The 144,179-nt window shown below is 38.7% G+C and overlaps 1 protein-coding gene across 1 annotated transcript; it reads left to right on the top strand.

The window, feature by feature from the left end:
• Positions 1-39,731: 39,731 nt before the first annotated feature.
• Gsc (goosecoid homeobox) lies at positions 39,732-107,212 on the top strand. The gene is made up of 3 exons (XM_083137482.1): positions 39,732-40,089; positions 61,253-61,494; positions 106,964-107,212. Exons 1-3 carry the CDS (start codon positions 39,732-39,734, stop codon positions 107,210-107,212), a joined length of 849 nt encoding a protein of 282 aa, XP_082993608.1.
• The last annotated feature ends 36,967 nt before the right edge of the window (positions 107,213-144,179 follow it).

Here is a 144,179-nt window from a genome sequence, read left to right on the forward strand (position 1 = left end):
TAACAGGTCCCAGCTTGCAGGTGGCGATGGTGCGCTTTGGGCAGATGCCTCCATAGCCTGCTTCCTGAAGCCAAACAGGTTCATAGGCATTGTTATTTTATTTTATATTTAGCGATTCGTTTCGAGCGTCAAATGATGATTCGAGCCTCAAATAATAATTCGAGCCTCGTCAGTGCTGCCAATTCCTATTTGTAGGTTAGCTTAGCCTGTGAAAGATCATATAGTGGAATTTTCTTCGAATAGGTTGGCAAAACCCAAGCCTCAAATAATGATTCGAGCATCAAATAATGATTTCGAGCCTCAAATAATTCGAGCCTCGTCAGTGTTGCCAATTCCTATTTGTAGGTTAGCTTAGCCTGTGAAAGATCATATAGTGGAATTTTTGTAGAGTGGGTAGGCAAATGTAAACAGAGGGCAACGGGTCCCCCTCATAAAAGGCTACAGTAAAAGCCCACAGTGTTGCCAACTCTGTGCCCCCAACAGTGTTGCCAAACATAAAAGGTACATGGGCCCCTCAGGTCCTTTGATGAAAGTTTACAGTGAAAAACCCAGTAGGTTAACAACACTGTCAAAAAATCTACGGCAGTGTTGCCAGATGTAAACAAAGAGCAATGGCCCCCCCCCCCTCATAAAAGGCTACAGTGAGGGCCCACAGTGTTGCCAACTCTGTCTACGGCAGTGTTGCCAGACATGAAAAGCTACAGTAAGGGCCCACAGTGTTGCCAACTCTGCCCTCAAATACATCATAAAAGGCTTCAAAATATCAGTTGGTGAAATTTTCGTGGGGTGAGTTGGCAACACTGAGCCCCACATGATGATTCGAGCCCCAAATGAGGTTTGTGAACCCGGACACTATACTACTTACATGGTTTTTCGACACACAGTTTTGCCGCGATTCTCGTAGCGAGAGCACCTCCGTGTTACCTCTCCGTATACAGTCTTACCGCGATTCTTGTAGCGAGAGCACCTCCGTGTTACCTCTCCGTATACAGTTGACTTTGTTGTGCTTCGCGAACATCAGTGTGGATAGGCAGTAAGTCTACACGAGTGCGCTTACCTCAACCGCTGGAGGAAGTTGAAGCGAGACTGTGTTTCCGTGATAATCTTACGCCGTTTATAGTGTATGTGAAACGAGGAACATCGAAAATTAGAAGAAGAGAGATGAGGGCGTTACCCTCGATTCGCCCGATGTCAGACAAGACCACGACCCATGCCTACAACATGCCAAGAAACGACGAGCTACGCCGCCTGATGCCTACCAGCCGCCACAGAGAGAGAGAGAGAGAGAGATGTCGAACGCTGCCCTGTTGACGTCCCGACGCGCCAACGATGCCTACCAGCCGCCACGGAGAGAGAGAGAGAGAGAGAGAGATGTCGAACGCTGCCATGTTGACGTCCCGACGCGTGAGATCGTCTGACGGTGATGGAGAAGACGCCGAGGAGCTAAAAACGACCGCACAGATGCGACGTCCGAACCGCGCCAGACCATGGAGATGTTCACCGATCCCGAGAGGGAGAGAAGCCGCGGAACCAGATGTATGAACGCTCTTCGCATCTTCATCGTCGCGACCAAGGAAACCTTTCGTGTGAATACTATGTGTTTTCAATCGCCCATAAAGACGCCAGGATGCACCTCGGAAGCTGAGATATGGTAATGTATTCATCTGTGTGAATGTCAACACGTGACGGTCCTATTGATTTAGAGAACGCCCTTGAAATTCGTCAACATTTTGAAAACGCCCACACCACTCGGAACTTCATACCAAACTCCCGTCGCGCTTATCATTTGTAATTTATTCGTCTCAGGTCAATTTTTCTTATTTCTTGTGATATTTTTTAATGATCTTAAATTCGTTGTTGTTTGTGCACCTTTGTATTTGTTTAAAGTGCGTACCATTAGAGTAAAGCGCCGTCCGCTTAATTGTTTAATCTACTTGAGGTTTGTTCATTTTTATGTGTCAGCGCTGTGTCGCTGCTAGCTACGTCAGGTCGCATATGTGATTATTTGTTAAAGTATTTGCCTGGTAATATGAATTGCTCGTCGCGGCGAAGTGTTTAAGTCCCGCCTGCTAGAGAGTATATGTTTGCGTCACTCAACGGAGGTTATTGTTATGTTTAGGACCACGTGAGGTCTCGTAAAAGGAAAACGTCCGCCCACGTGAGCGTAATTGCCGTTGAGACGCCTTTGTTTATGCTGGACAAATAATGTATTGTCACCGCGCCGACCTAGTTTATTTTTAAAAAGGCGAAATTAAGTAAGGGCTGGCTAGGATTTGAGTAGCACTGGAGCAAAAATCACAAATGACCTGATTAGACAAAAAGTAAGGTAAAATTAATTGAGAATGCAATAATTAGGGCTTATCGTCATAACACCTGTACATGTCATGTATCATTCTTTGTGTCGATGACCCCGTGAGGATTGATTCTGTGAGTGAAAGTGAGAGTGAAAGAGGGGGAGATGTAGTAAATTGATCTTTGTTGATTATGAATAGAATATACTTTTTATTTTCATGTTAATTTTGGGCTATATCATTTCGTACGCATGTCGCTACCCGTGATTTTCAGGTATGCAGCTAGCCGCTTCCCGGCTACAGGTAAAGAGGTGGTAATTTGAAAGTATATATGTTTTTGTTTTCTATTCGATATGGCTAATCACTATGCACTGTTGGTCACCGGTTCCTACACACGAACTTAACCTGGACCGTAACTCTATTTCGCTTGTCCGAGGGAGATTTTGCCGCCTCTATCTAGGTAGTGGTAGCATTTGTTTTCCCGGGCAAGGGAGGGCGTTTCACAGAGTCCCGGCGAGGACATGGGTGTGTTTTAATGCCCGCAACATACATGTGACGGGTTGAAAATAACCTTAGTGTTGACGTACCCATAAAATAACCAATATTTACAATATTTAACAGTTTTATTTAGTTATGTACATAAATGCTAACACAGGAACATAGATTTATTTTTTGTTCTTGCTACAATATTTCACTTTTTAAATTTAATTTTGCAATAATAAAAAAATAGCATGTACACTAAGATATAAAGTGACATACACAAGAAAAACATATGAACATGATTTAAAAATAAAGCAAAAGTTGCTCTACCCACTGCGTTATTTTTTTATGAACTCATTAACGAGCGGTCTCAGGTCCAAATTATCAAGCACAGTTTGATGTATGTGGAGTATCGCTAAGCTGCTTAGTCTCTTCTGCCCCATTGTAGATCTCAAATACAGGGTCTGTATTTTAAGTAATGAGAATAAATCCAGAAAACAAAATTTAGTAGAGATATCGCTACAAACCTTTAGTAGTCTTCAAAGTATGCACCTTGACTTCAACACAACACACTTCTGCAGGCGAGGTTTCGACGCGTCGTACGCTAGCTGAAAGTCAGCAACTGGAACAGCCTTCAGAGCACGCGTGCAAGCCGCTTTGACCGCATCCAGGATTCCGTGGTGGTGTCCTTTGAGGGCTGTTTTCACTCTCGGAAAGAGGAAAAAATCTGCAGAGGCAAGGTCGGGGCTGTAGGGAGGCTGAGGAATCGTTGTGATGCCAGATTTCGTCAGGAACTCTCTAACCACGAAGCACGTGTGACATGGCGCATTGTCATGATGGAGCTTCCAATCGGCGGCAATTTCTGGTCGCACTCGGTTGACCCGTCTCTTCAACCTTTTTAACACCCCCACGTAGAAGGAGCCATTGACTGTCTGTCCTGCAGGCACAAATTCCACGTGGACCACATTTCTTGTCGAAAAATACAATCAGCAATGCTTTGATTCTGGACTTGGACATGCGCGCCTTTTTTGGTCGAGGCGACTGCGGAGTGTGCCATGCGGTGCTCTGCTGCTTTGTTTCGGGATCGTACTCGAAGATCCAACTTTCATCTCCGGTAATGACATTTTTTAAAAACTGCGGGTTGTCTTCAATGCGTTCCAAAAGATCTTGCGACACGACCGCGCGGTTGTGCAATTGCTCGTTCGTCAAAACTTTCGGGATGTCTCTGGTTCTTGAACCCCTGCGCGGGGTTCGTCCTCCACGCTCTCCCGACCTTCTTTGAACATTTTGTGCCACCGAAACACTTGCGCTTGTGATAAACTGTCACTGCCGTACGCTTGCCGAATCATTTCCAGCGTTGCTGCAGCAGATTTTCCAAGGCGCACAAAAAATTTGATCGCGTACCGCTGTTCCATGCTTTGCTGCATTTTGCTCTTGCACACACTACTTTGCAGACGTCCACGCCACGCGTGATCATGCCTCAACGGACGCCAGCAGGCAACTGCCGCTTGGAGCGCTTTCAAGGTCACACCCCCCACTACCGACTCCAACCGGTCCCAGTGCCTTCTGACGTCTAGTCGCGGCAGAAAAAAATATTCTCATTACTTAAAATACAGACCCTGTATGTCTTCAGTCGGCGAATAGCACGGAATGACCTTTAGGCTGTGGCTGTCGTTAATGGCACAGGACGGAGGACCATCATGAATTTGGCAACTTCAGGCAGAAGTTCCTGGAGGGTGCTGTCTTCCAAAAGAAACTTCCTTATGTCACGCATGGTAGTTAGAACCACTTTCTTCTGTTTGGCGAAATCACCAAGCATGGACATGTGTAAGGAGAGCCTACCGGCATCCAAATCTTGGCGAAAGAATTCTCGCTTTTGCTGAAAGTTTGTTGTGCAACTGTTTACAGTTGAGATGCATTCTTTCTCTACGGCTGTTACTTTTTGTAGTCCTGTAGATTCATGTCCTTGTTTAACACATGATTTTACTGTGTCACAGACGTCAGTGCATATTGATTTATAATGCTATTTTGGAGTGTAGAAGTTGTGGGTTTTGGCAGCATCAGGATTTTCAAGTCTCTTATGGACGTGACGTCCACCGACGTGGCTCGAGCTCCCTCCCCCCCCCCCCCCCCAAGCCCCATGGAGTCGGCGCTTTTGCATGCCACTATAGACTTTTTGTATAGAAATGTATAAAAGATCAAGTTTACGTTATAAAACTGTCAAGTGTGGACGAATAGAAAGCAGAATGCGTACAAGTAACGAGCGAAGCGTTTCTTGATGTTCACGATTCCATTGCTTCTCGTTTTCCGGCAGTGCCTGGACCAGCTTGAAAAGAGGCAAAAACAGAAAATTATTAATGTCTGTAGATTCGCTTAAGTTTCGAAAATTAACTGTATCTCAATAAACACTGATTTTATATGTACACATTTTATTGTGACACCCTATATATTTATCTACGAAACACTATGTGTAATTCTGCATTCAACAAATTATATTTTTTGATTATGTTCATGATATGTGCCTGTATGTTGCCACATTAGTTCTCAGAATACATTCAAAATACATTTGTTAAAAAAAAAAAAAAGAAATTGCTGGTGATGGGATTCGAACCCGCGTCCTTGGAGTTGGACTATATATTATAGTGGGATCTTGTGTGAAATTAAGGTAAACTTTATCACGAATTGAATTATATTCTGGAAAAAAATGATGATAAATATATTCTACACAAAAATAATAAAATAGCGGATTGCGCCAGTGGATTTATCTTACTTATTGTGTAAGATCGCTCCACTTAGGGAGGCTTTATGGCTTTCAGTATTAGCACAATATACGAAGTATCCACTTAGCTTGGCCGCTGTCAGTATGCTTTAAAATCACCTACTTAAGTTGCTAAACGAAAACTCTATAACTGTTATTGCAATCCTTTTCTGAAATAGTTCTTCAGCAAATGTTCATGTCGTGGGGTTTGCTTCACTGTTCTTTCGTTGGCAAATGAACCGTCGTGAAAGAAAATAAGGCTGAATGGTGCAAACATAAAAATATGAAAATTATGTTTTCACTCGAATTGTGTATTAAATAACTATTTAATTAATAACATTATATGCTAACTATTGTAAATAGCAAGCACAAAAAAGGATGTGGAATAATCTTTAAAGGGATATTGATTATATAAAATGGTTTAAGCACACAGAATTTTTTTAAAACAATAATAATATCTGAATAAAGTATAACAATAACATACTATTGTTGTGACAATTTAACTCAACGCTATCGTTCTTGGTCCGTAATCTGAAGTTCGTATAATCGAATCCTACCTTAGAACTTTCTTTTTATTAACATCTATTTCTTAAATCGAAAATATCAAGAACGTATAGAAATCTTACAGGGGTTGTGGGAACGGATCAAATGGAATGAATCTTCTAGTTTCCTCAGGCCAATATTATTCAAGGTATATATTTATTTACATTTAACTTGGGATTACCGCTAAGCAGTTTTTCCCATATCTATTCAAGGTATATATTATTATTATTTTTTATTTACATTTTACTTGGGATTACCGCTAAGCAGTTTTTCCCATATCTATATACATATGTACTGTACATAAACTTACATTTTTTAGTACATTATTATTAAAAGATACTATGAACATTTTTTTTCTATTAAATAGTTAAGCCACATTTTCTAAAAAAAAGATAACAATATACATCCAACTGTAAGGTTAGGTTCACAAATCAAAGATTCCAAACACTGAGGAAAAGGAATTTCACAGTTTATAAGAGTTTTATAGAATGTCTCTCTTTCTTGTGTGTATCTATTACACTCAAATAGGATATGGTGTATATCATCCTTGTTGCCACATGTACAGTTTGGGTTTTGTAGAATCCGGATCTTTTGTAAATGACTTTTAGTAGTTGTATGTCCTGACCTAATACGATTTAGTAATACTATCACATTCCGTGAACCTTGAACTTTTGTAAACCAAGGCCTCATTCTATTGAAATTAGCTATCCTCTGATAAAAGCTGCCTGCATTTTGAAATTCACCTTTGCACCATTCCGTCCAGTTTTCCTTCAACTTTTTCTTCACCCTCGGTAGAAGGTCTGTGTACCAGGTTTTCAGCTCCAGTACAGGTTGAATTACCCTAGCTTGTTTTGCATACAAATCTGCCATATCATTTCCTAAATTTTGACAATGTGCTTTAACCCAGGTTAAATGAATTATCTTTCCCCTGCTCCTTAAATTTTGTAAAGTTTTTACACAGTTTATAATGTATGGGGAGCATTTAAATAATAAATCATAATTGGACTGAATTGAATATAATACACTTTTGGAATCCGTTAATATTAATATATTTTTTTCTTGCAATTTATATGTATAAATTAGTGCTTGGTAAATTGCATAAGCTTCAGCTGTAAAAATGGAAAAATCTTCCGGTAAATGTATCATAATTGATTCCTTCTTCTGTACATCATAAACAGCACATCCTACATTTTGACTACTTTTTGAACCGTCTGTATATATAAAATAATAATCTTTCCATCTTTCCATGTAATCATATTTTGTATATTGTTCAGGGAAATAAATATCTCTATATTCACAAACAGGAAAATCTAGAGTATATATGGGCTTACTCCTTACTTTCAATAATTTTTGATGATCCTCATAGTACTCATTATATAATTGCACCCATCCTATATCTTCGCAGTTATTAATTTTGCCTGTATCATATAATTCAACCAAGTCGAATAGAATGTCATTAAACGGATGATTAACTTCTGACATTGTTTTCAACAGATATTTAATAGACATTTCTCTTTTCCTATAACTTAAGTTCCATTCGCATGCTTCCATGTATACAGCAACATTGGGAGTACTCTTCATCAGTCCTAGACACTTTCGTAGAACTTTCCTCTGCATTACTTCCAAAGGTCGAAATACACGTTCCGAAATTGTATTAAAGACTATAATCCCGTATTCTATTGTTGGTTTGTAATAGTTTTTGTAAAAATTCATCGTGGTACTAGGATGACTTCCCCATTTTGTTGTAGCCATAGAACGAAATACATTGTAAATTACTTCTGCCTTTTTCACTAACATTTTTACATGAGGTTTCCATGTTAATTTACTATCAAATATAACTCCTAAATATTTCACTGAATTTTCTATGGGAATGTGTAACTTTTTTGTATATTGATTCACATTTTTCGGAGCTCCTTTTTTACTAAATATAATCAACTTTGATTTTTCTGACGATATATTCATAGACCTATTCTCAAGAAATTTCTTTATCTCTATTATTTTCGCTTCCATATTGGTGACTCCTTTATCTACTTGCTTGACACTCTCATATATACATAAATCATCTGCATATTGTATAAATCCAAATGGCTCAGGACATATTCTTTGAACATCCATTAAATATATATTAAAAAGTAAAGGACTTAAAGGGCTTCCCTGTGGAAGTCCTCTTGTTATCCATCTAGGACCCTCAACTTTATTGTGAAAGTAAAAATATAAACAACGATTTTTTAATAGATTCCAAATTATTTTTAGATGCATATAAGGTATTTTCAGATTTTGTAGAATGTTTAATAATTTATTTATATTTACATTATCATATGCCCCTTTAATATCTAAGAAAGCAGCAATAAGACTACTTTTCCTTTTCATTGTATCATAAATTTTTAATGATAACATTGCCAAGGCATCTGTACACCCCATTCCCTTCCTAAATCCAACTTGAAGCCTTGAAAATAATTCCTGTCCCTCCATATGCCAACTTATTCTCTTTAGAATTATTTTTTCAAAAATTTTCCCCAGTACTGAAGACAAAGCTATCGGTCTATAAGATTCTCCTTTATGTGGACTTTTGCCAGGTTTCAATATTGGTAAAATCATTTGAGTGTACCACGATTGCGGTACATTTCCTGAATTCATTATATAGTTGTAGATGTTACAAAGATATATTATACCACATTCCGGCAAGTTTTGAATCATCGAGTATGTTATTCCATCTTTTCCTGGAGTTGTGTCCTTGGCTCTTATTATTATGTCTCTTATTTCATCGATCATGATATTGGTATATAATCCTTGTGAATGTCTATCTTTAGGACTGAAAGAGAAAATTTCATCAGGGGCATCTGCAGGTTCTTGTTTATTATTACATGTTACCTTCATAATAAATTCATCTTTCCAGGTTTCTTTGAGTGGTATTAATCGAGGGGTATGTGGTTTGCGGATTGATTTAAATTTAGCCCACACGGTACTGATACTCTCTTTGTTATTTATGTCTTCACAATACTTTGCCCACGATTGTCTCTTTGCGCTGATATAACATTTCTTGGCCTGCGCTATTGCTTTCTTATAATTAATCCAAGTTTCCTGATTTGGTATTGTTTTATAAACTTTAGTAGCTTCAATTCTCTGTATTTTAAAATTTTGGCAATCTTTATTCCACCAGTGTACTATTGGATACTTTTTTACAACTTCCTCTTTTGCCCTTGTACATGATCTGTCCATAACAATACTAACAGAATCTACAAAATAATCATATGTACTCTTATCAATATTATTTAAATCTGTATTTTTAAATAAGATTGTAAGTAATTTAGAATATTTATTCCAATCAGCTTCGTTAACTTTCCATTTTCTGAGCGGAATAGTGAAAGATCTCACTGAATTAGTATCAGTATAAAAGAAACATGGATAATGGTCACTGGTTCTTTGATCAGTGTCTGTTTCCCACTGAAATTGACCACATATATCATCTGACATTAACGTTAAATCTATAGCTGTTGGCCGAGTACCTAATCTTCCTATATACGTAGCAGACCCGTCATTAATTACAGTAAAGTTGTACAAATCCATACTTTCTACTAACACTTTCCCCAACTTATCTTCATCCTGATCTCCCCATATTGTGTGATGGCAATTGAAATCCCCTGCTATAATAAAAGGCTTTTCTATGCATTGAAACATTTGCGATAATGTATTTGTCGTTAATTTCTGTGACTCTGCACCTGTAGGAATATATATAGATATAATACTAACTTTTTGATTCATAAAAGCGATTATAATTCCTACGACTTCAATTTTGTATGTGTCGTATATAGACAATGTATAATCAAAAGATATAGGTTCAAATGGAATGCTTTCATGAATCATAATTGCAACTCCTTTACTATCATCTTTAATCTTTTCATAAATTATGTGATAATGATTTACTTTAAAATAATTTATGTTTGATGGGTTCACAGAGATTTCCGATAAACATAAAAGTTCAGGTCTATATTCATCTATTAATTTCACCAGATTTTGCTTTCTTGCTTTCAATGATCTTACATTCCAGTGTACCCCCACGAATGTTTTCCATTATTTTTCCTTCCACACCCTAAGGTGTCTCTCCAAAAATTTCCAAATCCTCAATAATTTTCTGCACCTGGCCATTTATTTGTGAGCATTCTGTTAGTATTTCTTTTATGCTTAATAAGTCAGAATTTTTAGTTAATGTCGCCATAAGTTTCGCCATTAATTGTAACAAATTATACATAAGATCCTTCTGAGATGTTATGTGAGGAAAGTACACAATTTTTTTTCTGTTCTTCATTGTTGTAGATTCCGATGTTCACCTCCTGCATGCTTCTGTTTGTACTATCCACATCTTCCTCATTTTTCCTTGTCTTAATTACAGTTCCTGTAGACTTTCCATTTAATTGTTTTTGATTACTTTGTAATTTCTTTAGAGAACCTTTACTTGATTCTCCTTCAGAATTTCCATTATAATTCTTTGTTTGTGAATAGGAATTTAGTCTGAAATTTTTTCCATATTTATTTTCAAATTTGGAATAGTCTCTATGATGTTCTGGAGGAACTCTTTTGCATGAAACATTTTCCAAGTATGTATCTGATTTTCTTTCACCCCAATCACTTAAGGCTTCAAATCTGTTTTGTATTGTTATGCTATTTCCTACAACACCAGTCTTTCTTGTGTTAATTTCACTTATTTGACTTTTGTTTATATGTTTTTTTATTTGATCAGCATATGAGTTGCCTTGAACAACATAATTGCTTGGAACATTACCTGTTATTACTTTCTCTCTTGCATCTTGCCGGGATAAATTATCATATGCCATAACTCTCATGATTTCTCTTTCCATTTCCCATTTTACACATGACTTATCAGTAGCAACATGTTCTCCTCCGCAATTTAAACACTTCGGAGTTTCATTACAATTTTCATGTTCCTCTCTTCCACATCTAGCACACTACGCTTTATCCTTGCATATGGCTGCTGAATGTGCGAACCTGTAACATTTCTTACATTGCATCACATTTCTAACTTTAGGAGTAACATCGAAAATGTGACTAACCACTATAATCTGTTTAGGCATTTCTTGAGATCTAAACGTGATTGATATTAGCTTAGTAGGAACAAAATAATATGAACCATCATCTTTTCGAATTCTCTTTTTCATTCTTTCCACTGATATTACTGTCGGGTCTTCAATACTTTCCTTAATTTCCTCCTCTTCAAATTCAGTGGGTACACCATATATCAATCCTTCCTTCACCAATAAGGATTCCGGGATGAACCCATCAATATTATTTTCTTTATGAAAATGCATATTTTTCATGAAATTGTTAGCTTCATTCCTGGTGTAAAAATAAATCTTTGCTCTATATAAACCACTTGGTTGGATATATCTGACCCTTATATCTTTCTTTCGCAATTCATTGCCTATTTTCATAGAGTTAAATTTCTTTTCTGCACCTTTAGTACTAGTCATTATTACTAAATATGGCCCATTATGTGTATCATAATACATTTTACACTTGTCTACATTATTTTCTCTTCGACCTTCTCCAAACGTGTTTACTTTATCTCTATTATCTAACCTGTCTATCCTTACCGCTTTTGCTGGAACTTGATCATCTTCAGAAGATCTGACTCTTTTAGCTTGTTTTCTAGATGTTTCTTCTATAATGTTATCTTCTATAACAATTTCATTGTCTTCTACCAAGTTCGTTATAATTTCTACTTGATTATTAAGTTCCATATAACCTATGGCATCCGCCATGACGTTAACAAGAACTGCCTTACGAAAATCACATTAATGAGTATAATTCCTTTTACCGTAGTTTTAAACTTCAACTTAAATAAGTATATGGGTCTAACTCAATTCCAGTCACAAAATTCTCTCTTTATAAACAGTACTCACTTAATTAACAACTATTAATATTACCAGAATATTACACAAACAGCTCAGTTTCCATCAACCACAGGCTATTCCACTTCATTTCAAGGTATATATTGCTGCTACATCCATTTTCGTCGTCGTCTTCTTCTAAGAGAACCAAACCCAACTTGCCTAACCTAACCACCACAGATTATTTACTACCCCAAAAAGTTACCAGCCAATGGGAATGCTTGAAAAGGTTGTAGCAGCAATCACTACCATCATTTATGCTGATTGAGAAATGAGAAAGCTACACTCTAAAAAAATATGCAACTTAGTTCCTACCGAAAGTGGCGTAACACCATAATTGGGGTAACAGAATTCCAAATCAAGTGTTGAAGGCACCATAGTCAGTAGCGTGCCCAAGGAGGGGTTGTTGGTGGTAATGACCCCGTTTTGGCCCAGTATTCCTAAAAAAAAAAAGAAAAAAGAACGTCAAATGCAGGATAGGATGGCAAGCCACTGCCACTGCGGTGTGACAGCAAATGGCGTGCCAAGGTCTCTAGCCTTCTTAAACCCGAAGGTTTATGGCTGCATCAACACAAGCCTTCCTTCCACCTGTCCCTATCCTGGGCAAGATCAATCCAATCTTTCTCATCCTTACCGATTTCCTTTAGGTCCATCTCAACGTTTTCCCTCCATCTTCGTCTTGGCCTTCATGCAGATCTCTTACCATCAGGTTTCCTAAGAAGAATCCTGTAAACTCTTCTTTCCGCTTCTATTCGTGTCACATGGCCTGCCCACCTAAGTCTTCTTGATTTGATTGAAAGATGGTGCTGAACAACGCCAATGCTGGATGAACACCAAAAGGAGCGTACTGTTGACAGTTTTGCTGGAAACTGAGTTGCATATATATTTTTAGACTGCATTCATGAGTTAAATTATTGGAATCGAGGCATCGACCAAAAAAACAACAAAAAAAAACAAACGAATTTACAGGATCGCGGGCTCGAAGGTTGGAACTAGTGCTTTTAATTGACATTTTGATTTTCTCAAAATTTCGGGATAGGTATGCTGTAGTGACAGTGAGCCACATCAGCTTCCCCCAGTGTAGGCCAGTGTAAGGGGCACAAGATTTCTGCGTTCCTCCGAGAAAAACACGTTGTTATTCTACTTCGCAACATTACACCCTTTTTAACACGAGAAACATAAAGGAATGAATAAAAGAAAACGAGAACAGATTAAAACTTTTAATGAATCCACACAAACGATAAACCGCAACCGATTAACATCTTCGCAAACCGTCGTTATTCGGGGTTAAATTGACTAGCTTCCGCGCGGCGACGACAGATGGCAGGAGCGTCGCGTAAAAAAAAGGGGCTTTTCCTGGCTTCGGATCTCCTTGGCCAGGTTTCGAGGAGAAGCGAGTAGGATTGTTGGATTTCATAGCCGCAGATAATCCACAGAGATACACGAAAATGTCATCTAGTTCTGGCGCCATCCTTGTTCGAAGACCCGTTGAGCAAACACAGGCTCCATGATGCACGGATTATAGATCTGGATTAGCGTGCTTTGAACGAAGCTCTGTTTGGGTAAGGAAGTGGCGAAGCGCGCAAAGTCGCTACACAAACACCAGCCGGGGATCGACGCCCGAACACCCCCCCCCCCCCCGCTGCTTTTGAACCCTCCTGCTCCTAAAATCCCGCAAAACCAATAACGCATATTCTGATTTTCTTTTCTTATTTATTTTTAGCCCTCTCTGCCGTGGTTGGAGGAAACCGTAGCCAAATCCCGCATCCATTGTGTGCGAGAGGGAGATAGTTGAAATGCGGAGTGGTTAGCGTATCGACTCGTCTGCAAATCGTGAAACGAAAGTGCTTCTTTGTTTTCGTCCTTCTTCTTTTCAAATCTACGCTGACATCACATTTCCATGGACGTCCGCAGGATTCTTTCCAGGGAGGAGCAAGCACGGTATTTTCCAAAGAGGGAGGGGGGATGCCTATTTCCCCCATAATGGTATCGCCTCCCCCAAAAAGACACTCTTCCAGTTTAAAGCGATCATGTGCCCGTAGCGCCCCTTATAATAATTAACATAAATTACTGTGAATGAAATGTCTATGTGTGCGAAATTATATTTTTTGATTGACAGTCACTTTCAAGGAGCCCGTGGCCACCTTGCCCCCGTTCCGGACGCGCACACATAGCTTTTCCAGTTACTTTTCTGGAAACATTGTGAAATTTATTTATTTATTTATTTATTCAGGAAACAACAAAGTAGAAACAAAAAATAACAAAAGATAAAGAAAATAATAGCTATGCTAGTGACTTGCCCGGGACTTCGCTCATCAGATGATTGTTATTGTTATTGATTTGGTGTTCAAGGCTGATCGGAACTGGACCTACAGTTTAAAGTGGGATCCGAACCACTGTGCCAAGTCTGCCTCCACCGGGTATCGAACGCGGGATATCATCAGATGATAGAAATCGTCGAAATCAATTCTGAACTAAAACGTCAAACTGAAGCTACGTTGTCAAGAGAGAATGAGTGAATACCACACAATAATTAAGCATTAGTTTAGTAAAATATCAGTTAGTATCAGAGCGTTCATATCAATAAATATGAAGGATTAGTTTTGTACAGTGTCTCTCAATCCAACGGCTCACGAGATGTTCTCCTGACGACTTGCAGCCCGAGCTGGCAACCACCTGGAAAGATGTCCTTACGTTCGGGGTTCCACTGCGATGGCAGTATGCCGGGAGCGCACAAACAAAAGCCTACGTGCGCTTGTGGTTAAGAATGTATACCAAGAGCGCACAAAACCCATGGCGATGTTGCCACGTTGTGTCAACTGTTTCCCTTTCAACATGAATGCATATTTGCGTAATAATCTTATTTCTATATGCTAATTTTATAATTACTCTTAAATTCTTTGTTTCTAACCTAACCTAACCTTACCTTACCTTACCTAACCTAACCTAACAAAAATAAGTTCTACCCAAAGAGGCCATTTCAATGAGGGAAGGAAGTATGATCTCCGAAGGAAGGCCAGCCATTACACAATCATAGATGTGGCAACGCAGCATTGTATGTTGTGCGCTCGTGACACCTTTCATATACCACGAGCGCACACTTTCACATTTTTGTGAACCCACTGCGATAATAGGACATCGTATCGCGACAGTGCGATGATGGATCAAACTTTCTAACCGAGGGGCGCGTTCCATCCCGTCTACAAACACAGACACCACCGTCAATTTAGTATGCACAGCAATTTTCATTAACAAATACACTCAAGTGGAAATATTAGGATTAATTGGAATTTTTCGGTGTCCGAAATGGCAAATACCAATGGTAATCAACACTTATCAAATAATGTAAACCAAGCTTTAGTTATATCTGTTAACAAGCCTAGACATAATCGAACGAACGCTCTCTATAATTATGCCATAGTTTTAATAATAAATTTCAAGGGTACATATTGATTAATGTACGAAATTTAAAAAAAATTGAAAAAACATTTTAAAAAAGGTAAAGTGCTCCCCTGGGCTTAGCACCACGCCATGAAGGCGCCCACGCTTTCTTGTTCCGGTCGTGAGTGGGGTGGGGGTGATGTCTGGGTTTCCCCCAGGTACTCATATCATTCGACGCTGGGTGGGCGCCGGGGTCGCTTCCAACGTTAGAAAAGTTCCCGGTTTTGAACCGGCCGGGGATCGAACCCGGTACCTTTAGCATGGTAGTCAGACGCGTTACCGACTGAGCCACCGTGAATATCGGGGCATTGAGTTAAAAAAAAAAAAAGAGTTTACTAAGCTGTTGGTAGGCTCGCTGTAGTGGGACCTTAGGCAAAAGATCCTGCGCAGAACCGCCTGTCCTGTGCATCTTACTCGCGTGGAGGGGAGGGGTAAATTGGAAGAAGCTTCCTTATGGCCCGATTTGAACGGATGTACGGGGAGGTGCGCGAAGGTTTTTGGCCGAAGGTTCTTTTTCGCTCTAAAGCTAAATTCGTGCGTTCATCTGGATAAGTTGCGAAAGAAATCGACTATCATCATGGACGTCCGCAAAATTTCTTCCAGGAAGAAGCAAGCAAGGTGATTTTGTCAAGGGTGGTGGGCGAGCCACATTACCCCCATAATAGTATTGTTTCCTCAAAAAAACATTGCGGGGCTTCCCCGATGGCGCAGTGGTGGCGTCGTACCCTTGTAATCAAGGGGTCCCGGGTTCCATACCCGTTGGAGGCACACAGTGGTTCGGATCCCACTTAAAACTGTCCCAGTCCCAATACCTTGTGTATAAAGTGGACATAAAACACCCAATCAATCAAAAAACATTGCTTCAGTTTGAAGTAATGAATGATGTTCCTGTAACGCCCTTGCAATAATGAACATTAGCCTATTATGCAGGGTGTTTCAAAAATACTTTTATAAACTTTGAGGGCTGGTTCCACAAACAAAAATATGAAAAGAGTTCATATAAACATATGTCCGAAAATCCTTAGTTTCTCAGTTATTAATGAAAGAACATAATGACACATCTGTTAGACACTGTCAGCTTATTAGCAAGTGTTGAAACTGTCATCAACTCAGAAACTCATAATAAATGTTCAAAATGTCCTCCTCTTGTTTCCACACACGCATCGGATCATGGACCGGCACACCCTTTTCACATACTCCCACACGGTGTCGAACGGTTTCGCAGGCTTCCATGACACGTTGATGAAGTATCTCTGCATTAGGAATGTCTGCTGCATAAACCAATTGTGTTAGGTAAAAATCCAAAGGATTGAGACCGGGTGAACGTGCAGTCCATGGAACTGGTCCTCCCCTACCTATTCATCTGTCATGGTAGATATCAGCCAGTGCATCTCCGACGTGTGCATGCGTGTGTGGAAGCAAGAGGAGGACATTTTGAATATTTATTATGAGTTTTTCAGTTGATGACAGTTTCAACACTTGCTAATAAGCTGACAATGTCTAACAGATGTGTCATTATGTTCTTTCATTAATAACTGAGAAACTAAGGATTTTCGGACATATGTTTATATGAACTTTTTTCTTGTTTTGGTTTGAGGAACCAGCCTTCAAAGTTTGTAAAAATATTTTTGAAACACCCTGTATATGAGAAATATGTACTTTTAGGTTGACTCCCGCCCCCCTTTCTCCCGGACGTCCACGACTATCATTGATTGGAGATAACATTTCCGTTCTTTCTTACGTAAGAAATCTGTTTTAGAACAAATTTAGCACTCGTCTGTAAATTAGAAGGCATAACTTCCCGCCTGGCCCTTTTATGAAAGGGAACATCACCACTTATATCTCTGGGACTTTGGTCATGCATATTCGTTTTTAGCACGAACGCGTCACCCTGCGGTTGACTGCAGCCCCAAGCCAAGAATCGTTGTTATCGCTTCATCAGTGCATGACCCCCCCCCCTCCCTCGGGGATATTGACGCGGGCGTTTAAGTGCTATTAGCGGCGGCTCTAAGGGCGTATTTAGCGGGAAAGCTGAATGCGCCGGTGTCTATTTCCGGAGGAGGGGGTTTAATGGTTCGACCACCCTCTTTACTTTCCGGTTTGAAAGGATGAGAGAGTGCTGGCTGCAGTTTCTTTTTTCTCTCTCCCCTCCCTCCCCTAGGACGGTCTCGGTCAGTGTTGCCAGTGTCATGATTTTTTGGGGGTGGTGCGCAAAGGAGATTAAGCTCGAAAAAAGTTAGAGCGAAACAGACTAACTGCGAAAGGAATGAGAACGAAACGGATTAATCGCGAAAGGAATTAGAGCGAAACCGATTTAGCGCGAAAGGAATTAGAGCGAAACCGATTTAGCGCGAAAGGAATTAGAGCGAAACCGGTTAAGCGCGAAAGGAATTAGAACGAAACGGGTTAAGTGCGGAAGGAATTAGAGCGAAACCGATTAAGCGCGAAAGGAATTAGAGCGAAAGCGGTTAAGCGCGAAAGGAATGAGAACGAAACGGGTTAAGCGCGAAAGGAATTAGAGCGAAACAGACTAACCGCGAAAGGAATTAGAGCGAAACGGACTAAGCGCGAAAGGAATTAGAGTGAAACGGGTTAAGTGCGAAAGGAATTGGAGCAAAACCGATTAAGCTCGAAAGGAATTAGAACGAAAGCGGTTAAGCGCGAAAGGAATTAGAACGAAACGGGTTAAGTGCGAAAGGAATTAGAGCGAAACCGATTAAGCGCGAAAGGAATTAGAGCGAAACGGATTAAGCCAATAAGGATGCCCAGACTTCTTGGGGGTTCCTGCACACTTTTTGTGGTTGCGGGTGTCGGGTCGTTGAGGTAAAATTGATAAAGAAGTAATAATAAATGCACCCCAAATAATTATGTGCATTAATATATTATTGTATCGGAGCTGTAAGGGTGTGAAGACACACAAATGTCAACGTCTCTTTCACGTAGTACATCCTGCACCAATTTTGCCGACTCACGAGGCTCTGGATATCTTGACTCACAGTCAGCATAATCCTCTCTAGGGTTTGTGTTGTGTGCTGTCGATATGGATTTGTGATGACAACGCAGAGGTATATTCCTTTCCCGGGATGTCTGGAGTAGCGACGCGCAGAGGCGAAACCTTGTGGGCGGGGCCAGACTAGGTGGGGAAGTGTGCAGAATGCAGAATTGCCCTTTTAGGCTTGCGAGCTGTCATGTTTACTATAAAAACTACTGGACCAGTCGAGTCGCCCCCTCCCGCGCGGTCCCCTCCGCGCGTTCATTAGACGAGGCACACAGCCGCAACGTGCGCCTAGGACGCGTTCGCGTTCTCTTACTCCAGACATTCCGGAAAAAGGAATATAGGATTACTGCAATCAGCTGATTGCATCACACACGCTCGTTCACTTTGGGGTTGAAAATTCATACGAAGGTTTCCTTCTTTCTTCCTGGTAGATGTCACACATCAATCCTAAATTCCTAAACAGGAAGAGTTTAATTAGCAATAGATATTCATAATATGAACAGGGACATGGGTAAAGTCCACGTGTTTACTTCGTTAACGTCGAAGAACTAAAGAAAGCCGCCGCCACAAACGTGGGTGGAGATAAATAGCGGGCGAGTTGTTTTCGTCCAATCACACCCAACCTTCAGCCAATGGGCGCAGCTGTCATTGTGCTCGTCTACTCCACGTGGAGTCTCAGTCACACTTTTGGAACTGGTGGGCGCGCTCCGTCGACTTCAAAGCCAGCCGGTTGCTAACGTAGCTAGCGCGTCGACTATAACTTTCTTAGATCTAGACGCTGCCAAAATACGTATTAAGAAGCAACACTCAATGAACTATACTGATCGCAGGCCCAAATGACAGTTGACACGCCAGTGACTTCGGTGCCTTGTGACATGAAAATGCCCGATGTCAGTCGAAGAGAATTCAACTGATCGCTGATTCGTTGTTTCCAGTCGACAGTTGGAATCGTGGGCGACCCAATTTTCCGTCAATTCAACATACCTCTGGAGAGCCCCGAAGGGAAGATCTATCATTAAACGAAGTCTGAAACCTGAGATTGAGAAAAACACGGTACAAACAACAAATAGCTATGTATCAAAATGTCCGTTCGGCTGTAATGTAAAAATATGACCTTACGTGTTGAACATTTCAATTTCGCATTGCAGTTCGGAAGCAGGGCTGCCACCTGTTCTGTTCTCAAGGTACGATATTACATAGATAAATCAAGCGATAGAAAGAATGGCAAACAATTAAAACACGTCCAATAGCTGAAGAAAGATGCGTGGGATTTATTTAACCGTGTGTAGGCCTATTACCGCAAATGAACAACCGTTAGCAGAACTTCTGATATGTTATAGTCAACTCTAATTCTGATTTGCTGAGAGTGGGTAAGCAATTACAGATAATATCAACAATGAGCTGAGTTCTCAGCATGAGATAATTGACTTTTTAATTGAGATAAAATAAAAACAAAAAAAACAATTATTAGTTTCGAAATACCTCTCGCACTAAATCAACACCAAGGAGCACGCCTGTTAACCTTTTTCCTATCTTTTCGCTGATGTACAGTTTCGGTCATTTTATCTCGGATATTTTTATTAGATATTGGCAAACGTTTTTTCGTGAAATATTTTAGTTTATTGTTAATTACTGCAATAATACATGAGTTTGGATGCGATTGATGGAAATTGTTTATTTACCAAGTGTGGATTGGGTTTACATGACCTGAAAATACCCAATAGCTATCTGCCCGCATATTAGAATTATTTTATACTTACTTCATTTATTTGCTCATAGATGGCACTACTAGCATATTAGCTTCTCACAATTCGTAATTGTAGGTAACGTGAATTTTTTATTTCTCTTTAGTGTAATCAAGCTTTCCATCTGTACTCATATATTATCATATTATATTATATATACTTATATTTTATTATGTAGCTCATGACAAGGGTTAGGTGGTAGAGCAGCCTACGGCTGAACCTCGCCCGCTAAATAAAGGAATTATTATTATTATTATTATTCCATTGTGCCTATATTATACATAGGCCTATATCCTTTGTCAAATTTTAAAGACGCATAGAGACAATATGTAATAGCTGCATGCAGAATTAAGCCAAATCAAAGAGACTTTCTCAGAAACATGTTCAAAATGTTTTGCTCTATTCAAAAAGAGCTCGATCTGCTCTAAAAAAGAGAATAAAAAATTCGGTAGCAAACAACTTTACAGGATAGGAATTCATGAGGAATATTCAAGAGTCGTTTTGCAGAAAATACTTTTCGAATAACAATCAGAGGAGGAAAGTAACAATGGAATTTAACATGCTACATTTTAGGGAGAAAAGTAATCTAACGTTACTTTCGTTGAGTAAATTGACTAACTGCTAACAGTACGTGCTCTCTTTTGTCCGTTATAAACCAATAAAAAAATGTTAGAAAGATAATACGTATCACGCACACACATACAAGTAAGACTTAGGACCTATCTCGCTTGTTCGGAAACATAAAGGACTTTCCTCTCCGACGAAATGAAAACTATTAAGCATTGAAGTAAATAAAAGTCTGTGTGAACTTGATATATGGAAAAGCCTGTTCGTGGTCGAGCGCGTTCGATCTTTTGTCCACAGATTCGAGTTCATGGGTGGGAATGGATATTCTTGGAGAGTGTCCATTCGTCTATTTCATCTAATTATCACTAATCCTCGTTCTCCCGACTATCCAAAAGTGGAAGAAAACGACAAAATACAAACTGATCTATGATAAACAAAATAGTTTTGTAAAATAATTTTATTCTAAATAAATTCATACATTTGCTCTAGTGTAAAGAAAAACACAATCACATATTTGCTATTATTACTATTGACAAGAAACTGTGAACAGTGTGCTATAAAATATATTATATTATATTGCTGTATCTAGAGAAGAAACAAAATACTGTTGTTTATAATGTAATGAACTTGAATTTGTTGATTGATTTGTTTTAATTAATTCGCTCTTCTGCCACTTTTCGCCAATCGCGATGATGAAGATGAATGGTGGAGAGGTGGTTGAAGGGACATCACAAATATATGGGCAACACAACACGAGCCCCACATAGTATAAAGCCCCTATCACACGGAACTGGATTTCTAGTTGGAATGCCCTAGTTGGCGATGAACTGACTTTCTAGGTAGAAATCATGGCCGCCTGGCTGACTGCTTGACTGGTTTTGAGGAATAGGACATGTTCTAATTGCTACTAACTTCTTCGACTAGTTTCTGTGGAACAGCCAATCAGAGCAAAGTTTGCCCATGTGAAGATAATCTGTGAGTTTGGAAAGTAGCGTTTTTTGTCTGTGGTTTCGGAGTGCATACAGCACGAAAGGCATGTTTACAATTGAAAAAGCTAAAATATTCTTCCATACGTGTATAGTAAACGTTGTAAAGTATGTATTTAATCAGCGCCATTCTTCTCTACCTAAAACCATTTAATGTGATGCGATATTTTTCTCGGTTGGATAGTTATCGTATTTTAAAAGTGTGAAGTGATACGTTGTTTACATTTCGCGCGGCCGCCATTATGGGAACGAAAGACTATCGACAAGTACGGTATAACAAGTACCGTGTGAGACGAAAACTAGCAAATGGGTAGCCAGTCCAGCGTCAACTAGAGCATTCCAACTAGAAATCTAGTTCCGTGTGATAGGGGCTTTATACTGACTAAATCCAAAGGCCAGAACCTCGTTAGTCTGCAAATTGCAATGCAGGGTTTACTGCGTACAGACTGTCATTTGTCTTACTCTTTGTTGCCACGCCGGTCAGCTGAAACTTCGTTCCACTGAGTATGACCGGCCATTCTTTTGACCTCACCATAGGCGTCGGGAGGGGGGGGGGTCGAACGGGTCGGTAGACCCCCCCTGGAAATTGACATCGTCCATTTAAAGATACAAGAAAGCCGAAAGTTTGTTACTCTTATTGTTAAGAACAGAAATAAAGTTCATTTAGTTAGCATTCGAACAGAATAATCAAAGTAAAAATGCATCGGATGGAAAACATTGAGTGAATAATACAGGAACAAAGTTATGTTCTACCAAAGAACAAATGGTTTCACAGATTTCAAAATTCTAATAATTACAGTTGTAGGTGAGAGGTCACATAACACACATAACACAAATATTCCTAACATTTAAAGCCTTTTCATGAACGAGACGTGCAAAGGTTAGTATCCAAATGCATTCAGATACTAACTGCATAAAATGCAAAAGAAATAATGGAAAATAGTTGTTTTGGTTATCACTCATTTGGTGGATCGTCTCTCCTCATTTATATATTATTATTATTATTATTTTGAATAAGATTTAGTTTTGTTAGTTTATAATATTTATTATTGTATAATAACATTTATAACTGTGGTAATATTTATTTATTATTTATCTACTATTCAACTTTTATCATTTGCCTGACCCCCAACCCTCTGCAAAAATTTCTGGCGACGCCCATGGACCTCACTATAGACAAGCCTGAAAGAAAACTGTCTCCTTCAATTCCACTTGGAAAAGATTATTCTCATTTGGCACAGAAGTTGAAGATCTACTTTAAGAAATCGTGTACAAAGAGCTTGCACTGATCTCTAGAAACAACAACTCGACCGCCCCAAGAGAATAACATTCAGGTGGGCTCAGCTGCCTGGGTGGCCCTAACGCGAGCGAAGGTTGGCCGAGCCCAGCTACGCAAACAGACGAAGTCCGAAGCGCGTGCTGGCAACAGTGCTGCCAAGTACCATGTCCCCATTGATTTGGAAAGGAAAGCCACTTTCGAGAGGCGAGGATGTTCACACCCTTCTGTAATTCTACACCAGTGTTCTGTGGCGATTCTGGCTGGCGACAGACACAATGCGACCGATTGGGATTTTCGTTGTTTTTGTTGGGAGTCATTCTTCTGGCCAAGGCTAGCCCTCCCAGTGTGCGGTAATAATGATGTGCACAAGGTGGGGGAAGGGGGTTGATGGGAGTCATAACCCCTCTTTTGGCTCAGTATTACTGCAAAAAACAGGAAGTCAACTGCAGGAAACTATAGCCTGAGGTATGAGGGATCGAACCTGCCACTCCCAACAGATTTATGGGTAATGTACTTAGTTATCATTCACCCTCAGATGGTAAGAGCACTTGTCACGAGGACAAGTCCGATGCTAAGCTGCGAAAGGTAATTCTGAAATTACACTAACCAAAACAAACTGAAATGGCCAATAGTCAATCTGTGGATTTTAGAACTTTCAAACCTGCATGGTGTGGTTAGGATAAATACTTGTCTAGAGTTAGAAGATAGATTCCAAATCCAAGATTGAAGCGTGTGATAAAACTGTACTTTCTCTAGGCTTTGTAGCTTGTTGACCTAAGTCAGGCTGACTACTCTCCTTCCAAGACTCTCCAAGCTCCTCCTCACTGTCTCCACTCAATTTCCAAAGTGTGTCCCTACACAGGCTGTCTGCTCCTCTAATCCCCATTAGTGGAGACATCCTCTACGCCGACTCGTCAAGTTTAACCTTCCTATTCTTGTAAACAGATTGCTACCTGTTTACCTGTTGTAACCAGAGGCGTCTCCTGAACGCATGCGGTGCATGCTGCGCATGCATCAGTTGTGGGGAAAAGGACAGCTTGCTCTGCGACGACATTCATAAGCATTTCTACATTCGAATTTCTTCATATAGGAGAAGTATTTATTTTACACGAGAGCGCTCAACTAAGCTTATATTACATTTCTTGGATCTGAAGTGAAAGAAAGTACCTAATAATTATTTTCCCACAATTGACGCATGCGTCACTTCAGATCCAAGATATGTAATATAAGCTTAGTTGAGCGCTCTCGTGTAAAATAAATACTTCTCCTATATGAAGACATTAGAATGTAGAAACGCTCATGAATGTCGTCGCAGAGCAAGCTGTCCTTTCTCCCACAATTGACGCATGCGCAGTATGCACCGCATGCGTTCGCGAGACGCCTCTGCTTGTAATCGTAACTCTTGTAACCTCAATACATCAGGAAGTCTACACACACTTGACGATGCATAATTAAAATACCTCAGAGGAGTAGACAGCTGGTGAAAGTTTGAAGCTTCTAGATAAAATCTAATTAAAGTATAATTCTATAGATTGATACGAGAAAGACCCACCCCTTTACGAAAATACTAGTGACGTGTACGGTTCTCCTAAAAGAACGTAAAGGTATACAACAGCTTCACTGTAGTTAGAATTGAACCTGGGATGGGGACTTATTTAAAACACAATGTTTCAAGGTTAAAATTGTGCCATTAAAATAGCAATAACACACACAAACACAAACAACGCTGCTTTTTTCCCCCCTGATATACCCAATGGTCGGTATACCTTGCCGGAAAATTTTGAATAGAAGAAAATACAGGGTGAGGCAAAAGTCCGGTTACGCACCAGTTGTATTTCAATATCGTTGGAATGGGCACTACTATATATATATATATATATATATATATATATATATATATATATATAAAACATATAAAACAACCCACTATACAGGAGAGCATGAATTTCTCTCCATGTTGCATGTGGAAGCTGATTTTTAAGGTGATTACTAAGTTAGACACGATGTTTGAAAAATATGATGAATAAGTATTTACAGAATCCCATGTATTTCTTATGGTTGGTTGGTTGAGGTGGTGTTTTAAGTCCACTTTATGCACAGTAAGGCTAATCGGGACTGGACCTACAGTTTAAAGTGGGATCCGAACAACTTGTGCCTTGATCACAAGGCAACGACGCTACCACTGCGCCATCAACTTCAACTTCAAGTTACGGCAAATCAAATTGGAGTTTCGACTTTTCCTTTTACTATGACATAGTTCAACATGGATGTTTGATATTCCCGAGAGAACGAATAAAATAATGGTCCCATAAACCTAATGCATTTCTCCTTGCCTCTACGGCCATCCTGGCAGTGTTGCCAAACCTGATGTGCATGAAAGAGCTAAATTTCATCATAAATGAAGCTAAAATTGACTTTCAAGGAGCTAGATTAACAAAAGCTGCATAAAGTGCCTCCTATGGTAATTTTAGGTGTCAGAGGGGTGGGTGCACTGCTATTACCGTTAACTTTAAAGTGATGACAATTTAATCTTAGTTTTCACCGTCTAGATCTGGCGGCATCACCCATCTCAATAATCCACCAATGGTTGCATGAAATTGGAAATAACGGAATCCCGGATAACAATATTATGTCATCTTCACGTCAGCTACGGCGCAATAAAAAAGCGAGAGTAGAACTGGAGCATGCATTCAAGCAGGTGGTGCTAATATAGAAAATGTACTGCTAACTGCAACCATTACATACCAATCATGTGTGTGTGTGTGTGTGTGCACGTATTTGCTCTCCTACGTAAACTAACTTTTGCCTCACCCTGTAAAACATTTTATCTCTTCGAAATAATGTGTAGGCTATGTATAACTACATACATCATTTATGAACATACCACAACAATTTGAATAGTTCTTATGATGAACAAAATAACAATAAAATAGATATCAACTTGAAGAGTACAGGAACCAGAACAAAGCACATATATACAAACACATACATATATGTAGTGGCACAGGGGCGATTCCTCCATGAAGGAAGTGAGGAACTTCTTACAGTTCATTTGTACTTATTTCGAGTTCTCTACTTTTTAGGGGTTTAATGCGTGTTATAAAATTGTGAGCGCAAGGTACGTACAATTGACTAGATTAGCTACTGTCAAGAGTTGACTGCTTTCGCACGCACCGGCAGCAGCCGAAAGACGATGGCCACAGCCTTTCTGCCTCTACAGACAGATGGGTGAGGGGCGGCGAGATTGCGAACATCAGCGAGGACTGAGGAACCAGCAAGTTGTTCCTCAATCAGCGTTGCCAATCCCAGCAAAATGGTACTAAACCAAGCACAGTGCAAACGCCAGTCCCTGGGAGAGGAAAAATCGAATTCAATGGAATATGTTTTCAGGAAATAGAAATAATTATGTCCAATTCTTATTTCTATTTCACCAGCGGACATGTTTCAAACGAAAGGGAGTATGCCGATCCAGCGGCAAGCTTTTTTTACAATCATGCCACGATCCATCTTCAATATTTTCTTCATCCTGCCCGATTTAGTTTGAGCTTGTCAGGAGATTTTGTGGTAGGAAATCGGTGGAAATTTGGAGGTAAAGAATTTTCTCAAACCTTTTTTTAAGTTCTATGTTGAACTCTTGTTGTTTGTTGCACAATTTTAAACAATTTTGGGGGGAAATTTACACTATTACATAACTGTTACGAATAAGTAACGCAAGTTCAAAACTCTAGAAAAGTAGATGCAGAATTACAATTACCCTAAAAAAAGTAATTAATAATAAATAATAAATCCTAGCACAATTTAGAAACATTTATCATAATTTCGAATATTTAGCAGCACTTTTTGTTATCGTGAACCCACTCGACGACAGGGAGGGAGGAGAAAATCGAAATCTTGAAAAATCTGAAATATCGTTAATGTTATTTTCGTCGGTTTTTATATGTTCACATTTAAATATTGCATAGTTCAAAGTGAGGAGCAAAGGCCCCTTCCCTTACCTTGAGCATAGGCCTGCAGCTAACATTCTAAATGCAGTGGATAGTACAAGCAATACGTGTGAATGTAATCGAACTCATTTTTCAAACCTTCCTCGGTTTACGATAATTTCTTCCTACACTCCGAAAAAGTCACGAGTCGTCACTGCAGTGGCGGCGATTGGGTTCCAAAACTGGGGGCAAGAACAGTTTACTTTCCCTTGATACATAAGGTTTAGCAGCTCGGGAGCAAAGGTGACAAAAAGTGGGGGGTTCACTGCCCCCTTCGCTCCCACTAATCGCCGCCACTGCATATATGAAGAATCCAGGGGGAGAAAACCTGATGTGGCACTTTTACCGGTTTTTACAGGAGAACAAATTAAAACTTTCAAGACACACTACTTTTCTACCTGTACATCATTTTTACTTTCACGTTCTCAGGACTTGTAAAGCTTTTCGTTTGTAACCATACAAAGCTACAATGGAGCTATCGACAACAGCAAAATCGATAAAATTAGAATTCTCCAATTTCTCCCTTGTATGTACTCTTCATAATGTAACGTTTGATTTGTTGTTTGAAGTCCACTTTATGCACAGAAAGGCTAATCGGGACTGGACCTACAGTTGAAAGTGAGATACGAACCACTGTGCCATGTGCCTTCACCGGGTATCGAACCCGGGACCCCTTTATTACAAGGCGACGACGTTACCACTACGCCATCAGGAAGGCTTTCATATATATGCGTACATACAGCGTGGTACTTGAAGAGGGATGAGGGGGCTTGCGAATTTTGGGCTATAGGCCTATATATTATTCTATGCTACTATCTCGTGCTTCAAGGAGTTACTAGAATTTCCCCCACCTGAATAATTTCAAATACACGCTTATACCCCTCTCCCCTCCCCATAAGAAAAAATTCTGTATCCACTCATGCAGTACTTGCCAAACGATAGTGAAGATCCTTCTAAATTTTCTAGGAGGAGGGGAAATGACCCATTGCTCCTGCGGGTGCACATGGCCACTGGCTTGTTACTTTCTTGAAAACAACAAAAAAATGAAGCTTATTTTTTACTCCCATGCACCTCAAGGATTTCGTCAACTGAATTTCTTGACACTCCCGTATCATTTTTAACCACCAGATCATTTTCCCAACAGAACCTGAAGAATTACTTTGAATGGAGCCCCCTTGCAGCAGGCTCTGGGTGTGGACTTTCCCTGGATGACGCAAGATCCCTATTTTCCGCGACCCTTAGCCACTTTAATTCTTGTATTTGTCTTCGCGTGTAAAGCAGTGTTGCCATATGACGAAGGCAAAAAAACTTCTTTCTTGGTGTTACCCAGCAGTGTTCAGGATAAAATTCGTCCAATCTATCAAACTTACAGGAGAGAGGAAATAATATATTAATAGGAATATGTCTGACTCTTAACAGGAGTCAATAAATTGGAGATACGTGACTAAACCTTACAGCTAAGGATTAGAAGCGGAGAGATGTCAATGTCTTTTATTTATTTATTTATTGAGAAAATTTCAGATACAGCACGTAGCCATTTTACACTGAAATCAGTAACAATGAAAAGAACAAAAATAAAAATAACAAAATAAGACAAGATATTAATATAAATAAGTCAAGATAGCACAATGAAATATTATTTAGCAACATATCTTCTGATGGTTGACCGAAAGGCGTACTCTGTGGAAAATACACCAGCACTTGATGGGAGATCGTTATATTGAGTGGGAAGTCTGTGGACGAGCGATCGTTTTTGAATTTCCAGTCTAGGCTTTTTTTTCCAGAGGAGATCATCTAAACAAAACCGAAAAATGTATTTTTGGAGTTATGTTCCTCTGCTACTTGCCCCCCACCTCCACTCCCAACCAAAATATTGTACGCACAGGGGTTTGAAAGTATCACATTGGTGCCTTTGCAACATGGTGTTGCATGCTAAGCTATATTGAAACACGTTGACCGATTTCGTTCAAATTAAAGCAAGCTATCTACTTGAACAAAAGTTCCGATTCAAATGCTAAAAATTTACGACAATTATGCCGATCATAACAATGGTATAACCCAGAGGCGTCAATTGTGGGAAAAAGGACAGCTTGCTCTGCGACGACATTAATGAGCATTTCTACATTCTAATTTTTTCATATAGGAGAAGTATTTATTTTACACGAGAGCGCTCAACAGTGGTGTGCGTCTACGCGTAAACAACGATAGTCTACATTCTAGAGGTAGACTATTTTATCCACGTAGATTACGTAATCTATGTAAACAACATGGCGAAAGGTGATATCTTAGCAAAGGACGCCGTGGAAGTAAAACAAAATTATACTGCGTATCAGTTGCTGATCTGTGAGGAGAACTTTTCATACTCTTTCTTCCAAATTCGAACAATTTCTCACTTAGGAAGAAACCAAATATAGGCAATATTCTAGTGTTTTATGGGGAAATACCACTCTTAGCTCACGACTGCCATCTGTTGTTGTCTTTTGCATACTATTTATCTTCTTCGATAGTTGATATTAGAAGAGAAGATAAATGTGTTGTAAATAGGGTTCTTTTCATTTCGTTAGGATCCAATGTAGTTGAAAATGTCACTTTCCTTTCATGAAACCCTTGAAAATTAATTTTAATACACTTGAAATTGTCTACGTAGTCTATGTAAACTACAACCCAATGTAATCTACGCGTAGAATACGTCTAGACAACGCATGTAGACGTAAACTTATAGTCTACGGCACATCACTGGCGCTCAACTAAGATTATATTACATTTCTTGGATCTGAAATGAAAGAAAGTAATAATTATTTTCCCACAATTCACGCATACGTCATTTCAGATCCAAGAAATGTAATATAATGTTAGTTGAGTGCTCTCGTGTAAAATAAATACTTCTCCTATATGAAGAAATTAGAATGTAGAAATGCTCATGAATGTCGTCGCAGAGCAAGCTGTCCTTTTTCCCACAATTGACGCATGCGCAGCATGCACCGCATGCGTTCACGAGACGCCTCTGGTATAACCAATCCCGTTCCTCGTGCCAAACCACGCACTGAATTTTGGAAAGAAATAACTTGTTACGCCAACCCGTTTCGTGTACTTCGTACGTTATTAATCGGGATATTTGAATCGTGCTTCCATATCCATTTTCGTCGCCTAGTAATCAAGGGGTCCTGGGTTCGATACCCAGTGGAGGCCAATTGAACAGTGGTTCCCAAACTATCCATTTTTTGTTTTAAACGGATGCTTTTAGCCCCGCACGGCAACGCTCCGGCTACGAGAAGCATGCTGGTTCAAGTCTCATGGGGGAAGTGCAACAACTTTTCTCCTGAGATTTCGGCCTGTGTACGGGACCGGTGGCCACTCACCAACGTGAGGAAATTGGGCAGCTACGAATGAGTAGCGTAACCCGGTCACGGAAACCTACAACAACGACTGGGTGTTCGTCGTGCCGACCACACGTCACCCCGTAACTGGTAGGGTGATCGCCCACCTCTGACTGGTGTGAGTGAGGCCGGCGGTCGGAAGGCTGGCCCTGGTCCTCGACGCCTGTTGTACAACGGCTTATTTCTTTATTTATACAGATATATTCTAATTGGTGTAGCCAAGCCTATAATTGGACACCTAAATTCCTGTTGATCGCTCAAACTGTTAAATAAACACGATAAAAACTTTATTATCAAATTGTGGCGTAGCTTTAACATCGCCATCAGCTATGCTCCATTATAAGTGGTAAATATACTTATTTGAATTTGGATATTTCTGATTTTATATCGCTTTTCTTACTTTCAGTATAATCGCGACGATGAAAATAAAAGGGAATGAGGTCCACTTTGAGGACAGAAAGGATAATCGCGATTGGACCTACAGTTTATAGTGGGACCCGAATCACTATGTGCCTCCACCGAGTATCGAACCCGGTACCCCTTGATTACAAGCCGACGGCGTCACTACTACGCCATCGGGGAGGCCCTGCATGAAATTTATGACCCATGACTAGGTCGCGACTCGAACACGGAATCTTCGCGTTACTGAGCATATTTCAAAGATGGTCCAGTCAGTAATTTAGGCAAAGCGATGAGATGTGTACGTGGCAAATATGATTAGCCGAAAATGAAAATCCTTATTTTTTCAAGTGTATTAAATTAAATGTTTGATTTTTTTAAAATTTGTGAATGAACCATGCGAATCTCATTATATGAGTATGCATACCCGAATTAATTAAAAAGCTTGTTCGGTACGCATTGATTACTATATTCTTTTCGAGCCAATCACTAGTCCACACTTTTCTTTTTTAACTTTTAATAAAAACACAAAGCAGTAATTCTCCTACAACATTCTTCAAATTGCTCGTCCATCTTTACAGATTGTCTGTTCGGCGCAATGTCTTATGGGAAGAAAAGTCTATCGACAAGTATGGTAAGAAGTATCGTATGAGGCGAAAACTAGCAAATGGGTAGCCAGTCCAGCGCCAACTAGGGCATTCCTACTGGAAATCCAGTTCCGTGTGATTTGGGCTTTACTATAGTTTTCTCCTGTATTTAGTGTAATTTAGCTTAACATGGCAACACTGGCGTAAAGGGGAAAAGAACACATGCGACGTTCCCCGATATCCCCTGCTTAGCAGCCTACTTACGAGAACGGCCGCCGGGAGGCGCTGGCGACCTCCTCACTGTTTGACCACAGGGCTCGTGTTTGCCCACTGCGGACCCCAATTTGACGCTTGAGCCGATCTGCTAAATAGAACGAGGGCGGAACTTTTGCGGGGCGGCTGCACTCCGGCCAGGTGTGTGTGTCCAGCGCGGTTGAGCGTGTGTGAGACCGAAAGGGACGTCATCTCTGACTGCGAGGCTTGAACGGCGAAGAAAAGGAGGAAAACGCCACTTAAGACTCTTGCCCCATTCAACCACATTCTTCCTGCTCGAGGTTTAGCCTCGTTTCCAGAGTTCGTTCGAGCACGAATCGCTTAGGAGCCATTGCTTTAGGGCGCTGAGGTCCATGGCCTTGCCATTAATATGCCGTGAGATGTTAATCTGACAGTGGCGTGCCCAAAGAAAACCCCCCTTTCCCCTAGCACGTCAAAGGCGGGAAAATATGGCAAAATCAGGACTGACTACGGCAAAAAGCATATGTAACCCCTCATTTCGAAAATCCTCTACACTCTGGAGCAAGCGAACGAAAGCAAGTCCTTTGCGCAAGACGTGACTTCTGAGAACTCGCCTAATCAACACATGAGAGGGGAAGTGAGTGCATGGAGGGGAAAATACGGAAAAAAATAATTTTAAAATGAAGCAAAATGACGACAAAACAATTTAAACGTTCATTTAACAAGAAATCAGCCGTTCCTTTGAATTTCAAACCTAATTACGTACTGCAAATCCAGTGAACGAAAAGATGGTTTTGTGAATTCGCCAAGATTCCCCATGTACATTGTCAGGATAGCAGAAAGCTGGCTAAAGGTATATTAGGAGGCGAAGCCATACGTATAAATAACTGGGATTATATTCTGTGACTTGTTGGTTGTGGATTGAAGCAATGGTGTACGTTTTTCTAAAGCGTAATAATATTGGTTTCAAATCAAGTATATTTGATGAAACCACGGGCGTTGGAAGGTGGCCTAATATATAGTATAATGCCCTTTGGCAGCTAGTTTGTAATTTAGATGCCATGAGGAAATTAAATTTAGAATTACATAATAACAAAGCAGATGCATTCGCCATTTGTTTTCAGAAACCATTTCATCATCTCACAGATGATAAAGTGAATACGTCTACTTCTTTATCACGTAATTTGTTGTTTAACTTTTAAAAGAGAATGGACAAAAAAGTGCCTGCACCGTGCAATTAAGACATTATAGCTATTTTTACAGGAAAAACGCGAAGTCTGTGAAGCATGTGCGAGCTACATACTTCATTAATTTTCCAGCTGTTGAGAAGAAAGATAATATACAGAGCTCCTGAAGGAGAATAAACAAAATGTTTATGCAGGTTATAGCATTGTGTATAACGTGCGTTATTCAGTAAAGTTGGGGCATGCTAATGGCTTATATTTTTAGCAGTCAGTCTTATATTCATTATGTTCCGTCAATCGCTAAATGAATGTGTAAAAAGCCTACCAGTGCCATCTATTGGCGTTGAGTATTACCAAAAACAATAGAACAACGTCGAGCGTTCAGCAGAGACAGACTCCGTTGCATAAGTTCGTTATTTATAACATTCTATATTATCATATTTAGTTTACAGTTCACTTATGTTTCTATGCAATAAATCCACGTGTAATCATTACGCGAGTGTTTTTTATCAAAATATCAGCGGTGAAGGATGCACAACAGTCTAAACCCGCAACACATTATTATATCTTTTTTTTCTGTTTGACGTTTTTTTTAAAGGAGAGTTGGTCTTTGGAGGAACCGGTATCAAGACCCATTGGGCACGCCACTGGACGTCCATTCCCGATTAGCCTTACTGTGCATAAAGTGGACTTACAACACCAAATCAATCCATCACGATTTCAATTTAAATTAATTTTTGAAAGTTATAGAAATGTTGTTGGTTAATAACAATGTAAAACGCTATACGTTTTATTTGGGGGTGATAAGTTAATTTCAATAAATTCAAGCATATCCCTAGGACGCCAAGTGGTCCGGGTTCGAATCCCGGCCTGAGCATGTAACAATATAAAGTTCGGTGTGCAAGAATTTTAAGCAGTTGAAAAAAGTTACCAAATCTAGTTGTAGAAGTCTTGAGTTGGCATCTCTGATTATCTCGTGGCTACTACGAGCTACGAGTGTACTCCAGCAGCCCCGCCCCCGTCACACTCATATCGAATCGCAAGCCGCGATCATGGCCCTGCATTGGCTGGGAGACGACACCCCACGGAGGGGGGAGTGGCAACACAGGGGAGCGAGAGAAGCTCCCTTCAGATCTTCCTAAATGATTAATACGATTTGACGTCCCTGGAGGTCGCTAGTGTCGCTCCAGGGAGCGGAAGATCGTACAGAGCACTCCCCCTCGCGGCTTTCATTCATAATCGCGAGTTTCTCGTGCTGGAACGGTCTACTTAGGGCGCTGGACATGTTACTGAATTGGAAAAACTTCTCCCCGTCAAAAACGTACCCTCCAGATTATTTTCACACGATCTTTTGGCAATAAATTTCAGGACCGTGGCTGAAACTAACTATTTTCTAATTTTACGAGAATCGAGCACTCCTATTGGATGGGATTTCTGCTGGTTTCCCTTCTTCCTTTCGATTGTAGCTTTATACAGGGTGATCTAAAAGTCACACTACCATCTTTAAAACTGAATATCCTATTCAATTAATTGTTTTTGAAAGATACTTTCTGAAAATTATAATTGTAAAATTTGGATTTTTTTAGTATGAAAAATGATATCACTCAAACAACCTCAATTTGCTGACTCATCAAGTTGTACTCTGTAAAATAGGGGGTTTTATTGATTGATTTGGTTTCTTCTACTTTGCTTTTCTGTCACTTTTGGCTAATCGCGAAGATGAGGATGAAAATGATGAAGGGGCCCTCGTAAAGATCACCCACGCCGGTGTACGAACCCGGGACCCCTGGCGTCGTGGTGCGCGAACGAAAACAAGTCTGCGCAGACGCGAGACTCCACGAATGAACATGTGAGAGGAACGGGATTGCGTGGAGGGGGGAATGCGACTGCAGTTACTAACCTTCCCAGAAGAGTGATACTGCTTCGCTCGATTTCCTCCCCTTCTCTGCCGTTATGCGTGGCCTTGCTCCGCAAATAGCTGGGACAGGGTATAGCATACTGAAATGTGACCCAAATGAACCTGGTAACCGATAGACTGTACCAATTGAAAGATAAAATCCCCGGCCAGCACAAGAGGTATAGAAAAGCCACGAAAATTACCAAAAATTGATAACTGTAAACCAAATATAAATTAAAAACAGGGACGCCGCTCATAGAGGGGGCTCCAAACCCGGGTGTTCCAATTCATTAGCGCCAAAACCTTATTACTGATTACAGTGTGGTTCATTTTTTGTTGGTTTGAGTTTATTTTTTTAAGTCTACTTTTTGCACAAAAAGGCTAATTGGGACTGCATTTGTTTTAAAAAGAGTTGGATTTATTGCGACAATAATTAATTGAAGTTACTGCTGAATAACTTAATAAGCATATTGCAAAATCATGTACTAATATAAGCTAAGAGATTACTGTTATTTTGACGTCATTATAATAATAATAATAATAATAATAAACACATACCTACTATTGTTCTTTAATAGTAATAGTAATACTTAAATTATTAAAAAAAAATATGGCTATTATTTTCATAATTAAAATCGTAAACATACAGCATGGTCATCTTTTTATTGAAGTAGGGGGGCCGGCGTAGAAATGTTGGGGGGAGGGGCAGGATGTGAAAGTCGAGGGTGCCAAAAAAATCCACTTCGCCCGGGGTGAAAATTTCATCTTGAGCGGCCCTTAATTAAGAATCAAGTTTAGTAATTATGAGCTTCTCCAGCAACAGACAAAATACAAGTAGGCTACTTACAAACTAATCTTATCTTCAGATCAGGAGTCCCCACACGGGGGATTATGGCGCAAGTTGCGCCATCGAGATTATTTGGGGGGATTTTTTACTTAAAATAATATAAAATTTAACATTTATATATTTTTTTCAACATGTGTAAAAATTTTACACCATAAATGCACCATATTTAATCCATTAGACGAAGAAAATAAAGTGTTTAAGGGTGTTATCGAAGGGGGTTGGAGAAATATCCAACTCCTACATAATAGGCCTTAACTGACACATGGGTTCTGGGGGGGATTCTTAATTAAACTTTGGGGGGGGCAGTATCCAACTACGTTTTAGATTATGGCTGGTACTTTAGTTAGAGGGGGATTTAGCATTAAATTAAGGGGGGTATCCAATTCTTGTGGATTATTATTGTCTTAGACTTTCGTGGAAATTCTGGTGTGGAGACTGAGAATTATTTTTTTGGAGGAAACAATATCCACTCTTCAATATCAACAGTAAGTCCAAAATTGGCATGGAAATTTTCGTGGTAGGATTGAGTATTAAATTTAGAGGAGGGGGGATAGAAAGTTCTTAATAGAGTGTTAAATCTTAGATTGTCAAGGGATTTCTGTAGTGGAGAGAGAGTTCGAACATTAAATTTTGGAGTCTGCATTTAGTGATATGGTATCCACACGTTTTCGACCCCGAACGTCCCAAAAGAAAAGCTGCGTGGAAAATACTAAATATCTCGGGATCCTAAGAAAGTATTGACACCCCATTAAATTAATATTCTTGAAAGCCTACAAAGAACTAGATGTAAAAATTATCTTGCTCGCTTCGCTCGCAATAATCTGTTGCTAGGATGCGTGTTTGGCGCTTTAGGTGAATGTGAAGTTTTTATACTATATAGCTGCATTGCAAGACAAGCGATATTCTCGATTATGATGAACGATTTTAGGGGTGGTCTTGAGTGATGAGCACTCCTGTTTAGGGGAGGAAGGGCAGATGAAATATAGTGTTCAGTAAAGCTAAGGAAAAAGTTACTTTCGGTAGACACGCTGTCGTAATTAAATGGGGATTACGGCTATGGTTTGAAGGCTTGAATGACATGACTTTGGGGGTATGCGCCATTGGCCTGGGGGGGGGGGAGGGGGCACCCCTGCTTCAGATATCTTTCCATTTCTCCGCAGAAGAGCAAAAGGGTCACACATTTTTACAATGTACCCTGCATTTGTATAGTCACTGCACTTCAAGGTTGAATAAGGAAGTGCCTATAAACATTGGTTTCAAGAACGCGTTCGTTGGGCATGACTAATCGTCTGATTGACGAGGCGCTTTCCGTCTGTATCAGAAGTGAACCAACTACCCAGAACACCACAGCTGTAGCACAGAGAGGGACTACAAAATTCCACCCCCTCCCCCTTTATCCTTTTCTGTGCCCTGTTGATTTCTGAGAAATGCGAAGCTTCTTGCACAGCAAAGAGCAATCCTTTTTAACCCTTAACCGGTGACCAACCATTTTGTGTCCAAGACAGTGACTTGCAGTCTCACAGACTCCTGTATAATAGTTTGACACCTGGCCAGCCTGGTTCTTTTCTGATATAAACAGCAATTCCTAAGGTCTTTCTCACTTATTCATGATGTTCTGCGCTAATTTGTTAAAAAAATAGTAACAGGTGCATTTGTGACATAGCATACTGTAAGCAGAAGTCATTGAAAAAGAAACAAAATTTAGGTAAAGTATTTTTTTTATATATCAAATAATCAAGAAGGATAAGAAAAGTTAACATTGAGATCCTGTTAGACTAATCAAAGAACAACTTATTTTTAGAGAAAACACAACTATAATGTCAAGCATGACAAAAACTTTCTATTTCACAGTCGGAATCACCACCTGCATCACTGTCTTCAGATTCTAGGAAGTCAAAGCTACTTCCTCAGAGCCAGGATCTGTTACACGAACGCTACGTGACGTACTTGCTCTAGAAGCCATTCTAAATTAACCAAAAGCAGATGCAACCGATTCGCATGTTTTCGTCACAACGGCTGAACGAACACTGCCGCTAATAACATGTAGACCAACTACCCCCACTCCTAGGAAGGTACTAGGTCACATGTTGCCGCCAGTGAAACCGTTTAAGAGTTATTGAAACAATTTCTTCTCGAGGAGTCTCCCAGACTCCACGTCACCGGTTACTGGTTAACAACCGCTACAATTACCTAGTTAAGAATTGGGGAAAATCGTGTGTATCTTTTCCCCTTCCAAGCTCAACTGTTTTGAAATACGCATTTGCTGAGACTGCGGACCCATGCTTCTTCTAAGGTAGCAAAAATAGATTATAAGACTTCAGCACGTTACAAAAAAAAAAAGTCTCAATATAGAAATTATTTATATTTATATTTATATTTATTTATTTATTGAACTCAACAGGTACATACCTAATTACAGACCCCATATGAAGGATACATAGTCATTACAATTACATATATTTCTATAATTGAATTATGTTCTCTGTAGCGTATGTGTATGTTTCCCCAGTGTGGCTTTACATGCAAAATTTTTAAACAAAACAATAACGCAGGTTTCGTCTTGACAAACAAATCCTCTGGTGTTGAATGTATCAAGGCAGGCCCGGAGCAAGGAGCAGGGCAAGGGGGCTGATTCCTTTGGCTCCATTCAAAGTTTTATTTCTTTAAAAAAAGGTGGGGAACAAATCAATACTTTGTAATTTTTGCTTGCAATAAAGGGTAAGTTTACAGCGATTCTATTTTTTCAAGCACAGTTGGATAATTTTAAATTATATTTTTTAATGCCGAGAACATACTGCACATTGTATTATTTTAATATTCTTAACTTCTTCTTCTTTTACTTCTAGACTTACATTCCGGTAACACACTTCTGGAATTTTCTGGCTAAACTGTTCTTTAGAATCAGAAATGCAAACTACGAAATTTTAAATATAATTTATATTATGTATATATCATTCATATTTTATTGTACCTCTTATTGTATTTAGTATTTCTTTTGTACAGTCACATCTTTATCATTCAATCTTGTGTTATAAATTTATGACTTTTTTGTATTTACATGTATACGTACTGCTGTACTAAGGCCAGTCAGCTGTTTTTCAGCAGGATAATACTTGCATAAATAAATAAATAAATATATTTAAAATGTTTTTTTCTTCGTTTAATTATTTAAAAATTTGTAGGAAGTAAATATCACAAACCATGGTTTGAGAAGAAAATATTGAAGAATGCACAAAAGTATGTCGGTGCTTGGAAGTGCGGGTGGAGGGGGGCAAACAACATTCCTGCCTAGGGGAACAAATATCTAGCTACGGGACTGCATCAAAGTAATGCAAGTAAACAAGTACCGTTAGAATTTCTCACGTAATTTCGGTAACCCGTTACTAACGCAAGCAGCAAAGAGAATAACGCGTTATATCAGTGACGTCACCTGTTTAATTGTTTTAGGTAATTTAGCTTCGCTTTTCTGCTGCTTTTGGCTAATCGCGACGATTATGAGATTATGAGATGATATGATGAAATTGATAAAGGAACATTCAGAAGGAACACCCATTCACAGACCGGAATTCGAACCCGGGGACTGCTGACGCCGTAGCGCGCTGTGCTGACAAATCAGCCACGTAGATCGGCGAGAGTGGATCAATGGGACAGACACTTGTCAGATATCATCCTAATCTACCCTCTCCTGCTTCTCTCCCGTCAGTGGCGTGCCCAAGATTTTCGAAAAAGGGGTTAAGTATACTTTTTTGTAAATACAGGGGGCCAAGGGGGGGGGGGGGTTACAACCCCATCAACCGCCGCTTGGGCACACTGTCCCGCACCCTCTAAAAGAACACATCACAGCATTTGTATTGGTATCTATGCCAATCTTTACTTCGAAATTTTGTTTTACGAAAAGACAGGAAGTAAATTTCATTTATCGCAAATGCTTATGCATAGAGAAGCAAGTTTCCGAAGAGCTTCGTCTTCCTTTGGAAGTTTCCTTACCCCTCTCCCCTCTCTGCATCCCTCCTCCACTCCCAAGGGAACCCCACGGCGTAACGAGTCGTCACGCTCTCTGCGGGGCCCCAACGCAACGCCTCGTTGTCACCAGGTAGGCGGGATCTGAAGTTTGCCAACAGCCCTGTCGGGAAGACAACGTGAGTCCGCGTTGGCACGAGACTGTCGGGAAAGCGGAGAGTGCAGGTAAACATAAAACGGACATCGTGGGTTCGAATCTGGACGAGGACATGGTGGAGACAGTGCCCCAGTCCCCACCGGCGACGGGCAGCCCGGGCCCCCTCAGGGGGATCAGGCCCACCGCGTTGTCTCTTGCGGGCGCCGGAAGGCCCGAGGATAGGTACCCGCATCTGGGGTACGTCCCGTCGCCTATTCCGCCGCTGCCGTGTTACCTGAGCGCCGAGCAGCTGAAGCAGTACAGTGGCGAGTCGTCGAACGCCTCGCGGGGGTCGTCCCTCTTCACCATCGACAGCATCCTGGCGCCGCGGCCCATGATGCCCCAACGGATACCCTCCGTGCTGCATCATCCTCTGCATCTTGGACACATCGCCGCGACCGGCTTCGGAGCGACGTCGGCGGATTTTTTGGGTAAGTACGGCGATTTTCATTTGTTTCACTGTAAGCACGTTGAATTTGCACCCCTCTGTTAAGTTTAGACCAGTGTTTCTCAACCGCGGGACCCTGGTATCAATTATACCACTTCTCTGTGATTATACTAGGTCGCGAGAGAAAAAGGTTGACACATAACAAGCAATTGCGCATTTGAGTTGTGAGTTTTTGTTTTCTAAGTCCGCCTTATGCACAAACAGGCTAATCGAGACTGGACAGTTTAAAGCACTACTGTACCTCCACCGGGTATCGAACCCGGATTTCTTGATTACTAAGTATAACGACGTTATCACCACGCCATCGGAAATTTTATACTTGTTGTCCACGGGACGAGACGGGACAGGCTTTTAAAAATTCGAGACGAGAGGACATTGACCATGTGTCATGAGACAAACGAATATTTTCGAGACGAGACAGCATTTCCACGAGACGAGACAGGCCAAAGTCTCGTCTCGTGGGCAACACTATTGTCAACAAGCCTAGGCATAATCGAACTATTACTCTTTATGATTATGCCAGAATTTATTTTTCAATATTTAATTTCAAAGGTACTTGTTAATTAAAGTAATAACATTTTAAAAATTAGAAATTACGAGGAAAATTCTTGGAATAGGGACATCAACTTCTAAAAAAAGAATTTACCGGCCGCGGTCTTACGAATGTTGAGAACCACTGCTTTAGACAATGTTGTTAGCTCTAAAAAATCATTTATTGTAGCAAGACGCTGCAAGGGTTGGACTTATCGCTGTATCTTATGTTATTTGAAGTGTTCGGCACATCCTTATTGAATGTGCCGTTTCCAATGTCATGAGACAACCTTTCTATCTTCCCGACTATAGGGGGCGATGATAGTGTTTCAAATTATATTTTTAGCTTTTTGAGAAGCACGGACCTTTCATATCTCTGAGGAAGTTTTTAATCATGTCCTTATGTTTTCAATGTGGTGTTGTGTATGTCCTGGGCATGTTTCTTTACAACCTTATAAGGGCCCTTTCACCCCTTCTTTTAACTTCAAGGGATTTTATATAAAGGGAATGTACCTTGTTTACTTTCAAGGGTGCAAAATGTTAATATTTGCCGAAGTACCCAAAAAGTTTAACTCATTCATTAGTGTTGAGAAATTTGACAAGAACACGTTTCGTTGTATTACAAACAATGGTCTTGGTAACTAAATTTCCACAGAAATATCTTAAATTGTACTCAGTTATTTCTTGTAGTGTAGACTGAAGAATTAAAAGGAAACTTTTAGAACAGTTAGAGAATAACGTAACGCGTTACCAAAATTACGTTCTAACGGCATTTCGTTACTTTGCGTTCACGACATGTTCCAACATGCTTACACAAATACTCGGAAGAGAATAAATACTTCCACGAAAGTTTCCAAAATTACAAATTAGGTTTTTATGTGGCAAATGTTTATCTCTTACTTTCGAAAATTTCCTCGATTGAGAGAGTTAAAAGATGTCACAGAATATGTACTTTAGTGTCTTAATCGGCGGAAATCTGAGAAAAAATTATTTAATAAAGCAGTTTCGTGTGATGGCTCACAAAAATTACTACATGTAATTGACCATGGTCTGTTGGGTATGCTAATAAAGCTATATTTACTTTGTGGAATACCATCTCTTGGCGTCTTCAGCTTTGTAAAAAATCAAATCAGTATACACAAAGAAAACAAATATTTGAAATAAGCAACAAATTGTTTATGCTAACCAAATCCTTGTTTAAATAGATGACGAGCAAATATTTGTGGACCAAAAACAAAGTCTTTCAGAAATCGTTCACATTTGTCTAGAGTAACCAAAAAATTCTGTCGAACTACTAAATTTATTGAGGGTATCAAATTTTTTGTTTGTGGTTTTGAAAAAGTTTAACCAAACATCAAATAAATCAGTTTCTTCTGTGTACACAATTGTTCCAATCGTTAGGTGAACCACTGTTACTATCTTTACTATCTTTAAACTTTCTTTCGAATTGTCATTATATTTTGCAATATGTCTATTAGCCGCTTTCATTTGTACGACAAATTTATCAGTTATTTATTGAAAAATATTAAATGAAATTAACATTAGTGGATCTTTATATAAGAATTACCGAACAGTTCCTGTCTTCTTGTGCAAGGATTTAACCTGGCAAAGTGGTGAACATTTTCCCGCCTTATAAATGTTTGCGTTAAATTTATTAAGTATCACTACGTTTTATCCGACAATGACAACAACTTGAACCTGGATTCACACGAGGGCCATTTGTAGTGTCAGAGATTGGCACTTTACAGCAATTAAAAGCAAAAAAAAAAAAAAAATTACTTGCTTCATGAATTTTATATTTGGTTGTAAAGATTTGTTACAAATGTGACTTTTACTTATGAATGAGAGTTCAAATTTTTCCTGGCAGGGATGAAAATTGCCAGTAATACTTGCTCTATTTGGAGTGGGAAAGTTTCTTGAACCCTGGACTATCATTCTTAGTCTTTCGCTGCTGGTTATAATTTTGATTGTTTTATGAAAATTTAAGTCTCCCCTTTGTTATAATTACTTCAATGGTGATCTATTTTTCATAACTTGTAATACCAACGTTCTTCTTTTTTCTTCCTTTTTATTTTGTTTTAATCTTCATCCCTTTTTAATTTTATTCCCACTTTTTAAATTTATTCCCGATCTATTGTCATGTATTTGATCTCGTTTATATTTTATTCTGCTATTATGGCGAGGGTGATTGTAAGAATGACCCAATCTGAAACACAAAAACCTTTCCTCTTACTTCTACTTTTTTATAGTGTTCGAAATTAAGGGTTGCAAATAGCAAACTGCGACTATAGGAGGAGGAGATAAACTTTGAAACTATAAATGTGAATTATCCTTGCAATAATTTACTTAGCATTTTTTTAATGAAAGGAATACCTAACATTAACATTTTGATAATTTATATACTTAAAAATGAAATAATGAGAGTATCATAAAACTGAACGTGAATATAGAATTTTTATGGACAACAGAATTGATAATATTTACATTGATAGTGTTCAGAAAAATGTGTTAAGAGTTTAACTGTGATCCTCTTAATAATTGATTTGGTTTATTTTACTTAGCTTTTCTGCCACTTTTGGCTAATCCCGAAGATGAGGATAAATGATGAAATTTATGAAGGGACACTCACGAAGCCATGCCCAGGCCGGGATTCGAACTCGGAGCCTCTGGCGTTATAGCGCTCTGCGTCAACCATTCCGCAACGGAGGTAGGATTATAGTAATAATAATAATAGTAAATCTTTAGTTTTGGGAGCAAAATAAAGTATATGCAGAGTGAATAAAGTTTGGTTTAAAAAACAATTAGTGCTCACCAGTAACAAATGCTTTTTAGAAATTTTGCACATAATATGTTTATTTTTCCAAATAAATTGCTGAAAATTACCACATTTAGTGCAGGCTATAACTTTCTTTTTTTTTTGTTTACGGTTACCAAAAAGCTTAATCAATTCAAACAAATCCGCTTTTCCTGCGAATCGTTACTATTTACTTTTGCAACTTGATAAAAACTGTTGAACTGCGGGAGGTAAACAGTAAATCTGCATTAATCTAGATACGAACCAAGGATCCATTGTTTCGTAATAATCATATTACTTGCACTGTCGAGCATGAAGGAATATTTCTTAAAAAAATCATGTAACATTCAGAAGGTAAACTTGGTCGGAAATAATCAAAAAGCAGTTTCTGGTAACCAATCATCTGCTTAAGTAGGTGACAAACAAATGATTGATCACTAACACCAATGATTTTTAGTAAAGTTACTAAAGTTTGGTAGTCGAATTTATACCAAATTGCTTGTTTTTGGTTACCAAACGTGTTTTGTTAATTCAAAGAATCAAGTTATTTCTTGTGTATTACGCTAATCCTTCTTACAGTGTAGAAATTTATTATAACTAGTAATTTTTATTGCTATGTCTACACGAGATTTTAAGCTTGCTTTTTACTATCGACTCGCATTTGGCGACGAAGTTGTCAGTTTTACCGCCTAAGATTTGGATAAGTTACTAACTAACGCCTTACATCTAGCATTAATAATGTCTTCCAAAAGTAACCATTATCGTTTTTTCGTTACTTTGTCATAGAATAAGAAAATTATTTAACTGTTTATTGTTTATTTAACTATTTATATATGTTCATTGTAGTACATGTTTTCCCAGCGTAACTTAACCCAACAAAGAAAGCATGCATCGTCCTGGCAAACAAATCATGCAATTCTGAATTTATCAAGACAATGCAAGTTGCGTACTTACCTTGAGTTGCGTATCTTGTTGCAGTATGTTATTCATTAGTTACCTAAATAACAAAATCGAAATCTTTGTTGAGACAAGTTCAATGGAAAGTTAATTTCATAAAACTTGAGAAGCAATTGAAATGCTTATTCTATTTTTTTTAAAAAAAAGTTATTTTTCTCATTATTTAAACGAACCAGTCTCGAAATCTTTAACTCGTTGGATTGAGATGAGTAAATCAAAAGTTTTTTTGAAAATATGTCGAACAAATGTTTGACACGGCAAGGAACATGCTGTAAAATATTTTTACCGTGAGGCATTACAGTAATTAATAATAACTTTAAAAAATAATTATAATTATCAAGCGGTATAAACCTACTTCAATTATAATTACCTAGTATGGTTACATTTATTTTTTAATATCATTATTTTATTTTCTGGCGGCTCGCTCGCAACCGAAGTTCTCGGATTCAAATCCCTACGTGGCATTCGAGTATCCCTTCATCAATTTCATCATATTATCACTCGCCCTCATCGCCGCGATTATAGCAAAAAGTGACGCTAAATAACAAAAATTCAAATACAAATTTTCTTTCTATGTGTTCAAAGTTGGTAAATGATAAACGTGCTTTGTGAATTCAGACAAATGAGTTCTTTTCTGTATAATTTCACTAATATTTATTTTGCCTTCAAATATGGTCGAAACACGAAAATACTGCAAATGGATTTTTTTTATTATTATTATTTAATTTTTCTTAATCATTTTAGATTTTAAGTGCAATGATAACTTTCATATATTCTAAAGTTTTAAGTTATAGCATTTCACCTTGCTCTCGTTGTTTAGTAATCTTCATATATTTTCTCTACATGCTAATGGTTCATACTTTGCTAATTTTGTTTGTGAATAGTTGATGTAGAAGCACAACTTTATAGCTCAGTTGAGTATATTACACAGATTTTAATGTTTCGGGGGGAAAAAGTGAAATGTTTATAGCTAACGGACTTGGAATTATGAAAATTGGTATTCTGATGCACAAAGATTGTTCGGAAAATGTTAGTAGCTTAGTTCAACCTTTCTTTCCTAATAATGAACTCTCACACTAATTTCTCGCTGGCGAACATTATCTCTCAAACATGGCATAAGATATTCATTACAGATGTGATAACAGATATATGCAATTGATTACTCGGACGTGAAAGTGAAATAAATTAAATATATGTTAAGTGTTGACAGTGCTTTCAGTATAAATGTACCTATTACTTCTACAATTTGAAAGTTTGGAAAATAATTATTGTTATTTCTAATAATAATGATGATAATGATGATGAAGTTATGCTTGTGGACGAATTTTTTATTATTATAGCGAGATATAGGTAATCAATGCCATTTGTATATATGGCAAGTTGAAATTGTATCTTATTTTAATGTGCATGGTTATTACAAGTATAAAAACATAAGTTAGAATGAAAACGTTACCAAATGTTTGAGATCTTGTGTTTATACACGATTTGGGTAATTCTTAAACTCTTGCTTCAAATACCACTTTTTCCTCCTAATTGGCTTGCTTACATATTTTCTCATCACGTAACTTTTTAAACAATAACATCCATTAGCGAACTGTGTCGGAAACAGTTGCGTCCACAAAGAGTTTTATGGTCGTGGCTGTTAATTTTCTCCTTATTTCATCATCGGATATTCTATCTCTTTTTGACTATTGTTTCACCTATGTCTAAATTACGTTACCATCCGATTTACACACCACAGACATAGCAAAGGATGCATTTATATACATAGGTTGCATAATCTTATGTTGTTGTTGTTTAATGTATGTACAAAAACTTACGTTCGTGCTTTCTTTCAACATTATAAGTGTAGAAATTCGAAACTGGAGCTTAGATATCCAGACACGAGGGAGAACGAGAAACATTTTCTCGTCTCGTCTCGCCTCACAGGCACCTAATCTACAGAAATATATTTTGTTAGGGGTTCTCACACTCTAACCAAGTGTCTTATGTACAGTAATAAATTTTGTTATTAACATTAATAGGTATATTAATATATTTCTTATACTAGGAGTAGATCTATTAATAATAATTTTATTGTTATTAGAGCCATTGTAAATTAGAAAAATCAAAAGAACTTACTGCTTTTATAGTTTAATGAAGAAATACAGTTCAGTTAGTGTAGACCCTAACTAACTAACTCTCTAGCCTTCTTAAATCCGAAGGTTTACGACTGCAGCAACACAAGCATTCCATCTGTCCCTATCCTGGGCAAGATCAATCCAATCTTTTCCATCCTTACCGATTCCTATAGATCCATCTAAACGTTATCCTCGTCTTGGCCTTCCTACAAGTCTCTTACCATCAGGTTTCCCAACAAGAATCCCGTAAACCTTTCATTCCTCTATTCATGCCACATGGCCTGCCCACCTAAGTCTTATTGATTTAATTATTCTAATAATATCTGGACATGAATACAAACTGTGCAGTTCTGAATTATGTAACCTTCTCCACTCACCTGTCTCCTCATCCCTTTTAGGTCCAAATATTTTTTTAAGGATTTTATTTTCAAATACTCTTAATTTATGTTCCTCTTTTAATGTAATGGACCAAGTTTCACATCCATATAATACTACAGACAAAATTACTGTCTTCCATATTTTAAATTTTAGTTTCTTAGATATTTTACGAGAAGATAAAAGTTTGTGAAGAGAAAAGTAACACGTATTTCCTGAATTAAGTCTGCGTTCTATTTCTCCTAGTGTATACCCTAGTGTAACATATGCAAGCAAGTCGGAATACCATGTTTTCATATTCTATCGTTAATTCACAGAATAAATGTTTCCACAAGTTTTCAAAATTCCAAAAGTAAGTTTTTTACGTGAGAGGTTACACAAAGTTGACTTCATGAATAAACTTTGTTTCCCCTAACTCGTAAGATTTTTCTTGAACGAGGTGTGTAAAAGTCGGTAGAATAACCATGCATTTCAGTATAGGGCAGCGATTCCCAAAGCGTGCGCCACGGATGGCTTACAGGAGCGTCGTGAAATGTTTCGATATTTTCACTGAAATGACACTTACTTGTTAGTCAATGATACGATTGTTCCAAATATGTTCTTATTAAGTACTTTTACACATAACATGTTTCTGAATTTGAAATATGTGTTTATTTTTTTAACTTAAGGCAAGCAACCTAACCACAACAACTGAGCGTTGCAACTGTTAGATAGGCCTACATTCTGACTTGGCCATCGCGGAAAGATCTTGAAACACTAAAGCCAGTCTCACACGGTGGTTACGTAGGTTCTCACTTCCCGACTCACCTCCGACTCGAAATTACCATAAGGTTTTTTACGTCTTCAGTTCGCGAAGTCAGCAAAAGGGGTCTGACACGATCCTTAAAATCGCATCTTTAAAAATGGCGACTGCAAGTAACTTATATAGCAACACTAGTTTTCTGTACCTCCGTCTTTCTTTCATTTTAATCCAGCCTAATTTATTATAATATTCAGTTAAGTGGTCATACTTCTTAAGGTTAAATATAGGCTATATGAGTTCTGAATTTTTTGAATTCTCATTGCCAGCATTTCAGTACAATCAGCATATATACTATCGCAATAGTCAAGATGTGAGAGGACCAAAGCTTGTACAAGTCGTTCTTTAATAACAGGCGGAAGAATTTTTTTATTTGTATAATAGATGTAAGGAGGCATAGGCGTTTTTACATATATTATTAATGTGTTCAGACCAGGTAAGGTTTGTATCTATAATCACCCCTAGATTATTTACAGATTTAGAAAATGATATGCATGCACCGTTTAGTTGTACAGTTGGCATATTAGCCGAATTTATACGTGCTAAAAGCTGACGTGATCCAATTAATATGCATTTTGATTTATTGGAATTTATATATAACCCATGACGGGCAGCCCAATTATTAATATTTGACAGTTCCATGTTCATCAGCTCAATTCCACGTGATAAATTCGACAATGAACTTGATATATAATACTGAAAATCATCAGCATACATGATGTGTAAGATTTCTTATGGATCTTGTTATAACGTTTACATACATTGAAAATAACAATGGACCCAATACACTACCCTGAGGAACACCAGAGTCTAAAGATTTCCTGTCAGATTTTCCGGACGATGATGCAACGCATTGACTTCTAGGGTATGAAGTGTAAAAAATAAAGAAAAATAGTAGATCCAGAAAGAGTTGCTTAATCAAGGACATAATACTCAGGGTAGAATTTGAAGGCGAGATGAAAAGGAATTCCCCAATCTGGTTGCTAATTTTCGTGGAGGAGGTGTGTGTACAGTACTTTCTTTTCTTCTGGGAAGAAGGATTGATTTATTATTGTTACTGTGTTCATCATAATAACTGCTCAAAACACCTAGGTAGTGTGGTATGTTCAGCGCTTGCAGTGGGAATTTCTAGCTGATGGGATGTTTGATCGATCATTGGGACTTGCATGGTGACAATGACACAGCTTAGGGATGATTTACGATTTTTTTCTAGCTGGAGGATATAATTCACGCAGCCCCTCTCACTTCGAGCACTGGGTATGGGTATGTTCATAAATGAGGATGCATCTATATAAATATTACTAATTTTATGCCGGTGCCGGTATGGCGTATCACAAGAAAAAAAGCACGGCTCATGTGCTTCACGATACTTGAAGGAAATTTTTTGGAATTTTCCCCTCACTGGAAATTCTTCAAATGCCACACTGATAATAATAATAAATTGCCAATAAAAATTAAAACATTTAAATGCTGACCAAGGCAACCTTTTTTTTTTCAAAAGTTTGCCTTCTTGGTCAGCATTTTAATGTTTTATTAACATGGAAACAAGGGTTAACAGTGTTACCATTGAATAAAAATTAAAACAAAATTAGTTTATAACTATTGTTACTTAAATATTACTATTATTTCTGATATTGAATTTTATGTCTTCCGCCTGACTCCCACGTCTATGTATGCGTGTCAATCTCTACGCACAGATGTAGAAATGTTATTTACGCACATACGCACATCGCTTAGCAAGCAGTACACAAGAGCCATTGTTCAATGAACCTTGTTAAGTCCTCTTGGGAGGGGGGGAAGGGGGGTGTCAAGTCCCAAACACCTCCTCCGTTACGCCAGTGCCAAGAGCGTGAAGTTGGACAAAGCCCCCGTTCACGGAGGCCACCCAATCGAACGAAGCCTCCCACTCGATCCAGCCTCACAATTAAACGACAGAGAACGGTATTTGCCGAGCAAACATAATTAGGCGAGCCTGTGGTAATTATAATTGACGCGGTGGTTCTTCCTCTTTTTTCTTAAAGTTACTTCTCCTCCCCCCGGCCCTCACACGTGGGACCCTCTTTTCCTAAACCCATTACTAGAGGTCCTACTTATGCAAATCAATGCTTCTTATCTGTTCGCTATTCCCTGAGAGCTCTCGCCTGTTCTTTCCATGCGTCCTCCTTGTCCACTTCGCCAATTAAGTGCTCAGCAAAAGAGATTTCCAATCACCCACGCCTCCTTTACGAAGCATTACGTTTGGCATAGCCAAAGAACGACATCGGACACCTATCTAGAAATGCATTTCGTGGGGAGTCCGAACCAAGTTTTGAATTGATGTTTTAAGTCCACTTATATTACAGCCATAATACACACAGAAAACTAAATGCATCATATCGATTGATGCACCAGAATGCATCGATCGATGCACTAAAGTGTGTTTTATGGCTTCTTCAAAGAATCACATTCACATTTGATGCATTTGGGTGCATTTTTGTATGTCGTGAAAGAAACACCAAAGTTCATCATTTGATGCAAGTGAGGATTTATTTCAGTCGAGATGCACTTCAATGCATCAGTTGATGTTCCTTGATGCACCTTCCTGCATCTTTTCGGACGATGCACTTAAACGTTTGGTCTGAGCTAGACGAAACGTTTAAGTGCATCATCAAAAAAGATGCATTCTGGTGTATCAAAAAAACACTTTGGTGTTTCTTTCACGACATACAAAAATGCACCCAAATGCATCAAATGTGATTCTTTGAAGAAGCCATAAAACACACTTTAGTGCATCAATCGATGCATTCTGGTGCATTAATCGATATGATGCATTTAGTTCTCTGAGTGTACAAATCAACAACAGAATCTAAACTGACAACGAGCAGCTCTTCTTCTTCTTCATAACAGTGTAGTATTATTAACCTGTGTGTTATTTGGGGTTAGTATGGGATTAATACAGATCTCAATATTTCAATAGTCTTATGGGAACTGTTTTGAGTTTTTAAGTCCACTTTATGCACAGGAAGGAAAATAATAAATAATAATATAAATGCTTAAATTTAAATAATTACATTACAATCAAATTAAAATAATATTACTTAAAATATGGAAATTCATTAACATTGTATTGTTTTATTACATGAATTGGTAAAAACATGAGAGAGATAACAGAACGTTCACCTGTGAAAGCACATAGTGGTTTGGATCCCACTTTAAACTGTATGTCCATTCCTGATTAGCCCAGTCCAAGGGTTTACCGACGTCATATCTACTTGTTATTTTAGCCACAGCAGAGAGAAGTGACGACATGAAAGCGCATGCGCAGAAGAAGAAAACGCTTGCATCCCGTTCTTATAAGTTAACAGCCAGATTGTTAAATTTCAAAGATAGAATATTGCAAATCCTACGATTACTTCTAACAGCGCTTACAACATCTAATAAGAAGTTCCCTTAAAGAGGATTCGAACCCGTGAACCTCCGATGACAATTCCCATTGCTTTAGAGGTTTTCTTAATGGTTCGCTCCCCGCCCCGAAATTTCCGGCATGTTGGATTAATGGACGTTCAGAAACCAAAATTTGTAACTCACTTGAAGAAAAAATATTCGAAGCTTTACAACAGGGAGATAATACTAGGACGATCGAGCTAGAATAATCCGACATTTTGAATTCCTGAAATTTGAGCGAAAACCAGTCCATAGAATGGCACCGTTTATTGCAAGTTTCAAAATGGCAGAACGTTTGTTATTTTTGTTAATAACAGAATTAAAGTTTCATCTAGTTAGTATTAAAAGAACAATCAAATAAAAACTGCGTCAAGATCGAAACATTGAGGTTACAGTACAAGCACCAGGTTGTTTTTTTCTTTTTTAATATTCTACCATTTAATGCAACGAATAACTGGTTTCACAGTTTTCAAAATTAAAAAAAGTTTTACGTGACATTTCAAACAACGTAAACTTCATGACTGAAATTTCCCTCTAACTTTTAAAGCTTTTTCTTGAAGGTATCTAAAATATAATAATTATGCATTTCAGTGCACACTGCATGAAACGTAATAATAAAAAAAGTTGTGCTGTATATTCACTCACATGATAGAGTAGAAAAGTCTTCTCAATGATATAAATAACAGCAATAATAATAATAAATTTTGGAATAAATTGTTTTATTTAAACGAAATTTTTATTATTATTACATAATATGTTGCTATTTCTATTATTCAAATTTCTGGCGACGCCCATGGGAACAATTATGCCCCTCCTCGATTTCTTTCCTGGCTACAGCCATGACCGTTCAAGCACCCACCTGAAGTGCTTCGTCGTTTGAGTTTGTCTCGGAGACCTAGAAAAGAAAAAACCGGGAATGAAAGTCTTAACAGCGGCGACAGAGGGGCAGAGTCCTGTGGGAGTCTGCTAAACCCACTAAGCTCGCGTTGATTTTAATGTCTGCTGTCAGGAGCTACGAGGCTTAAAGAATTGCCGTGGAACACCACAGATTGGGATTCTCTGCTGACACAGTTAAACAGAGAAGTGTCAGAAGTTGCTTTTAGTTCACCGAGGCGGGACCTTTCCACAGAGGGCTCTGTTTTCAATGCTCTGAGTTGCCCTTCATTTCATTGCTCAAAATTAAGTGTCGCAATTGTTGATAATAATTTTTGGTTCGGGCCAACGACATATCTAGAACTATATTTCGGGAGGGGTTCGAACCAAGTCTATCACAGTAATAATAATAATAGGTAAATTAATAAAAACACAAACGAAAGAAAGGAATAAGCACGCCCATGTCGTAAACCAAAAAAATAAAATTGCATGGGGCTTACAGTACCGCCGTCCTTATATTATATTCGTTTAGATTTATTATCTTTTTGTGCGAGCCATAGGCTATACGCACTATAGATAGTTTTGATTTTTCTACAATATTTTGTTACATTTAGTTTTCTTTTAAGCTGTCTCTTACTTTGTCCCCTATATACACATTCTTCCCATCCCTCGACAGTTCTTCTTCCTCACTCCACTTCTCTTTTCCTGCACTCTCGCCAAAAACGCATACATTTACTTTACACACACTTACACTATAAGGATGGCTCGACTGGAGCATGATCACTCATTTCGCTGCCTTCTCTAATAACTTTCCCCCCCTTCTCTTACTTCCCCCAGGTATTTCCCCACTTGCTGCCCCGCTTCCTTTATCTTTATTCTGTCGTCTACCACTTCTATCACCTCCCTCCCTGTTAAGTTTTTCATCCATTTGTCCCTCAGGTCACGTGTAGAAGGGCAGCAGTAGGAAATGCTCGTCCGTCTCCTCCCCATCGCACAAAGGAAATATCGTTTCCCCTGCTTCGTTTCTCTTTCTTAGTTGTTTCCATCCCCCTAATCTGAACCATGCCAGCGCGCCTCTTTCATTTTTTCTCACAACCTTGATATATTTCGCTTTCCCCCATTCTCTTACTCTTAGCTGTTCCCTGATTGAGGTCTTTGTTTGGCAGTCTGCTATTATCTCTTGTCTGTCTATGTCCAGTAACCTGTCTCTGATTTGATTTTCTGTTGAGATGCCCCCCCCCCCCCTTTCCTGCCTCTTCCCGTACCGAACCCATTCCGCTATTATATAAGATATTTTTCACTTCCAGACCCCAGCTGTAAACGTTTTCCTCCCTTGTCTGTATTTCCAGAAATTGTCCCCTCAGCGTAGTCCTTATATCCGACGCGGGGACCCTCTGTTGCCGCGTTTGCCTACGAAGGAACTCGCGCGGTCAAACAACCATTTAGGCCTACCGTTGTCCCTGTTTGGGCAACAAGCGGCAACTTACCAACGCCGTTACATGATCGATTTCTGTATCAAAGGATGCGTCTTGGTGAGGGCTGTGTGAAATATCGTTTTCGCCAGATGTGGTCGATATGGGATTTCTGAAATAAACGATTCAATTAAAATAATAATATAATATTTATTCAAATGTGTAAGTATTTATTATTGTATTGTTATTATTACATGAATAGTTAAAAAGACGGCATAACAACACGTAATCATTATCTAGCTTAGAAGTATACATACAGTGTCGCCGAACGAACAGGCCCTCTTTTACAGCGCAGAATGTTTATATTGGGAAAAAAACTGTTTCTCTGCTAGCAGCTTCGGGTGTGAGGGATTGTAATGTCTCCGGTTGTTGCCCAAACAGGGACAGCGGTAGCCGTAATTGGCTGTTTGACCTCAAGTTCCTTCGTAGGTAAACGCGGCAACACAGGGTCACTGCCATAAAGGCTGTCCCCGCAGCAGTTAAGATCGCCAAAATTTCTATAAAAACAACTGCCCTGTGAAGGAAATTTACGTTAAATAGATAAATAACTGAATATTTGTTCAATAACATAAAATAATGTTATAGTGGAACCACAAGCAAAGAAACCTGCGCAGACGTGCGACTCCTGTGCTCCGTACTCCCGCGAGGAGGAGATGGTTCGAGCGGAACGGAAGAAGGGAAAGTTGCGCGGGGACTTTTCGTCCAAGGTTTTTTCCTTCTGATCACTCCATAGATTCTGACGACGAAAAGTAAAGTCCCTGATTAATGTTTTTTATACATATTATTATTGCTGGTAGCGTGAATAAATAATTTTTGGTACTGCCATTCAAAGCCGTATGATTCCAATATAATCCTTGTTTTCTAATAAGTTCGGCGGAAATAAATACCCCTCGATTATGCACAGTGGGTGCCCAGGATTTTCGAAAGGACGGGGTTAGGTATACATTTTTGTAGTCAGCCCTCATTTTGCCATCTTTTCTTGCGTTTGATGTTCCCTTTTTTAGGAATACTGGGCCAAATGGGGGTTATAACCCCCACCAACCCCCCCTTGGGCACGCCACTGATTATGCATCACTAAACAAGGACATTTTCAGTATTTAATATTTGCAATTGGTAAGTTTTTCGGGGTGGAGGGGGTCCAGACCCCATTGGCACCCCCTAAGTAAATACGTCATTGCATGCTTGATGTATCAAGGGGTGGGTGGGTATTTTGTAGCTCCCGCTACACCCTCTTTCGAACGAAGTGTACGCCGCTGGATATAACCGAAGACGCGATAGTACAAACACATGCTCTTAGATAACAAAAAAAACCTTGCAGCATCCTCCCCTATTTTGCATTCCATATTTTGACACGCTTGGTATCACAGCAGGGAGCTCGTTGTATTTGTCGCTTTCCACGCAAACTTCGGAAGAAACTACCGAACCGAACAGAAAACGCTCTCCCATCCTGGAGTAAGAGGTTTACAACGCATTTCGTAAGGGCGGTTGACTCCCTAGGGGGAGGAGAAGGGGGCCACTGCTCCGGAAAAAAAAATCTCCCTGCCTTCTAGTTCTTCACGAGCCAATAACCACGACTCTCAAATCGCGGCGATTGAACCCAGACTGCAGCGCAATGCAACTGACAACGAGAACGAGGAACTCGTTTGCAACAATCGAGACGAAACCGAGCAATGGGAGTTGAATTTCTTTAATTATGCCCAATCACAAGACTTTTATTGTCTGCTGAAGATACTATCTGCATGTGATTTTCAAAATAAGTATCGGTTCCATTTTGGTTTCCGTAGAAAATTCCGTAAATACTCTTTCATTTGGTATCAGTAATTCCCCCTATAATAATTCCTAGAATTTAATCAACCCTCGCCTTAATGTGGTGATATGGAAGGGTGGGTTGGGTATATCCCTGGGTATATCCATATACATCCGAAGAGAAGTACAGACTCTTGCAGTTTCGCATTAAATAAACAATTCCTTTGAGAGAATAAACAACAACAATATCAAAAAGTAGCGTCCATAGTTGTAAACTACCTACTTACCAATTGAACACCACTCGACGCAGTTGAAATATTGCTGTAGAACTCACCCTGAAAAAAAAAAAAAAATAATACATGTAAGCACTGAAAACATTAGAAATATCGAAACGTTGCCAGAAAAAATTCTTACCATTTAAATAAACAATGCCACAAAATTGATTCGGAAACTGTTGGCGATTAGCCAAAAAGTTCGCGGACAAGTCACCAATCTACACTATATGTGTAGCAACATACATACATATACATATTCGTATTTTCGTTATTTAGCGTCGCTTTCCTGCCACTTTTGGCAATCGTGACGATGAAGATGATTAGATGGAACGGATGACAATGTGAGTATTTATTAACGTAAGTTGAAATTTTCACAATTTAAGTGCTTTATTGTTATGAATTGGTAATTTAAATATAATACAGAATCCCATACTTTTATTTTTATAGTTGACTTTTATAACTGACCTTTTTTAACATATCAGATTTCTCGATAGGCTATGGTAAGTAAAAAAGGTTCTCTGTTTATACAAATATGTGAAGAAGAATAATTATTTTTAAACACCTTAGTCTGTTCCACTTTCGCAAATTCTAAAGCCTTTTGACTTACAGAAGTTATGATTATGAAGGTGTTGTGGACAAGAAAAGAGAAGAAAATACAAGGGGAAAATGTTTGATCATAGAAACCAGCGATAATATTAAATTATTGGAGAAGGCATAGTGTGCGTATGCGACGCTTAATAAATTTTTTACTATTGTTTCCGGACTTTATCCGAATCCGACACCCGGCGTTGAATTACATGTAAGTAACGAGAAAAGAGCAAAGAGGTAGCGGTCTGTCAATCTACTGCAGTTGGGAATGACTCAAATGGCACTAACTTGTGCATAAACATGTCCGTTCGAGCTACACTGCCGGTACAGTTTAATATATTAATTCTTTGCTTAACAAGAATGTCATTTTCGGAAACTTATGACTTGCTACATTATCTAAAAGGTTAACGAAACATATTTTTATTATCGATTTATACGAGAAACCTTTAACTTCGATGAAAATAACATTTGAATAGCAGCGTGTTCCAATGTAAAGATATGCCAACGAAATGACGAACGAAAAACAACTATGCTGGCGCCGCCACCGGAAAAGTTTGGCAACGAACAGCCCCATTTCCTGGAAAAGCAGACTGCAGTGGGAACATTTACTTCAGGTCTTGGAAGAAAGCGCCGAGTAGATAAGTGCATCTAATCCATCGCTTCTTAGCACAGATACCTCACACTCGACAGGAAATTGTCAAAACCTTCTTTACCTGGAAATCGAAACAAAGAAGCGGTATCGCCTTTTGGTGCAAAGCGACGAAGATAAACCAGGACCACCCACTGCGTCATCAACTCGCCTCCCCCCCCCCTTGGATCTTGCAAATTCTGATTCGTGGGAACTTCACTTCACCCATATTTAGGTTACCCTTGTCATTGTGCCTTTCTTTCACAACTGCAGAAATAGTTTACGCAGACACAGGAATATCACGTTTCTGGCCAAATGCTTTGTACAAGCGGCGCCAGTCTTATTAATGCGCTAAGACCGAACCCCTACCAGCGAACACGAAAGTGGCAATGAAATGAGTTGAACAACCCCTGGGATCTCCAGAGATGCAGCCATCCCTTTCCACTTCTACCCATCGAGGTCAGTTGACCCGTCAGACGATTTCCCACAAGAGGGCTCAAGGGCAGATACAGTATTTTCAATGAGGGGCGTATGCGTCATGGCTTCTAAGATAGTTTCTCTATTTTCCTTTCACGTGTTCAGGAATGACATGACCCTTTGACACCCAAATGTAAACTTTCTTCCACGTAGTACACCCTGGACAGCATTTTGCAGACTAACGAGGCTTTGGCGTCTGGACTCACAGACAGTATAATCCTCTGTGTGGCTTGCCCTGCGTTGCTGCCCATGTGCATTTGTGAATTATTTGACATTAGCTATTTAGCGTCGCTTTTCTGCAACTTTTGACTGATCGCGACGACGAGGACGAGTAATGATATGACATTGTTCAAGGGACACTCACAAAGAATGCTCAGGTCGGGATTCGAACCCGGGACCTCTGTCGTTGTAGCGCACTGTGCCTACCACTCTGGTTACCTGCCTGCTGAAATCGGTGTCAGCTTCCAATGTTTCGAGCGCATACATTGCTCTCATCTTAATCAATTTAATTGAATCACCTTCCATCCTCATTTCGCGATTGGCCAAGTGATAGAAGAGCAAAGCAAAATAAAGCATTTCACTTAATCAAGTTTTTGGACTTTAGCCCCCCCCCCCCCTTTTACTGTTACCGATCCGAGATGGCCACCATCTTTATCTGGACAACGTGACATAAAATGATATCAACCAACAGTTTTACGAAACGTCTTTACACCTACGTCTTATGGAAAATAACAGGAAGTGTTAAGAGGGGTGTAAGGGATGCTCCTTCCACGTAGTGCACCCAATAGTCAACCTCACTTCCACGTAGTACACCCTGGGCTGCAGACTAACCACTAACGAGAGACTGGCCCTTTATAGCCTCAGCTTTTAACCAAGGTAAGGAAATTTTAGTTTTCAGACATGCTTTTATTTTTGTTATGATAAGGGGCTGGACCCGGTATAGTGTGACGGGTGCAAAATAGCCTCAGTGCTGACGCACACAAAAAAAAATAATTCAAATTCAAAATTCAAAGGAAGTGTTAAGACGATTTGACGAAAAACGGGACGCAAAATGTCCATTTTTTTCTGACAATGACTTACCGGCATAGAATTAGTTCAATAACACGCCTTCTCTACTATTACCATGAACCATGGTATAGTAACATTCAGCCATCCACATTTAACTACAGCACGATTTATATTAGAGGTATGCACGAGCATAAGAAATGACTAATTTGCCGACTTTTGGCAAAATATCAATGAATGACTTCTAAAGCACTGCTTGGTTTGAGTTAGTGCATATCACATTATGTAAGTTATTTACACGTATTTATTTATTTAGTTTTCAAACATAAGTAATTACGACGAAACAGCTTTTATATTATAATGTGCATATTATACGTGGTACATCAATTGCATTAAAGTTTTAAAAAGTATTAACGTTAAGTCCCAACTGCGATATGACGTCACCTAAAAATCTTCTTTGAATATCCTGTATAATAATGTTCGTTCATCACACTTATTCTTTCACAAGTGCATCGTTCAGTCGACATAAGGTGCAGCTTGAAGTTTTTGCTCCCTTTCTCTTCGTGAAGGTACAATCCAAAGAAGCAGGGGTAGAAAATAAAGCTTATCTGCATTTCCTAAATCTGCTCCACGAATTGAACCCTTCAAGCTTTTTTCCTGTCTTTCTTCCAAAGTTCCGTTCCCCCTGCTTCAACGAGTGAAGATCCTGTCTTGTCATGTCCGATTCCACAAATCCCTCACAGATTACAGCAAGTTGGCTTCATTCGCGAGTGCCTGCGTAACCTTCCACAGGCTACTAAGAGCATTAGAGGCTCGAAATTCTTCGCGTTCACAGAATACTCGCTACCCTACTTTCGTAAGCGATTTGTTTCTTTCGACTTATTTCTGTCGCTGTGTTCGTAGCGCCGGATGCAGATTTGACGTAGCGTTTTCCCTATTTTTTTCTTTTTAAAGAAGAAAATATAAGTTCTTTTACGTTCTTTTTCCTCTCCCTGTGGAAGTAGACTCAAAGCATGCACGCAGAGTTGCCAACTTATGAATATCGGCCATAACAGTGTTCTGTTTTAAGAGAGCTTCTGAGGAAGATACACTCAAAGAAAGTAGGCAAATTTTCCTTACCATTTTCAATAAGTTTGGCACTGAGGCACGTAGCCAGCGGGGCTCGGGGGCTGAATCCCTCCCCTCCGAAATCCTACCAATATTAACTTTAAATAATGTATAGTGGTAATTAATTTTACTTCCTTATTAGGATTAAACATCGTGTATAAGTTGTAATTTACTGAGAAATTCATCTTCAAGGCTTCTACCCCCAATTTTTTCGCCTTTCGATGTCGGTCGCTGATAAGTGATGAGCCCGCCCGAAAGAAAATCCTGGTTATGGACCTGCACACAGTGATGAAAATGGATTGAAATAAAAATGGCAGTACAGGCCAACACCAGCTTCGAATCAACAGAAATCCATTCCTTAAAACAACACATGATGAAGAATAAAGAATAATGAAAAAAGCGATGGACAATTTGCTTACTATTATCTTTGCCGTTGATTCTACATAGGGTTGGTAGAGTGAGATATATTATTATTACTGGCTGTCTAAAAATGGGGGGGAGGGAACACTTGATTTTACCTCACCTTGCTGAACTTTCCGGGTGAGTGGGAGCCCTGTATTAGCATGCAACGTTAAATGGACTCCCTTCAGAATGTTTGACCCATTTGCAATTTTTTTTAGCAAAGGGGACCATAGTGTGATTGCATTCTATACTGGGATGACTTTTAATGTTTTGGACCATTGCTTTCCTTAGTTTCCAGTCTGCTTCTCTCATCCATCAATTAGGTTTAGCCGTATTGGTTAGAGCAATGGATTTGTAGTAAAAATCACAGGACTGTCGTAGGTTCGATTCCCAGTTCGATTCTCTCACCTGAAGACGAGAGAAGAGGTTTTCTCTAGAAATGTAGTATTAGAATAAGTATAGTTTATAGCATTAGACAATGGGTAATGTCTAGGGAGCGGAAGTTAATGAAATGTCATCTTTTTTCTGACATCTCGAACACAATGCCCATTAAATATACACAAGATTACACTTCGTCTAGAACGCAAAAAATAATAATTTTAAAGTGCATTTTTTTGCCAATTTTCAGGTTTTAGGTCATTTTCCCCGATTTTCGGCATTTTCCCGTCATTTTTCGCAATATCTGGTGTATTGTATCGTCATATTTTGTCACTTCTTTCATCTTGGTAATATTCTTGAGTCTTTTCAACAAGGTGAACATAGGCCTATATATATATATATATATATATATATATATATCGCAGGATTTATTTTTCTTTACAGTGCCACAGAAACACACCACACTACATCGCCAGGCAAAGATGCGGTAAATTAATGCATTTTACACCAATTCATTCAGTGTGTACGACTTTTTCATAACATTGTTTTAAAATTATTCGGTTGTTTACATTGGAAATCCTCGTTGCATATTTTAATTGAATGTGCATTCATGGACGTCCGCAGGATTTTTTCCAGGGAGGGGCAAGGAAGGTATTTTTTCCAGGGGGGGAACATGTCATATTTTCCCCAATAATAGTGTTCATCCCTCAAAAAACATTGCTTAAATTTGAATTTATCATGTTCGTACAATAATGAACACACATTATTGTGGCTGAAATTAAATTATATGTGTGAAATATGTAATTTTTGGTTCACTTTCGTTTTCCAGGGGGGGGGGGCACGGCCCCCCCTTGCCCCCCTTTCCGGACGCCCATGTGTGCATTGGTGCCTTTTTTTTTAAAAGCAAGATTGCATTTTGTTTAATTTCCTTTTCATTTCAATTTTTAACCTGAAACTAACAAATTTAAAGGTCATTTTTTTGCATTTTTTTCCGTCATTTTTTCCCATTTTTTAGGACATTCTATAGGTCATATTCCATATATTTTTTAGGTCATCAACTTCCGCTCCCTAGTAATGTCCAATTAACAGTGCTAATGCAGAACTATTGTCACTAACGTTCAGAGACCAACCCTGCATTAGCACAGCAAAATAAAAATGTCGACAAAAGTTTCAACGGCGTGTTTGTTTCGTTGCAGCTATGGCGTATCCGAACTTCTATCCGAGCTACATGAGTCACGCGGCGGCCGCAGCCGCTGCAGCGAGCGCTCCGCCACTGCAGGTGCCCCCGCCCCCCAAGCGCAAGCGACGCCACCGCACCATCTTCACGGAGGAGCAGTTGGAGCAGCTGGAGGCCACCTTCGACAAGACGCACTACCCAGACGTCGTCCTGAGGGAGCAGCTGGCGCTCAAAGTGGACCTCAAGGAGGAGAGGGTGGAGGTAGGTGCTCTGCTTTCATTAATTCTTGACTACTTGCATTTTTTATTTCTTTGTAATGACGGTTGTTGAAGGTTCAGAGACCCTTAAATCCTACTGGGCTCGCACATTTTAAATTCGGTCCAAGTTGCGTATTGTTTCATTGAAAAAAAAAGGTTCCTGGACCGTATTTAAAAAAAATATTCATTGAAATTTCCAGTACAGCAGAAGCCATTTTAAACCAGATAGAAACAACGGCAAATTTCTCGTATCGGACAAACAGCTGAAATTTGCTACTTCATTTAATTTGAATATTCGTACTTACGTATTCTGCATTGAGAAACATTGCTGAAGGTGGCATTTCGCTTATTTCACGGAAATAAACTCTATTTGCGACATATCGAGTAAGTTTTCTTCGTTTCTTTTTGCCTTCGGTAACACGCAGTATGGCGGTCACAGTTTCACTACCGTACTCGGCATGCAGTGTTTCCACCCCACTGCACCCAAAAATACCGACGTAGCCCCACAAACCATTGACGAATAACCCCACGAACCATTCATACATAGTTCCACGAACCATTTCCGGTAAGGTTAGGTTAGGTAGGGTCACGTATAGGTTACAATTGTTAAAAATTGGTTTCGAAAAAATATGCGTAGCCCCACACACCATTCTTGCATAGCCCCACGCACCATTGACACATAGCCACACAAACCATTTGAGGAAACGTACCTTCTTCAGTTACAAAAACACGTGTTTGGAAACACTGACCGGGATTACGTCATCACACACAGGCTACATCCACCTGGAAGTAAATGGATGGAAGAGCTTTCGTGCATCAGTCACACATTTATATCGAAAAATAGATGATTTACTGGCAAAATTCAATGAACGATGCGAGAAAACACTTCCCCGAACTTCCACAAGTATAAAGAAACTGCATTCAGTAAGTAATTTCTCCTGTAAATTTGAAGAAATCCGTTTGTCCGATACGAGAATACCGAAACAACAGTAGAACAGCAGTCTAAGGTTGAAAAACACAAAAAATAGTATGCAATAAACAAGCCACAACAGTACCAAGGAAAACAGATCAGTTTCACAAAAGCATTACTTATGTACAATTTTTTCTATGTTGGTGATAAATGATAAATATGAACTAAATATATCTCCTTAGTTTGAGATGATGTTGAACTGATTCGGTAGCCTATGGAATAATGATCCGGAAAAAATGTTCCTGGACCGAATTGAAATACTGTACAGATAAAAGGACCTTTACAACCCTGTTAGTAATGCCTGAATCACATGAGGCTATTTCCTGGTGAACTTGGACTAATTGCGTAGGACTTACTCACGGACATTTTTACGTCATCGCAAGTCTTGCCAAACGTCAGGATCAATCTTTCAACCGGGGCGGGGGGGGGGGGGGGATAATTCCTACATTGATAATGATGATAACAGTGTTCGTACATGACGTGTGAAGTAGAGATGGCCAAATTGATTTTTTTTTCTACGGAGTATATGATAGTAAAATAAGGAAGACAAAACTTTCTTAATAAATTCTACCCGAAAAAATGGAAACATATTGTTAAATCTCTCTCTCCGAAATTCGGATTGCCTCTGAAATCCGGGTAGTAAAATTTCCGAATCCAGATTTTACATTTTCGGGAATCCTGATATTTTGGCCATGCCTGGTGTGAAAGTAAGATATGTTAGGAAAAAGGTTCTGTCTGAGTATGTATGTCTGTCACATCCAGAACAAAAATCTTGATCAGTCTTGTTATTTGAAAGCATAGTAAACACAAAACAACAGGATGTAGCTTACTTCGTGTTTTGTAAAGCAAGATTTTTTTCCCCGAAATCGATATTTGAACTGTAGGATCGAAAAAAATTGAAAGGAGAAATACAATGGATCCAGAACTGCTTTTTTCCCCAGTTCTTTCTAGCACTAACCGTGCGGGCATTTATGCTTTTGCTTACTTGTATGTTTTCTCTATGCACCATTACTTTCATGTATTCTGTGTAAGTTGCGTTGCGGTGCTCTTCAATATGCATTTTTCTCTTAAAACAAGAACGTTGAATGCTTTACAGTGCTGGACATTCTGAGAAGTTTAATCTTGATGACGTCTGCCGTGTTTGTAAACAAGGGGGTTGAAAAAAGGCCTCTTATGACCAGACCTTCAATAGCGGGGGAAAAGCGGTCGAAGGACCTTAGATTCGCAGATCTGCTACGTAGACCTCGGCCGCCTGACACCACTGCACTCAACAGGAAAAAGTCAGGAGTTTATCAATATTTCGGAAATTCAAGAACATTATTTGGGCGGGTGTAAGGGTAAATTTAGAGTCAAAATGATCGTAAATGGACCCATGTGGTAGAGGGGCGTTGAGGAAATATGGTGGGGGTGTTGATAAATCACTGCATACAGTTATGGGACAATGCATCTCTCCAGAAAATGATTGCTGCGACAATCGTGGAATGTCTCTCGGTGCAGGTATGAGTCTCATCCCCCTCTTTCACAAGACCTCCAGCTCTCCTCTCAAAGCGATCTGACCTTTTCTGATCACTGCCGTACGACACGCAATAAGGTGAGTAAAGAAATAACGTTTAGTTAATGCAGAAATAACGTAAGAAAATCGGCTACTTTTTATTTTTAAAGAAACACGTCAGCAATTTACTAGGTTAATCACATCTGTCGTGTACAAATCTCACCGCTTTGGATAAATGTCTAAATATTGATGAACACGAATGTACATCATCTCTGTTATTCTTTCATCAGCAGCTAAGAAAATCAACCAACACTCGGGAACCAAAGAAGAAAATAACTTTTCTTTGCCAAACTCGCAGACCAAACTTTAGAATCTACCAGAGAAAGCCAGTTGCAATTAGAACACAGGCTAGTCGTCAAAAACTGTGTATAGCAGCTATTTCCAGCCATGTAGCCAGTTGTAAGCCCGACTAGAGCATTCCTACTAGAACTTAGTTTTTGCTCGTACAGGCAGATTTCATTTCATTTTCTTACTTGTAGTGGCGGAGTTGAGGCATAGTCCTCTCCTTTTCTACTTAACCCTAGCTTACACGTGCCAATGCCGTACGAAAACTTACTTACCCCGGGTCGGCGTGGGGGAGGGGGGATACAGGCACACACCTTTTTCCACCACTAAAATTCAAGAAATTGCACGATTATTACACACATATTACACGTTCATTAACCCTCAAAAGAAACATATTATTTTTCATCAATGTTTATATAGGTGCAGAATTAAAAAAAAAAATACAATCATTATGAACAAATTCAAAAGTAAGGCAGAATCATTGGGAACACCCTATGGAAAAATGTAATTTATTCTCAATTTTTTTATAAAAATGTTAACGGTTGAAAAATCGAAAAACAAGAGGTGGTGGGCTTGACAGCGCCCCCCCTCCCCCTCAGGTAAGCTGGGGTTAAGATCATTAAATTTGCATTAAAACAGCTGTCATACCAAAGAAATAGATTTTCAAATTGATGATTTACTGAGAACCAAATAGGTTGTTAGGTCCACCTGATGCGTATTATTATTAGTAGTAGTGCTAGACACTGTCAACGCAAAGCTTTCTAACGACATTCTGTTTCTTCTTAGTTTCACACAATTCTTCGGAAATAAATCAACTTCATATACCTATTATAAAGGGTTTTCCAATAAGGGCGGGTCGATGTTGAAATGGAATAAAACAAGCTGTGTGTGAGGTATGAACGAAATTCTTTTTTTATTTGAAAGGCCCATGTATGCCATTATGTATGGAATATAACATCGTTCAAATGTCCGCCGTGGCTTCTCACGGTGGCACTTATCCGAGTGGTCCAATTTTCAATGACACTGCCGCATAGATCCGGCTGAATTTGAGCGATGGCCTGGGTGATGTTGACTTTAAGGGCATCGGTCGATTGCGGCTTATTGGCATAGACCTGGGACTTCAGGAAACCCCACAAGAAAAGGTCTAGCGGGGTCAAATCGCACGATCTTGGTGGCCAATTCACGTCACCTCTGCGAGAGATAACCATACCTTCAAATCGTTCATGCAGAATGTCCATCGTGGCGTCCGCTGTGTGGCACGTAGCGCCGTCCTGCTGGAACCACATGTCGTCTACCTCCACATCGTTCAATTTGGGCCAAAAGAAATCGGTTATCATCGTTCTGTAGCGCTCGCCGTTGACGGTGATGGCCTCACCAACGTGGTTTTCAAAAAAGTACGGACCAATGATGCCGCCGGCCCAAAATCCGCACCAAACAGTAACTATTTGTGGATGCAATGCCACCTGGTGAACCTCGTGTGGGTTGGCGTCGTCCCATATACGGCAATTTTTCTTATTAACATAGCCATTCATCCAAAAATGCGCCTCGTCGCTAAAGATGATTTTTCGGCCAAAATTGGGGTCCTCTTCCAAACGCTCCGAAGCCCAGTCAGCGAACAAACGGCGTTGTCTATGGTCATTAACTTTGAGCTCCTGGGTCAGTTGGATCTTGTACGGGTGTAGGCCTAAGTCCCGACGCAAAATTCGCCAAGTTGAAGTCTGCGAAACGCCGAGTTCTTGTGCACGGCGAGGAATTGACTGCCTCGGGTTCTCCTGCACATTTTCACAGACCGCGGCGATGTTCTCAGCCGATCTGGCGTTCGTTTGACGTACGGGTGTTGGCTGATTGTTTACCGAACCGGTCATCTCGAATTTGGCCACCAAACGTTGGAGAGTCGACTTTAAAGGGCCACCGCGTCTGCTGTAAAATGGGCGCAACACGCGCAACGTTTGCACTAACGAACACTCATTTTGATAATAAAGTTTTATCATTTGGACGCGCTGCTCAATCGTGTAACTTGCCATGGTGATTTGGCATCAGTGCCTGAAAAGGAAACAACAGATTATACAGACGCCACCAAAACAACATGGCCGCCACAGGCTGCCAACATCGACCCGACAAGTGTTTTGTTTATTTCATTGAGGACTTTGCAAATCTTTTGGGGGGCTCCTGACCCTCTGAAAAATCGCTTCTAAATTTATCCTTATTGCTGGGCTTCAATTTGACCGAAGTCGGTCGAAGAGTTTCAAGATGGCGAACTTTTCAAACCTTTGAAAATACAAATAGCGAAGTTGATGCGCAGTAGAAATTTTCTTTTTGTATGTTTAAGTTATCCACAAATATATTTTATTGGTATGCAAAGCAAATATCGGATTTAGCACTGGATGCTATTCCATCCGGTAGTTTATTTCTGAATTTCAGGTGATCGGAGAATATCTCAGCATGGGCGTCGCCAAACATGTTATCTGGGAGGTTGGGGCAGACCCTTGATAAATCTTGAATAAACAATAATAATTATTATAAACTAATAAAAATAAAACAAATTTATTCCAAATTATTATTATTAGGTTCAGAGGCTCTTCTACATGATCCACCAGAGTGACACATTAATTTTTACATTTCGTACAGTTATATACTGAAATATATAATTATTCTATTTCGTTATTAACTGTAAACACTTCCTTCAATGAATAGCTTTTAAAGCTAGGGGGAGGGGCTCTGAGATCAAAATAACATTTTTGGAACTTTGAAATCAATCGAACCATTTATTCTTAGTGCGTCCATTTCCTTGTGAGGCCGAGAGATCGGGAAAAGTGTGGCGGGCGGATATGCCGACCTGGGAATCGTATGGAGGTTTCGAATGTGTAACACTGTATCAAGATTACGTTGCAGACTAAACCGTTAAAAGTCAATGGTTTTCGTGAGCATTGTTTGCAATCTGAAAGCTCCGAGCTTGAGTTGTTCTTTCCCTCGCGACTACAGGTGCCCTGGACAGAGATGCGAATGGGGTGAGGAACAGACCTTGAACCAAGAGCGTGTTAATTTCGTACTGTGTGAAAGAGTATGGTTTTTGGTTACTTGCCGGGCAGAACTTGGAAGAATTACGGAAGAAGAAGTTTTACGTGTGAATCAAAATTTCATCAAACGATGCCAGGAATGTGTGAATGTAGGTGGATATCAGTTTGAACAACTCTTATAACACAGGTTAGTGCTCGTTTTGCAATATTAATATAAATATCTGCATGCTAAAGATATGTACATAAAAATAAGCGGGACGTTACTGGTCGAAAATGTCGGCATCTCCGCTAGCGCCGCCCGCCACACTTCTCCCGATCTCTCGGCTTCGCAAGGAAATGGACGCACGGTAATTTTGTTTGAATACAAACTGAACTTTATCTCTGTTTTTAACTATTTCTGTGAAATTAACTTGCTCTCTGCTCTTTTTAACTTGTCAAATTCCAGTCGGAGGTTGACGGACAGGTTCGACCCCCTTCCCTCCCCTCCCCTCCCCTCCCCTCAACGTCCATGGATGGGAGAAAAATAGGGAACATTTTATTTTGACATTTCCTCGCATAGGAGAAAGCAAACAGTTCTTACATCACATTACAACAATTTAGGAAACAGATATCTGCTATTGTCACTACATATTTGGGGGGGGGGGGGAACTACGATCTTGTCAGATTCCAACTCGCAACTGCTGGCAACACTGAAACAATTCGAGAACTGCCTCTGAAGGCGAGATCCATTTTTTCCTCTTCTTTTAATTTGCATCACAGGTTTCATTAAATTTGTAGCCTGTGATATTGCACCTGCAAAATCTCATAATACAATCATAGGCAATTATGTGCTACCAGCATATTCAATTTAAATGTTAAAAAAAAACCTTGTGTAGCCTCGGGGATCTGCGTTCACTGTTAAAACACGTAATTAACATTTTTTTTGCTCTCCAAGCATGGATTTTCTTCTCATATTAAATAGAACGAAGCCACTTTTAATCCATCCACCATCTTTCGAATACCAGGATAGGTTATTGAGTTTTAAAACTTTATTCAATAGAATCAATAATGAAGTACATTTCTAATACAACGGATATATTAATGCAGATATTGATAAAATTCGAAAATTATTCGATATACCTGTTCAAGTAATTGGGATTGTTTTAGATGTTAACGGTTCTCTTAGCATTTATGCTAGAGTACTAGAAGTGCTATATAAATGCTTCCATAGGTATCGTAAGCTACTATCCGTGTTTCGAAGTTACTCTCTGAGGTTAAAGTAACGGAACTGACTGTTATTTTTGTGCTTGTTTCGGCTGTAATGAACCAAATTATAGTTTTCTAGAGAAAATAAAAGTACAATTCTAATCTTCAAATATATTCACATTCGCTACTAGCAAATGTCTGTATCACATAATTTTTCAAATACAAGGGTTTATCTTGAATTTTCTTGCCTCTATACTTCCATATTTAAACATGAGGTTTATTATAATGTAATGAAAGTTTATTTTAGCATTAGATGGCCATCATGAAAAAAGGAACACACGTTTAAAGCTTATAAATGTAACACTTTCCACTATAGTTACAGAATATCTAGAAGTAACAAATCTAAAGTAACTATAAAAGTATTATTTTACTTCGCTTTTCTGCCAGTTTTGGCTAATCGCGAAGATGTGGATGAGTGATGATATGATGAAATTGAGGAAAGGACACTCACGAAGAACATCCGTGCCCAGGGCGGAATTCGAACCCGGGACCTCTGGCGTCGTATAGCGAAAATAACAGTTACTTTCTGAGCAAAGTAACTATCACTCGGTTACGTTTTGAAAGTAACCCTCTGGAGACGTTTACTTTATACCGCATTACAATTTGTAACTCTGCAGAAAAATATTATAAATACATTAAATATTCCTTACATGTATAAACAGAATAAAAAGTAGAGAATAAAAATCAAAGTTGGAGAAGCGAAAACAATTAATAACTGTTTTCTTCCAAAAGTAACGTGTTATCATGGATTTACACAAAAAAGCTCCAGGTTACTTTACTTTGAAAGTAATTTCTTAATCCTGCTCATCAGTGGCGGATCCATAAATGACATTTGGGAGTGTTTAGCAGAGTCCGACCCGAGGGAAATAATAAAACTTGGGAATGAGTACCTCGGGGAGCCTCGGAAAGCATTGCACCCCTATAAAATTAACATTATTGTCTGTATTGTTTTATTTTACTTCGCTTTTCTGCCAGTTTTGGCTAATCGCGAAGATGAGGATGAGTGATGATATGATGAAATTGAGGAAAGGACACTCACGAAGAACATCCGTGCCCAGGGCTCGCCTCGCTCACAGTGCAACACTTTTCTGTAAGTGTCACATCAAATGTTTACTTACTACTTAAAAAACAGTTACTTTGTGTGTGAATCGTTCATGATAATGTTGTATACAGGGTACCAAGAGATACGTAAATAAAATCGGAAATGGTTCAAGTCAGTAAATGTGTGTTTGACTTTCTGATGAAATCATTATGAAGGTCTGTATGCTAAACTTGCATGTAGATATGTCAAAAAAATATTAATAATATCATTTACAAAATAATACTTCATCTTCGTGTCTTTTTAATTAATTAATGAGTACGTATCATTTTTAAACCGTGGTTCTATCAGAAATACAATTCTCTGTATTTTATTCAGTATACGACGTGGTAACACATTGTAAATTATCAACTTTTGTTTTGTGACAGGTCAGGCTCGAGAAAAAATTGATATAATTTTAACTGCAAGTTCCTTATGTGGATCGAGGAGATGCTGTTTCTGCTTGAATATTGGTAGAATAACATTTACCCATGTGGGGGGAAGGGGGGCGCATAAATAATACAAATTGTACATCACAGTGTTAATTTGCTAATTGGTTAATTAATGAGGTTCAAGAATTGAAACAAAAGCACCAACTAATGAGCTTACAACACCTGCACGGTGCAAGAGAAAGGGTGAATGAAAGAGTAATGGAAGAACTGCCTGGAAATATTTATGCATCTCACTGTACATGACCTTTGAGTTAAGCGCTGTAGGATCAGAAATGAACATTTTTACTTTTTTAAGGTGGTATTTTGAACGTAAAATAATTGTTAAGGAAAATGCTTGTGCGTAAAACCGGCGAATAATTCAATGCCCGCTGAATCTAATTAAGTTGATGCTCAAATGTTACAAAACTCGCAGAATCCCCTACGCCTATCACAAAACACGGTGCAATCTAATAAAACGCAATTAAATTACCTTTATTCGAGTTTCTTTGGAAAGAAACACGAAGCGGGCTCTCGATCTCACAACTCTCAAAGACAGATGAAAATTCGTCTGAATAAAGCGGGAAAATACAATGGGATAACTTGCTGGTCTTCTCTCGAAGAAAAGAAGAAAAACGAAGTTGCCAATGTGGTGCCATCTGTGGAGAAATCTTTTGAACTTGCTGTCCAGAAGTAAATTAAGTGATACAATGATTTTGAAGGGACGGGAATTTGGAAATGAAGATATAAGGTTTCTTGTTTTTCGATATGAAGAAAGGTTTCGTTCACTCTGACTGTTGAAAAGAAATTACCCATGGAAAGATTTAGATCTGGCTAACAGTGTGGTGGGACTTTTTTTATCTTTACGTAATTCTACCGTTTTCCTCGTTCTAAATGTCGTCAATTTAAATAAAACATATTTGCGCCAAAGTAACAGGAAAATAAAGCGAATTAGATTCTAGCCAGACTTTGGAATATTTGAAATAAATTGTTTTAACGTTTTAAAAAAACGCATTATGCACGCTTGTTTAAATTCATTGAATTTAATATCACTTCTTTTTTGTAAAATAACGAATATTTTCCTATGATAAATTAATTTAAATTCAATATTTCAAATTCTTAATAAATGAAAAACAATAAATAAAGTAATATTGCACAAATCTTTACACCATCTGTGTTTTCTACAAAATTATGAATTTCTTCAATGGAATGATCATGTCACAAAACTAAACATTTTTACTGTATTTTTTAATGACGAAAATATTTATTAATAATTCATTCGCCATCCATAAATATACATTAAAAAATACGTTTCTCTCAAAGCACGTATTCTTTAAATTTGTTTCGAAATGAGTTTGAACGCTGTAATCGTCGCGTCATATAATCATAGAATCTTCTGATACAGAAGAAATTTTGCAACATTGTAGTAATTTTTTTCAACTACAATGACTGTAGACTGTAATGCACAAATCAAAACTAATGTGTTCACTTTTTTCAGACTGGAAAAAAAATGATCTGTAAACTGTCAGGAAGGTGCTATTTGGACTATTCAATTTTAACGTGTATATTCACGAGTGCATCCTAAGACATCCTAAGACACCAAAGACAGTTTACATAGCAATAAATGTTTTTTTAAGTATCGGTAATACTGACAAAGCTTTACGTAATGCTAACATCCCACTTTCTTATAATAATAATAAATAAAAATAATAATAATAATAAAAAAAAGGCATACAATCTGCTAATGAGGCGTTTACGGTAGAGATCAAAATTGAAATCTAGCTTCTTCATCATTCATCACTTCAATGATTTCGGAGGCAAAAACGTTACGGGCCTGACTGAATATTTATTTATTTATTTGTCTCTTATTTATTTGTGGCGGAGATTAAGGCTCATGCCTTTTCTTACACTCAACCACATACAAAAGTTCATAATAGAACATATTCATAAATTGATTCATATATAAACATTGCAAATAACGATCACGCATATACCTTTCATGTCAAACCAACAGCGGTAAAAATATGTAATTCAAAGAAATACATAAAACATATATATACATGTACACACACACTCATACATAGGTTTATATACATAACAGGCCATTTCAAATATTTATTAAACATGTATTAATATGACCAAACCAAAAAAAAAAAATCACTCCATAAAACTTTCTCTTAATCTTCTTTTGAAGATATTTATGGAAATTGATTTTCTCATTTCATGTGAAAATGCATTCCAGTCCCTAACCACTGATACAGTAAAAGAGTTACTAAAAAATTCAGTTTTGTGAGTTCTAATTGTCAGAAGATTGTAACTTTGGGATCTTGTGTATGATAACTCTGGGTTTCCTAAGGGAAGCAATCTATCTGTGAGATATAAAGGACTTCCTGTATAAAGTAACTTATATAGCAACACTTGTTTTCTGTACCTCCGTCTTTCTTTCATTTTAATCCAGCCTAATTTATTATAATATTCAGTTAAGTGGTCATACTTCTTAAGGTTAAATATATATCTTATGTATGAGTTCTGAATTTTTTAAATTCTCATTGCCAGCATTTCATTACAATCAGCATATACACTTATCACAATAGTCAAGATGTGAGAGGACCAAAGCTTGTACAATACACGATTTGAGCTGGTATACTAATTTGAAATTTATTTGTACTTTACGAAATCAGTATTATTTTAAGACTGCAAGTTATGACAAACATATTCTCCTGAGGGCATTTCGGTGATCTCAGCCTCATAGTCTCCCTAAATATACCTCTGCGTACGTCAGCAGACCCCGTCGGATTGGCGTCAATGAAGTTCTTTCACAGAGCCACGCAGGAGGGGTTGGGGGGGAAAATCCGGTAACCCTAAACCCACAACTAAATGTTGTTTGTGAGAGCTTTTGTAATTTTGAAAACAAGACGAAATAAAGGAAGCTGAGAAAAAAAGAAATCAACTGTTTGCTTTTCCGCTACGAATGTTCATTTTTGACGCTCAAATTTCCGATGTAAATGCGTGTAAAGGGGGGGGGGGGGAGAGGGTGAGGCTCCAACGATGTTTGTTCTTACTCGCCTATCCCATCGAGAACCACAATCGCTTCAAATCTTCACGCCTCGGTCTCCTGCTTGGCTGCGAACAACCATCTTGTTCAAGTCCTTTTCGACGTAATTTTAAACTAATGTTTGGCCACCGTTTAAACACTGCAAGCGCCCGGAGAACTTCGGTAAAGAAGGAAGTTGGAAGACTTTTACCCCCCCCCCCCCTTCTCTCTCTCTCTTCGTTTTCTATCGGCCGTTGTTCTTGGCGCATTGCCCCCGCCACTCGATTAAGACTAATGTGGTCGCCTCTTGTGTTTGCTTAGTCCACCGCCAGAGGGACAGTTCTCTGTTCTGCCATCTTGAACCTCTGGTATGGCCGTAGTAACGAGTTTACTTGTGAAGTCTGTGTTTACTTTGGTCGTAGTTTCTTGGCTTACTCCCCCTCCCCCTTCACCTCTGGAGCTCCAAGAACGTCACAGCTCGCTTTCTTCACCGGTGCTGCTTTCAAGTTTAGAAACTCGTTGCAGATATCCCCCTGGTTTCGTAATCCATTCATTCGTTCCACAATATCGCAACGTTTCTCTGGCGTTTGTCAAAGTTTTGCGTCTCGGACCGGTTTAATGAATAGGTTTGTGTGAGTTAAAGGAGGAAATATCGAGGAATTTCCACTCCGCACATTTATCTGTCATCTGAAATACATTTTCATCCCTGTCCCGAAACCGAAATCGAGACAAACCTCCGTAAAATCGAAACGAGATCACGACTTAGTGTCCGAAACTTTTGAACTCTTTGCATTTGTATTTTTGTTATTTAGCGTCGCTTTTCTGTAACTTTGGGTTAATCGCAACGATGAGGATGAGTGATGAAATTGATGAAAAGACACTGACAAAGTACACCCACATCCAGGCCAGGATTCATACCTGTGACTATATCGTTTTTTCTTTGCTTTTATCAGTGCAATTTTTTATTATGCCGCCGAACAACGTCAATAACACAAAAGGAGACCAGCAGTGAATTTTTATATTTAAGAATCTAAGTATTTATACACAAAAAATACTGTATTAATATTTATTAAAGGCCTAGGCACCTGACTTCCGCGGTTTACAAACGAATCCGGAATACACAGATTAGTCAGCTTCTGGTGTGAATTTGTTGAGATATCAGGCCAAAATACTTCTTAGAGGTTACTTCAATGAGTACTTACGTCTTCGATGTAGCTACTTAGGTATTTAATTCACTTGGCGATGAACACGCTGAAAAACACAAACGGTGAACACTTAGGGGGAGTTTGGGGGGGGGGGGTAACACAAAACTTGCTGATAACGAGTTGGACGTCTTCTATCTTCTAATCCTCCTGTCGTTGATTCATAATAAAAATGTAGCCTCTCTTCTTTAGTAACCCTTTCTCATGTTCTAGTAGATATACTGCAAAGGCCGATAGTTCACCCAGTTTATTCTTTAGACACTATTTCTCTTTCCGGCAGAGATCACAAGCCGATAGTTCACTCACAGTTTATTCTTTATAAATTATTTCTGTATCCGGCAGAGATCATGGCCGTTAGTTCACTCACAGTTTTTGACGGCTCGCGAAAACCAATAACCACGGATCCTAACCGTATCAATGCTTGACCCAGACTGTCTTCTCCGCAACGCACATCAACCGTTCACTCCAAAAGACGTTAACTTCTCTTGCCGCCCTTTTTTCCCCAGCGAGGGCGGGTCAACTTTTATAAGGGGTGCGTCAAGATCGGTTACATGATTTCTACAAAATTTATTTCACCACGCGTCTTCTTCAGACACACCAAAGCGGATATCTACCGGATTATTTATAGACAAGACATTTTCTTTATAAAACTCCAATAAATGTTATTTTAAATATTGGTTCTATTAATATAGCTACACATATTTTAGAGCGAGGAAATTACTAATATACGTCTTGCAAAATGAAGTAACGAGTGAAGAATGAAAATCCATTTGAACTAAAAGCTCATCAAATATGAAATGAAATAATTTGTTATGTAATTTTTATGTTTTAATTTTTTGCTATTACAATATTAATTTATCTCTCTACGAAAAGAATGCGGACGTACGCAGGGAGAAATTATGTAAATTGTCTGAATTAAAGCTAAAACCTTCTTTGTAAACATAAATGCCTCCCTTTCTTACAACTTTGCCTAAGAATAGTCGAATATCGGGGAAAATGCCGTTAAACTAGCTGTTAAAAAGTCATATAACCACCCCCTGTGGTACAGTGGGATCCACTAGTTTTGCTCGGCAAATTGTCAATGACTATTATTTTCATTAATTTTTCTCTTACATCCTATGTATTTTTAAGCGATGGATTTTTATGTGCTGGTGCAGAAGTTGTTTTGTTTGTTTTGAGTTTTCTTTTAATTCTTGAAGCTCTTATTGGATCAAATAAAGTGCACAGACTACATGGTGGTAGACAATTTGCACGGTAATACTCATGGATCCAACTGTACAAGAAAATAGTCTGTTATAAAAGAAACCAAATATGTCTGGTTTTATACATATTCAGATTGAAGATTTAGCCCATAATCATGTCAGAGCACAACACTATTGCAAATGTAATACGAGTACTATCACAACGCCCATTATCGAGTTATCTCGTCTAAAAAGTAATGTTTGTCATTATTATGTGCACGGGAAATCAAGGCGAAGCATTGTCTTGTCCAATGTGATATATTTTTCATGTTAATCCTAGTGATTCGAGGCGTCGTTATCAGATGCATCAGCCAATCAAATCAAGCAATGTTATTTGAGATAACAATTTCAATCTAAAATATTGACTGACAGAAAGCTCTTTCCCCTCACGGCAATACTTCCAGGTCAAAAACTATGAGCACGAAAAGAGAGACATTTTTGCTCTTGTACACGCTGAAATCCTGCAGATTCCCGTGCACAAGCCTGCCCTCTCGCGGATAAAAACGCAACTACCAGTTCACGAGCGCTGCGATCTTCCGCTCTATTGAAAAGGAAGGAGGAACGAGGCGAACTCGTCGCCTAGCAACGAAAATCCCGCTTCTATCTATTTATCCAGCGTTATAATGATGTCGAGAGAACGTTGCGCTTCCAAGATTTGCAATAAATTAGCGTTCTTTCTGAGTTTTTCATTATGCACGGTCCAAAGTTCAAAGATAAAAGCAGGCAGGCATTTGTTTGGGGATCTCCTTTGTCTGTTTCCCTTCTGTATCTTTTTTTAAAAAAATATTTCCCGTCTCTTCACATTACAGGTTGACTGTTGCCTTGCAGAGACGACGAACAGTGTTGCAATCACACGTACGTAGGAATGCCAACCCAGAATTTTTCTATATTAGTCCAGGCCAGATTTTATTTCCTTGGTGACGTTGGTCGGGGACGGCCCTATAGGCGGGTGCGGGCCTCGGACATACAATATACGAGGCAGGTCCGTACCCAGGGCTGGGGGCCATGGCCTCCCCCTCGAACTATGAAATAATTAAACGTGAACCTATAAAAAGCTACTTAAATAACATCGACGATTTTTCAATTTTGTAAAAATTTCAGTTTTGTTATTGCATAAATGAATGTGTTTGTTGTGTAAAGAGGCAGGCTCCATAAGTCTGCAATCTGCAATATTGGGTAGTTTTACTTTTATAACCAGTGATGATGCATGGTTACCAGGCGTCCGATTTACCTATTTTGTCTGGATAGTCCATTCCTTTTAATCCCTGTTTCGACTTTTTCCGAACTGCAGTCGTGATTCGATTTCTTCTTTAACTCACATTTAGACATGTTCTTTATTGTAATAAAAAATGCTAATGCGCAACATTTAATTTATAAATATATTATTTTCTAAATTCAGAATTATCATGACTGTTGGGATGAGGGTGGTGTATCGTTGAGTTGAATTTTTTCTGCTACTTTGGACCACAATTTGCAACTCTACAATTGTACGCTTGTCTCTAGCTGTAATATTGCTATAGCGTTGGTGATTACATCTAATACTTCAACAGCATTTCTCCGACCAGTGTGGCAGATTGGCTACGATGCAAAGGGTTCCGGGTTCGAATCCCAACCTGGGCATATGTGTACTTTGTGAGTGTGTTCCTTCATCAATTCCATCATATCATCGCTCATCCTCATCGCCGCGATTAGACAAACTTGGCAGAAGAGCAACCTAAAATAACCTAATTCAACCAACCTCGCAGCATTTCTGATCTTCTTGTTCCACATATTCAAATCTACCCCCTCCCCCTTAAAGAAATTATGCCCTAGCAACATATACAAAATAAAGTGATCATATAAACAATAATAAAATTAAAAATAATGATAAATCTAATTGATCATTATTAACAGAAAGCAAGAATTTAATAAAATTTAACACTTAAAAACAATTAAACTATATATATATATACACAAAGGCTGTCGCAGAGAAGGTGAGACTAATTCCTGTATAGGAAAACAGCGACCTCCAATGGCTAGCAAATGTACTAGGGTGAAAAATTTGGTTCATTAGCTGCCGATTGAGACCAAAATGAGCAGAATAGGTCAAAAAGTCGTGACTGCGTAGCAGTTAAAAGAAAAGCATGTACATGGACGTCTCCAAGAATCATTAAAATGAAACAAAAAATTTACAAACCACAAAATTTTTATTCAGAATCAGCCATATCGGGTAGACGTACATCTTTTTCAAAATAGGCACCACTGACAGCTAAGCAAGCGTCCATACTCTCCTGCCACTTTGTGAATGTCTTTGAAAATTTGTCGTCAGGTAGCGAACTGAAGAAAACTTGCGCTGCGGTGATCACTTCTTTGTTCGTCATGAAATGACGACCGCGTAAAGCGGCCTTTAAAAGTGGAAATAGCCAAAAGTCGCAGGGTGCAAGGTCCGGGCTGTATGCTGGATGCGGAAAAAAATCTATTTTTCTCTTCGTCTCGTAATCCTGAAAAGCCCGCGCGGTATACGGGCGTGCGTTATCGTGGTGCAATATGAAGGAGTTCTTCAAATGCGGCCTCTTTTTTGCTACGTGCTCGCGCAGAGTCTCAATGACTCCTTGGTAATACTGTGGCTCTACTCAGTCTGTCTTGATCGGCATATGCCTGTTGAAACATTGCAAATGCCAACAAAATTTTATGGCATGTCGCTGTTCATCTTGAATACTCATCGCGGAAAGCAATGTTATAAACAAAAACCTGGAGGGGTAAACGAAACACGTTCCACGTAAATCAACACAGCTGTTCACTAACGTGGTTTCGCAAAATGTGACAACTTGCTACGGAAACAGTCATCCTACACGACGCGACTAGTGCCGAAACCATAGGCAGTGTTGCCAAGCCAGGAAAAAATCTGGCTCACCTTCTCTGCGACAGCCTTTGTATATATATATATATATGTATATATGTGCGCTGCGACGCCAAGTGTCCCGGGTTCGAATCCTGGTCGGGCTTGGTTGTTTGTGAATGTCCATTCATCAATTTCATCACTCATCCCCATCTTCGCAAATTAGCCAAGAGGCACAAAACGCGAAGTAAAATAAACTAAATCAATCAATCAATAAATAAATATGCATATATGCACCGCACACATACTCCCTCAAAAATATTCTGTGCACGGGCCTGATACGAGGAGTCTATAACCAAAATTTTTCAAAGATCTAAAAAAAAACCGGAGATTTTTGTTCCTTCGTCTGAAGTGCAGTTGTCCTGCACGATTACAATTAATAAACAATTAATTTATACATTTCATAGTATTACGTAAGAGCTATGAGCAGAACTTATTAATGGTTAAAACCAAGGACGCTAATAAAAGTTTCTAAATTTATGTTTCGTTCATTCGAGTGCCACTGGTGAGACATTCATTATATTTAATTACAAAACCGGGTGTGTTCCATATCAAACTATTATTATACGTATCGTGGTGGCAAAAAAGTATTCCTTTCATTGAATTTCAATGCTGTAGTGAATTTACAATGTTCCATATGAAATACTATTTTCACTTCATGATTTCATTCCAATAGTGCTTATTATTGAAATATTTGAACACGACTTTTCCATAGCACTTTGTTAGGATATGATCTCGGTCATTTTGGATATTTTAAAGCATGTCGAAGCAATCCGTGAAGTAAGGAAACATCAGATAAGTTGCCTAATTTGCCGCTCTATCCTGGGTAAATCATATAGCGTTCTATTTAACATTAACATTTTATTTAAAAAGATGAAACTTCGACACACACACACACACACAATAAGCAGAACATGTCAGATATATGTTTATTTCTAAACATTATTCTCCACTATTTTTCTGTAATTTTTAGTCATGTTTCATTTCACGATCCAAGCAAAATTGATTGGCAAACTGGCGCTTTGGCCCATAGCACCCTTATAAATGGATGATATTCAACTTATCACCACGCAGTACACTTTGGGAAGAAACAATTGAATGCGCATGAAGTCCGGCAAACAGATTTGCACGTGTTAAGAAAACCGTGTGAGAAGCCTTCTTAACAGCGAGCAATTTGAGATATTCTCTACGTACAACATTCCTCATATGATCACGATAGTCATACCTTGAATCACTTCGGCAAATACCATACTCACGATACGAAACATACCCAGCATGTTTCAATATGGCGACGGATGTGATTTCGCGCAATGAATTGTGGGGAAGGTTGTTCGCTGAATATCGTCCACTCCACTTAATCATCATTCTCATCCTTGTGGTTATCTAAAAGAGGCACACAGGCGATCTAAAATAACTGAATTGAAATATGAGTGAAGTGCGGTCACTGACTGTAAGTGTTGCCAATTCTCCGGAAGGAATACTGCCTGCAAGTGTTGCCAACTCTCCGGAAGGAATACTGCCTGCAAGCGTTGCCAACTCTCCGGAAGGAATGCTGACTGCATTTTTAGTAGAATATGGTGGTTTGGTTAGAGCGGGCTGCAAGAAGGTGGTGAATAACAGAGCAAAAATACGGTGTTCAAATAACGTTTTAGTTATTAACTGCGCCAGAGCAGTGGTTCCGTCCGAACCTTCGTGAGCCAGCGGCCCGATTTTTTTAAAAGCCGATGCTTTTATCCCAACAATTTTACTCGTGAATAGTTTTCCATTTTTAAATTTTATGCGTTAATTAATATGTACCTTTGGAACCTAATATTAATAAATAGATTATGGCATAATCATAGAGAATATTAGTTCGATAACGCATATAGGCTTCTTGACAAATATAGAATTTGGTTTAAATTAGTTGACAACTGCTGGATCTAATGGAATCCTTTGCCAGTACACTACAGTCCCGTTTAACAGAATTTGATGGGACCGACGGTGCTTAGGTTGAACGAAAATTCGGATAAACCGGAATAAAGGTTTTTTGATATACAGTACGTACAAAAAGCCGTACGACTAAAACAATAAAGTTTAATTCAGCTTGTAAAAAAAAAAAAAAAAACGCGTCGTAACAATGAACTTACTCTTTGATAACTAACTGTTAGACCAAAACAAGGACAAAAGTGCTTCGTCCACGCCCCTAGCCAGAATTGATCTCCAGGGGGGGCTCACGGGTTATCAGGGGGGCTTTGTAAACCAAGTCCAGTTTTCAAAAGTTTAACAGTATTAAATCAAGGTAAATTGGGGGGGGGGCATTATGTTATTATAAAACATAAAATTTAGAAACATCATGCAAATGCTACAGTTTTTTCTATATCTTCTAAAACATCTATTGAAGTGTTAATTGACTGCTACTCACACCATTCCTTAATGCACACACTATTATTTTTGATGATTGATTGATTTGGTGTTTTAAGTCCACTTTATGCACAGTAAGGCTAATCGGGACTGGACGTACAGTTTAAAGTGGGATCCAAACCACCGTGCCTTTTGTCTCCACCGGGTATCGAACCTGGGACTATAAGGCGACGAGGCTACCACTGCGCCATCGGGGAGGCCCACTATATTTGATGATACAGGTATTTAAATGATACAAGTAGAAATGTACAATATTCACTTCAATCATAGTGCCTACCGTGCCCCACCGAAGCATTAAAACTCCTCTTCGTTCCCAAAACCATATGGATCTGTTGGCTTTGACGCAGCTGTGGAAGGAACATGGATGATGACGTTGAAGTCCCAGAAATTTGTGAAATGAGAGACTCCAACAGGGGCAGGGAAGTTACAGATTAAGAAGCTCCCCTATGAAAGAGCTTTCTAAAGTCAAGAGAATCTTCTAAATACTTGCCGGTACTTAGATTTCTGCTCACAAACAACATGAACAAATCTAATATCTGCTGTTCAGGTTCTGTGAATTTATCCCTCGCGAACTTGTGAACAAAATAATATATGCTATCTACACTTTCACTCTTCACCTCAAAGAAATTAGAATACAAAGTAGTTTTGCCTAATGTCAAGGGGCTGGTGGCAGTGCCGGTAGGCTGAGCCCCCCCCACCCCCCCCCGGCCCCAGCCTGGCTACGTCGGTACTCCTGCGTAAAACACTGTCGCGCACGAGTAACGGCTTTTTTTTTTTAGTGATTCGGTTAACCCGAAAATTCGGTTAAACGGAACTGTAGTGTATCAACAAATTTTTATTGGATGTTCTATTTCGGACACCGAAAAGTTCCACTTCAATATATTTCTTAATGAAAATTGTTGCGGAAACTAAATTCAACGTGGTGCACGTCCGGTCAACCTCAAAATTTGGAAAGTTGGTCGGGCAGATCGTTTGACCATTCACAGCCACTGCAGCGGAAACTTTTCTGTTGTCGCAATCCAGGTGGTTGCCAGTTCGAGCTGCAAGTCACAACTTCAGAAGAACCTTTCGTGGGCCTGGATAATTGAAGCCAGGAACCAGTACATCGGGTCATTTCAGAAACACGGGCGCTTGTTATATACTCGTAATTAGGGAAAGGATTTTAAGGTGCAAAATTATGGTCGGGGAAGTGAAAGAAAGAAGGTCCTGAAAATGTTTTAAAAAAGGTGCTGATGAAATGCGTTTATTCAATGCCCTCTGTTTCTGCGTCTTTGTATATAATGCGCGCGGACCGCAGAGAGAACTGTGGTTCTGCCGAATAGGCTTTCTTGAAGTTTGTGTTTTCTCTCGCGGGTTTTGCTACATTATCTTGGGAACTATTGGGGCTGCAATGATTATATTTATACCATTGTATAGCTCTCGTTCTGCTCTACAAAATGAGAGTATAGGATTTTATGTAGCTGCTCAAGTAGAGTGAAAATTATTTATTTTTCTGTCCAAGTTTTTAACAAAAAATGAAAGTAAAGGAAGGAAAAAGTTGCTGAAGCACCAAAGAGGGGTAAAAATGGGATAATTGTTCTAATGTCACGAAAAGGTGCAACAAAGTGTGTTCATTTTACTTGATTCCATGTCCTAAAAAATACATAGGCCTACACTCAGAGAACTAATGCATCATATCGATTGATGCACCAGAATGCCTCGATTGATGCACCAAAGTGTGTTTTATGGCTTCTTCAAAGAATCAGATTCACATCTCATGCATTTTGGTGCATTTTTGTATGACGTGAAAGAAACACCAAAGTTCATCATTTGATTCAAGTGAGGATTTCTTTCAGTCGAGATGCACTTTAATGCATCAGCTGATGCGTTTTGATGTACCTTCCTGGATCTTTTTGGATGATGCACTTAAACGTATCGTCTGAGCTACATAAAGTCATTAGCTCAGACCAAACGTTTAAGTGCATCATCCGAAAAGATGCAGGAAGGTGCATCAAGGAACATCAACTGATGCATTGAAGTGCATCTCGACTGAAAGAAATTCTCACTTGAATCAAATGATGCACTTTGGTGTTTCTTCCACGACATACCCAAATGCATCAAATGCGAATCTGATTCTTTGAAGAAGCCATAAAACACACTTTAGTGCATCAATCGATATGATGCATTTAGTTCTCTGAGTGTATCTCAAACGATGGGTATGAACCCAGCTATATTTTTGGAAAGGTGCTCCCTAGTTATGATAATATTCCCGGCATGGAGCCGACGTCCGTTGCGGAGTGGTTAGCACAGTACGCTACGACCACAGGAGACCCGGGTTCTAATCCCGGCATGGGCATTTTCTGAGTTTCCCTTATCAACTTTATCTAAACATCCATCACCGTTGCGATTCGCAAAACAACGACAGAAAAGAAACTTAAAATTAAAACAAAAATTATGATTATAATTATAATATATGCCACGTAGGGGTTTTAGCGCTGTGAAATCATTAAATTAAATTATTTCTGTTGTGTTATGGTTGCAGTATTTGTTCTTGCCATAGTGCGGGGAATAAACGTGACAAAAAGTGGGGGCAACTGCTCTCCCACGACCCCCCGTAAATCTCCGCCACCGCTCTAGGTCTATAATTATGAAGCCGTTTGTTTTGTTAAATGCAGGAACTTTATATGTAAAATATAATAACACTACGAGGCAAATTATTGAGTGGGGCTCGAGCCCCACAGGCCCATATAAGTTGACGCCACTGATCAAAAGGATGAGTGATTAATTGCCACTGATTTATGATCAATTTATATATTCGGATGATGCACTTAATTAATTCTTACTGTGTGGGTTTCATGTGACATCAGAATGCGCACAGCCGCCATGTTTGCGGCCAATTGTATGTCGTTTGCAAGGAAATATCCACCACGTAAGGTTCGTCTCATCTGCACCAACTGCACGTTTGCTTTAAATCACGAATGTCTGTGTTAGTATCTTCTGCCCGTCGGCTAGAATCCGTGCTTGCAAGAACTGGCCTCAACCAGTGCTCGAAGCCACAATTCAGCAGCAGAAGATGAAAACTATGTTGTTCTGGAACATTCTAGCAGGTGGCTGTCCCTTGTCAACTGTAGAATGCAATGCTAGAATGTTCCAGAATAACTTTCTAATAGTCTGGAGGGGAGTAATGTTTGTGTATATAAATCGTCCTGTTTTTGTACCTTGTTACATTTGTACTTGGTGCAGAGTCTGAAGAAGACCTTGCTATAAGGTTGAAACGTTACGTTTAGTTTATGTTTTATAATAAAATTAAATTATACTGCCTTGGTCAGCATAATGAATTTTTACTTAATTTTATGTTCACACGCGAGACCTATTCGTGGACGCATGTGAAACATCATGGTCTTAGTAACGTTACCTTGCAGTTGCCAACACTGGAAGGAAGTCCGGTTTATTTAGGCAATTCAGACAAGCATATCATTTTCGCAAAAGAGAAAAGGTTCGGTTCGTTTTCTTGATAAAGGCTATACGGAGAGAAAAGCAGGTAATAGGGAGGGGGAAGGGGGGGGAGTCCTTTGATCATTTTCCGGATGCAGACACAAGCTAATTAAAAGCAGAAAATGCTTTATGTATTTTGCCAAGCAGAAAGAACTCGAAATCGTTAAAAACCGGTGCCATATTTGAACCGAAGGCAGGCCCATAGCTTCCCGAAAACAGCAAAACTTCTGAATACGGTGATGGGTTACCGCGATGCGCCGGACAGTTGCATCATGCCCACATGTTGAAAGTTCAGGTTTTCGTAACCTAGTTTTTCCACCACAAAAATTAGACTATTAATATTTTTTGAGACTGATTGAAAGTCTTTTGAGTGCTGATACATTTTTTTTTTCTGAAATCCTCATTATTTAATTGATCTTTGTGTAAAATTCTAGAGAGATCTGCTCATTGGTTAAGGAGAAAAAAATAAAATGTAAGCAAGGGTATCTTGTGCCGAGGTTCTCAGGACTGACAGACAACACAGCTTTAATGTCATTTCGAAGAACTGCAAAATGAAAATCGTTTGAGATAGAGTGAAAATACTTCAGGGGGTTTCTTTCAATCATAAGGGAAGGGTGTACACCAAGTTTCATTAAAATCTGAGATGGTGGGTGACATGACCTCGTTCAAATGAGGGGGAATGACCCAATATTGTACTTTTGGATTAATGGCGTACTTGATAAAAATACCGTGTTAGGAAATTTAAAAGTTATGATAGAAAATGCATTTAAAATTCATGAAACAACAGGGATGGAGCAAAGGGAAGAAAAAAAAATCCAACAAAATGGGCAATAAAAAATTAAAGCCAGAAAAGGCTGGAAAATGATTTAAAATATGCAAAATACAAATAATGTTTTCTGGTTCTATCTGAAGGGGAACGGACAACTATTAGGTTTAGCGTTGTCTTCAAGGCCCAAGATGATTTTTCATCAATTTCCGAGTCCTTCTAACGAGTGTTTCGAAATGAAGATACAAGCTCTTCCTTATCCAAGAGCCTGTATCACAAATCCAGGTAAGAAAACAAGAATCCTCCCCTCCTCGCCCAACAGACAGTTCTGATCGCCCTGCACAGAAATTAAACTGCTCGCATTTTTCGCCAATCCGCATGAGCCCAGCGTCTAAAGCTGTTATTCCATTGGCTGGCTAACGCGATCTTTGCATCCCCCTTCTCCTCTGAAATTGTCCCCAGCCAGGCGGATTCTCCTCTCGCCTTGTTGCTTCATCCACGGAGTCTCTTAGCAACGAAGCTCCCGCCTATGCGAGAAGGGATCCAGGAATTTGGAACGGATATCTCAAACGCAATATTCTCTAACCCCCGCGAGCTGGATTTGTTCTAAATTAGCATTCTTCCTGTCACAGTTTACTTCTTCCCTAGCAGTCTTCTTCCTCTTCTTGTCAGAGTCGAGCCTTCATCGACTTCGATAACTCGAGGCAACCTTTTGGATACTTTTACCAGTTCCTTTATTCCTTCGGTGCTACTTTTGCATCATTACAATGTACTCTTTACGCTTTTGTTTCAGTCTCAATTATTCTTATCCTTTAATTTCTGTTTGTTTTATATTTACACAATATTGCCGCTTCGTTCTATTATGGACGTTATTTTGTTATAAGCGCTGTAGCCCAATGGTTCTCAATCTTCGTGAGCCCGCGGCCCGATAAATTTGTTTTTTAAAAGTTGAAAACGCAATCCCAACAATTTTGCTCGTAAATAGCTTACTATTTTTTTTTAAACTTTATACATTAATTAATTTGTACAGATTAATCGTTACTCTATCGGTATCGGCCGATATAGGAATCTCGGTTTATCTGTAAAATTACCAATCCGATATATCTACAAATATCTTATAATTTAGTACAAAATTCTGCCATTTTGTTACAATTTTTATGGATAATCTCCATTTCTTTAAAAAAGGTGAATATCTAAATATGCGAATGTAGGACAATTGTGATGGCGGAAAATTGCGATAGGGCCAAAATCACGGACAATTGCGATGATTTTGACGGTGCAGGTCAATTTAGAAATTAATGGTAGGACAATTCCGACGATCAGGACCTAACCTAACCAAAGGCGCAACAGAACTACGTAATAATACTGTTGAAGGTTGGAACAACAAAATAAATAGGTGGCTTGGAAGACAGCATCCAAAAATTCATGACATTCTGGCCTGCCTCAAGAGCCAAGCAGAAGACACCAACATGAAGTACATGCAGGTCAGAAAAGGAAGAAACGTGACAGAGAGTTGGGAAGTGTATTCGCACATATGAGGAAACGGGTCACTTCAAAAGGTGTCTGTTGGCTCAGCCCATGATCAAAAACTTGATTGAACCAAATTCCCAGCCGAAAATATCAATATTTCTTGTACGAGGTGTTAAGTCATCCTTCAATTTGATAGAAGATTTAAAATGTCATCGCAATTGTCCGTCATTGCAATTGCCCGCCATCGCAATTGTCCGGTTAACAAATATGCAACCTCTCTTGCACGGCAGTCACCTGGAAACAAAACATTTGTTTAAGGAGGTTAATGATCCATTCAGATTCTTCAAAGACAATTTGCAATTTTATATCGGACCGGTATTGGTAAATTTTATATCGGCCCATCCCTAATTATTGTACCATTGAAATGTAATATTAATGAATAAATTATGTTATAATCATAGAGAGAATTCGAGTATGTCTAGGTATTTTTACAAACTATAACATTTGGTTTAAATTAGTTGAGAAAGACTGGATTTAATGGAATCTTTTAGTTTCTCTGGTCAACATCATTAAATTAATTTGGTAAGTGCTCATTTTCATTGGCATGTTCCATTTCGGACACCGAAAAATTCCAATTAATAAAAATATTTTCAGTTCAATATATAATATGTGTAATGAAAATTGATGCGTAAACCAAACTGACCGTGATCCTCGTTCATCAAACTCCAAATTTGGAAGCGGGAAGCAACGCGCCGCCCGGTTTGATCGATCACCGCCACTGAAGCGAAAGGATTTCTGGTTATCGCAGTCGAAACCATCTTTCCAGGTGGTTGCCAGCTCAGGCTGCAAGTCACAATCGTCTCGCCGTCCGGTATAAGTGACTCCATGTCCTGGTACCTGGCTACGTCCCGGCGGCATAGTTTTTAGCTGATCAGCCAATTATGTTCCCCGGGTCCCTGGTGTTCTTTGCGAGTGTCCACTCATCAACTTCATCATATCACCCATCACTCATCCTCATCATCGTAAACATAAACAACACAACCACAGTAACAAATTCTATAAAATAAATATATAAACATATGAGATTGATTATGATTGAATTAAATTTAATGTCAAGGTCAAGAGGGTCATCAGAAGAAAAGGATAGTCTGACATGGTGCGAAATCCCGGGGGGACGGGGGGGGGGATTTTCCCCACCAACAATCTTGGGCAATTACTTTTAATTTCAAACATACTGTACTAAGAATAATATCGAAAACACACACAAATTAGTGTAGTTGTGAGTATTGAATGCATTCTCTCTCAAGAGATCATTAACAAATCTACATCAATACGCACAATAAAAATAAAACAAGAATGCACGACAATAATAACTATGAAATCTAATTGATTTATCATAAAGCACAAACCAAATAGAAACTTACACATAATAAAACCACTTCAACTATTTCATAATTTATTAACATCTTTAACCACTTAGTAAAGGAAGCTGCCTGTGAAGGCACATAGTGGTTCGGATCCCACTTAAACTGTAGGTCTAGTCCCGATTAGCCTTACTGTACATAAAGTGGACTTAAAACACCAAATCAATCAATCAATCAAAAAAGGAAGCTGCTTTACACTATCTGATATGTATAAAAGTAACAAATTAATTTCCTTTATGTAATTAATAATCATAATAATAATATATTTTAATTGAGTTAATTTATTTTTACTTTTAATAACATTACAAATATGTATATCATATAATTTACGCATAGCTATGTTTGTAGGGGAGGGAGATTTGTAGATTAAGAACTTTCTCCCTCCACCAGTTTTCAATGATTTCGCACCCTGTAAAATTATATTCGATCGGAATCTTGAGATTAGTATGTACCTATTTGTTTTTACTCTGCGTCGATTTTATGTTACTGTTGGCTTCTCGCGACGATGAGAATGAAATTGATGACGAGGCACTTATTTAACGTGCATTCCCACACAGGGACTCGAACCCGGAACACTGGGTGGCGAGATCGTGAGTCGACCACTCAACTTCTTCAGCCAGCGAACTGGCTGAGACAGCATGCAATGCTCACAAAATGGCGACTTTCCACTACAAATATATGTAAAACGAAGCAACGGATAAATTAATTTTCCACCCGTTTCTCTCAGTGATTTTTTTGTTTACTTCCCCGGCGTAAAATAAGCAACGTTGACATCATATCATTTCATATATTATTCTTTAAAATAATAAAGAATGGTAATTAAAATGCGTAATCAGTTAATGTATTTTTCAATTAAGCTGTGTTTTTCTTCCATTATTTTCGGCTCATCTCGAACGAAATAAAGTTACACGGGGGACAACAGCCCGCGGACAAACATCTGACCATCGGAAGCTGGATTACGTGTACCACCATAGCGCGCCCACTGGCGGACGAAAAAGTTTTGACTTTCAACTTCAGCCACGTGGCCTGTTCCCGTCAAAAAGTGACATCTGTTGGGTATTTTCTGAGTTTCCTAAATAATTGTTTTCCGTCAAGTCCGCGGGCGACGGCACCATGTGACAAAATTATTTAAGTGCTCAAGGCCTCATAATATTGTGAAAATCGCCCTTCCATACATCAAATTACGAAATATATCCGAATATTCTAGTTAATGACGTATGGGATGTGTAAATTGTTATTAGTAGTAATTATTATGCCTCTGGGATGAGCGTGTGGAGGAGTAGCCTTTCCATCTCATCAGCGTGAAGTTCTTTTTTTTAGTGTAAAATGTGTTTAATAAAAGCAGAAATCGGGAAATCAGCCAAATTTGTCGGTCTTTGCATTTCTGTTATTTGGCTTTGCTTTTCTGCCACTTTTGATTAATCGCGACGATGGGTAATAGTTACATGAAATGAATCAAGGGCCACTCGCAAATAAAGCCCCGATAGTTATGCACTTAAAATACCTAAAATATGCATGCAGTTGTGCACTAAAATAGTGCAAAATATGCACAAAAAAATATACAACTTTTCAGGAATGTCTGGAGTAGCAACGCGCAGAGGCGAAAGCTTGTGGGCGGGGCCAGACTAGGTGGGGAAGGGTGCGATTGACTAGTCGAGTCGCCCCCTCCCCTCCGCGCATTCATTGGACGAGGCACACACCCGCAACGTGCGCCCAGGACGAGTTCGAGTTCTCTTACGCCAGACATTACGGAAAAGGATACTTGAAAAACATATCGCCTATTTTATAAGTTTTCTTTCAGTTTCTGCAAACACCCCACATGTAAACATATATTTGATCTCTTTTCAGTTCATACATGTAACTAACTAACTCTCTAACCTTCTTAAACCCGAAGGTTTATGACTGCAGCAACACAGACCTTCCTTCCCTACCGATTTCCCTTAGGTTCATCTCAACATTATACCTCCATCTCATCTTGGCCTTCCTACAGGTCTCTTACCATCAGGTTTCCCAACAACAATCCTGTAAACTCTTCTTTCCTCTCCCATTCGTGCCACATGGCCTGCCCACCTAAGTCTTCTTGATTTAATCATTCTAACAATATCTGGACATGAATACAAATTATGTAGTTCAAACGATTTAACATGTAATAAATGTGAAAGTTACAGTTTTCAACTATTCCACACACACTCTTGTGTACTTCACACTGTTGTTTTAGAAATGAAAGAAAAATTACATTCCATACAGCTCATGATTGCACTCGATTACAACACGATAGGCCTATATCAGATTCTTAATCTTGAAACTCCGATTTGCGGTAAGAATATTTTTATACTCAGAAAAAAATTCGCTCTACTTCACAAGATACAATTGGACAATATTTTAAGGTAACAGTATCAGACCCGTCAATCATGTGTAGGCTCTCCATTGCCTTGTTGTGTTCCCTCGAAAACGACGAAAAAAGTCATAGCTCCTTGCCTTGTTAAACAAAGTGGAGAATAAACAGCAGTGACGTAAGGAAATAGGAAGTCGGTTTATTAAGATGACAATACAACTGCCCTCCACATCCTTGCTAATCGCCGCCACTGATAGCAAGTATTCACCAAGCGACAGTAGCTTTTCTAATACCTACTTCTCTCTGCATGTTCCATACATGCGTGTGTGCCATGGGCGGTTATTCCATGGAATGAGTCATTCTCTTACAAGGTAGAAGTATTAACTGTGTTTATGTCGTCAATTTATTTTCACAGTTTCATTCAAACTATTCTTAGGTATAGTGGAACCACAAGCAAACCTGCGCAGACCCGCGACTCCTGTGCACCGTACTCCCGCGCGGGGGGGAGGGGGGAGAGTGGACCATGCTTCCTTATGGCCCGAGCTGAACGGAAGAAGGGAAAGCTGCGCGGGGACTTTTCGTCCAAGGTTTTTTTTTTTCCTTGCGCTCGCTCTATAGTGGCAGGGCTGTTGTAAAAACCGCGAGACGTGTGTGTGTGTCCGTGTCGCTCACCCTCGGAAAGGGAAAGGGAGCATTCGGCATTCTTCGTAGATCTTCGGCATAGGGAACGCATGACCGCCACTCATTCCAGCCTCACAGTTTCTTTCGAACTAAATCCGCCTAAAAATATTATTTTGCAATTTTGTGTTGTCAGTTATCCCAGTGAATTTCATGTGCGTTATTTCTGGAATTTGTATGAAAAATATAAGTTTAAAAATCATACTTAACAGTTTACCAAATCAGTGCGGTTCAATGGGCCTGGTCAAAGCAAACTATTGTAGGTGGCAGCAGCCCTGTTGTGTCTCCACGCTTTTGAACGGCTATTGTTCTCCCATTTAAATACATGGGGAATTTGATGCCGGACGTGCTGCTATTACAAGTTGCAAGTTTAATATCATCTTAACCTAAGAAATGATATCTGAACATGATAGTTGAATAATCAGTGCTGTAAAAATAAGACTTTTGAAAAGACGATTGTCAACAACAGAAAAGATACCGGAACTCAAAGAAGCCTTAAAATTTTCACAGCGCTTTTTTACGTCACTTGCAATTTTCACAATTTAAGTGATCTATTGTTGAGAATCCGGTAAAGAATAATGCATAATCATTTCGTAAGACTGAAACTTTTATTTTTATAGTTGTTTTTAATAACCAACTTTTTTTTCTTCATGTGGTATTATACTTTTCCACGTAGCTAGTAAATATGGTCCTTTCTTTTATATACACACATTTATCGTCAAGAATAGTTATTACAAAAAATATTTTCTCTTCTGTTTCATGTCTCGCAACCTCTAGGGCTATCTTATTTACAGGAATTATAATTTTAAAATTGTTGTTACCAAGAAAAAGAAGGACGAAAATACGAGGGGAGAATATCTGCTCAATACAATGAAAACATACGTTAATATTAAATTATCGGATAGGGAATAATGTCAGTCATAGTGTATAATAATGTATATCATGAGTTTACGAACTTAATACATTTTTCTTTATAATTTTGGGAGTTTCTTCGATTCTAACCAGCCGTTGAATTACACATGCTCGCAACCAGAAAAGAAGCAAAGCATAGTGTAAAAATCTAAATTTTTGTATTTTCGACCCATGGCAGCTAGAGACGACCCAAATGACGTCAAGTTTAGTGTTCTTTGTGCATAAACGTACTATATTTAGCTGGTTTTCGCAAACATTCCGTTGCGCTTTAATATATTAATTCTTAGGTTCAGGAGAATGTAAATTTCGGAAACTTATGACTGGCTACATAATCTTAAAGCTTTGCTAAACCCATTTTTATTATCGATTTACACGAGAAATTCTTACCTTCATTGAAAATAACGTTTGAATAGCCATCCCATCGCGCTCCAATGTAAAGCTTAGGGCAAGAAAATGACGAACGAAATTATTTAGGGACACAACAGGGGTGGCGCCGCCACCGGAAAAGTTTGGCAATGAACAGGCCCATTGGCTCGCAGGGAATGAATCCACAGAACTCATTCCGGGTGCGGGGGAGAGAGGTGGGTGCTGGATACACTCTTCGTCCAGGGCTTGAGATCAAGAAGTTTTGAAGAGAAGAGAGGGGTTATTTCTGGTGGTAGATCAATGTCCGATTTAGACTCTATCGGGTGTAATAAAGAAAAAATGTGTTTGACATTTTAATCCAGACCAATGTGGAATAATAGGTGCTTACGGAAGAGCATTAAAACTACTGTTGGCTTTGGGTCCCATTTTCAATCAAGTTCTGCTCCTAAGCCCACTTCATGCATAGACAATCTAATCGGGGCTGGACCTACAGTTTAAAGTGGGATCCGTTGTGCCTCCACCGGGTATAGAACTCTGTATCCCTTCATTACAAGGCGACAACGTTACAACTTTACCATCCGGGAGGACCTTTCTTCAAATGAAAAAGGTGTGTGGAGCAGTTCAGGTTTCGATGACATCAACAATTTACTTAAACGTCACAGCGTCATAGGCAAACTCAAATCCACGCTGAAATTCTCCTGACAACATTTGCAACTACGAGAATAAACTTGCAAGATCAACAGCACAAACTGGTGATAATGAATCAAAAATAGAAATTAAAGTTTTTACAATTAGTTGATAAAAAATACGCAAAAAAAGTTTTCCTGAACACACTTTCTATTCTTTGAACTAGAGTTATGGTCAACATTTGACATGGCTCGTCACAAAAGTGAACTAAGTGTCGCTTATTCCTCAAATTAATATATATCGATGGGAGTACAAAAATCTTTGTTTTACTTGAAGAAAAGGGTTTTTTGAATTGTTCAAGTTAAGTTCGTTGGTTTAAACAATTCCCGTGTCTAGTGCTAGTGCTGAAAGATCTATCTCATCATTTCACCGAATTCACTGTTAATGTAGTAATACCCAAGGACAGTAAGTGAGAAGAAGCTACTAGAACTGAATTAAAAATACAGAATATGAATTCTACAATCTAGTGATAGAAGAATTCATAAAGGAGGCGTTAATAATAATAATAATAATGTTCTTTTTAAATTTCTTACGACATGTGCTTCACTTGCTGTAAAAGTCACTCACCGTCCCTGTGTGGCCGCAACTTACGTACACGTTTCCGTTATTTTTATTTCGAAAGGTTTCAGAGCAACATTTAAATCAAGAACACCCAACACGAGAAACAGAAGATAAATTTGCAATGTTTACAAAATCTCCCGCCAGGTGCCGTGATGTCGTATCGATGACCATTCTAAACGTTTATAAGTACGCTGGAGAGAAATGTGTTGTCTTGCTTTCTCAGCCAGAGCAACAAAACCAATTATCGAACTCGCCTTCCACGTTTCAATTTACCGTCCTTGTTTTCGTTTCAGTGGCAATTGTGAAGAAACGAGAAAACTAAACGATGTGAAAATATAAACCTGATCATGTTTTACCTTTTTATTATTTTTCGTAACAAAATGCCACAAATTGCATAAACAAATCACTAATATGTTGACAGCTGCATAAACAACTGACTACATTTGCTTTTTAACTCTTGGGACAAGGTGGATACATGCAGGTGGGTCCAGTCGAGCAATTTTTGTCCCGTGACGTAGGCTGGAGGTCCATACAAATTTGCACACAACCACTGTTAGGCCTTTTTTTTTTCTAAAAAAAATAAGGCTTTCCAAGGATACATAATCGCATTTACGAAGTATGACTTTATATTTATTTACTTAAAGTTTATGGTACGTGCTGTAATGAACTGTGCTGAAACTGTAACAGCAGTGGAAACAACAACAATAACACAACAAAGGAAACAAGATATACATATAAAGGGTGTCCCAACAAGAAACCCGGATTCAATAACGTGAAAAGAAATCTTTTATTTTCATGAAATGGCATATATTTCTACATCTTTACTAGGATACATGTTGCGAGAAGTGTGCTGGATGATGGAGCACATGCCACCCAAAACGCGCCAGGCCATGACGTAAGGGTTGGGCTCCGACACTGGAATTTGTAGGCTTTGTATTATTTTTTTCTATCATCCCTAGTACATTGCCTACTCATAGATGTCACTAGTCGCCGACCGTGGAAAATCAAAGAAAAGAGCAGTCCCGTGGCAATTGAGGTTCGATTCCTATCTCAACTCCATCCCATATAATTTACGTGCGGACGGATAGATAGGAATTGTCTTTGCATGAGCCGAGGGTTTTACCGCAAAGAGGAGAAATTAAGCTGTTATTCTTGCATCAGCCGACTTTCAATGAGGAAGCGTTGTGGAAAAGACCCTTAAAAACCTCCGCTCGGCTAAATATGCCAGGCAGGGCGTTCTTAGGGCGATTTTTCCAGCGGAATATTTCTCTTTGCCTTTCTTATTACAACAAAATCCATTCAGACGATGTTTTCATTGCAACGATGGAGGGTCCCCCCTTCCCCCCTTCGTAACGATAAATCCGTCAGCCGCCACCGAGGACTGGTGGGGGGATCTTTTTTCCCTTGCATGAATGACGATTTACTTCGGTTTTTTATCGACTCGGGTTGAGAGAGTATTTTTCCTTACCCGCAATCATGGTTGCCAACCCCATGAATTAAGAAATCTCTAACTTTAGAGCATTAATCGGCAACTGTGAAAAAGTACGCGGATGTGACGTTCCGTTCAACCTCTCAGAAACTACAGACCTACAAAGATGAAATTTGATAGCTGATTTTAAGTCAACAAGTGATAATCATCATATTGGGGGAGGTTCAAGGAATCTACAAACCGAATGCTCAAATACGCCACTGGACTGAACTAAATTCCTTGCAGCAAAATATGAAACATGAGAAATTTTCTCGTGCAGGAAGAGGGGTGACCGGTTTCGAAGGTCAAATCATAGATCTCCACGACAGTGAAGTATGAAGCGAACTTCTATAAAATCGAGATGACACCGGTCCTTGGCCATGTATAATACAGACATCTATATTATATTTGAAAACCAAATTGGCTCTACAATTCTACTCTTATTCATGCAGGTGATGTCCCAATTCAGGAACTATGATGAAAATTCGCAATTCAGGAACCGATATTTTCACGTGGAATGACAGATGAAGAGGAACAGTGTTGCAAGAACTTAACTGTTATTTTCCTTCCTTGCGATTACATCGCTTATTCCAGTGGAGGGAGAGAGAGAGAGAGAGAGAGAGAGAGAGAGAGAGAGAGAGAGAGAGAGAGAGAGAGAGAGAGAGAGAGAGAGAAAGAGAGAGAGAGATGAGAGCATGGTGCCTCATGTAATGCCCTCGGTACTGAGACTATAGGTTTTTGGTGAAACGTGTAGGAGGTGTATGTCTTATTTTTTCTACTATAGCTGTTTTCAGTTCTTACGGCGGGCGCTCTATAAGCTGCCTGGGGAAGTGGGGAGCAGGGAAGCTACCAATCCAGCGCGATAAGAAACGCAGCACCCAGTAGAACGAGGTTCAAGTAGTACTTTTTTCTGCCGCGTCCTGTCACTCGGCGCCACTGCTGCTGTCTGGTTGGTCTGCGGCGTAATCCCCGCTCTCCACTTCCCCTGCCAGCTTCTAGAGCGCCCGCCGTAAGAACGGAAAAGAGCTATAGTCAGTCGTACAGGGCGTTGCACAAAAATGTAACTGAACAATGTGCGTTCTGCATATATTGAGTTACCTTTCTATTGCAACACCCTGTATATTGAGCCACTTTCACTGCATTTGGCATATTTTTTTTTTAAAAAAAACGAGTGCTGGGTCAAAGGGAGAGTCCGTAAAACATGCCCGTGAAAAGAGGACGTCTGGTAGCGCTATAGATTCACCAAGGCATTTGAAACCCTGGCATGGGAGTAGTGTCACTAGTTAAAATCACGGGGAAGCTTGTAGTTCACATATTTTCCGAGGATTCGGAAGTCGTGGCGCCACTATCCCGGTAGTCTCTGGAGCAGGCGAACGAAAATCCGTCTCTGCGCAAGTAGCGACTCGTGAGGGCTCCAGCAATGACGGATGAGAGCGGAGGTGGGCGCATAACGAAAATGCGGCTGAAACTATCAGCTGTTCACAGCAGCGCGTACTGCTTCGCTGCGCCCTCCCCTTTTCTACCGTTATGCGCGACCTTGCTGCACAGATTCTCGGGACAGAATAGCTGCAAGCCTTTAAACGAGACGAGAATTCCAAACGCTGGCAACACTGAATCGTAACGTTACAAAACCGTCCCGTCATCGTCAAAATGCTACAGTTCCGTGCGCGCGCCCTCTTTCCACGTTAAAAAATCTTCTTTCTCCTCTTTCTTTCCGTTCCTTCTACCCCCCCCCCCCCTTTGCTCCCGATCCGCCCCCCTCCCCACATCCCCTCCGCGAACATTCTGTCTTCTCCCAGAACTTCCCTCGGGGCAAGTAGACACAAGTGATTACGTTGGGAAGTGGCTAACTCAATTTCCGCACCGCCTTCTAAAACTTCGCAAATCAAACATTCTCCTGGAGCCCTGCGGGGGATTACCCGATTTTTCCATCAAACCGACTCCTATTAATAAATACAACCAGTGTTCCGAAATAATTTGAATGTTTGCTCTGGCCCAAGCCAGATTATTCTATTACAGCGTATCAACATTAGGGTTAATTTTGTTTAGTCTGAAAACACGGCATTGTTTCAGCTGGATCAAAAATTCAGCGGCGGGTTAATTACGGTGGCATTGATCGCCCCCCCTACCCTCTCCTCCCCCTTCCAAGTTCTCTTCGCAATTCTATTCCTCAGCCCCTCCCCCCGTCTCTCTCTCGGGTCGGGCTCCGGTCTGTTGACCCGAATTCGGGTGAATTTATCCCGAGTCGAAAAGTTCAGCCGTAGGTTGGGGGTTAACGGAGAATTTCCCAGCGTCCCATGGGGCTGGAGGAAGAAGACAAGTGAAAAGCGCATCGAACAGGGTTGGATTACAAGCTATGTCGGGATGTCACCAGGTTTAGTAATATCCCGTTTTCATTTCTCATTGTTGCTAATTGTTTAATTTATGCACGTGCTTCACAACTAAATTTAGTAGCGCTGCAGCACTTTCAGGGCCGAAGCCCCTCAAGTCCCCTTTTACACATTGGGTGATGCCTTGTCAGGGTATCGAGTTCCATCGCCGCTGTTACTTGGTATTATTGGTTGGAGAATGTTACTTCCCTACAAGTAGTGATCGCAACTTCATTTCACTGGTATGCCATCTGGTGAGTGTTTTTAGAACTACTCCTAGACGACGAGCGGTTAGCGACAGCTATAGCAACTTGGATACGCTAACAGCAGAGCACCTATCCTAATCTGCCTAACTTACTCACGTATGCATCTAATAGCAAGAAATAAGCTTGTGGATAGGTTAGGTAGGTTAGATTTAATGCTTATAGCAAAGCAGATAATAAACACATGACGTCATAACAGTCACTGCTGACAGTATGGGAGATTTCAGACCAAGCGACAAGCTACACGTTACACACATCGCTTAAGAACGAGCCAATGATCATCAATGTTTCACACCATGTAGCGGCATGACAGGCCATACAAACCTCCCTGCGATTGATGTTATGGTCAAGCGACACGTGTCGCTTCGGTGTGAAATATCTATAAGTACAGTATGCGCCAAAATATACAGTACTGAAATTAAAAGACGAACATTACATTGTTGTCATCTGTGAGTTTATTTATCCTGAAAGAAACACTACATACACACTATTAGCGAGTTATAACTTCCTTTTCACTACTGAGAACACGAGCGGCTGGAGCTATGCCCCATCGACAAACGCACATGCGCGTTCGAGGTGCGCGAGTTTCAGTACTGTATATTTTGGCGCATACCGTATCAGAGTCTCTAGCCGTTTCCCTATATGCAAGAACGTGGAGAAAACAGAAAAGGCCTCCTTGTTACAGTTTGTTCTCACTTGGAAATTGCACTCGCAGGATATTTGTGGAAAATCCAAGCCTAACGCAGACAAGAATGTAGAACCCACGCAATCTCTCGAGAACATGACATCGCAATAGAGGTTTTCAAATTTCAATTCGTGAAGTAATCTGTTTTGGTCACAACATAAGCACTTCAGTACATAAAACTCCACATATCTGTATTAATGTTACCTGTAGTAATTTCCCACACGTTTGACATAATTTTGAAAAAAAAATATACGTGGGTTGTAAATAAAGTAGTGGCAACACTGTCAGCAAAAGGTGATAACACCGTGCATGTGCTATCAGGCAGTGAGCAATGTCAGTTTGGGCCAATGTCGATGCGTGGAGTGCCAAAAGTGGTCGGTACAGCGAGTGCTGTTGTGTATGTATACATAATCGCTGTTCTACCTTTGTAAACATGTTTTAGTGCAGTACAGAAAATGGTGTTCATTTCAACCTCCTACATACACAACGGCACTCGATGCACCGACCACTTTTGGCACTCCACACATAGACATGGCTCCAAACTGACATTGCTCACTGTCTGATAGCACATGCACGGTGTCATACCTTTTCCTGACAGTGTTGCCACTACTTTATTTACAACCCACGTAAATATTCATAATGTTCCTCCCTAACTTAATTTTGCTGCCTCAGCATGTGAAGTAAATATCCAATTTACCTAATATTTTTCCAGTCGCCAAAAAAAATTAAATATGTACTTCCTTTCCACACCACTTAACGTGGCTGGGTTCTCGCGCAACATTAGCCAAAGATACCAGCGTGCCTAATTATCATATTAATTGATTCTTAACTTCCCTCGCAACGGGCTAACTGTCGGGAAACTCACAAGAGGAGAAAAACCGGGGCAAATTGGCTTCTGCAGATATTTCTGACAGGCTTTGCCGCCTTTGCTCTTGTTTAGCGCGCAGGCAATCTGCCTCGGTGTCACGACAAGCTGACGCCAGCGCCACGGTGGTGGGCTCGAGGACCACCTACTCGATCATCGCTATTCTTGGGGTTCAGCGAAGCGCTTGATGAGGGTTCAGAGGTTTGAATAAGAGAAGGGTCGGCTCAAGTGCCTTTGGAGTAGGAGTTCGCCAGTTTCGGTGTCGCTTGTGCTGTTAAGAATCTCGTGTATTTTTCCAAACAGCCAATTCCAGCCGAACCAGTCCCTCTTCTATTTACTGTCTCGTCGGCCTTACAACTTTTCCGTTTTCACGATGTTCGCCTTTTCAGCGAAAGTGTCAGTTACACTATGGAGGCTATCACAAGAAAGATTGAAACCCAAGATAGAGAGGTTAACACATGTTTTCCGTGGTGTAAATGTAAAACCTGAAACTACGGACAAAAAGACAGAAATGTATTGGAAATGCCTCTAAAGTTCTGTGTAATTGACAGCGTTTACGTGAGAAATAGCAAGATTTGTGAAATAAGGTCTAGCCGAACTGAGGAAGGATTTTCATTGGACACCTCAATGCTCCGATCACCTTGCTCCAAAAATGCATCACTTATCAGTTATCACACGCACACACAAAGTGAGCCAAGTCTCATGCGAGAAATATCTATTTTTCGATCATAAAAATAAGTATAATTCAATTTAAAAAAATGTGCTTTGAAGTTAATAATTTGCCTAGTTTGTAAGTGATGTTTATGAATTCAACTGTGATCATATAAGCAACTCTTTCCCATATACTTCACTCGTAATGAGCTTAATTACTAGCTGTTCATTCAATCTGAGTGAAGAGAACACTTCCAATTTACACGAACTGACCAGTCAGCCGGTAAATCTTCACTAATTATAAAATTAGCTTTGCCATCAACGAAATGATCAACAATTATTTTCAGACCAATCATGAGTTTGAGAGTAACGATTTGTTGAACGCAATTATTTTTTCCTACTTTATAGGGGCTTAGGGACAGACATATTTTCATCCATTTTGGTGCTGCGATTTTGTTCATAAACTGAGCTAACATCAGTTTTCTTGCGAATATTTATTATCATGCACGAATAAAAAATATTATTGTGGAAGAAGTATAACGAGCTCTATAACCGTCGAGAACGAGGTAATCATTTACAGCTCGAAACGAGGAGCGTCTCTCTTCTCGATCAGTCGACTAAAATACACGAAACGACCTTGATGGTGTTAAACGCGAGTTACAAAAGCCAAAGAAAATTATAAAGAAATGTAATAAAATCCTGCAAAATAACTTCAACGAAGGAAAAATACAAGGTTTGATTGATGTTTTAAGTCCACTTTATGCACAGTAAGGCTAAACGGGACTGGAATTACAGTTTAAAGTGGGATCCGAACCACTATGTGCCTCCACCGGGTATCGAACCCGGGACCTCTTTATTACCACTGCGCCATCGGGGAGGCCCTTAAAAGTACAAGGCAAAAACAATGTTTTCTGGTTTTAATCGAATTCAAAAAGGCGCAGTTTGCGTCGTCGCCTTGTAACCAACTGGTCCTGTGTTCGATACCCAGTGGAGGCACATAGTGGTTCGGCTCCCAGTATAAACTGTAAGTCCAGTCCCAATTAGCCTTACTGTGCACAAAGTGGATTTAAAACACTAACTCAATCAATCAATCAATCGAATTCAAACAGATCAAGATAGTGTTTAGTGAGAACTTGAAGTCCACGAAGAATAATGACTTCTCATTTACTTCCGACACCTGACAATTACCAACACAATGCAAGGTTTCTACGGTACACGCCAGCTTGGCCAGGCAGCTTGGCAAATGCGAACTACAGCGAAATGCGTGAGCCGCACGCAGTTTATTGCATACGCGTCCATGCGTGTGACGATGCTCGAGGCATGCTCTTGCTGAATGTGAGAACACGGCGGGTGCAGTGACGGCAGGAGGGAAGCAAGGTTTGTGCACGAAGAGCAAAATACACAAGACACATTGTTTCGTTATTTTAAGCAACAATGAAATATAGCACGGTTTTTCATTCTCCCCGTAACAGCAGGTGCACAGCTTCCCTTTACATCAGGAATTGAACCCGTGATTGTTCGTATCACCAGGCAAAGCCTCAAAAATAATGTCATCAATCATCAAGAATGGTCTTCGAAAATTTGAGATCAAACCGTCACTTAGTTTGGCGCCATATTTTAAAAATTTAACTAAACCAATTTTCCTTTACTATCATGTTATTTAGCGTCGTCTTTCTTCAATTTCTGGCAAAGCGCGACGATGAGGATGAGGATGAGTGATGATATTGTGAAATTGATGAAGGGGCAGTCACAAAGAACGCCCAGGCCAGGACCCCTGGCGTCATAGCCCGCTGTGCTAACAACTGCGTCACGGAGGTCGGCATAATAGTAAAAATAATAATAATAATGTTACATATCAAACTACAATACACTTTTACACGTACAAAACACATATAAATACACACATGCATTACTCATCTCAAGGCATACATAGTACCCACACAAACATACGTAATATGTTTACAATTACATTGTAAAGTACACGAAGTGAAGTAACTATTGTGTATTTATTGTAAGAAACTTCGGAAGATACTGTAAGGGAATATTTATGTTCTTATTATCGATAAAATTACACTATGGTATTTGGATATTAAAGATGAACATCCACATTCTGATGTTTGTTATAATGTTATTACTATACATTGAAAGCATTAACGAAAGTGTGTTACGTGTGTGACTCTTTAAAAATGTAGCAAAATTTTACTTAATTTGTCTGTGCTCATAATTTTTGTTGGTTAATATGTCAATTATATGCATTCAGAAACATTGAAACCTTAATACAATTAAAAACACTCATAATTTTCATATTAATACATTGTTATTTACATGGAGTAGGACCACTGTTCGTGGAATGTCCAATTAATGCTTTTCCAAATTTTCATGAAAGCGAAAACTAAACAACACGTCAGCTATTACACGCAACACGAACTTTGTTAATCTCTCGTCGATCCTCATGTGCAACTTTCAGTAAATGTCTTTAAAGGTATAAGCTGCCAGTTCTTATTTACAGTGTGTTCATAAGGCTCTATCAACTAAGTCATATTATGTTGCAGATCCTACGCCCCGTTCTTATTACAAAAGGCAGAAAAATAATTCTCAAAGTGAAAAAATATTCTTTCAAGCGTGTGGGAATTGAAGAATAAGAAAATAGCTACAGAAAGTTGTGCTTTTTTCCCCTCTCATTCTTCCCCCTTCGCTCATGCAATTTTAATTAAATTCGGAGCAGGTAATGAACAACTGGGGAAAGAAAAATATACCCAAAACTCTTAAAAAAAGAAAAGTTTTTCATCCTTTCTTTCGTTCCCTTCTTGTTTCGTGTGGATAAAAGTTAAAAGCACATTTATCTTAGTCTCGAACATACTTTTCTTTGTAAGAAAATATTTTTACAAACAGACCTTTAGCCAAGGGGAGATCCACTTGTGCATAATGTTACATATTCCCTTTCCCGGCTTGAAAAGTAGGTGACGTCATTACCGTCCATTATTTTCAGAAAGCTTTATCTGCTACTCCCTCTGTCCCATAATTATTGTCCGGTACACTTTTGTTTGTTGTCCCATAATAATTGTCCGATATGCAAACTGTGACATTGGTGTATTCAGAAGAAGAAAATGGAACACGGGAACGAGTCATACAACGTTATTACTCAAGGATCAGTACAAATTGGCCGATCAAGTATCTAAAAGAAAATAAAAAGTTACAATTTTGGCATACCGAACTATAATTATGGGACAGAGGGAGTACATAGCTCAGAAAATGGTTAATAGATTTATTTTTCTTTTTGTGCGAGCCATAGGCTGTACGCACTACATATTTTTGATTTTTCTACACTATTTTGTTACATTTAGTTTTCCTTTAAGCTCTCTCTTACTTTGTCCCCTCCCTCAACAGTTCTTCTTCCAGTCTTTCTTCCTTCTTCCTCCCCAACTTCTCTTTTCCTACACTCTCACCAAAAAACGCATACATTTTACTTTACACACACTTACACTATAAAGATGGCTCGTCTGGAGCATGATCACTCATTTCGCTGCCTTCTCTAATAGCTTCCCCCCGCCGTTCTCTTACTTCTCCCAGGTATTTCCCCACTTGCTGCCCCGCTTCCTTGATCTTTATTCTGTCGTCTACCACTTCTATCACCTCCCTCCCTGTTAAGTTTTTCATCCATTTGTCCCTTAGGTCACGTGTAGAAGGGCAGTTCAGTAGGATATGGTCGTCCGTCTCCTCCCCATCGCACAAAGGACTGCTTCGTTTCTCTTTCTTAGTTGTTTAATATATTTTCAAGCTTGAGCCTTTACAGCTGTGCATACCATACAAGGATGAAACATTTTAGTGCAGTTTTCCTATACCCCTCCTCCTCAGTCCACTTTCTCTTCACACTGCTTGGGAATTCACAAACACCGTCGTTCATTTCCCTTACTTTCACTACACTTGACTATTTCACTAAACTCTTAGCTAAGTGATTCCTAGATTTTTCTTAGATTTATTTATTTATTTAGAAGTCCCCTTTCGCTCATTTTCGCTATCCTCACTGAGCTTCTTTGCTCTCTTTTCGCAGACATAGTGTAGGAAAGTTCCCAGATCCTTATTTGTGCTTCTCCCCCCTCTCGGTCTCTCCCTCCACTCGTTTTGACAATAAATTTCCTGACCTTTCCAGGTAAATGCATTTCCAGGCTAGGTATTGTGGAGTGTTAGAAATCAAGTCTTATGTACTCTACCGTGCATGCATGTTATTCAAAAGAATCAACACTGCTGAAAAAAAATGAGAAAAGATTATCTATGAAAACTTTTTTACATTGACTTTCTAGGGACCTAACACCGAAAAATGTTAATAGCTGCAAAAACGTTTCACATTCAATGCGAATTGTGGTCTTTTTGCAAATTTCCACACATTTTGTTGTTAAACAGCGAAAAGTACCGCGAATAAACAACATTCTTGTAGGGTTTAGGCTTCAAAAATAAAATATACCATATTTGAATTTGAATTTAAAATTTTGGGTGCATCAGCACTTAAGGCTATTTTGCACCCGTCACATTATACGGGGGCCAGCCCCTTATCATTACAAATAACAACTCTAACGTTGCATAAATAAAAATCTTAAAATCTTCTGACTTCTGTTAAAAGCTGAGGCTGTAAACGGGCACTCAGCACACACAAGGACAAGAAACATCACAACACACAAAATTATACTGGCCATAGTGCCAGTCGCCAGAGCCTCGTTAGTCTTCTGTCCAGGGTGTACTACGTGGAAGTGAGGTTGACTTTTGGGCGCTGCATGTATAACGCGCAAATTTTTCAGCATTTTTTCCAAGAGAAAACTATATTGTGTGTTATACTTGGAAAAATTCCGACAGTTACATGATACCTCATACAAATGGATGTTTCCCACGATCTTTCACCTTCTATCGGAACGTTTCGCATCACCGATGAGAGTGACAGAGTGACGACTGACGAGGTTCTGGCGGGGATCGAGTGCACATCTACCTCCACACGGGAGCCATAACATAGCTATTTGTTGCGCGAGAAATAATGGAAAATAACTCCCTCAAGAATCTGTTCCAATGTATCAAATTGCCAGGAACAGGTGCAGGCCATGTGATCTATAATTTAAAATACTATTTATTTTATTTATTCAAATTTCCAGTACAGCAGAAGCCATTTTAAACCAGAAAGAAAACAGTAAACAGTAAACACAAAAGAAAGGATAACATAAAATAAACAAGCCAAAACAGTACTAAGGTTAACAGATCAGTTTCACAAAAGCATTACTTATGCACAATTTTTCCATGTTGGTAATAAAAGATGAATATGAACTGAATATATATATTTGGTTTGAGATTATATTGAACTGATTCGGTAGCCTGTGGAATAGTGAACGTTGGATGAGTGAGAGCCTGGGAGTTGTAGTGTGGAAAGTTTCCATGCTCCGTGTTCCATGCCTGTCACTCTGAGTGAGAGTTCGTGGAGTGGGATGCTGCATCTTAAGTTTCCATTTATGATCTTTTATAGCAATTTCATATCTGCAACGTATCTACGAGTTTCTGCAGTATTAATGTGCAGATTTACAAGCAGATTTCTCTTAGGCAGATGTCTCAGGGCAGGTACTCTATATCGAACGATGGAGAGGAAAAAGCTGAGAACACTCTCGATCTTGGAGGTATGAGAATGGGCAGCCATGTTCCAGATTGGTGAACAATATTCTAGAATGGGGGACACAAATGTCTTGAAGTAAATGGAAAGTGCACTCGGGTTATTGATTTCGGTGAATCTGTAAAGTAGGCCTAGCATACGCTTTGCCTTTTTTGTGGTGGTTGATGTGTGATTATCTAAAGTTAGTTTTGAATCTATGAGGGTATCTAGATCTCAGTGTTGTGCTTCTTTTGTTAGAGTGATGTCGGTGAGTGTCAAGAATGTTTTGCTTCAATGAAATTGTTATGTAAGAGCATCTAGAAGGGATTGTGGACAGTTTCCATCGCTTACACCATTCAGATAATCTGTTTATGTCATTTGGGAGAAGTTGCATGTCTGATGGCTGTTTTATTTGTCTCATAATCTTGCAATCATCGGCAAACATTAGGGAATGGAATTGTGCTTGCGATGGGGGACTTAAAGAGGTCTGCGAGATCATCCAGATATAATACAAATAACAGAGGGCCAAGAACGCTTCCTTGCGGCACACCAGATATAACAGGAAGTCGTTAGAATAAGTTCCAGGAAGTATAACGCGTTGTTGTCTATTTCTTAGTCTTTCACTAATTTTAACGTGCTTCCAGTGATGTTAAATCTGTTAGGCAATTTATGCAGTAAATAATGGTGATCCACTGAATCAAAAGCTTTGGACAGATCAAAGTACACAACATCTAACTGATTACGATTAGTAATTGCGGTTATGACATAGGATTGCGACAGATTGGTAAGGCATGAAGAATTTGGAAGAAAGCCGTGTTCAATTTATAGTATAAAAGTATGTATGGCAGAAAACCGTGCTAAAATGAAAACGCGAATTTATGGGGAAAACAACACCATTTAAAATAATAATAATAATAATAATAATAATAATAATAATAATAACACCGAAAAATCTTGTATAATCGCAAATATGAGGATGAGCTTATGATGTGATGAAATTTATGAAGACATACAAAGAACACTCATGCCGGCCGGAATTCGAACCCGGCATGGTTCCTAACTATTTCACATCAAGAGTCGGACCAGGAAAGAGTAAATTAATTTACATTCCCAATCCTCAACAAATACAAAAACATAATTTTCTTGACATTTTCACATTTTGAGTAAATTTGCTTATACTTTTACACTTATCAGTTGATTTCCCTAATTTTTTCAGATTTCCATACCTGATTTAGTATTATTTATCTTGTAGTCTAAGGTTGTTACTAGCATAAAAACATAGTTTTTGTTGTGACGTTTCAGAACACAACGCTCCCTTCATCAGTTAAACTAAAAATAAATATCTGATGAAGGGTGTGCGTGTTATACTGAAACGTCACAACAAAAACAGTGTTTTTATGCTTGTGAAAACCACAGACTACAAGAGAAATAATTCTACAATGCAAGCAACGCGTACATATATATATAAAAAAAATGATTTAGTATGTTTTATACGATGCCCTGAATGGTACTGTTTTTCTACACAACATATTTGTTTTCTCTTCAGGTGTGGTTCAAGAATCGGAGGGCGAAATGGCGAAAGCAGAAAAGGGAGGAACAAGAAAGACTCCGCAAACTGCAAGAAGAGCAATCCAGGAAGATGGAGGGAAACGTGGACAACGAACCAAGTCACCCAGAGTCGGACGTTCGGGTTCCAAGCGCGTCGGACCTCGTCAACTCGCGGACACAACTTCACCAACAGCACGAGCGGATTCGGCGGCTAAGCGAGGAATCATCTGACGTTGAAGTAGCGTAATACCTTCCGAAATCATTACGTTGTAATTGTCAATAGAAATGCATGTGTGATTGTGTGTGTGTGCGTGTGTGCGTACGGATGATGCGTTGATTGTTGTTGTGCTTGATAGAAAGTTGTTACATTCCCAGCCCTGCAAACCTTACTTTTTCCCCTATACCAAATATCCTTTCACATAGTTCAGCCTTATCATTATTACCTTAGCCGTTTATAAACGGTAAAATGATCTCGAATGTAGCAGTTTGTATAATTTTGTCTTTCATCAACCTTGTTTGCCATTTTCACATGTGTTTCAGACTCTTATAATAAAGTTTGAAAATTAGCAATTAGCAAGAACGATTAGGCTATCACTGTAAGAAGAATCACCGTTACTTACCTTGTTGAAATATATATTGCTCTAATACTTTATTATATTTTCTCTACAAGGAAACTTCTCTCTTTGTCAACACAGACACCTTTCTCATCACAATCATAATTTGTGGCGTTAAACCTTAAAAAAAGCGTTCATTGTAATATTATGGAGCATTAATATTGTATTTTCAGACAATCTTAAAAGATGTTTATAAGTTTTGTAGCTTTCGTTTATGCTTTTGCATTACTACTGATATGGTTGGATATAATACTCATGTTTCAGGAGTCAACAGTTTTACCAGATCATGACGCGCGACGTAGAAATAACAATAAATTACCGAACGTCCTTACTCAATCCGAAGTTTTTTTCATGCACTAAGTGTAAAATACATGATACATATTCCTCATTTTTAAAATGTATTGTATGTACTAGGAATTTTACAAAAGTTTTTTTTTAAATAATGAAAACTTTCCGGAGCCATTGTAGGAAGTAGTCTAGTTGCCGTTGGTCAGCGCCTCTAGCGGTTGTTTCATCAAATTTCTCGCTGCTTTTCGCTCATCATAATATAAGCCACGATCTAAAAAAATCTCTACAACTAACAAAGCAAAAACTAAATTACGACGTGTTTATGGAACATAAACCACCGAACAAAATCGTGCTTATCTCTAAGACCTTATATTTACACACGTTAATGCGTAGTTAACAGTGTAGACACCCTAGGCCAATGTATATATTTATACTCCACCGCAAAATCCGCATTAGATTTCGCATGCCCATCGTAACTCATAAACAAACATTAGTAATTATTATTTATTTTAATATTTACATGGCATTAAAATTCGAAGTTACAACGCATCTGAGCGCAGGTAATGAAAAGTAAATAAAACTGAGGGCAAAAATTATACAACGCGCTGATTAAAATGTTCAGATGCGAGGCAAAAACATCCAATGTGCTGTTTTTCTGTAATTGGTAATAACAGCGAACGCAAACATGGGAGAAGGGGACTAAATCCTATTTCAACGAGATACCTCAGGCTGTTTTCCTGCCTCCCCCCGCCCCCTCTTTATCGTCGAACAAAGCTGGTCTCTATTGACGATAACCGTAATGTTATGCTTTAGATTGGTTCAGATTATTACCAGCCTATGAAATTAATTTGTATCACTTGTTACGGTTCCGGCGCGTTTCAGAGATACAGATTTTCCTCCAAACTCGAAAGCGTTTCGTTCCAGCTTCTGTGCTATAATATGCATATATTCTTTATGGATTTGGTAAATTAAATCCAATAATCCAAATATATCCACGACACAGCAAGAGTTTAAAATCGTTGTTCCTCTGAAGCGGAGTTTTCTGAAATTTTCGTCGGACATGAGGACGATTCGTAAATATTTTCCCATAAAAATCGATGGGAAATGTGACTCCATGCAGTCCATGATTATCAATTTAAGAGCAATGTCCAGCTTGTATATTGTAATTTTTTACTAGTAATAAAACAAGGAAATATCCGAGATATGAAAAAGGTAACCTTCCTTTCAAACGTGATGTTTAGTAGCTTTTCCGTAGCTTATCCGCTGGAATCATTCTACGGAACACGGGCGTTTCACTTAACCCACTGAGAAAAACTGATCCAAAGTCTAAAATTTAAAAATGTACGATATCTCAGTGCACCAAACTCACAACGAATAAAATGTGAACGTTCTACATCATATTTCTTAACCGCCAGCCCTGACATCAATTATACCGGGCCGCAATATGTTTCCTGAAACAGTTTTCCCAAACCAACCATCTTTAAAGTAAAATCAATAATACAGTCAACATATTTCCGAGTATAATAATACAATCATCGATTTCCTAATTAGTGTCAATTGGAATTTTTTGGAGTTCAAAATGCAACATGCCAATGAAAATCAGCAAATTAATTTAACGATGTTGACCTGAGGAGACTACAAGGTTGCATTAGGACCAGCGGTTGACAACTTTAAACCTGCTTTTATAGTTAACCAGTCTAGACATAATCGAACTTTACTAATTACGATTATGACTATATTAATCAATAATTTCAAGGGTACAGTGGAATGCACAATTGTTGCTCGACGAATTGTCCATGAGTATTTTCACTATTTTTTCTCCTGCATCTTACGTGTTTTTGAGGAATAGGTTTTTACGAATGCTGGTGCAGAAGTTGTTAGGAGCTTGTTTGCGGTTTTGTTTCAATTCTTGAAGCGCTCACTGGGTTAAATAAAAAGAAGAAACGCAATGATGGACAATTTGTTTGGTAATACTCATGCATGCTACTGTACGTATTAATTAATACATATTTTATTTTAAAAAAGTAGAAAGGTCTTTACGAATAAAACGTTGGGATTGGAGCATCGACTTTTTACAAAAGAATACCGCGGTCTCACAAAGGTTGAGATACATTATTCTGCATGATGTTTTAAACGAATACTCATGTAATACCGAGACGAGACGAGTCTTGATACTGTCGTGCCTCCTCTCGTCTCGGATTATAAATGATGCCTCGTTCTTGCTTTTGTGTCGGGTTTCGAAAGTTATTAAAACAAAAACCATATGTTTTTGCACATAAAACAATATCTCTCTACAAAAGTTATGGCAGTCACTCCTTTTAATTTCTCGAACGTGACGAGACTCGCGAACAAGACTCGATCTCGGAATCTAGTACACTGTTACCAAAGCCAGCTTCATTCCCCTCCTCCCAAGTTCAAATTGCTTGGAATATTACCGATAATGTACTTATCGACATGTATAATACAATACCATTAGATATACATGTAATCCGCGCGTTCACATTGTTTATTGAACCACGCCTGTTGATCCAATAATGTTGATGAAAACGACCAATACATAGGTTGGCGCTAGTGTACACCGTACTCTAAATTACGTATACGCAGGATCGGTGTATTGTTTATATGAGTATTGTATCCAACACAGTAGCCTAGATGATTCTTATGTATGGAAGCACTGAAATTCTTCACTATAGTTCTCCCACAGTTAAAATAAAAATCCGCATAGCGCTTTGGTTTTTGTCTTATAGTGGAACTTAGAGAGGTGGTGATTTTTTAAAAATATGTTTAAGAAACACTGTTGGATGATGTCAAATTAACGTACATTAGTTTCTGAAGAGTTCTGTAACGTTTAACTGTTGTATAAAACAAAATTTTCACATATTCTGTAATATAGGTTTAGTTATTCTTAGTAATCATTAAAAGCAAAAAGGGCTCACCAGAACAGTGTAAATTTTTACAATTTATTCCAGAGACCAAATAATTGAAAATTCATGCACACAAGTATCAAGGGATCCACCTTTATAAGTTTAACCTTAGTTTTGTTTCTGGGAATTTTAGGGAACCCCGTGAAACAAGAACAAAGAACAACGAAATTAACTCATCCAAATAGATAAAGTTTGTAAACACACGATTTGGTTGATCCAGCTATGATACATTCCATGCACAAATGTCCCAATTACAGGACAGCTTAATTTTTGATTGTTCCTCATAAACAAGAGATTCATTTCGCTATGTAACGAATATGTATATGAATATGAGTATGCTTGTGTGTGTGTGTGTGTGAGTGACTGCAAGTCATGCAGTGTACATGTCTGTGGATATGTCGCGAAGAACATCCCAAAGAAAACAGAATTTCTATATAAAAATCATCCCCTTTTACTCCAGTTTACTCTCTTCTTAAAATCTATGAACAATGAATATTTGTAAATATTTTGTTGTAAAGTAGGGGAGAATGCAATTCTTTACACTAAACGTGCGTGTTTTTAAATGATTCCGAAAATAGTGTTTAAATGTTGGTCCTTCTTAAAATGTCAGATAACTGAAACACGTGATCTATACGAGTTGATGATAAATGGTATGAATATATTAATGGAAAGGGTTTTCTTTCTTATTCTAGTTACAAAATTGTTTTTATTTAGGAATAAAGTCAACCAAGTGTACAGAATTTCTGTGAAACTGATTGGACTACATTCATTACAAATACAAATAAATTATGTGGGGCATAATTTCAACTTCTGCATACATTAAATGTACAAATGCCAATAACATAATGAAAAGGGTATATTTTGCCATAATTTAAGTAAGCTCTGATCTCGAAATAGAAAATCAGAACACATCTAAAATATTCGTGTAACAACCTTATATGGTGGCTACAATTAATTGGTTGATAATACGTACAAATACCAAATATATAATTCCAAACGACATAATATGCAATAATATTGCAAACTCATCTTATTTTTTATATTTGCCAGACTATAAGCTAAATTTAAGAATTTTTTAAATTTTTTTAACCAAAATTAAGACTGTATGAAAATGTGAATACGTATATGATAACAATGCGCAAACAAAGCTTATTCCTGCTACTTTCTTATTGTTAAATAAAACCAAACTGATTTCAATATTTGGCAATCACATAAATTAGAATAATTTAGTTACTATTGTGTTTCATTTATTTTGAATTAAATGCAAATGTAATCTGATCAGAAGAGAAATATGATAGAAGTTTGTGATTTACATAAAAAAAATGTTTTAACTTGCAGTTAGTCCTACATTTTAGTGTAAAATAGCACTGGTTACGTGTTTCTAAAATATTCAATCATGATATTTAGTTGTATTTAAACCGTTGCACAAAAACATTTTATAATTTTGGTAAATTAAGGTTTTAAAAGAAAAGTTGGAAATGCCTATCTTTTTTGCTGTATGTATCATAAGTAATAAAAATTAAATGTACAGTATTACATAGTTAAGTATATATATAAACTTGAGTGTTATTTGTATGGTTATATTATTGTATGTAAGAGAAATGAGTGTATTTATTGTAAAATAAAAGATTTTAGACTCAGTACATGATTCGTTGAACTTATTGTCCTATTGGCTTATTATACAATGTATATTATTAAAATATCCGTTTGTAAGATTTCTTAATAGGAAATTACGATTTTCAGAAATTTGAAACTACGAATGCCTTCAGAGAATCTTATTTATTAGCTAATGCTATCATTAGAGTGATTCTACTTGATGTTATTGCAGGTAAAATTAAAATAAGGCCTGGTTGGCTCTAAAAAAAATCGTAGGCCATTTTCTCTGCGATGGATTCACAAAATATTATTGCATGTCAAATAACTTTGTACAGGCACTCACTTTTCACGATCAGTAGAATTGTATTGTACTTCTCTCATTTAGTAAAACAAAGAGCTCTTTGAACATGGTGATAGGAAATTTTTGATAAGTCACTTTTGAGAGCTCTGTAAAGACACAAACAATTCAGATGGGAATGGTGGACCAATAGGATCTACATGTTTCATATTATTTCTGTACTTGCTACAACGCCAGGGGTCTTTTTCCACCCCTTAAAAACGCGAAGGATGCAGAGGAAAATTAATGAAAGAAACTCAACTTATGCACGTGAGAAAGACCTGAAAACTAAAGTCAGAGGGAGAAAGAAAAAAGTTTTTTGTTGTGTGTTTTATCGATGGTACACGCTACCGTATTTCACCGCATAATCGTAGATTTTATGCAATTTCTTTTTTAAAATTCAAAATTCGAAATCGACATATTTAAACGTGACAGTTCAGCGAACATTTTTCCGGTCTGAAAAAAATATTAGCACATCAGTTGTTATTTACTTGTGCATTATAGTCGAAATATACACTTGAGTACATAGGCGCCAACTCCAGGGGGCTGGGGGGGGGGGGGCTCGAGCCCCCTCAATGTTAATGATGTAAGGGCAGAGTCCCTCAAATAATTTTGCTTAAGAGGATCTAATGTATTATTTTGCTTCTCTTGTAAAGTTTACTCTGAATTGTGGAACATGAACGTAACTTTAAATACACAATTGAAATGTTCTAGACCATCAAATTTGGGGGGCTGAGACCGCTAAACCATCAACTTTTGGGGGGGGGGGGCTATGAACGGAGACAGCAAAACCCATGACTTACTAACATGTTAACATTTTTACTAAAAAGAGTTTCAAAGTAACGAGGTGATATGACAATTATACCACTATGTTGTTTAGTGAATTCTGAACAATTTGAGGTCGTAAACACGACTTTCAGGCAATATTGATATGTACGATATTTAGTTATCCTCGAAATTTCTTCCTCTAGTTCAAATAATAAGGAGAAAATAATTCTAAAGTCTTTGAGTTTATTTAAGACTGGCTTGCAGTAAAGTACGCAAGGAAAGCTTATGAAAAGTCTGTATTGCGAAAGCGGGAACGGCTATGATCAAAAGCATTATTGCTAAAGCACGGCGTGCTATGTATTTATTTATTATTGCAAAATTAAATTTAAAAAGTAAAATATTGTAGCAAGAACAAAAACGTAAAACTATTTGCCTGCGATTTGTGGCGTTACCCCCACACCCCCTATACGCCTTCATGGCGTGGTGCTATGCACAGGGGAACACTTTACCTTTTTTACCTGCGATTTGTGTTAGCATTTATGTAAATCTTTAAATAAAACTGTTAAATATTGTAAATATTCGCTATTTCTATGGGTACGTCAACACTAAGGTTCTTTGTACCCGTCACATGTCCTTTCTTTACATGTCTGTTGCGGACATTAAAACATACCCATGCCCCATACTCGAACCCGAGACCTACGGAGTCGACCACCCAACACGCTCGGCTACCGAGGCCGGCATAAAACTGTTATGTTGGCCTCTTAATGTAAATACATAGCCAACTTTTAAATAAAAATCTTAATTGTTACCTAAAAAAACAAATGAAAAGACACGTTTTTCATGTTACATTTCATTTGCATGAGGAATATACGTAATAGCTGCTTAAAAACTGCTATACGAAGACGTAATTTTTATTTTTAAAAAAGGGAGGGAGTGAGTCATTCATTCATTTATTTCAGTGATCAGAGTCCCCCCCCCACAATAATTTTGACAAGTCGGCGCCCCTGCTTGAGTAAATGTAACAGTATTGCACAGTACGAACTTACAACATTTAATCTGTGCTCAAAGACACTGCGCCTCAATCATTGGTTTCGTTATCTGACACGACGATTACGCGATTAAAGGTTTATAACCAATTTTTGGATTGGAAAAGCAGGATGTGAATTATACTGTGAAATACGATATTTATTTGTAACACGGACATTCGATTCGGAGCATTTCTTCTCATAGATATGTTCTCTAGCATAAAAGCACCAAATAGCAGATCTCACCAGTTTGGGAGAGGGGGGTAAATCCGAAAATATGGAAGAAAGGGAAGATCCGAAATGCTGTTGGAGTATTAGATGTGACCACCAACGCTATGGTAGTACTTCAGCTAGACGTACAATTATGCACACAGAAAAATAAATGCATCATATCGATTGATGCACTAAAGTGTGTTTTATGACTTCTTCAAAGAATCAGATTCAGATTTGATACATTTGGGTGCATTTTTGTATGTCGTAAAAGAAACACCAAAGTGCATCATTTTTTGATTCAATTGAGCATTCCTCTGAGCTACATAAACTCTGAACATCAAATGATGCGCTTTGATGTTTCTTTCACGACATGCAAAAATGCACCCAAATGCATCAAATGTGAATCTGATTCTTTGAAGAAGCCATAAAGCACACTTTAGTGCATCAATCAAAGCATTCTGGTGCATTAATCGATATGATGCATTTAGTTCTCTGAGTGTGGAGTTATATTATGGTCAAACGTAAAAATTTACGTAAAGAAAAAAATCAACTCGTTGATTGAACCTCCGCCACCTGACACGACAATCAGCAAGACAGTGGCTTAGAGACAAATGCTGTCACGTCACACGACGTACAGCTTGGTGCTTATTATTTACATTCAATTCTCAGAAGTACTCGAATAATGAGTACTGTATTCCGTAAATTAACAATGTGTTCAGATTTCCTTTAATTTTCTATAGCACTTTTGATCAGCCATGATAAATCTACACATTTATAAATTAAATCATACGCATTATTAAATATTATTATAATGAAGAACATGTCTGAATGTGATTTCATCAAAAGAAAGGGACATTTGCGGATTCCGGACTAGTGTTGCCCACGGGACGAGACGGGACAGGCTTTTAAAAATTCGAGACGAGACGAGATTGATAATGTGTCCCTTTGACAAACGAATATTTTCGAGACGAGACAGCATTTCACAGCATTTCCACGAGACGAGACAGGCCAAAATCTCGTCTCGTGGGCAACACTATTCCGGACGAATGGGCCAAAGGGATGCAAAAGAATGGCCTGTCTCGATTGCATGGATAAGTGGTAACGTCGTCTCCTTGTAATCAAGTGCTTCCGAGGCGATCCCAATTTAAACTGTAAGTCCTGTCCCGATTAGCCTACCTGTAGTTAAAAGAAAAACTATAAAAAAAACAAGCCATCAAATGAAGTGAACTAAAAAAGATAATTTGAACTTTAATGAAATAATAAATATACTACTATTTCAAAAAAATATTTCGGTGGCTTCTTTGAACCGTCTAAACTTCCTCACGACAAACTTGTGCTTTTTAAGACATAGTTACTTCTGACAATGCCTTAATAATATGTTACAAAACCAAAAACCATAATTGCATTTGGAGCATAGGTAATTTGTGGTATGTTTTACGTTCGTTTTCAAGTAAGTACTCAGCAGACAGTAACTGTAAAGTAACTAAAATTACATTTTATAGGTAACGCTAACTCGAAGGAAGCACAAGTAGACCACAAGAATTTACTTCTTGAAAGTACGAAGTACACCTATAAATTGCGCTGCAGTTTTTCAAACTGTATACACGATGGAAATCATTTTCGCACACAAAAAAATCAAGGATTTTCTATGTCTCTTGTCAATTTATATCTCAATCAAAGCCACCAGCGGACGTAGAAAAGGGGAGGGGGGACTCCCACAGGCGTTTTGGTCGTTCGCGCTGTATCGATATTGATCACAGCCCCCCCCCCCTTTCCGTCAACGTTCTCCCAATTGCCACGAGAGAGCAGCCCTGTTCCCCCAACCCCCGCCCATTATTCAAACAATCTGCGCAAACACTACAATAACAAGTTAAGCAATTGCTTATAAAAGTCGTTCATTTTTACTGCTAACTTCCACCCTGCATGGAACCAAATCGTACGTCCTCTTCCTCTTTCGCTTTTTTTCACCTCCCTTTTCGAAAAAAAAAAAAAAAGAGAGCAGCGGCGGGCTAATTGAAAAATGGATTCCAGCGTTTTAGGCTATGTATTTGTTTATTTGTTTCTCTTGGGAAGTCATTGTGAAGAAATAATTGGGTTGTGGCGCATTGTTTGTGCACGTGACGGGCGGGAAATGGCTTTGCAAAACTTGGAATAAAAATCGCTTCAGCCACGCGTTCCCATCGGGTAGCCACGGAATTATTCCGGAAAGAAATTTTCTTCTGTGCACACATGGACGCATACAGCGCATGTTTTCACATTTTAAGGACCAGTCATCGAGGCGAAATACGTATAATATATGAAATGTAACCTATATCAATCCATCGACAACCCCCCCCCCCCCTCCACCTGGAAATTGGCATTATTCATTTCAAGTTACAAAAAGAAATGTTATTTTTATTGTTAACAGCAGAAATAAAGTGCAATTAGTATTCGAACAGGAAAATAAGTAAAAATGCATTAGATGGAATAAATGAAAAATACAGGAACTAGAAATGCATTAGATGGAAAAAATGAAAAATACAGGAACTAGAAATGCATTAGATGGAAAAAAATGAAAAATACAGGAACTAGAAATGCATTAGATGGAAAAAATTAAAAATACAGGAACTAGAAATGCATTAGATGGAAAAAAATGAAAAATACAGGAACTAGGTTATATTTACAAATTTACCACTTAATCCAAAGATTAAATGATCCCACAGTTTTCGAAATTCAAACTGGAGTTGTATGTGAGAGGTCACACAATATAAATTGTACTAGTAAATATTTCCCATAACGTTTAGAGCCTTTTCTTGAACGAGACCTACAGAAGTTAATAACAAAATACAAAAACTGTGCATTTCAGTACACTAACTGTGTGAAATATTAAAAAAAATGGAGAATAGTTGTGCTGCTGGATATTCATTCGTCTGGATCGTGTGTCTCCATTTCTATGATAATAATAATCATACATTTCGAATAAACTTATTTATTTTATAACTTTATAATATTTATTATATTGTTAATTATAATATTGTATAATAACATTTATAACCGTGATAATAATAATAATTATTATTATTTCTACTATTCAACTATTATCAATGCCCTGATATCAATATAACCAAAGTTTTTCAGAAGTTAAAATAATCATCGATTTATGTTCACAATATAAACATTATTAGAATTTATAAACATCTACGTACATAGTACAGGTTCGTGTTATTACCTAAGAGTAATACTCTGAACGTGAATGTTAAAAAAAAGAATTGTGAGAGGCCGATAAGAGTTTATAAATAATTGTTTTCATTTCCGATGTTCACTGGTGCAACGTTCATTATATTTAATTATAAAACCGGGTGCATTCAATATCAAACTAGTATTATTTTCCCTATCAAAATGGCGATTTTTAATCATATCCAATAACATTCTCTGATTCTCTTCTGTTTACTTTTAATTGAATGTTGATGATGTGGTGAATTTAAATTGTTTCATGTAAAATAATATTTTCACTTCGTGATTTCATTCTATAATTAAACGAATATTGCATATTAATTATTGTTGAATATTTTAATGAGATTTTTATTAGAATATGATTTCAGTAATTCTGGATATTTTTAAGTACGTGAAAACAAATCAGGAACACCAGGTTAATTGCTTCATAATACTAACTAACTAACTCTCTAGCCTTCTTAAACCCGAAGGTTCATGGCTGCAGCAACACAGGCCTTCCATCTCTATATACTCTTTTCCATCCCTACCGATTTCCTTTAGGTCCATCTCAACCTTGTCCCTCCATCTTCGTCTTGGCCTTCCTACAGGTCTCTTACCATCAGGTTTCCCAACAAGAATCCTGTAAACTCCTCTTTCCTCTCCCATTCGTGCCACATGGCCTGCCCACCTAAGTCTTCTTGATTTATGGTTGGTGGACTACAATGTGATGCTCCCAGCTAGATCCGAAGGATCCGCTGACCAACGACAAGTGCGGTACTCCATTCATATTGGGGGTTAGGCGTAGAGCTGACAACTCTGCACTGTAAAAAGACATGTCAAGAAACAGCAATATGAGGCCATGGATGCTTCATAATACACCATAGGCAATTATTTTTATCTGACGCGAGGCCTCAGGCGATTGCCTGCTCTGAATACACTAAACTTGTGGTTCTCAAACATTTTTCTCATTGTACCCTTTAGTGTAACCAAACGCCTATGTACCCCACCATAGGTATTCTCCGAATGGTGGGTTTTGGGGAATTTTTTGGCTCTCTGATTGGTGGAGCGTTTTTTGATATGTTACAGGCATGTATGTGCAATAGAGCAAAATGTCATTCGGGCTGTATGCGGAAAGATAGTCAACAAATAAACATTAGAATCCTACGTTTATTATTTTATTGGGTGTTCCTATGTTTACAGTCTTTATGATTAGTTACAAAAATGAAAATGTGAAGCATATGATAAGAAATATATTAAAAAGTTTGGTTTCCATATGTTTTTTCAGAGCTATTGAAAAAAAGTAAAGAACAAAAATAGCCCAAGTTTGTAAACAAACTGTCAAGCACGATTTTGGAGTTTTTATTGTAAATCCTCAGAGTTTCTAGTGAGAAGCATGTACCTGCATAGCTTGACACAGCTTCTTGATGTCTGGTTGTGCACTTGGAACTTTCAAGCGGAGATTGAGATTGTTGAGTGTTAAAGCTATGAAGTCTGCTCTACACACCTGCAGCAAAAATGTCGTGTGAATATACTCGTGTACCCCTGGGGGTACGCGTACCACAGTTTGAGAACCACTGCACTAGACCTATACGAGAACTGATAACATGAGTAACCGAGTTACATTATATAAAACTTACATGAACTACAAGCGGTTGTTCCTTATGTTTACTGAGGACCAAGGAAGGTGTTTGAAGGGTGATGAGATGCTATTTTTGGTATTTCGTACCCAGGATTTTGGGGAGGAGGGTGGGGCAGATCCACAAAAATAGAAAACAAGAGAAGACCATGCTGTTGAAGTAATAGACGTGACCACCAACGCTATGGTAGTATTTCAGCTAGTACTGGTCCTACGTAAATCGAAAAATTAAACTCACCCATCCTGACCCGACTATCATCAATAGATACAATTGTCTATTATTGGTACAGTTTAGAGGAAAGAAAGAAGAAGCGCCTTCTACCCCCGTACAGCACAAATCTCCGAGGGATATCCATTGGATATCCACAATGTCCAGATCAGATCCATGGATATCCATTGGATGTCCATTAGATATCAATTTCTCAATATCCATTGAACGTCTATAGGATATCCAGAACTGGACATCTAAAACTCGACAAATTCTTGATATCTAATACACAGCCTAAACGTGTGTAGAACTGGTTGTAAGAAACATTGTCCAATTCCGAATATAAAATACGTCGCCAGATCTCTTCCAAAACTGAATATCCAGAACACATCCAATTCTGGATATCCAAAACATATCCAATTCTGGATATCCAAAACATAGTTTTTTTTGTATGTACGCATTGCTTGCATTATAGAATTATTTTCCTGTAGTTTACGGTTATTACAAACACAGTAGAATCATGGGAAATGGTTCGATGGTTTATACACAGATGGCTTATTGAGATTAAGGTTAACCCAGTAGAATCATGGGAAATGGTTCGATGGTTTACTGTATGTGCAAATTACAATTACTTTATATTTGATGGCAAAATCTATCAGCAAAGTAATGGTCTATCAATGGCAAACCCAGTATCCGGTGTGACTGTCTTCTACATTCACAAATAACCAATATTTACTTTATTTCTATTGCGTACAAGTTTATAAAATTAACAGGGAACTATTGAGATTAAGAACGCTGTATCATTGTCGATATTTGTTTTATGTTGTTGATTCCGATTCGTTTTTGTTATATATATGTAAGAAGATTGAATTAAAAATGTCTTGTGTTAAAAATCGAAAAAGGAGTTTATATCAAATGTTATAAAGTGAAACAATATTTTGGAAGTTGAGTTGTGTTGCTTAATTCTTGCAATGTAAGTATAATAACATTATGAAACCCAGTTGAGCGCTGAGGACTTGCAATTTAATTCCAAAATTGTGTTAGTCTGCTCATCCTTCGAGTACAATATATATTCAGTGTGAAGTATCGTTGCAAGAAATTGGTGGCCAGTGTGCGGGAATTTGGTTACACTGAAGAATTGTAAATTTTAGACTTATTAGTGTCCCTTCCTTTGTGTACTTCATATTTTCGTTCTGTTGTCGTGAATACAAATTAGTGCAATGACAACGAAGAATGTTCCTATCGTGCCATTACCTACGGGTACTTCAGATTTTAATGCTCAATTATTGGTCATGTTTCGGGAATTGAAGGAATCGAATGACAGCGTAAGGCAAAAGTTGTCTGAGCTTGAAAAATCTCAGAAAGAGCAGTTGTCATCTCAGAAAGAGCAGTTGTCTGAGCTTGAAAAATCTCAGAAGGAGCAGTTGTCATCTCAGAAAGAGCAGTTGTCAGAGCATGAGAAATCTCAGAGAGAGCAATTGTCAGAGCATGAGAAATCTCAGAAAGAGCAATTTGCAGAACTTGAAGACAGAACGGTGAAGTGTATGGAAAATATGAACAACACTGTTAAGGAGTTGGGCAACTCACTCCGGATGGAGATTGGGCAGGTTGCTGAAGCTTGCAAAACAGCAAATGATCAAATAAAGGGACACGTTAAAGTATTGGATGAAAATTTCCAACGGTTGAATATATCTGCTGAAACGAATACCAACAGCATTCGTAAGTTAGAAGATAGTGTTGCTGGATTGGGTTTGCAGGTAAACGAGCAGTGGAATGTTATCAGCCAGATTAGGGAAAATAATAATGAAGGTTTAATTCAACGTGTTGAGATCTGTGAAGCACGATTAAGTGATGTAACAGCTAAACTGCTGATGACTAATACTTCAACAATCCATAGAGCTGCTGGGAACAATGGCAACATTACTGAAATTTCACGTAATCCAGAGCATGCTGTACCTTTATCCTTGTCATGTTCCAGTGCTTCAGAAGATGAATCTTTTTCATTGCATATGTCAGGAAAACGTAAATCTACAGGAAATCCTAAATCTAATTTGTCAGCTCCTACTTCACCAGTTAATTCTCGATTAAAGAAGCCTCATAAAACTTCACATGTTAGTTATGTTGATCCAGCAAATAATGCTTCACAATCTAGCAATATAGACTCTGATATGTCTGAAGTAAACAAAACTAGATATAATTCGCAAGCAACTTCTGGTAAACGATTTAAACCTAATTACAACACCAAGCACCATAGGCATGCTACTATCATTGATTCTGATACAAATAAACCATCTACTTCTAAGCAACAACCACGAAAGTATCTACGGTTGAATGACTTGAATATGTTGCCTAAATTTTCTGGAAATCCAGAGAAATCTAGCCCAAGGAAGTTTATTAAAACCTTAACTTCACATTTGGATTTGCTTCAGATTCCAAACGTTCAGAGATTGGAATGTATTCGGAATTGTTTTCAAGGACCAGCCGAGGGATGGTACAATACGCACGTGGATTCCTTTATGACATACAAACATTTTGTACATGAGTTTCTGAACCAGTACACTTCATACTCATTGACGCAGGCTCAGTTGTCCGAATTGAGGAACAGAAAGTATGATCAAAATAGCGGTATGAGCATGGAGGCGTTTGCCACTCGTACTTATTCAACATATTACAATCTGGTAGAGCGTCCTAAAGATGCAGAAGTCATAGACATTTTGATTAATCAGTTTCCATCAATTACGGCACAGACGATATTAGGTGCTGGCCTAACGAAGGTTGACGACGTTATTAACTTATTGAAGAGACTAGATTTGATAAAGACCAGATCTGGTAAGAAGTGTGATTTGCCTAGTGATTTTGAAGTGAGAACATCCAGGTTTACTAAGGATTCAAATGCGTCAGATTTCAGAGATAAACAAAGGTACAAAGTTCAGACAGTTAACACGCAACCAAGAAACAGCGAGCAAAATCCTAATCAAAGGAATAATGGACAGTTCTCTCGCAACAATAGAGATTCTAATTCTGGTTCTACATCCGGTGGTAACTCGTATAATAGAGGGCAAAATGTAAATGACAATTCTGATCGGCGTCAGGACTTTACATTCAGAAGAAGGAATCAAAATAATTATGGCAATCAACAGTTCTTTAGAAGAAACTTAAATGCAAATAACAGAAGTTATAACAATACCCAATTTCGACGAGACAGTGCGAGACCACAGAATGATAGACGTTCTAATACAAGGCAAGGTTATCTACAAACGAGGTCCAATTCAGATCCTAATGTGGCTTGTTTGCCTTATTCCCCGAACAATAGTCAAGGTTTAATCAGTGAAGTAAATTTATGTTGTAATTGTCGTCAACCCTGTGAACAATCATTCGCTTCTCTAAACAGTAATGCTATTTCAGGTAGCCGATTGAATGAAAATGCTGTTTCATTTGATCCCAGAGAAACACAAGTTAAAGAATTAATACAACCAACGATGGAGTCACAGTCAAACGAACGCCGTGGGTAAATGTAGCCCGATTTACTCGCAGTGAGAATACAGAGGGCTGTGTTGCAATTTTTAACACAGAATATGGTTCACAAAATGTTCAGTCACAAATTACAAATATTTTTCCTGTATATGATAATTTTAAAGACAATGACCAGCTAGCAGTGTTTTTCCAATTGGAATGGTACGAAGAGGAACCCACTTGGACCATGGATGATACTGGTGTACCATTTCCTATTACCGATCAACCTGTTATTTTTGGGTCCATTTGTAATTTAACAATTCGATGTATTATTGACAGTGGAAGTCAATGTAATCTAATGAGTTACGAATTATGGTGCAGTATCAAGTCCATTGTACAAAGTGCGAGATTGGAATCCATAGATCAGGTAAAATTATTACCATTTGCTGGACAACAAAAATTTCGAGTTGTTGGTAGGAAAATCCTTCACCTTTTAATACAGTCGGAGACTTTTCCGTTGGAAATGTTTGTGTTAAAACAATTACATGCAGATATAATCTTAGGTATACCATTCCTTAGGCAATATAAAGCTATACTGAATTTTAGACAGGAAGAAGTTACATTGGTATCTCCTGAAAAACAAGAGGTGACACAGTCTTTGTTACGACTGAAGCCTAACGATCAGCATGTTGATAAAAGGGTTCAGTGCATTTCGGCAGAAAATTTGCTGATGAACACAAATTCCGAAGAAATCTACATAGTAACTGAAGAGAAAATTGTATGAACAGTACAAAATTGTAGTAAACTCTCCTCACGTCAGCAAGCGCTCTTACGTGAGTTGCTATTAAAATATAGAACACAGTTTTCGAATAAGCCTAGACCCGCTAATGTTGAACCATACAAGATAATGTTGGATACTGATTTACCAATTCGTGCTCCAATTTATCCGGTTCCCTTTGCTAAAAGAACAGCTTTGGAGAGTGAATTGAATAAGTGGAAGAACTGGGGCATTATAAAGGAAATGTCGTCCCCTTACCTCAATCCATTGCACATAGTTCCAAAGGCAAATGGAGAATGGCGTCCAGTGGTAGACTTCCGTCGTTTGAATCAGCATGTGATTTCCCCTCTCACTCAAGTCGAACCCATAACTGAACTTCTGCAACACTTTCATGGTGCTACATTCTTTAGTTCGATTGATTTATCATGTGGATATTTCCAGATACCGCTAACTCCAGATTCCTATCCATATACGGCTTTTTCATACAGAGGGCGCCAGCACGTGTTCTGTTATTTACCTTTTGGTATTAAATCAGCGGTGTCTGTGTTTATGGATCGCATGAACAACCTTTTTGGACCGGAAACCAGTTCTTTTGTGTTGGTATATATTGACGATATTCTTATTTTTAGTTCGAATGCTAGTGAACATTTCAAACATTTGGAGTATACATTGCAGGTTCTTCGAAAGGCAAATATGTCCATTAAGTTTGCAAAGTGCAAGTTTTTCCAGGAAGAAATTCTGTTTCTTGGACATGTAATATCTGGTACAAAAATTAAAGTGGATCATTCTAAGGATGCAGCATTGTTGCAATTTCCAGTCCCAAACAATAAGAAATCACTGAGAAAATTCATTGGATTGGCGAACTGGAGAAGCCGATTTATTCCTAACTACTCGCATATAATCACACCATTATACAGCCTGTTACGTAAGGATACTATTTATGAATGGACTCCGATACATCAAGAAGCTTTCGTTAAGTTAAAGAATGCATTAGTAGCTGCCCCAGCCCTACGACAGCCAGATTTCAGTTTGGAATTTTCTATATCCGTCGATGCTAGTCAGAAAGGATTAGGAAGTGTACTGTGGCAAGAAGCAAGTGATGGAACACGTGTCATTCAATATGCCAGTCGTACACTTCGTGGTACAGAGGCGACTTACAGTACTCATGAACTAGAGTGTTTAGCTATTCTTTTTGCAGTAGAAAAATTTTCGATATACCTTAAGGGAAGGCATTTCCACATATACTCTGATCATAAGTCACTTTCCTGGTTGGAAACTGCAAAGTCATTGAACCCTCGTTTAACGAGATGGGCACTGAAATTACAGTCCTATGATTTTACCTTTCATCACGTGTCAGGTTCCTCTAATTATATAGCAGACACTTTAAGCAGGTTCCCAGTGAGTGAATATAATAAAATACCTGGAGAATATTTGTATATAAATCAAGTGATACTAGATTTTAAACAGGAGGAAGTCTCAAATATGTGGTGCTCTGCACAAAGGTCAGATGAGACCTGTAATCGTATTATAAATTCACTTAAGGATGACTCCTTGCATAGAATTTCAAGTAAATATTTTCTTCATGAAGATATTCTGTTCTATAAAGCAAAGCCTGAGGAAAGATGTAAAATTTTTGTTCCTGAGGAACTTATTCCCTTAGTGCTGCATAAAGTCCATGATTTAAAAGGCCACTTTGGTTATGATAAAGTTTTAGCACAGTGCCAGAAAGTTTACTATTGGCCACGCATGAGAAGGAGTATTCGACGTTATCTAAGAGATTGCTTGGAATGTGCAAAATCTAAATCAATAAGCCAGCCAATATTTCGGGACCAATATCATATATTATCTACTCAGCCTCACAAATTTCTATCAGTAGATCTTATTGGAAAACTTCCCAAATCTAAATGTTACGAATATTTGTTGACTATTGTGGATATTATGTCAAAATACATTATGATTTATCCTCTGAGAAAGGCCACTACCAGAGAGATTGTTAATCGTTTTGAGGATGGTTATTTCAAGCATTATCCTGTGTGCAAAATCCTTCTGTCCGATTGTGGTAGCCAGTTTACTTCCAAAGAATGGAAGTTGTATCTGATTTCAAAAGGAATAATTCATTTAACAACAACGTCTTACAATCCCAAAGCTAATCCCATAGAAAGGTATAATAAGGAAATTGTAAGATTACTAAGATTATTTTGTCATCGTGATCACACCACATGGTCACTTAAGATCGATAAGGTTATAAAATTAGTAAATAACTCCTGTTCGAGCATAACCGGTTTTACACCTAATGAATTATTTTTGCACGAGGAAGTCCGAGACTCCATAACATCTGAACTCAATTGGCCCGAGGAAATGCGGAAGTTGCCATGGAAGGAAAAATTATATTTGGCAGAGAGAAATTCAAAGAGGAAGAAGAATAAATCAAAAATAAGGAATGCTCCCAATGCAGTTAAACTGAAACCAGGACAATTAGTGTTGGCAAGAAATCGACAAATGAGTTCTAAACTGGATAAACAAATTCATAAGTTATTTCAATTATATATTGGACCATTTATGGTAAAAGAAGTTAAAAGAAATTTCGCATCTTTGTACACTTTACATGGTGATAATTATGGAAAGGTAAATTCCTCTAATTTGAAAATGTTCAACTGTTCCGAGGAGAAGAAAAATCAGTTATTGGGAAGCAATTGTAACGAAGTTAATTGAATTTAATAATTGTATTGTTCTATTTAAGCATAAATTTATCTCGTGATTGTAGAATGATATGTGGAAGTCAGTCATTATAGTTGTGAAATGTGCTACTTTGAGGAGAACGTTTATTAGTAAACTTGTCGCATATTGTTGTATGTCTAAATATTATGCAAGCATCAGGCATGTTTTAACCAAATATCTTGTGTATATATATATAGGGATCAAATAATGATAATCTGAGGCAAGTTGTTTATTGCATGAGTAATGTTTCAATAATTAATGTACTGAAAAGTCGTGTTATGACTGTACATATTGTATTTTATTTATATTAAGTAGTTTAGCCAACAAGGAGATTGGGTTCCGCAAGGCTACTACTAAGTATTGTTTCTCGTATGTGTGAATTATATATGCCTCATAATTTGACCCATAATTTTTATGTCTTGAGAAAACTCCTTGTGATCTGCACATTTTGGATAACATACAGGGTGATCATAAAATGTTTGATCCCTCGTGTAGTTTTCTATACAGAGTGGGGGGACTATGTGACTGTCTTCTACATTCACAAATAACCAATATTTACTTTATTTCGATTGCGTACAAGTTTATAAAATTAACAGGGAACTATTGAGATTAAGAACGCTGTATCATTGTCGATATTTGTTTTATGTTGTTGATTCCGATTCGTTTTTGTTATATATAGGTAAGAAGATTGAATTAAAAATGTCTTGTGTTAAAAATCGAAAAAGGAGTTTATATCAAATGTTATAAAGTGAAACAATATTTTGGAAGTTGAGTTGTGTTGCTTAATTCTTGCAATGTAAGTATAATAACATTATGAAACCCAGTTGAGCGCTGACTTGCAATTTAATTCCAAAATTGTGTTAGTCTGCTCATCCTTCGAGTACAATATATATTCAGTGTGAAGTATCGTTGCACCGGAATCATCTCCAGCATTTTCCTTCATTACATAGAATCTCCAATTGTTAATGCGATAGGTGCGGATATCAAACTCTACATCAGATATGTAGATGATGTGCTAATTATTGCTAAAAATGAGAACACCATCATGGACGTATTTAAATTGTTAAATGAATCACATCGTCGCATAAAATTCACTTGCGAACCCATGAATAACAATGTAATTTCTTTCCTTGATCTGCAAATTAAGACAACTGACTCAACACGTATGCGGACAAATGGATATCCAGGATATCCAATGGATGTCTTTTGGATATTCCTGTATATCTATTGGATATCAAGAACTTCCGACATAAATATCCAATGGATATCTTTTGGGACCTTACCTTCCCTCCATGAGTGTTGGGACTAAAGCCCGATGCAGCTATCTTTGCGTTGCGCAGATACCAATTTTCGTTTCGTCTCCCTCTCTCTTAGCATCACGAGTTCTACCCTGCTCGCCAACCTTCACAATTGTTGCCATATTGTCATTCCATTCCTGGACACACTCGCGCAAACATCATTGAAAACAATTGAATAGCGCTCCAGCTCGCGGTTCATACCGTTCGGCAGGGACGGTAATGTGGCAATATAGCGTCATTGAAACGGGTGGTAAGGTTATTCGCTGTACTTTACCTTCATAAAAAGGAAATGAAAAAGGACTATTGTTTATTTTTGCGCTCCACTAAAAATATTATTTTAAATGAAAGCATATATAAAAAAGGATACATTAATACGAAATTTAATGTATCTATTTTTGAATGGTATACCTATAGCCTATTGAGCTTTCATTTAAAATAGTATTTATAGTCGAGTGCAAAAAACTATAATCTTTTTTTCTCTCTCCCCTTTTTTTGGCAATAATTTCCCCTTTAAAATCCGGTTTGTAATCATCAGTAACACAGTCGCGTAAGACAAAGGTTGTCACACGGCGTACTGCTTGGTGTTTATTGCTTACAGTTGTAAAGGTATATTTTGTGTTTTTTAGGCGATTCACAGCTCGCGCCTTCAACTTCCACACCCATACATTTTATAACCTTGTCCCTAGATTCAAAACATAGAGTATCTGAAGTTCTGGGGATATAACTATTGGCAATAGACAGGTATTTCTTCAAATTATAACTTAGCGCCCATTTCCCTTTTGATATATACAGGTTTATTCATATCTTATTTACATAAGTTTTGCTTTTCGCAAAATCCCCATTTCAGTGTGCCCTGTCCCCCCTTCCCGAAGAGAGTGCGTAGACTCGTGTAGCCACTGGCTTCACGAGTAAAAAAAAATATAACCTTCAGTACCAAAAAGGGTGGCTGAAGGTATGTGTACATATGTACCCGGTTCCCCACATGAGATGTACTATTGAATTAATGTGGAAAAGATCAAGTGTGTGTATTAAAAGAAAGAAAGAAAGTTAAAGTCCCCGCCGATTCATAGTATCAAGAAAATTCTCCCTTTCGTCCCATAGAGAAAAGACACCTCTTTACCTCGCCGTATTGCACCAAAACATCTTAGGGCGACTGCTCCCTTCCCTTCCTTTATATAGGCCCCGCTAATCACCTAACCGTTACTGGAAACTTTCCGCTGGTCGGCTGTCCAGCGACACACCTACTACCTACCCCAACGGCCAAGAATACACACGTACATGAATACATAGACATACACAACATTACCAGAACACATGACACTAAAAACCTACCGACCCAATTAAATTAATTAATTAACATATAACATAAAAAAGGATCAAGTAATGATCGCATCATTACACAGTAAATTCTCAGAAGTATTCGAATAGTACTGTTTTCTGCAAATTAACAATGTTTACAAATTTCCTTTCATTTTCTTAAACTAGTGCCATTAATTCTATGTTTAGAAAATAATACGAGTACATTTATAAAATAAATGAAACATATTAGTAATAATTATTATAATGAATGTGAGTTAACCAAAACAACGTGTTATACTTCCTGGAACTAATTCTAACTGGCTTCCTGTTATATCTGGTGTGCCGCAAGGAAGCGTTCTTGGCCCTCTGTTATTTGTATTATATCTGGATGATCTCACAGACCTCTTTAAGTCCCCCATCTCAAGCACAATTCCATTCCCTAATGTTTGCCGATGATTGCAAGATTATGAGACAAATAAAACAGCCATCAGACATGCAACTTCTCCCAAATGACATAAATAGATTCTCTGAATGGTGTAAGCGATGGAAACTGACCACAAACCCTTCGAAATGCTCTTACATAACAATTTCATTGAAGCAAAAAATTCTTGAAGGTAATTATACACTCACCGACATCACTCTAACAAAAGAAGCACAACACCGAGATCTAGGTATCCTCATAGATTCTAAACTAACTTTCGATAATCACATATCAGCCATCACAAAAAAGGCAATGCGTATGCTAGGCTTACTTTACAGATTCACCGAAATGCATAACCCGAAAGCACTTTCTATTTACTTCAAAACATTTGTGTCCCCCATTCTAGAATACTGTTCACCCATCTGGAACATGGCTGCCCCTTCCAATACCTCCAAGATCGACAATGTTCTCAGTTTTTTCCTCTCCATCGTTCGATATAGAGTGCCGGCCCTGAGACACCTACCTAAGAGAGATCTGCTTATAAACTTAAACATAAATACTCCAGAATCACGCAGATACGTTGCAGATATGAAATTACTACATAAGATCATTAATGGAAACCTAAGAAGCAGCATCCCACTCCACGAACTCTCCCTCAGAGTGCCCAAAACACAAAACACGGAGCAAGGAAACTTTCCACACTGCAACTCCAAGACTCTCACTCATTCAACGTTCACTATTTCATAGGCTACCAAATCAGTTCAATGTAATCTCAAACCAAACCGATATATTCAGTTCATATCCATCTTTCATCACCAACATAGAAAAAATTGTATATAAGTAATGCTTTTGTAAAACACATCTGTTTACCTTGGAACTGTCTTGACTTGTTTATGTTTATTTTTATATTTTGTTTATTTTATTTTATCTTGTTTCGTGTGTTCATTTTAACACTAGTGTACTGTTTTACTGTTGTTACTTTCCGGTTTAAAATGGCTTCTGCTGTACTGGAAATTTCAATAAATAAATAAAAGCCGTGGGGTTAATTAAATAACTTATGTTCATTAGGAAGGAAACAAATTCCATGTCGTCTAATTTTTATGCTGTAAATTTTTTTACTACAGTAAAAAGCATATTCTATAAACTACAATATAGAAATATAAATAGGGTCTATGTTGCAGATGCTGAGAACGAAATTTCCGTGAACAAAATTCCCGCAAAATCGACTTTTAATTCTTGGCGTCGGTAATTTCCAAATAATTCTAGGACTTTCTGAATTCAAAATTATTTTTAGAAACGGACGTTCATATTCTGCCATCCTGATATGTCTAGTTTGCTAATTTGAAACTTTTAGACCAGTGAATATGTTCCTTGCTCTTTTTATAATGATTTCTGTGCGACAGTAGAAAAAAATAAAAGAGAAAGAAGTCATTCGTTATTCCACGCCACTTGCCATTAGCCTGTGAGGTCCACTCGCAAATGAAGTCGATCGTTGCGCTATTGCGGGGGAATTACGAAGCTCACGGGGACATGATTTGCGGGACAAAGTGTGTAATCACCGTTCGACGTCAGCAATCAATTTACAAACGACAAAACGTCCATGCTTGGGTGACCCCGTCTATTCCTGTTAGTCGAGGTCGAGCTGCTTCAATCCGCAAAGCATTGTGGGTGCGCGGAGGGTGGAGAGGGAACGATATGAGGGTTAAAGTGTCGGGTTACCATTTCGAAAAAAAGAAAAAGGAAGAAGATAACGAATGTTCGTTATTGAGCTGTGGATCACATTTCTTCCAAAACGGTTTCAGTCGTGTCCCTTCAGCTATAGCAATACGTAACGTGATTATTTTGTTACGCACCAGCAAGTAAAACCAGGTTTCAGTTCTTGACAATTTTAAAGGACGCTTAAGTGTCATTTCACCCTTCCTTGTAGGACACGGGGATTTCACACCGAAGCGACAAGCGACAGAGACCCCTTTAGTTTAAGGGAGGTTTCAGAACACCTGTCGCATGCGCGGTGAATGTTTTGCTTTAGACTAAACGGGCTCGTGTCGGTTATCGCTTCAGTGTGAATTCTCCGTGTCGCTTGTCTGTCTGCAAGCTCCCTAAGGGAGATGTCACGAATCGAACTCAGGCTTGTTCAGCTGCCTTACATGCCCCTACGGTGTAAAACGTTGCTCTTGATTGGCTCGTTCCCAATCGATATGTGTCGCGAGTCGTTTGTCGCTTCGGTGTGAAATCTGTCTTAAGCAAAACATTGTACGAGCAACAAACCCGAGAGACACGATGCACTGCATTGAGAAAACGGCCCAGTCCGAACGACACGTTCCGCTTGTCGTGTGTCTTTGGGTGGAAAGGTTGCATTGAGTATTCAAGGTTTGTTTCCAGGCGACAAGTGTCGCTTATCGCTCGTCGCCGATAACTTATCGATCTGGTGTCAGAGGCGTCTCCTGAACGCATGCGTCAATTGTGGGAAAAAGGACAGCTTGCTCTGCGACAACATTAATGAGCATTTCTACATTCTAATTTCTTCATATATGAGAAGTATTTACACGAGAGCGCTCAACTAAGCTTATATTACATTTCGTGGATCTGAAGTGAAAGAAAGTAATAATTCTTTTCCCACAATTGACGCATGCGTCACATCAGATACAAGAAATGTAATATAATCTTAGTTGAGCGCTCTCGTGTCAAATAAATACTTCTCCTATATGAAGAAATCAGAATGTAGAAATGCTCATTAATGTCGTCACAGAGCAAGCTGTCCTTTTTCCCACAATTGACGCATGCGTTCAAGAGACGCCTATGTCTGGTGTGAAAGCTCCCGTAGTGTTGACTAAAATATAAATAGAAGGCTAACTGAGTTCTGGCGACAAGAGAGTTGTTAAGCTGTTTTCCCTGACAGGAGGCCACTCTAGGCCCATGATAAAATTCAAGTAATTCCCGGTTTTCAAGGCAAACTTTCAATTTGCAATAATCTTCCGTCTATTAGATAGATTGTTCTGCAAAGGACACTAACAAAGCAAACGGATTGAGAGAAATATGTTTTCTTTTCCTTCCTCGATTAAAAATAAAGCAAAACTATGAAAAACTTGCGTCAGGGCTTTATAAATATGTATAAATTCAATTGGATTTGGATTAATAAAAGTTGCAATTTTTCACGGAGAAAAATTCAAGCAGAATTCACACATAATTTCCGGGGCCAATAATTCACGCATAATTCCCAGAATTCAAGGAATTCCCGGTGAGTAGTCACCCTGCTTGACTTTTCCAGGTTTACCAGAGGGAGCATGAGCAGTCATATTTAATGTCATTACGTAAATGCGCATATGGTGAAAGAAAAAGTTTATTTCATTACAGAGTTGTTCTTGTCTGCTGCGCACGCCAACCCCCTTCTCCCTCGATAGCGACGGCAATTCTGTGACGCTAAACTTAAAACTCGTAACAGAGTCAATGAAGTGTAAACCAGCACGGCACAGTATGAACATAACGCGGCGACTATAATTTGGCAGTTTAAACAAATCCTTGGTTTACCTGCTGGCAGCCCGCGGCGACAGTCGGTTTGCATTTGCGAAGCCTATTATGGCAGAAGCAAGGCAAATGTTGGATTTGCCAAACGCAGGACCCAATAAACCGCCGGTTTCCGCTCGAACAATTAAGCCTACATGCGATGACGTCACGTGAGCACAACACGCAGATTAGAATCAAATCAAAAGCGCATGGGGTAATAGCACGAAATCTCTTGTTCCGTTCGATGGTCGAGGCTGCTTCCATTGATATATGTTTGATTTCTGCGAACTCTGTGTCTTCTATCGTTTGCACATCCTACAAATTCCCATGTTTCGATTGGTGGACAGATAGTGAGAACATGTCTGACAAAGACAAACGCGAAATATAATACCAACGTGTGCGGAAACTGTTATTTTTTGTTTCTAAAAACTTTCTTGTTCTAGTTCAATTGCGTGGATGGTTTTCAGGGTAATCCTTGGTTTTCAGTGTTCACTGAAAGTTAAACACATGATTATAGTGACATTTTGTGGCCATTTGAAACCACATTGTTCACAGTTCATGTTCTACCTTGAAAGGCCAAGGTTCAGACGCCTATACACATCTCTCTCTCTCTCTCTCTCTCTCTCTCTCTCTCTCTCTCTCTCTCTCTCTCTCTCTCTCTCTCTCTCTGTGTGTGTGTGTGTGTGTGTGAATGAAGGTTAAATTTAAAGCAAAAAAAAAATACGTGTTTACTTTATGACGTCAAGTCATACAACGCAATTCAGTAATCTTACTAAATGGTTATTGATCAGCGGCGGCGCCAGGATTAATCATGTAGGGGTGCTGAGGGGGTGCGAAATGAAATTTAAGGGGTGCGACGTTGAAAATAAAGAAAACCAGAAATATGCATGCATATTTTAGCCACTCAATCCCATATTAATCATCTGTTAGTCATTTATGATAACATGCCAATGAAACTAACTTGTTCAAGGAAGGAAGCTGGTAATAGTTCGATTAAAAAGAGATTGTCACGCTTCATTTATTGCAGTTTGGCACAGACATACTGACAGTGTTTAATCTCGTCCTGAAACTCTAGTTTGAACAGCTCCTTTTATAAATCTGGTAAGTAAATAACTTTTTAAAATAATTACGGGCGCCTGCTTCATCGACACTCTACGATGCCGACAGACGGCCGTGAGTGCCTCACTTGCCGATAGCATAAACATTGATGCGACGGTCTACACTTAAATGGATCGCTCTGTGTGTGTGTATATATATATGTATATAAATATATTACGTATATATTCAATAAGCATATATACATTTGCTAAAGGATGGCAGAGTTATCGAAGACTCTTCGAGATAAAAGGAGAGATGCAAGAGGCAGCCGCACTTGTTGCCCTGGCTCGAGTGATTAGTCTTCAAGAGCTGCGACATGTGAGAGCGTTGGGCTCTTGTGTACTTCTTACTCGGAGAAAGAGAGAAAAAAACTGACGATCGCCTCAGCCAAACGGTTGATCACTTAATTTCCTGTCAAAGCTTATAAAGACCAGCGACGTGCACATGTGATTGTATTGGGTCGGCTTCGACGTGAAAAACGCTCACAAAAGACCGCGTCAAAGCTCTTAATGCATCGGGGCGGGGAGAGGAGAAAAATCAAATCAACGTTGCTGTGGTGCGAGTAATTACAGGGGGCAGCACTGAAGGGTTTCATGACCAGGATGAGGATCAGTCTCCGTTATGGGGAGGTTCTGTTGCTGACATGATCTTCGCTGCTCGGGAGGGTTCTGTGGATTTGCAATCGCTCCCTCTCGTGTCTTGGATTAATACAAGCTCAAAGGACAAAGGCGCTTTGGGCAGGTCGTTGATACACAATTCAGTGACATTAGTGTGATCAAATATGAATTAATGCAAACTAATAATAATAATAAGTTATTGTTGTTACTAGGGCTGAGTCGATGCTGATTTATCGGTATGGTATCGGAAATTTTAGCGGATACTTTTTCGGCGCATTGATAGTCCTCGGCCGCGCGACACTTTCGCGGTCTTGGAAGTTATGCCAAATTCGAATTATCCATTTATTTTGTGTCAATATTGTGCAGAAAAACTGCATTTCGTGATTACATATCGTCGTGTGAGAACCAGAGGGACGTAACTCCAATTTATCAAACTTACAAGAGAGAGGAAATAAAGTATTAATGTCTGACTCTTAAAAAGTGTCAGTAAATTGGAAATACGTGACTCCACCTTGCGGCTAACGATTAGAAGTGGAGATATGTTGATCTGACTCCAAACAGAACTCTTCAGAGGAGTAAATTAAAACAAAACAAAATCGCATATCGTTCCTCTGGGTCTCATACAACGATAATAGGTAACATAAGAGGTATTTTAATATTCTGATGTAATTCTCGAATATTTTGCAGCAAAACAGCGATAAATTGATGCTTATAATTGGAATTCAATACCGACAAGCTAATATTAACCAATTTTTTGAACAACTTTTAAATATCACTGAAATAAATAATGAATGTAATAAATATATACAGATCAGGAGCGTAGCTAGGCTACCTGCGAAGCCTGAAGTCTAGATAATAAAATGCAGGAGAAAAATCTATGACAAATTGTAAATAAAATTATTCATATCAGTGACATGATGATGATGGTGATTTTGAAGTTGGCAACCTCATTTCCTACGAGTTGGCAACCTGATTTCCTATGAGTTGGCAACCTGATTTCTTATGAGTTGGCAACCTGATTTCTTATGAGTTGGCAACCTGATTTCTATTCATAGCCTAGGACCACGTGACGTAGTGAGAAAACCCAGATCTAGGACTCAGTATAGCCTACGCCAGTGATATGGATCTAATGTAAGCAAATAAAGGCATGAATAATGGGAAAGGAAAATTGTAACCCACCTTTCAAACTTGTTACGGTCACACACGACGCACCTGGCGCGTTGCACAACTTCTGACTAGATTGGAGAAGTTTTTAATTGTATACAGAGTCTAAGAAAATGTCAAGTTGCTTCACACAGCGGTGCAGTCGTGCCTGAAACTGGATAACGCTATTGTGGTTCTTTTCTGTGACCACGGATTCTGGAGGTAGCAATACAATCAACTACAAATTGTGTCTTGCAAAAGAATAGAATCATTATAAATCAAATATAAACTGTGTTCACATCCCTCCTCCAATAAATAATAGCCTGACCCTGCGGCCGAGTGGTTGTCGACCTCCGTGGCGAAGCGGTTAGCAGAGCGCGTTACAACGCCAGGTGGTTCTGGATTAGAGTCCCGGGTAAGCCATGGGTATTTGTGTTCGTCCAGTTGATAAGAAACAAAGAAAAATGTAAGAATTGAAAAGTGTAAAAGTGAGAAAAAGAGTGAATGGTGGGGATACCTCCGTGTAGGGGGTATTTCCTTTGTAAAAAAAAAAAAAAAGTGGTTATCACATCGCGCTGCGACGCCAAGGGTCCCGGGTTCGAATCCCACTCGGGCTTGGTTGTTTGTGAATGTCCATTCATCAATTTAATCATTTTATCACTCATCCTCATCTACATATTAGCCAAGAGGCACAAAACGCGAAGTAAAATAAAACTAAATCAATCAATCAATCAATCCAATAAATAATACGGACAATACTCCATCCAATAATTCGAAGGATTCAACACACATACACACCAATTTGTCATAGTGTAATCACGAAGTAAACAGGAGAAGACATTTAACAAATAGGGGCTCCCTCATGGTGCAGTGGTAGCGTCATTGCCTTGTAATCAAGGGTTCCCGGGTTCGATACCCGGTGGAGGCACAAGTGGTTCGGATTCCACTTTAAACTGTAGGTCCAGTCCCGATTAGCCTTACTGTGCATAAAGTGGACTTAAAACAGTAACTCAAACATTTAACAAATAGGAAGAAACAGAAATTAAAAAGCAAGACAAAAGCGAACACATAAATTGAGAACTAAAAGTGGTAAACGTTGTAAGTGCCAAAAGCGAAAGCGTTGGGAAATCGCAGTGTTCCGCACATCAACCCGTAAGAACGTGCACACTAGTGACCTCTTTACACGCCCTTTGAACTACTTAGAGGGCTACCAGCCACTTTTCACATTTACCACATTATAAACCATGGCACGTTGCACAGTTTAACGTGAAAAACGGTGTTTGAATTATATTGGCACTTCAGCGTTTACCAATTTTAGTCTTCAATTGTGGATTAAAATGCAGACAGAAGAAACATCGTCCAACGACTGCAGCGCCACTGGCTGAAGTAGACCACTCCTCACCTCATTTCCAACCTACAAGTGAGACATCAGCCTTGTTCCATCTATTCGGTACACCAGAGGCGAAGATATAGTACAAGCAATGCAAGCACTGCTTGCATAATTCGAATATCATTTAATGTACTTAATGTTCTAACCGTATTTAGTTTCCATCGCACTCGATTTCGCGAAAAAATGCGGCCGCAAACTCCCCCAGCAGCTCTGTAGCAAGCACCAGCCTCAATGCTTGCAGCCGTTCTGCGGGAAAATAAGGCCTCCGAAGGAGTCACATGGCGAAGCGTGAAATTCTGGTGGAACCCGTCCACAAAGCTTCTACAAAAAGCTGTGCTTTCCGAGCTTGCGTGATTCCCGAAAATAGCCGAGTTCAACCGAAAGCAGAAGGATTCATCTATGGGTACGTTGCCAGCAAAAACTAGTAACGAATATTTGTCTTCATGAACACGTAAACAAGATCGCAAATATAATAACAATTGTTAGTCATAAAATAACTAAAATAAGTTATTATCACTGTTCTAAATTCCATATATATCATATTACAAATTATTTTAGATTTCGCGAAATGTAAAACGCGTAAAAAAAGTTGACATTGGGAGTTGGGGCAGTGGAATTTCTGCACCCCCGTGAAGAGTTTTCTCAGGGAGGGAGGGAAGATTGGACGGACCTTGGTCCTGCACCCTGCTTCCTGGTCGGTCCAGCTCAAATTACGCCAGAAGTGTTGACCGCTACCAGTGTTTGCAACTGCCAAATTATTTACGCAGTAATTCAAGTGAGCTCTTTCATAAATTTTACAATCAATAAATTGACTGCTTTTGAATAAAACTTGGGGTGAAAATAAAGCTATCTGAGAAAGAACTATTTACTGATATTTGTACATGGCATAGAAGTAAATCGTATACATTCTGCATATTATGAGCACAAGAATATGTTTTAATGATTGATTGATTGATTTGTTGTTTTAAGTCCACTTTATGCACAGTAAGGCTAATCGGGACTGGACCTACAGTTTAAAATGGGATCTGAAACACTTGTGCCTCCACCGGGTATCGAACCCGGAACCCCTTGATTACAAGGCGACGACACTACCACTGCGCCATCGGGGAGGCCCGAATATGTTTTAAGTTCTATTATTATGACGCAAGTGGTGTTCCCAGGGTCTTTTTACGGTCCCCATTTTGTCATCTTTTCCTTCCTTTGACGTTTTTTCTTAGATATACTGGGCCAAAAGGGGGTTATGTATACCATCCACCCCCCCCTTCGCCCCTGGCACGCCAATGAATGACACTTTATTACTTAAATATTAATGTACATACTCGTTCTGCTGAAATGATTCTGATTCCTCCGCGTAATTTTTATCTCAAAACTGATATATCTTTCCTTTGTGACGGATAAAATTAAGGAAATAGGTTGGTATCACTTTCTGTTGTTTCAGAGATTTTCAAAGTGATCTTGTGTGGATGCTTGCATTTGCAATTGTGGAAAGCGCGTGGGATAGTGTGAGTGTTTGTTGCTTCGTGTTTTGTGCTGTGAATTTATCGGAATGAACGCGTATTTAGGAACGGTTGATGTGAAGTGCGGGTGTATTATTGAGCAATTGAAAATTGCTTCGTTTAGCTCGAGAGAGATAAGTGTTAAAATGAAAATCGTGGAAGGGGGTCGACCAACACCAAGAGTTTGAAATGTATTGTGGTGAGTACATCGTCTATGCATGTGTTTCTTTGCTTTGAAATGAATTTTTTATTGTTTGTGTTTAACTTTTTATTTAGTGTTTAAGTTACTCCAATGCGGTTTTTAGGGTGCCCAAAAATACTAAATTACATCATGCAGCGTAAAATAAACAAATGATTCCCATTTTTTTTTTTATCTAAATCGGTTTGGTCACCGTTTGACCATATTAAATAATAATGAACAAATAAAGGTACTAATAAGTAAGTAAGAAATTCCGTCTCCCTTTAGTCGTATGCGGAAAGTTCGCATATGCAAAACGTTTAATATCATATGAATAACGTTACCTGGAATTTTTTTAAAAAGTAAATGTGACGTTTGCGGATCATATGGTTTATTTTAGTACAGTCACATTATTACGATACTTTGACAAATCCAGCGACTGGGTAAATGAGGCTATAAACCTTGAATCTTTCCTCTCGGCATGTCGTTGTACTACATGTTTTGTTGTACTGAAACATTGCTTGCCTCCTTCGTAAGACTACGCTTCGCTACTGCGGTACACCAATAATTTTACTATCATATTTCCACGTGAACAAACTGCGAATGTACAACTCTTGAAACAGGGAACGAAGCTTTTTCTGCTCAGTAACTTCAATTTGTACCATAAAACAGGAATTTCGTTCACTTGGGGAAAACAATCTCGGTTTAATATATTCTGTAGCTTCGCATTCATTCATCATTACCACGATTAATATAGCATCGCAATTACGTCGCATACTCTGCCTTAATAATCTCCTCATATCACCATTTTTGCCACGGCTCACTCCCGTTCGGCCCACGGCACTAATTAAAACATTAAAACTGCATATTGAATCCACTTCCCCCACCGATCCAATTCCATATTCCCCCCACGTGCTTAAAAATCCCTCGTGCTATTGACAAAAACCGAAAACCATTACAGAGGAAGCCTTATAGCAGAATATTAATTGGTTTTACGGATAGTAAGCTCCTTTTTTTTTTGCCCTTCATTTTTGTTTATCTCAGTGGCACTGTGGGAAGACCGCTTTCCTGTACGGATTCCCTGTAGAGTTTTCGCTTTCCATTAATTGCATAAGCTCATAACGCAGCGCGGCTACACGATCCGCGTGTTATTTTTTTCCTTGCTGATACACAGGAAGAAGATCGGAAACCTTACTGTGCGCTCACGAATTAACCACAGACGAGCATCTGACAGCTCACGTTCTTTTAGTCTCCGCCAACTTTCGATCGACGCGCCACCTGGCCGGTGGATCGAATCATGCTTCATGACCACAACGGCGAGGTACAGGATCCATGAATTTAGAAAATGGTGTGTTTTATACAATGTATATTGATAGACTTATTTTTTACTCTCTGTACACATGGTTAGGAGCTTTTTAATCTTCAAAAATTAAAAATTATGTTACAGGAAGGTGTTGAAATCATGGATTTATCGCAATCTAATGATGTAGGTTGAATTGCATCTTTTGCAGATACGTAAAGAAAGAAACTGTCGGGGTAGAATACTAAGCGAGGCGAGTGTACAATACTGCTCTACCAAGAAAAGGAAAACCCTCTAACCGTCGAATTTCCAACCTTAAGGCGAGCTAAGGGAGCATGGTTGATGCACCAAGGGAAAACTTTGTACACAGAGAAAGCAGAGACATAATATTTAACGTTGTTGAATTTTTTGACAACGAAGCGAACGAAGGAAGTTCTAAATATGACCAACACTCGGCTCATTTTCGTCCACGGTGGCTGGAGAGGAATGAACAAATGACTGTCTACTTTAGCTCGCTAGTTGGCCGCTGTCTTTCACTTCTTGCCACGACTGTACACACAACAGCAAAAGAAATGGTAGGCGAAATTTCCATCATCAATTTCTTCTACTCTGTTTTCCACAATGTGATCATGAATTGAAACAATATCACCAATAAACAGAGGACAACATCTACTTCGCATCAACAGAATTGCATTCTTTAAAACAACACAGACTGTAGAATGAAAAATCATGAAAATAGAGATGGACAATTTGCTTCCTATTATCTTTGCCGTTGGCTGTACAGTACGTATTCTAACTCGTTGGGTCAAACGGAGTTACAAATATTATCCAATCAACGCGAAGGAAATCAGCTATTTCTTTACTGGAAAACCAATTTCACCCAAGATTTAATTATTATTTGCCCATATGGAACGTTACCACAGAGGGGGAGAAGGTGAGCTGTAGCCCACTGTAAAATAGTTTACTTCAATAAGTGAACTACGTGAGAAATTTCATTCATTCATAATGCTCATCTTAATTTGGTTCAGAGTCTAAGAAAGATCTTGCTATATGGTTGAAACGTCACGTTTATAGTGTGTTACATTCTGCCTTGGTCAGCACTTCGAGTGTTTTATTATACATGAACACATTTGCCTATTACACTACATACACCAAAGCTCCTTGCCTTGCACATTACAAAATTACCTTCGGGATAAAATTATTGTTCGTTTGTACAGATTTTGGTTTAAAGAACTTTTCCGGAACCTCCCCACGTCCTCTGCTACCCTGATTAATGTCTTTTAACAGTCTGCAGCGGTTCCGCCTTTGTGCAGGAGCGCGAAACCTTCCAAGTCCAGCTGAATAGAAGCGAAAAAATTAGCGTAGCAGCCGAATAAGGTTTGTGTTGATTGCTTTTTTGACGTGCTACGTGAGCGCCCCCTTGCTTTCGTTTCAGGCCAGACGCATCGACGTCGCATAATAAAAATTCCTAAAATTGGAATGCTTTCTTCGAATCCCCAAGTGGAAACGACCATGTTTATATGTACATTTTTCCAACAAACCCATTTTTAAGATGGAATTACACTTTTTTGTCGCGAGAAAACTCGTTTCCTTATGCAGCTTCTTTCCCCCCAGATTTCTTCTTCTTCTTCTTCTTCTTCTTCTATACCTCGATTTCTCTCAGTAAGCTCTGCCATCTTGTCAAACTTGATTTCAATTCCAAGCAAAATAAATCTGTGTGGGGGTAGGAAGTTATTGCTGCTTGTATTGTTTTAATGTAATGTAAAATCGGCATTCTCGTCTATTAGACACTGAATTTTTAAAAAAATGGAAAAATGAGTGTAACCTGTTTTGTGAAAAATATTGGTGAAAATCCCACAATTTTTAACCGCACATTAAACAAGATTCAAAGTAAACCTAATGAAATACGTTGTACTGTTAGGTTAATCATATAAATTATTTCTCGAAAATCTCAATGAAATCAATAAATATTGATATAGTAATACACGTATAATAAATGTCACTGTTAAACAACAAAACCCATTCAACAAAAATGTTTGCTGATTGTTCCGAACGATTTCAAAGTGTGCAACCAGATTTTGTTAGTCACTTACATAATAACTGTTTCATTCTGAGATTTTCAGTATATATATTTGATTCAATTATTAATTTAACTAATGTAAGAATGATGCAATAATGCAACATAATTGTTTCTGCAAATTGTGAATTATTATGTACGTACTCTTGTCACTTACATGTCAATGTGCTTAATTTCTAAAGCTTTGATCAGTTCAATAACATATGGGACCACCCCGATAGTGTGGTGAAGTGTCGTCTTGTAATCAGTGAATCCCGGGTTCGATACCCACTGGAGGCACACAGTTCCCCTGTCCCGAGTATCCTACATGTGCATAAGTGGACTTAAAAACCCAAAGTAAAGAAGAATACAGCAAATAAATTAAAGCTGAGCCGATACACGGCAGCGGTATCCGTATCCGGAAAACGCCTGAAACTCTCTATTTATGTCACTTTCCATATTCCTACTTACGTATTCTGCATTGAGAAACATTGCTGAAGGTGGCATTTAGCTTTTGTTCACGGAAATAATCTATATTTTCGACGTATGAAGTAAGTTTTGTTTGTTTCTTTTTCCCTTCGGTAACACGCTAAATGGCGGTCACAGTTTCACTACCGTAGTCGACATGCAGTGTTTTCACCCCACTCAACCCAAAAATACCTACGTAGCCTCACAAACCATTGACGCATAGCCCCACGAACCATTTCCGGTAAGGTTAGGTTAGGTTGGGCCACGTTTAGGTTAGAATAGTTCAAAATTGTTTTAGAAAAAAATGCGTAGCCCAAAGTTTCTCAATGCAGAGTACGTAAGTAGGAATATGGAAAGTGACATAAATAGCAAGTTTCAGGCGTTTTCCGGATATGCAAAGTTTACCCATTGGGACTTCGAGCGGCCATCATTGAGGCCAGTTCTTGTAAGCATGCGGAATTCAAGCGGGCGATACTAACACAGACATTCGTGTTTTAAAACAAACGTGCAGTTCCTGCAAATGTAACGAACGCTCCTAACAAACGACAAATAATATTGGTCGCAAACGTGGCGGCTGAGTGCATCCAGACGTCGCATGAAACCCACCTATATACCGCTACTTTTCCAGCATTTTGGTCTTCCTCGAGGTCAGCAAAATGGCGGCGTGACGCTTGCGTGTAGTCTAATTATTCTGGAAATTATGCAAACATTCGAGGCTGTGTCGCCCCTGTCAACGCATGCTTTTTCAAGCACAAAACTGTTCAATCTGTATTGTATTAATCTATCTTGGAATCTTTTCTTTAAAAATGTGTTATTGTTAATGTTACAATAGGTAATGAATGAATTGTTTAACTTAGATCAGGAAAAAATGCTGAAACTATGGAAATATAAAACAACTATGTAGTAACCATGGTAAATTGTAAACAAAATTATGATATAAAAGAGCTAGACCTTTGTAAGCCTACGGGACATTCTCCTGGTTGCCGAAGGGCTGATGGTTCAGGGAACGTTGGGGAATATCTTGCTTCAATCTTCGGATTGGCTGGTGTACTTGTACTCCATTTGGCAGATATTCCACAAACCCAACTCTGCATAAGTCGTTCTCCTGCATCATCAAAAAGACCAGGGTTATAAACTTCGGTACAACTAATAGGTTTAGGCCTACAAGTTGTATCGGGTGAATTGTCTGTTTGAAA

Source organism: Lepisma saccharinum, chromosome 16 (assembly GCF_977018435.1).
Source record: "Lepisma saccharinum chromosome 16, izLepSacc3.1, whole genome shotgun sequence".
NCBI classification, from domain to species: domain Eukaryota; kingdom Metazoa; phylum Arthropoda; class Insecta; order Zygentoma; family Lepismatidae; genus Lepisma; species Lepisma saccharinum.

Coding starts and splice junctions, on each gene's coding strand:
- Gsc (XM_083137482.1), top strand. CDS start 39,732: ATGGTGGAGACAGTGCCCCAGTCCCCACCGGCGACGGGCAGCCCGGGC. Junction 40,090..61,252: donor GACGTCGGCGGATTTTTTGG/GTAAGTACGGCG, acceptor GTTTCGTTGCAG/CTATGGCGTATCCGAACTTC. Junction 61,495..106,963: donor TCAAGGAGGAGAGGGTGGAG/GTAGGTGCTCTG, acceptor TTTTCTCTTCAG/GTGTGGTTCAAGAATCGGAG.